The sequence below is a fragment of the Lepisma saccharinum genome, chromosome 6 (genome assembly GCF_977018435.1).
Source record: "Lepisma saccharinum chromosome 6, izLepSacc3.1, whole genome shotgun sequence".
Lineage (NCBI taxonomy): Eukaryota > Metazoa > Arthropoda > Insecta > Zygentoma > Lepismatidae > Lepisma > Lepisma saccharinum.
The window spans coordinates 75,083,597-75,219,905 of NC_139234.1; the positions used below are offsets into that span (position 1 = coordinate 75,083,597).

Sequence of the window (136,309 nt, forward strand, 5' to 3'; positions counted from 1 at the left end):
GTTTTGGCTCCAGTGTCATCATGAGCTTCTTCTGTTTAGAGCCAGGTGAGCACTGAACCTCGGGAATTGGGGGCAGATCAGAAAATTTATTGTGCAAATCATCAGGAATTTTCAGATCAGCCTCTAAGAATAGGCCATATTCACTGTCATCAAAGTCCTGAAGATCTTCAATATTGAAATCTTCGACCCATTCAAGCCCTGCATATGGCAGTTTTTGCATCATGGCATGACCATAGAGGCTGTTTGCATCTACATACACTATATAATTTGATGGCCGTGCTGGATCATAATCAGGCAGCATAATATGCTTGTTATTTGCTCTGGCATATCTCTGGGAACATTGCACCATCCCTCCTCTTATACATTGCTCCATAAACAGATACGTATCTTGATCGTGGATCAGATCCAATTGCTTTTTGGTGTTGAAAAACATTGCGGCCCATGCTAGGCCCGGGGCACTGTAAAAATACACTGGGTCCAGTTTATAATTTTGCATGGAAGATTTTCTGAATGCCTGTATTATATCAGCTAAGAGGGTGACATCAAGTTTCAAATATGCCATGTGATAATCACCAAATGTCTTGCATTTTAAATTGTTCCACATCAACTGAGCATGGTGATAATCTTCATCAGTGATTCCAGATCCTCTGATTCTGCTGTAAAACTCTTCTTGTGGTGGCAGGGAACACTCATCAAATTTAGAAAAATCTGTGACATAGTCATATGGATATACACCCTTCCGCCTAATTAATTTCAGGTCCTGATTTGGAAACAATGCACGTGTGATTTTCAAGTGATCATCAGGTAATTGAGTGGCCAGTGTAGCCAGGCTAGCAGATAAAAATCTGTAAGAATCAAGAAATCTTATGTGAATAGGAACACCATCAACTTTAATTATCTTGCTAATAGATATATATTTCTCATCATTTTCAGCTAAAATGTTTAAATTCTGCTTGTCAAACCCCTCGTACCTGATCAGATGATGGAAATCATAATTGGATGCTCCATGGCAAAATATGGGGACAAATCTTGGTCTCTTGATCTTAATATTACAGCTATTACACAGGGCCTGTTTATATCGACCATCTGTATGAGAATGGTGATGAACCTTGATATTTGCATCTGAAAATTCAGAATCACATACCGGGCATTTTTCTGCATTGTTGAAATCTTCAATCTGTTTCTCTGTTAAAGGCAACATGGGTTTTGATTTTAATAAGATGTTAGATGCTATGTCATGGCACTCATTTTCTATTCTATGTGCAAATATTTTGATGGCATCTGGTCCCATGTATGAATCTTTTTTAGTAACAACACCATCCTGTACAACCATATAACAAAAACTGGAAGGTTCATGTAACTGGTATGGTGTACTTGAAGATTCCTCGGGATCTGGATTGCAGAATTCAAGAGGTTTGAGGTTTGATTCAAAATCACAGACAATATATACTGGGTGTTCCAACGAGGCTTCAAACTTTTTGAATTTTGCTTTTTCACTTGGATTGGGCATCACCATATGAACAGGTTTATGATTCCCACAGTATTTCAGATGCTCAATTAACTTGTTTTTAGCAATTTCTGCATTTTTTTCCCGAACCCCATTCACCATTTTTCTACCATCAAATTCAGTTAAACATCTTCTGCACAACTTGAATATTGTATTGGATTTGCCTTGTTGTTTTCTCACTAAAGCTTCAAGACTGTGTATCAGAGTATAATGGTATGTATTATTCCCTTCAATTAAGAGCAGATCAATCGGAATAGCAGATTCATCATCAAGTGTACTGATTCTGAGAGGTGCTATCAAGCAATTGCCAGTGGAACAAATAAATACATTAATAGATAATTGTTTGCCATTAATATCCCGGGCCTTTTTTTCAAATTTATCAATATTCTGAACAGACATTGGATATTCTAAACCCTCCATTGCATCGTCAAAATCATGTTCATGCTGTTTATAATAAGTTATTCTCTGAGGATCCCTTGAAACTGGATACAGAGCAGCTAATATACACCACAAAAAGCATTTCGCGTCATTATTTTTTATATTGACCACGGCTCTTTTGTTTTTGATATTGGCAGGTAATGGCACATAAGTGGAACCTTGTAATGGGCTGAATTCAGAAATATTAATATATAACTTGTGTGATGAACCGCATAGGCTCCATCCGGACTCTTTTGCCGCAAATTCAGAGTGTTTAATATTCAGTTGATCTATCAACCTGCTTATTATTGTATCTGAATTTGCATTTGAATAAACCGGTACAGTTTCTGTTATGTGGGGCTGTGTAAATTTTGTGCCATTTGGCTTCTTATATTGTACAAACAATTTAAGGGACAACTTATAAGAGCCATTTTGTGCATTTAGAATTGCCTGCACATCAGGATTTACACTGTTCAAAAAATTATTAATTCCACATCTTGGCTCTGATACAAACCGATAATCTCTTAATTGGGCATTAAAACTGCTATGGATAGGTGCATAGCGTGGCTGCTTTGCAGGTCCAGCATTAACAGGTGCTTCGTGCCTTCTTTTCAGACCAGAAGTAGATGACTGTACAGAGCAAGTATCTTTATGTGTATATGTGAAGTATTGCATGCTGTATTTTCTATTGCATTTGGGGCAATTTTTTTGGGAGTTCTGTATTTATCTGGGTTACAAATTTTTTGGTGTCTGGCCCAATTAGAGCTAGATATATTTGTATTGCATTGATTGCAATATTTTTGTTTCGGCATTTTTGCTGTTGTTTATTATATACAATTTCCTGGGTTTCAATTCAAAACTTTATACTGAATAATAAATATCAGTTGGGTTCAGCTGTGTGATTTGTATGTGTGTGTATGTGTGTATACACTTAATATTTTTGGCTTTGGTATTTATATACAATTTCTTGGGGGTCAAATCTAATCTCTATGCTGGATAAAAATATCAGTTGGGTTCAACACTGTGCTGTGTGTGTGTGTGTATGTGTATGTGTGTATACACTTAATATTTTTGGCTTTGGTATTTATATACAATTTCTTGGGGGTCAAATCTAATCTCTATGCTGGATAAAAATATCAGTTGGGTTCAACACTGTGCTGTGTGTGTGTGTGTGTGTGTGTGTATGTGTGTATACACTTAATATTTTTGGCTTTGGTATTTATATACAATTTCTTGGGATTCAATTCAAAACTTTATGCTGGATAAAAAAAGCAGAAATAGGCCTCAACTTGGCCACAAGTAGACCAGAAGTAGGCAAACCGGAAGTAGACCGGAAGTGGACCGGAAGTGACCGGAAGTGGACCGGAAGTGGACCGGAAGTGAACCGGAAGTGAACCGGAAGTGGACCGGAAGTGGACCGGAAGTGGACCGGAAGTAAATATGTGTGGGTGGGTGTGGGTGGGTGTAGGTGTGTATAGGTGGGTATGTATGGGTGTGGGTGGCCTAGTTTTAAGTCTCACAGAAGTGCCTTTTGTAAGTGTAGACAAATCAATCTGAGAGGGGGCTCTTCCTTTCCGAAAAAGCTCTTCCTTTCCGAAAAATTCTTGAGGGCATTTTTACAAAAATCTTGGATTAGGCAAGGGTTCCACACTTGAGCAAAAAGCTCATATAGGCATGTTGAGCTAGTTTTAAGTATAGCAAATCTGCATGAGAGGGGCTCTTCCTTTCCGGCGCTGGTTGTAGGGCCAATACCACTACTAAGCGAGCAGTCGGAAATCAATGCAGCCTTTCGAACCGTAGGGACAAAAGCTCTGACTGCACCGTTTCCTCAAGGAGATTCTACACCATAGCGACACGCGACAAACGATACGAGGATTTCACACCAGAGCGACACGGGTCATTCGGTCCAAGGCAACTTTCATACAGAAGTGACACATGTTGCTTGGAAAGGAGCCAATCAAGATCAACATTTCACATCGTAGCGGCATGACGGGAAGCACAGGCCAGCGTTCGGTTAGTGAAATCCTCAAGCGATAAGTGGCGCGTGCCGCTTGTCACTTTGGTGCGCAATCTCACTAAAGCAAGACACTCATTGCATCTCGTATGCGCGAACAACAAACCACGGCAACATGTTGCAAGCTATTAAGGAAATGGCCCAGTTTGAGCGACGCAGAAGGGACAAAGCGACACGTGTCGCCTAGATCTGTTGTTGTAATGTGCGGTTTATCGTGTCGCCTATGTGTTGTTCGCAAGCAACGCTTGCTAATAGACTGAAGGCACCATGTCGCTTGTCACTTAGTTGGGAACTCCCCCTGTAGCGCGTCGCTTCGGTCTCAGCACCCTTCCTTTAAGGAGCTTTCCTTCCGAAGTAACAAGTAGCACGTGAATACGCCATATGAACGTGTCCTTTGCTGTTTGGACCCTCATGTGCAATGAATGCTATTTTACATTCTGGAAGTGTGTGTCACTAGAGTGACAGTGTGAACATCCCGTGTATCTTCTCCCATTGGTTTGAAAGTTGCCTTACACCAGGGGCGCCGACTTGTCAAAATTATTGGGGGGGGGAGCTCTGATCACTGAAATAAATTAATGAATGACTCACTCCCTCCCTTTTTTTTTTAAAAAAAAATACGTCTTCGTATAGCAGTTTTTAAGCAGCTATTATATTCCTCATGCAAATGAAACGTAACATGAAAAACGTGCGTCTGCTCACTTGTTTTTTAGATAACAATTAACATTTTTTATTTAAAAGTAGGTGCAAAGAACCTTAGTGTGCAAAGAACCTTAGTGTTGACGTACCCATAAAAATAGCGAATATTTACAATATTTAACAGTTTTATTTAATTATTTACATAAATGCTAACACAAATCGCAGGCAAATAGTTTTACTTTTTTGTTTTTGCTACAATATTTTACTTTTTAAATTTATTTTTGCAATAATAAATAAACACATAGCATTCCGTGCTTTAGCAATAATGGCTTTGATCATAGCCGTTCCCGCTTTCGCAATACACACTTTTCATAAGCTTCCCTTGCGTACTTTACTGCAAGCCAGTGTTAAATAAACTCAAAGACTAGAATTATTTTCCCCTTTTTCTTTGGACTAGAGGAAGAGATTTCGAGGAAAACTAAATATCGTACATATCAATATTGCCTGAAAGTCGTGTTTGCGACCTCAAATTGTTCAGAATTCACTAAACAACATACTGGTATAATTGTCATATCACCTCGTTATTTTGAAACTCTTTTTAGTAAAAATGTTAACAATACTCATAATTATATACTTAGTACATAGTAATAACACATGTGTTTTGCTGTCTCCGTTCATAGCCCCCTCCTAAAGTTGATGGTTTAGCGGTCTCAGCCCCCCAAATTTGAGGGTCTAGAACATTTCAAATGTGTATTTAAAGTTAAGTTCATGTTGCACAATTCAGAGTAAACTTTACAAGAGAAGCAGAGTAATACATTAGATCTTCTTAAGCAAAATTATTTGAGGGGCTCTGCCCCCACATCATTAATATTGGGGGGGCTCGAGCCCCCCCCCCAAGCCCCATGGAGTCGGCGCCTATGCCTTACACTCATGTCGATGGCACTAAGAAAGTTTTGTGGGGTTCCCCTTGTCGTTTCATGGAATCATCATTATCATCATCGCCGCGATCAGTTTAAAGCGGAAGAAAAGAGACAGTAAATATCAAAAATACAAATGCTTCAGTGTGTATATCTTTAAAAGAAATGATGATGATGATAATAATAATGAACCTAATTCATACACAAAAATTTAGTTGCCAAGAGCATTCCACGCGTATTTTTTCTCCCGTATTATTAACGAAAGTATGACGATAACAGGACGTGGTCGACTGTCTAAATGTTCGTTAATATCTTCGCGACCACTGTACTAAATATCATAGCAATTATCACATTCATAGAAATGCTTCATGTAAAAGAATCAGACGTTGCAGCGAAAACTCAATTTAATTCCATTATAAGCAGTCGAACACCAAGCACCGGGGTCAACACCAGCGCCTCTAGCGGATCATTTTCGAGTGGAACCAGCCAGAGAGCGCAGAAGCATGCCGTTTTCCACACTACGTTATTCTAGGCGCTGTAACTAGAAGGAACAGGGACGTCGTTAGGGGGGGGCACGCGGGGGCACTGGCCCCGGCAAACGTCCTCGTGGCCCCAGCAAACTGTTCTGTATTTGATGGAAATTTTACTTTGATGACAAATTTTGCAAAATAATTCTTCAGTAAATTTTGCTCGCAGTTTGAAACACTTCAATTTTCAGTAGCATGAACCAGAAAGGCATTTCTTTCTTATTCCCCTGTTTCTTGCTTGTTGAACACAAACAGATGTATTGGGAGGGGATGCAGTTAATGGTTTTGTGGTCCGCTCCAGTCAGGGAAGTCTGACACCTATTGAAAATGCACTTTTCCTCCCTGCTGCACACCCGACCCAGGATCCCCCCCCCAAAAAAAACCGCACTTTCTCTTTATCTGGCCCTGCACTGGCTCCATGGGCGCCGAAAGGACAACACAAACAGGAAGATTTAGCTACGGGTAGCTAGATCTTTCTGCGTTATTTTATGGTTCAGAAAAGATATCCCCATGCGTTTCAAATTCCAAGAGCAGAATTCTATTGCTTGTCCCTTTTTCGGCGCGGGAATGAATGGCATAGCGGTTCTTCTCACATGCACTCAAACCTCCTGCTAATGACCTGCCCTGCAAAGGAGGGAAAGGCCACTTTCTAAAAATTCGGAGAAACATTGAAGCGGTCGGTTCATCTGTTGATTTGGTGGACAGTTGATATCTGTCAGTTTCAAGTAGGATTTGTTGTCCGATCGGTGGTAAACTTCTGTAAACGCGAGAAGATAGCATCACGAAGTGTTTGTGATCTCGTTTTCCTACATCGCGAGTAAAATGTCGAATGACAAGCTGCCAGATTGTCTTCCTCTGGAAACAATGGATCAGGATCGACTGATCGACCAAATATCCAACATATTGGCATTCTAAAAGAGAGTCTGACTACCACACCAGATCCTGGGTTCGACTCCCAGGGTGGTTGATCTCATGTATAATGAAGAATAAACCACGTTTCAATTAAGGAAGGAAACTAGGTTTGTAGCAATTGTTTTTACAGCCGTCTGCATGCTCTATAAGTATTACGTTACAAAATTTGTATATATTTCTGACTCTCTGTGATATTTCTTCATTTAGCCTCCACCTGCAAATGCGGAAGCTGCTGCTGCTTAGATGGCTATGTTGGCTAGACATACAAATATAATTAATCCCTAGTAATACAGCGAATAGGGGCCTCCCCGATGGCGCAGTGGTAGCGTCGTCGCCTAGTAATCAGGGGGTCCCGGGTTCGATACCCGGTGGATGTACAAGTGGTTCGGATCCCACTTTAAACTCTAGGTCCAGTCCCGATTAGCATTACTGTGCATAAAGTGGACTTACAACAACAAATCAATCAATCAATACAGCGAATAATAGTTATATAATATAATCATGAGTTATGGAGAAGCAAATAACTTATCAAGCATTTTCTCTTTCTATTTGTTGTGCAGTGGCTAACAAGGTGCATTACGATGCCAGAGGTCCTGGGTTCGAATCCCTGACTGGGCGTGTGTGTTCTTTATGATGGTCCTCTAATCAATTTCACATCAATCATTGTCATCTTCATCTTCACGATTAGCCAAAAAGTGTCAGAAAAGCGAAGTAAAATAAACCAAATCAATCATTTATATATTTCTATATTACGCCGCTTTTCTACCTCTTGGGTTAAATGCGACGATGAGGATGAATTATTACCCGAAGGAATGGCGATGGGACAGACATGATACAACCATACCTGTCCAATGTCCGAACCTTGGATCTCTGGTTTCGTAGCGTGTTATACTCAGTGGAATTCTTAGGAAGAAAAACTAAAAGTAGGGTAAAAAGAAGCAAAGTTGTACGATGCATAAAAAGCCATGTTTAGTTCTAAAACCTTCCAATTTATCGAGTTCGTGTTTTAAGTCCACTGTATGCGCAGTAAGGCTAATCGGGGATCCGAACCACTATGTGCCTCCACCGGGTATCGAACCCGGGACCCCTTGATTGCAAGACGGCGACGAGGAGGCCGAGAAAAACTTACAATTAGTCAGTAAAATTAATATTGAGGGACAGGGCCTGCGAAGAGTTCTTTCATTCGGTTGCGCATGGTCATCACATCGAGTCCCATAGTTTCCAGAGCAGAATTTGCTTCCATATCGCTTTCAAGTACTTCCCAAATTGTCCTCACGATGTTGGAACAGCACAGAAATTTCGGAACTAATACAAGCAGGCACATACCCAGGGAAGGGGCTCGGGGGCTGCAGTCCTTTCCCGAAATCCTACAAATATCTGATTTTAATAATGTGTAGTAATAATTAAATTTACTTCATTAACAGGATTAAACATCTTGTATATGGTAAGTTGCAATATACCAGGAAATTCATCTTCAGCGCATTTACCTCCCCCCAACCTTTTTGTCTTTAGATGGCGGCTGCCGATAAGGGATAAGCCCCTTCCGAAATCAAATTCTGGCTACCGGCCTGACCACCAAGGATCGAACCTTGAACCTTTCGATTGATTGATTAATTGAACTGGTGTTTTAAGTCCACTTTATGCACAGTAAGGCTAATCGGGACTGGACCTATAGTTTAAAGTGAGATCCGAACAACTATGTGCCTCCATCGGGAATCGAACCCCGGCAGGTTGTTGAACCTGCCGAACCAAAGACGAGAGCGTAATTATTTGAGCGTGTGGGAACTTTGTTTTATCCAGTGCCATCATATAATCAGTTTTCCACACACAAATAAGGTTAATTTTAAGAAATTAGACGTGTGCATATAATTTCTTATCGTCATCGTTTCCCAAGTGAACAATCAGATGCCATAGAAGACTTGGGCCCGCCCTTGAACTAAGAGATACCGGATTCAATTCCGGTATGAACTGTATACGTGAAATGCCTAGCGTGAACTCATTACGCACACATTTCATATTTACACTGTTGCCAATACTTGTAAACCTGGTTCCAGCACTAAAACCACGGAAAAGGGTTTTATCTACTTCTCAATTTTTTTTCAGCAAATTTACAAATCTAAAGACTAATAACATTGTTCTTGGTGTATAAGCCATTAAGCTAATGGGTTCATTCTGCATTTAGTTTCCCGAATAAAGGCTGTGTATTTCGCGAGAGTATGTCCGTAGACTGTTGGGGGCTACAGAAGAAAATGATGTTCCTTTCCAATTTATTGATTGATTGAGTTGGTGTTTTAAGTCCACTTTATACACAGTAAGGCCAATCGGGACTGGTTCTACAGTGTAAAGTGGGATCCGCACCACTATGAGCATCCACCGGGTATCGAACCCGGAACCTCTTGATTACTAGGCGACGATGCTACCATCCGCCACCGAGGAGGCCCTTGCTCCTTTTCTTTCCAAGACTACATATATACACACACACATACATATATAATGTATGTATACAGTATAGGCCTATATGGTGTATAAATAGTTTGTTAATTTATAATAGTTTGATAGAAAAAATCTTACGTTTGGGCCCCCCAAACTGATCAACCTAGCTACGTCCCTGAGAAGGAACCTCGCAAACGTTACCGAAGCTTCTCTGCGGTGCTGACAGTTGGCCACGGAGTCACGTGGTCACGTGTTATCTGGTTATCAGTCGACATGACCTTGTGCCTGCAGAACCAGCACACTGAAGTGAACGAAGGTACGTGATTTGTAAGCTGGAAGAAAACATGCCACGCGTTACAACAGACAGAGGTTTGCCTTCAGCTTTGGGACAGACAAACCACACTACGCATACAGACAGAGTATAATGTAAGATAAATGGAAATTATTTCTCCGTCTCCTCAAACTGACAATTTTATTGCCTTTTTTTGGAGTTATTTGACCACAGAAACGGATTATATTATTGATGTCGTATCTCTTGTGATGAATTGGTTCAGTATGCTGATCAGGTTTTCTGACAAAAGCAGGTCGAGCTAACCAAGAACAGTAATTTTCTATCTTTTATATCTGCTTCCTTCCTCATCCGGTATAAGGCAGACGAGCACATACCACAAATATGTAAGAGAACTATTGCTAATTTGGTAACTTGTCTTGAAATTTAATTTCTGTCATGAACAGCTGCAAAGAAACAAAGGCTTTCATTTTTAAAGATTACACTGATTAATTGTTATTTGATTAGGAAACTAAAAGTGACTTCAGTATTCCCATGCAGTACACAAGAGATTCTAAACACATTCTAAACCATACTACTGTTCGTTTCAACGTATTATTTCAACAACCAAGACACAAAATAAGGGGCATGCTGAAGAAAAATTATGTTTCTGTGATTATCAAGTGCATTACGTGGTTAATATCAAGTTTGGATTTGCTGGTTATCCAAATACTATTAATTTTGAAAATAGTCTTTCAGTTAGTGTAATGTGCCTGAAATTGAATGCCCTATTTTTAACCGTGAACGTGTTTTGTTTCTTCAATATAAACTTTTAGTTTACAATTTAGTTCATCATACCAACCTGTGTCCTTCTGCCTTGTTTATTTATAGTTATAAATAAAATCCCATTGGAGCACGGAAAAACCTTTCACTGTTCATAAGTCAGTCATTGTTCTCTGCAGTTTTCAACGCAACATTCAGGGTGTCTGATCGTGCATCGTACGTTTCAGATCAGGTATCCACATAATTTAATATATTTATAAGTTGTTTTAAGCGAAATTCTCCATTTTTATTCTTTCCATATATGATATCAATATCACATTGCAAACAGTTATTAATGGTTTCAATGTCATTTGCTGGGCAAAAAATTTGGTATTACTTTAGATTCGAACATGCAAACGCAAGTATCAAAGTATTGCTTTAGACAGCACCCATGATTTTGAAACGTGGAAAGATAATTAATCATTTTAAGGGGAATGTGAAAGTTGGTGTGTGTTGACAGACTGTAGCTACTGCCATATCAGCACTGACAACTAGGAAGCGTTCTCAATGATCACGTGGCTGCATGATTTTCACTAATTAATAACTGCGTTTTTTCAACACATACACAAATACATCGTCGCTTCGGAACATCAAATTTTCATCTTTGCTGCTTTCAGATTACCAACATACGAAGTGGCATGCAATTCAAAAGGTTTTGCAGAAACCTCAGTTTTATAAATAAGATTGGATGAAATTAGACCAAAAAAAAAGAACTCCACTTCCGCAGGTCTCGAACTCGGGTTGCGCGTATGCTAGTCCGACACGATAACCAACACTGTGCTCAATCTCAACAGTAAACATGAAGAAGATATGGTAAATTGCTGGTGAATACTGCCGCTGCTAATGAGGGTAATGAAGCGGCAATGAGCTCAGAGGACACAGATGTGTGTATTGTGTGTTTGAGATTCCATGAAAGAATCAAGAATCATGGTTAAATTCTTTCTGAAATATAGTACTAAAATACCCATGTGGGTTCTCGACATTAAGAAAAATAGCTTCAATTCTTATTAAACATGTCGAGATATTATAAGTCTCCATATGCATTTGCAGGAAAGGAAAAATAAGTGCATCCTTCCTGCCAACAGACAAACACAGGAAATATTTTCGCACCCTCGGAGATCAATGGGATCTCAATGAAATAGTAATGGGCAAACTGTAGTTCTCATGCTTACTGTATGCTTCAAAATCTTCCGTACATTGTGTGAATGACATGACATGTCGTCTATTCTGTGCAAAGAAGGGTGAGATAGACATTTATCAACTTGCAAGAAACATGCTTAACTTGCGATTATCAATCTTGTATAAGCAAGAGTTGTATTCTGAATGATCCACGTACACCTGGACCAAGTGGGAGAAGGTGAACATTGAAAAACAAAAACACGATGGAGCAGAGGAGCCAGCATCTTAAACTCTGTTAGATCTGCTAGCGGGCAACACCATTAGAAACTGTATTCCGGATTGCAGTATAAATGCGACGTCATATAGATCAGGAAGGTCACGATCTTGTGTTTAGATCATCTGAGGCTTCACAAAACCCCCACAGAATAATGTCCGTAGTGGTCTTCAGTGTATCAAACATGAAATCGTAATCTTCCTGATCTGCGACGTCACATCCTGAATGTGAATGCTGAATGATAATCATGGTGACGTAAAAAAAAATCTAATTATATGTTTGCATGTTTCGTGTCGCTGCCTAACCATTTTTTTCCGGCCACTGAACATGTTCCACGTAGGAGTGATTACTTGTTGAAACAACCAATTGCAAACAGCTTCCATAGCAGTTATTTGGAAAGTAAATAACATAAAATAGCATTATAGTATAACTTAACAATTGTCACAAGTTTAGATGCTTAAAGAAACTAGCTTAAATCTGTTTTCGGTTCGCATCTTTTCTGTTTTTACATCAGGAACTACTTACCACATAGCAAACAGGCGGCAGGATATGTGCACACTACAGACTATTTTTCCAGAAGGTGAGAGAACCGCCATCTTGGATGCCTTCATATTCGTTTGCTGAATGCAAGGTAAGTTGTTGCTGTTTGTTACTGCACTGAAATACCTAGTCTTAAGATTTCCACTTGGAAATAATGTTGTTTTAAAAGATTAATTGTTACCCTTTAAAACTTTATTTTGTTTCGAACCTACTTAAAGTGAATAAAGCAATACGGAAGTAGCTCAAACATAATGATAGGTTAGTTATACTGCCAGTTGCATTTCTAGTGTTCAAACAGCTAATTAATAAGAATGTTTATTGTATACATTGTAAAATTATATATACATATTGAATTGGATGATTGATTGATTTGGTATTTTAAGTTCACTTTATGCACAATAAGGCTAATCGGGACTGGACTTACTGTTTAAAGTGAGATCCGAACCGCTATGTTCAAACGCGGGACCCCTTGACTACATACTGAATTGAATTGATGTTTTAAGTTCACTTTATGAACGAATAGGCTAATCGGGACTGGACCTACATTTTAAAGTGGGATCTGAACCACTGTGAAATGTGCCTCCGCCAGGTATCGAACCAGGGATCACTTGATTACTGGGCGACGACGTTACCACTGTGCCATCGAGGAGGCCATGTATACATATATATCGGGACACACACACACACACACACACACACACACACACACACAGCTGGTCAACACATCAAGGACACCATCACATCACGAGTTACGAGACCAAATGTCCGTAAAAACCTGCGTTCCTGCATTCGTAATGGAGGTGCCCACTTTGAGCAAGACGTGTAATGTTCTTTAATTGTATTGTTCATTGATTCCATTCACATGAAAATGAATCAAGTATTATTTCTTGTACACAAATGTGAATGTTAGCAACATTTGTACCTTGTTGGATAGCTGATGACTAAAGGAAGTAATTTAAGTAATTTGTACGCTTCGTGTCATACCATTTTTGTTATTTATACGTTGCCAAGTAAACTAAGAGTGTATTTTTTTATCATCACTTGTAAGTTTAGACCCACCCATTGAATAACATTACATATGAATGTTATTTGGGAAAAACTTTTTTTTTCAACGAACTTCTTATTTGTTAGCTATCAGAAAACGCTGAAATAGGTGCCATACATTCAGCAGTTTTTTCTCAATTCATCTTTTTATGTGGAAAATTGTCAGTTTTTAAAAAAACAATAGAAATTCGATTATCTCGAAAACTACTAGTTTTCGGACGGGATATCATATAGTCAAATTTATTGCAAATTGTCTCTACTATAACCCCTTTCAGGGAATATATAAAATTACAGGTCACCCTGTATGTATAGGTATTGTTCAGCTTTAGTTTCTGGTAATATTTTCATAGGAACAAATTTCAGATTTGACCTCTCCCCCCCGAAACTGATTGACCTAGCTACATCCCTGCTGTAATGTGGAAGTAAGAAAAAATTAAATGATTTTTAGGTGGTTGTTTGAAACAAGAAGTTAAACTGTTTTTGTCATTTACACAAGTTCCACAGGTACACCTACACCATTCATATATGGCTTAAAATGTTATATTTCTTAATTCTTATTTTCAATGTAAAAATATAGAATGGGAGCCCATCACTGTGACCCTATAAAACACACACACACACACACACACACACACACACACACACACACACCCACGCACACACACACACATTTAAAAATGGTATTGCATGTTATCTTCGTTATCTTGAAAGCAAACAAAAAAATTGTGTGGTATTATTTTTATGCTTTCATTGTTTTTTGTATAGGATGGTATAGTGAATTTCTCAATACTTGGACAACATTTTCGGCAGCTGTGACCATCCCTGAAGTTCACCAATAGTTTCTTTGAGAATTTCAACTAGTCCTCTGAGTTGGGGTAGGACTTGGTCTAATTCTACATCGTAGTAAGAAAATTTGTACAATTTTTTAAATCTTTCGATTTCTAACAAATTATATCCCTCTTTCACTAATGTAGTTATGTAAAATATGTTTAACAATTTTTCAACTTTTAAGTTTCTCTCTGCCTCTATCTTATTTTGAACAGCTAATTTTGAAGTTTAATTAATTCTTATTTCTCTTGAGGGAAAAGAGTACCCTCGCTGTGCCCTTTAAGGAAACAAAAAGAACTCCTTAGGGTATAGCGATAAGAATCCACAAAGGTAGGAGATGCTTCCTAGGGTGACGATTCTCACCCCATTTCTTTTTCCAAACGGAAAGAAAAGAACTCCCCAAGGTTGGGAGGAAGAGAAACCCTCCCTAAGGCAGGGTGAGGGTACTCACCTCTATGTGAACTAGAAATGTGAAATCTGGTGAGTTGAGACCTGTTTTAGAAATTCTGGAATTTTCACTTGATTCATTTTGTTTTCAAATAAAGATTGTTACATTTTAAAAATATATTTTGTTTCGTATTCACTTATGGTGAATAATATGATAGAGAAGTAGCTCAAAATGTGCAGATAGGTTTTCATACAGTAACTAAGTACATACATTATCAGAAAGAAACACACATTTGTTATATCTTATTCATTTATTTGTATCTTACTAGTTTTATTTATTTATCACTAATTTTGAAAAATATTGAAAAACTTGGATATTAATGCTTATTATTGCACTCAAATTTGAAAATCCCTTAATTCTACAGAGAGAAAGTGAAATTCATTTTTTTGAAATTGATGCATTTTTAGTGCATGACATCGAACAGAAGGTGATAAATGTACGTACTCTTTGATGCATTTCTACGTGTATTTTAATGCACTGAAAATGGATTACTAGCAGTTTACATACTTTAATCTAAGAGAGAGAAAACCAAGGCATATTTGTGTTAATTGACACGTTATAAGATATGCTTGTAAATATTCAATAATGTTTCTTATGATTTAAGTCTGGGGACGATTGCACACAATTTTTGACAAGTTTTCTTGATGGTCCAGCGCGTTAAGTAGTCGACCTTCAATCGGGTTCCAGGTTCGATTCCAGCCTGAGGACAATTGTTTATCCCTTCATCAGATTCATCTAATCATCGCTCATCCTCATCTTTACAATTAGCCAAAAGTGACAGAGAAAGGACGTAAAAAAATACATCGATAAATTTTACTTAGGTATATATTTTTGAAAGTGTTATTCTCAGTGTAACAAGTTAGCTATGCTTAATTTGTAGACACATATTTCTATTATATTTTACGTTCTCATATAGAAATGTTTTGCTGTGTTATGGAAGATAAAATATATATATATATAAAATGATTTTAGGTGACGGTATAAAGCAAGAAGTTAAATTATTTTCATTTACACGAATTCCAAGCTACAACAATTCTATTTGCTTTTAAAATTTTATATTAACATCTTAATTCTTATTTTTAATATGAAAATATAGAAAGAGAATCACACCAGACATATAGAAAATTAGATCCATTAGATGAAGAAAAGAAAGTACTTAGGGACAGGGGTACTCACAGGTGGGTTTGTGGACGCCCGTTGCGTCCACCCAATTTAGGAGGGTAATATAGAAATTTGACGTGAACAATATAGCATTGGACACAAGTTACCATTGCTGCTATATAAATAGCAATTTGTGGACTTCCAAGGTTTTGATATATTGTTTTAAGTCCACTTTTATGCACAGTAAGGCTAATCGGGACTGGGCCTATCCGAACCACTTGTGTCTCCACCGGGTATCGAACCCGGGACCCCTTGATTACAAGGCGACGACGCTAACTTCCAAGGGAATTAATTGTAAAGGGTAATATGTATTATCGGGAGGGGGTGGAGGGAAATATCCTACTCTTACATAATGACACGTGGATTCTGGGGGATTGAGAATTAAACGTTGGGGAGGGAGACAATATCCAACTCTTGAATATCATTGTTAAGTTTTAGATGATAGAGGGTATTTTAGTTAGGGGGGGGATTAAGCTTTAAATTGAGGGGTATTCAATTCTTTTATATTACTATTGTCTAGACTGTTGCGAAAATTCTGGTGAATGAGAATTATTTGTTTTGGAGGAAGCAATATTCACTCTTCAACATAAACAATAAATGAAAATTTTGGTGGGAGGATTGAATATTAAATTTAAGGGTGGAGACATGAAGCTCTTGATAAAGTGTTAAATCTTAGATGTCAATGGATTTCTGGAGTGGGGGAGAGTTCGAATATTATATTTAGCGATATGGTAACCACACGTTTTGAAGTGGCCGCGGTGGCTCAGTCGGACCCTGTGGCCGAGTGGTTAACTCATCGCGCTGCAACGCTTGGGGTCCAGGGTTCGAATCCCGCTTGGGCTTGGATGTGTGTGTTCGTCCGAATAATGAGAAATAATGTGAATAAAGTGGAAATTGACATGTGTGAAAGTGTACGAATGTGTGAATGACGGGGATTACTGCCAAATAGGGATATAGCACCACGCCATGAAGGCGTATAGGGGGTGTGGGGGTAACGCCCCATACTTTCTTGATCCGGTCGTGAGTGGGGGTGATGTGATCAGCATCACGCCCCTCACCGCCTTTACCCCCCAGGGTTTCCCCTAGGTACCCATGTTATTCCACGTTGGGTGGGCGCCGGGGAAGCTTCCAACGTTAGAAATGTTCCCGGATTTGGACCGGCCGGGGTTCGAACTCGGGACCTTTAGCATGGTAGTCAGACGCGTTACTCATTCGGCAAGTAAACATTACAGTAAGAAAATTAGCATACAATCTATTTCTTTTACAGTGAGGTATCCTGTGATATTCTTGATGGAGATAATTTACAAATTGTATATTAAAATCTGGTTGCGGATATGTCGATAGGAAATAGGCATAGTGTCCTAAGAGCCATTGTACACTTTAAGTTTTGTTTTTGGGTAATAGGCAAAAGCTGGATATAAAAGAATATCTACAGAGATGTCATACACTGATGTTCGACAAATAGTACTCACAAGTTTCCTTATATAGAGCCATGTTGTTTGTATTATTTGGCATTCACTCAGTCTATGTACTAAAGTATCACATACATTACATCTAGCACACATTGGCATATTTACTAATTTAAGATCATAGAGTCTCTCTCCCGTGATTAATTTTTGGTGGACAATTATATACCATGCTGATCGGATTCGTGATGTAAGATGGTGAGCCTGAATTATTCCATATTTCTCTCCAATTCATTCTGGGATTTTGCTCAATAATTTTACACGTTGATTGTTCTAATTTACATAGTCTGCGATATATTTCCGATGTAACTGGTATTGTTATAATATCGGAGATTGTAATAGGGCACAACTAATATCCACTATTGTTGCCTTAAAATACCATAAAGTGTCTACCAGTCTAGTAATATCAATATGGGCCTCTAGTGAAATATAGTCCAAAGCGCTTCTCAAAACTTTACTTGTGAGGCTGAGTGGATGCTGAATCAATGTCTGCGTGTCAGCTTGAATACGTAAGGCCTGGCATTTGAGTTCTATATTCACAAGATTCATTCCTCCCTCGGCAAAAGGCAAACAAAGTAACACATGTTTTACTCTCAATATCTGACCGTTCCAAATAAACCAATTTACTGCACTCTTAAGTTTATTTATACCTAACTTCCGTAGTGGGAGGATTTTTGCCATGTACCATACCTTTGAGAGTGCATACACCTGTAAAGGTCACCCTTGACTGTAAACTAAGGCTGCGAAATTTATTTGTTTGTAATATCGCTTTAACCCCAGTTAATACTCTATCATAATTTAATTGGATCATACTTTGAATAGAGTGCGTATATATTATACCTAGTATATGTATCGTTTGTACAACCTTAAAATTACCTCGCTGCGAGTGAGAATGAACCAAATTTAAATTCAAAAGTGACGCTTTTTCTTGGTTTATTTTTAATCCCGACCATATTCCAAATTTCTGTAATAACTGACACGTTGCATCAATATCAGACTGTTCATTTATTAATACAGTAATATCGTCAGCATACACCAACACCTTAATGGTAGTAGAGTGTATGTTAATTCCTTGAACTTTTCGGCCTAATTCAGAAAGAATGGGTCTCAGTGCAATACAAAACGGTAACATCGACAAAGGATCTAATTGTCTTACACCTTTATAAATATAGAGTTCTTTTCTAGTTTTTTTGGACTTTTAAACACTGTTATTTAAAAGAGATTTACCAACGTTTCGGAGGCTGCATCTGCCTCCGTCTTCAGGGTAGCGTGTCTAAATGGTTGCCTTGTGACCGACGGACGCGGTGGAGCCTAGGCCACCTAGAATAATCCTCCAAGGCAACCATTTAGACACGCTACCCTGAAGACGGAGGCAGATGGAGCCTCCGAAACGTTGGTAAATCTCTTTTAAATAACAGTGGTTAAAAGTCCAAAAAAACTAGAATGAATAAATCACCACTGATTAGCTACAAAATAGAGTTCTTTTGTCAGAAATCCATTTATTTAAATTTTTGCTGTTGCATGACTATAAAGACTTTTAAATACTGAAAGAAAATGTCCACGAATACCGTAGCCCTGCAAAACGTTAAATAGATATTCATGATTTATCGAGTCAAAAGCACGTTGAAAGTGTAATGCTAATATAGCATTTTCAGAATTATTGTTCTGTAGTCTATTTCATGTAATTACTTCGCGCATCGTTTGTAAAACATTTGTGATTTTCTTATTTAAACCAAAAACATATTGATCATCTCCTACTAATTTGTCGACATAAGGCATAAGTCTGCCAAGCATACATCGCGCCAATATTTTGTAATCCGTACATAGGAGGGTGATGGGTGTATAATTACCAGCTTCGCTTGGTTTTAGACATTTTGGGATTAGAATTATAATATGCGTATTGGAAGATTTACCCATTTGATACTTGCTAAACACTGCATTTATCCAGTCCGTTATTGTTTGACCCATCAATTTCCAAAAGGTTTGATAAAACTTATTGGGTATCACATCCCAACCAGGAGCTGAAAATGATTGGCCTGCCTTAACCGCTCAAAACACTTCCTCACTTGTATATTCCTTGTTCAAGTTTTCACTTTCTTCATCTGTAAAAACCTCTGATTCGGATACCAGTGCATCCATGAAAGCTCCATTATGTGACGCTGGTTGGGAATATTGTTGCTCAAAATAATTATAAATGCAATTACGTATTTCAGGGGCTGAATTGATCTTTGTTCCCCCATTATCAAATATTTCACTAATACATTGTCTTTTAGCATTTAGCGACCTCATCGTTGTCAAAATGAGGAAGTCTACTATGAATTTTAACCCCTTGATGCCTTTCTGCAGTCATTTTTAACAGTACAGCTTGTATACGTTTGACTTCAGTTTGCACTTTTTTCCCGTCTGTTGCTTACTGAATTTGTTCACACAACACCCTGTAGTAAAAAATATATTTATTTGTCCAATCTCTCGACCGTTCCTTACAGTAACTGATACAAAATCTTTTTATACCCAGTTTGGGAATCTCCTCCCACCAGCGGATTATATCTATCCTCCTCAGACGGTGTTGTATCCATCTCGACGATTGGTCATTAAATGCTTGTTGGAAATTTTTCTCATTAAGAATTGAAGCATTTAATTTCCAACAACCGTACCCTCTAGGGATTATTGGAATGTCCACATTTATCATTATAATGACAGCACTGTCATCTGAATAACATGTAGGTGTTATACTGATGGACTTTACATGCTGATGTAATGTGGGTGTTACATAAAATCTATCCAATCGGGAGCACAATTGTCACGTATATACATGAAACCTCTCTGCCCAAAATATTTGTCACTCCAGACATCTGTGAAGTTAAACCCAGTTACTATTTTGTGCAATGAATTCGACGTGTTAAATCCAGGTCTTTGATCCTGCGGATACAATACACAATTGAAATCTCCCCCACATATTATGTGTTCTCTCCTACCCTGCATTTCAACCGCAACTTCCTGCGCAAAAAAAACGCATCCCTTTGTTTCCTACACTGTGACCCGGATGGGGCATATATATTATATATCCATACATTTGCAACTTTTGCTGATATGATTCTATTTTTAGGATGACATACCACATTTGTGAGGGGAACTGTATTACGTGTTAACAAAGCTGTTCCTGTCGATTGAAAATTCGCATTATTATGAACTCTTATCGTTGGGGAAAAATTGAAATTCATTTGTCCACATTCTTGGAGAAATAAAATATCTAATGATGCTTGTAAAATAAAGTCCTCTAACGCCGCCTGTTTTGTAAGGGATTTCATTTTTTTTATATTTATCGTCGCAAAACGAAGGGACGTCATTATAAATAGTACGATCAAAATTTTTGGAATTGGGTATTCCCAATACTTATACTCCCACCTTTGCACCATCTAAGAGTAATATTTCTTACGCAATGGATTGGTTGTCTCCCCAGCGATATCCAGTTGATTTTATTCTCACGCAAATAATTCCTTCTATATAGTAGGTTACAAACACCAGATATTGTCACACCTTCTCTCCAAACATCAATACCACTTTCTTGCAGAAAGGTCTCCCTAAACTTCAAGCAAGCCAGTCGAAGGATCTCAACATCATTTATACAATAATCAACAAGTTCAGATTCAGCATTGAAAACATAATTCTTGTCTTTCTGTTCACGGTACCATTTTAGAAATTTTTCTGTTTCTTCCGGTTTCATCTGGTCTGGTTGGTAGTATTCTACATCAGGTAATTGTCCACTGTAGCATTTGTTTTCGGAATTGTTGAAAAGATGAGGGTAGTATCCTAGTAGTGTAATTGGTACTATAGCTGGCGCGATAAATGATGAGGTGTTTTGACTGAATAGAAATACTTAGAACTAAGGCAAAATGTTTAAAAAAATTTATTGTTACTGTGTAAAACCTACGATTTTTGTAAAAAAAAGCTTCCGAGAAAAGATGACCCCTCTCAAATTGATGTGGCTAAACTTAAATTTGCTAAAATTGCTGTTTATAAATTTGTTAAAAATATGGCTTTTCTCAATATTGTTTTAACTACACTTAAAACTAATCCAAGATGCTCTTAAGAGTGTTTTGATTATACAGTAGTACACTGTAATATAATTTTAAATACTTATTCAAAATATTTTTGTACTATTATGTTAATATGTTAACCTGGAATATTTTAATTCAAGACCAGGTACAACTTGTTTATCTAATACTAAGACAATGTAATATGCAGAGGTCTTCTAGAATTGCTCTGTGACTCTTTCATTTCTTACATCATAAACATATGATTTTTCACCTATAAGAATAACACTACATATGGTGTCGGCAGGAAGTGTATCATGGAATTCACAGATAATTTTAATGTTTGTCCTGTCATTAACCACAACTTGTTTTCTTTTTGAGGTGTTGATGACAAACATGGGTCTCTGTGCTTTGAATTCATCTGGTGAGTAATACATGTCAGTATTCCAAATTGTGACCCTTTTGTAAGCTGTAAATGCCTCATATAATTTGAGGAAATCATCCTTGGACATGTTTAAATTATAACTTTCTCTAGGGAACACCTCATTTCTGCCATTTTTAAGATATATGTTCTTGATGTTGCAGTTATCAAACTTACTTGAATTTTTTTCTTGATTATTGTGTCTTCCAGTCTGAAACAGTACCACCACAAAATCTGGCATGTCATATTGTATACTGGAGAATGAGTTTGTAGCATCAAATTCATAATAGCTACCAGTGGCAGGCTTCTGCACACATTGATATGTATAAAATTGTAAAGGCACCTGTGGATTTTTTATTATATCTGCTTTGAATTTAAGACCATAACTAGCTTCATATTCAACTACTGGAATTCTTAGCTCCATAGTCTGAATAAGGCATTTGCCTTCATCAGATAGGGTATTAGGCAGAGCTGCACCAGTAGAGTTTAATGAACTATACCTCATCAAAGCATTATTATCATTGGCAGCTCTTCTAAATGTAATTCTTAAACCACCCTTCCACATAATATCTTTATAATCTGAGAAGAATCCTGGCAATAGGCGCATAGGAAACAATACTGTGTGACTCTTAGATATTATCTTATCACCAGCTTCAAATCCACCTATTTTGTAGTATGAGGCCTCGGTTTTGGATAATTTTAGTGTGGCTAAAGCTGTAGAGGTAATACCAGGGTAGTCTACTCTGTTTATAACAACACCATGTTTTCTAATCTCAATTTCAGAGAACAGATGTGGCACAACATTATCTACCAATCTTATATTTGTGTTAGCCGGATAATCTGTACCATCGAGCTTGACAACATCAAATTTAATATATAGGTCTGCTCTGTGAGGGTGTATAAATCCATCTCCTACATCAAGGTCAACCTCAATCTCTGTGTTGGGTTGATTTAAATTTGCAAATGTCCTCCTGTTTGGAGGGAATGATTGTAGCTCATAACTCTCAATATTTTCCATTTTATTTATTTATTTATTTATTTTTGTATGTAGTTTTATTTAAATATTAATTTCTATGATAGCAGTTGTTGTGGCTCCAGCAAAATCAACTAATTCTTCTTTTTCATTAGTGACCATCAACTCAATATAATCTATTCTATTATGGCACACAGGAAAATATAATGTTGGTGATGGAGTGTAGATGATCTGTTCCATAAATTCAGAGTTAGGTTTAAATGTTGCAATAATACCAGTTTGTTTGTGAGTGCCTATGCCATTTGATTTGGTGATCATACCCTCGGCTACATTACAGTGAATATTTAGAGTTTCTATGGCTAAGAATTTAGGTATATTAATAGCAGTGTGTTTAATGGCTGGTTCAAGTTTTGTGTTGTTCTCGAATCCTAATAGCTCTCCTATAGTACCCAGATCTACTGTTTCTGTAGCAGACACAATTTCTACTCTGTGAGTAACAGAATTTTGAGCTAATAATATACCTCTAGGTAACTGAGCATTTAAAGTAGACAAATTATACTGGCCTGGAGTGATGACAATTTTTTGGTCACCAACTGTGATTGTGTTGTTGTGGTGTGTAATATTAGGGATCAAATACATGCCATAGAATGCTCTAAGAGCTATTGTTTTGGGATATACTATATCATCATGTAGTTTAAGTTTCAATATTGAATTTTGGCTGGTAAGATGGAATACTCCCATGATGTTTTAGATACCACAAAGCTTTTTGAAAATTTTCAATTGATGGTTTATTTATTTGAGACAGATATCTAAGAATAGATAAACATAGATGTCCACAATTAATATCTTTGAAATTTTGAATACGGGGATTATTATAATAAAGATTAGTTGATTTTAGATATTTTACTAAATTCTCAGGTGGAACACCTCCAAATGAATCAAACACAAATGCCTCATTGTTTAAATATTTAAGATAGCAAATCCAGTGAGTGCCCTGATTCTTGTACTTATCCAAATTGACAATGCCACACTCTTTTTTGAGTGGTTGTTCTGGTAAAAAATCAGACATGTACACACCTCTAAAATGTTTGATGCCCAGTGGTTTGATTAAAGCTTCAATATCTTGGTTTGTAAGTTGCTCTTGTTTTTTTTTAACTTATTCATAACTCTTTTAAGACCTTTGCCTTGTTTTTCCATAGCCAGATTATGGCGCTTTTGTTCATCTAATTCTGCCTTATTCTTCTTGGCATCTATTACTGTTTTTGCTATGGCAGCCGAACCCACAGCCAAGCTGCCAACTGCGCCGAGAGCTGCTAAAATAGCTGGGATACTAAATATGAATCCACCTATATGTGATTTTTTTCTAGATTGCTGTATTTTTTTTAATTCTGGGGTACTAAGTAAAAATTTCATACCATGTCCCTTGGCAAGACAAGAGCTTTTTTTCTTGCGCTGCTTTTTTGGTTAGAAGAGTATCAATAGTTTTAAGAGATTTAAGACCTGCATAAGGTATCTGATACATAACACCCTTGGTCTTCATTTTTGGTTTATTATATACATATTCTGGGATTAACTATCACAATTAAATTGTAGCTAATTTAGTTAATTTATTACAACCCCCACCCGAATTTTTGTTTGGTGTTCATAGCTATGGTAGTCCCCAATGCTGCTATTCTCTCACCCAAAGAAGCATCTTTGCTTACAAATCTACCAAAAGCAGCTTCTTCTAATTTTTTGTCTGCCACATGTCGCTTGTCAAGATCGGTATGTGTGTTGTATGCTATGTCATGGTCTCTGCAAGCAGCATCTAGGGGATTAACACCAGGGTCACCTCTGTTTAATCTATGGTCTAGTTTGGTACCTGGACCACAAAACTGATAGCCTGGTATGTGTAGTTCAAATGGCAACTTGTTTATAATGTCATTAACTAGCCCCCGACCCTCAGAGATATTCCAAAATTTAGGTGGTAGAGTATTAATAATTTTTATAAGATATCCAATGCCCTTAGTGTCATTCACTATAAAATTAGACAATTTGGTGCTTATCATGTCCATAATTCCAACTTTTTCATTGTAAAAATTGTGGTTACCAGCATTTTCTTCCCCAGCTATCACCAGCAACCTATCTACAAGTTTCCTGACATCGTCCACCCAAACAAATTCTTTAGGCAAGGTATTGTACTGTTTGATCCCACTACCTGTCTTGATCTGTGACCATATTGGCTTGATTAAGTTGTTGTATTTTGCTCCACTGCTAGACTTGACTCTTTTTTGTGTGGGATCATTGTTCTGGTATAGAGCATCTGATTTTATTAATATTTCTTTGTAGTGCTCATAGTCTTGATCTGTATAGCTACCAGGTCTCTTCCTAGTCATCAGTTCCCATAATCCAGGTGTTTCAGGATACTTAACAAAACCACCTATTTCTCCAAGATGAGATTCTGAATATAGTATCAAATCATCTCCCATAAATGTTACCCTAAAATTGCCAATTCTATGTATGATGCTACCATCAACCTCTGTGTCGGCATATAAACCAAAAACCTCATCTTTGTTGTCTTTAGGTGTACTTAAATATTTCTGAGCAAGAAGACCCAATTCAATAGGATCCTGACTAGCCTCAATTCTTCGAGGAGCAACAGGACTAGGTGTATGAATACTAGAAAGTGGGGTGATTGGATAATCTAATATGTTCCTAGCAGCTACAGGTACAAGCTCTGTGATCAAATTTTTGATTTTGCTCTGTAACAGTTTTGATATTTTTACCTAGTTCACTAATAGCATCAATAATCGGCTGTTCTGTGCGCTTGTGTTGTTCATAAAAACCTCGGTTCTCTACTTTCCATCCCTTAAATCTTTTTACAAGATAGTCTATTAATTTAAGATCATCAATAACACTGGTCTACGTCCATTTTGCTGACTGGAGGCTGATGGTTGTTCTTTAGTAATTGGAGGGTGGTAAATCCAAAACCGAAATCCGTTTTTTTCTATCACGTCAGGTTTCGGAGGAAAATAGAAAATTATCTAATATTAGGGATGTATATTTAGAGCAATGAAACAACGTATTCCGTAAAGAGGTCACAAGATGGCAGCACATGGAATATTATAATGATTATTATTTAAATCAGTTATCCGAACATTGTCAACCCCAAAACAAAGGACAAATATTACTGGCTTTGTAAGAAAAGCATATAGTGCATATTTCGCAATTAAATTGGATGACCAAGATAAATCCTGGGCACCTCATAAAGTATGCAGGACCTGTGTAGACTAAAGGAAAGAAATATGTTAGCGTCTGGAACAACCTTCATGTATCGGGACAAAGAGAGGCATCTATTAAGATATTTTCAAAGGGACGAAGAACTTGTCTATTGTACAGATGTGAAGTGACTATTTGAAGCTATGAGATGTACGTATAATGCAGAAGAATGGAGGATTTTTATTGATAGCTCGAAGATGAGTTTGAAGTGTGTGTTGCTGCATAATGGCAATAAGTTAGCATCCATTTCTGTTGGCCACTCCGTACATTTGAAGGAAAGCTACGAAACAATGAAAGAACTGCTTCAATAGAAAAAGTTTTCAAATGACAGTTGGCTTGTGTGCGGAGATTTCAAGGTCATTTCAATGTTACTTGGACAGGAAGCAGGTTTCACGAAATATCCATGCTTTTTGTATTTATGGGACAGTCGAGCAAGGAACGAACATTGGGTACGATGACTGTGGCCTGCCAGGAAAAGCTTTGAAGTCGGGGCGAAAAACATTCGGAACAAGCCGCTTGTTGATCCTAAGGAAGTGTTACTTCCTCCACTGCACATTAAGTTGGGATGAATGAAGCAGTATGTAAAAGCTCTGGATAAGAATGGGGCTTGCTTTAAATACATTTGTTCAAAATTTCCTGCATTGATGCAAGAGAAAGTAAAAGCAGGTATTTTTGATGGTCCTCAGGTAAGGATGCTAATGAATGATGAAGAATTCTTACAAACAATTAACCGCACATAGAAAGATGCATGGTGTGCCTTTTCTGATGTCATTACAAACTTTCTTGGAAACTTCAGGGCGCACAACTACGAGGTTCTAGTTGAAAATTTGTTGGTGACGTTTCAAAAGTTAGGAGTAAATATGAGTGTCAAGCTTCACTTCCTGCACAGCCACTTAGATGTATTTCCGTCCAATCTTGGTGCTGTAAGTGAAGAACAGGGCGAACGCTTCCACCAAGACATAAAAACCATGGAGCACCGATATCAGGGGAGATGGAATGAAAACATGATGGCCAACTATTGCTGGTGCTTGCAGCGTGACGTTCCTGAGGCCACCTACTCCAGAAAATCAAAGAAACGAAAATTTTTGCCTAAGTAGGTATGCATGTTGTGCTATTCTGTGGTGTATGTTAAGTTTAGCATAAGTACAGGCATCAGGTGTTGACTGTATGAGCTCGTGAAACAAATTGATCAATTTGCCTGAGTAGTGTAATTGGCCCTACAACCAGCTCCACTTATAAGTGTAGAAAAGAAGAGGTCATATAATTAAACAGCCCGATTTGCCCACACTTAAAATTATGCCAAGATGCCCTTATTCCCCAATTCTTCAAGTGTGATATGCTCTTAATTCTCAAGAATTTTGAATCCTAGTGTAGAAAAGAAGAGTTCATATGCCCCGATTTGCCCACACTTAAAATTATGCCAAGATCCTCTTATTCCCCAATTCTTCAAGTGTGATATGATCTTAATTCTCAAGAATTTTGAATCCTAGTGTAGAAAAGAAGAGTTCATATGCCCCGATTTGCCCACACTTAAAACATTGTCAAGGGGGGGGGCATATAGCCCAATCGGCCATGTGTGTACATATTTAAATCTAAAGAATTTTGAATTCTAGTGTAGAACTCCCCTCAGACAGATTTGCCTATGTGTGTAAAAGCTACATCTCTCAGTTTGTTGTCCATAAACTTGTCAAAAATAAGCCCCTCTTGATATTGTTTTGGCTACACTTAAAACTAATGCAAAATGTCACTCTCACCCACCCACACCCATTTATATTTACTTCCGGTCCGGTAATAAGCAGAGCTCTTCTAGAATTGTTCTGTGACTCTCTCATTTCTTACATAATAAACATATGATTTTTCCCCTATGAGAATAACACTACATATGGTGTCATCAGGTAATGCCTCATGGAATTCACAGATAATTTTAATGTTTGTCCTGTCATTAACCACAACTTGTTTTCTTTTTGAAGTGTTGATTACAAACATGGGTCTCTGTGCTTTGAATTCATCTGGTGTGTAATACATGTCAGTATTGCCAGTAGTGACCCTTTTGTATGCTGTAACTGCTTCATATAATTTAAGGAAATCATCCTTGGAAATGTCTAAATTATAATTTTCTCTAGGAAATACCTCATTTCTGCCATTTTTAAGATATATGTTCTTGATGTTGCAGTTATCAAATCTACTTGAATTTTTTTCCTGATTATTGTGTCTTCCAGTCTGAAACAATACCACCACAAAATCCGGCATGTCATATTGTATACTGGAGAATGAATTTGTAGCATCAAACTCATAATAAGTACCAGTTGCAGGCTTCTGTACACATTGATATGTATAAAATTGTAAAGGAATCTGTGGATTTTTTATTATATCTGCTTTGTATTTAAGAGCATAACTGGCTTCATATTCAACAACTGGGATTCTTAGCTCCATAGTCTGAATAATGCATTTGCCCTCATCAGGAAGGGTATTAGACAGAGCTTCCCCTGTAGAGTTTAATGTGCTGTACCTCATCAAAGCATTATTATCATTGGCAGCTCTTCTAAATGTGATTCTTAAACCACCCTTCCACATAATATCTTTGTAATCTGAGAAGAATCCTGGCAACAGGCGCATAGGAAACAGCACTGTGTGGCTCTTGGTTAATATTTCTTCACCAGCCTCAAATCCACCTATTTTGTAGTAAGAAGCCTCGGTTTTGGATAATTTTAGTGTGGCCAAAGCTGTGGAGGTAATGCCGGGATAATCCACTCTGTTTATAACAACACCATGCTTTCTGATCTCAATTTCAGAGAACAGATGCGGCACAAAATTGTCTACCAATCTTATATTTGAATTTGCCGGATAATCTGTTCCATCGAGCTTTACAACATCAAATTTGATGTATAGATCTGCTCTGTTGGGGTGTATAAAGCCATCCCCTACATCAAGATCAACCTCAATCTCTGCGTTGGGTTGATTTAAATTTGCAAAGGTCCTCCTGTTTGGGGGGAATGATTGTAGCTCATAACTCTCAATATTTTCCATTTTTTTTGTATGTATTTTTATTTAAATATTAATCTCTATGATTGCAGTTGTTGTGGCTCCAGCAAAATCAACTAATTCTTCTTTTTCATTAGTGACCATCAATTCAATATAATCTATTCTGTTATGGCACACAGGAAAATATAATGTTGGGGATGGAGTGTAGATGATTGGCTCCATAAATTCAGAATTAGGTTTGAATGTTGCAATGATGCCAGTTTGTTTGTGAGTGCCTATGCCATTTGATTTGGTGATCATACCCTCAGCCACATTACAGTGAATATTTAGAGTCTCTATGGCTAAGAATTTAGGTATATTAATAGCAGTGTGTTTGATGGCCGGTTCAAGTTTTGTGTTGTTCTCAAAGCCTAACAGCTCTCCTATAGTACCCAGATCCACTGTTTCTGTAGCAGATACAATCTCTACTCTGTGAGTGACAGAATTTTGAGTTAAGACTATACCTCTGGGTAATTGAGCATTTAGAGTGGACAGATTATATTGCCCTGGAGTGATGACAATTTTTTGATCCCCTACTGCAATTTTGTTGTTGTGGTGTGTAATATTAGGGATCAAGTACATGCCATAAAATGCTCTGAGAGCTATTGTTTTGGGATACAATATGTCATCATGTAATTTGAGTTTCAATATTGAATTTTGGCTGGTGAGATGGAATACCCCCATGATGTTTTAAATACCACAGGGCCTTTTGAAAATTTTCAATTGATGGTTTATTTATTTGAGACATATATCTAAGAACAGATAAACACAAATGTCCGCAATTAACATCTTTGAAATTTTGAACACGGGCATTATTGTAATAAAGATTAGCTGAATTTAGATATTTTATTAAATTTTCAGGTGGAACACCTCCAAATGAATCAAACACAATTGCCTCATTTTTTAAATATTTAAGATAACAGATCCAGTGAGTGCCCTGATTTTTGTACTTATCCAAATTAACAATGCCACACTCTTTGTTGAGTGGTTGTTCTGGTAAAGAATCAGACATGTACACACCTCTAAAATTTTTGATGCCCAGTGGCTTGATTAAAGCTTCAATATCTTGGTTTGTAAGCGGCTCTTGTTTTTTTTAAACTTATTCATGGCTCTCTTAACACCTTTGCCTTGTTTCTCCATGGCCAGGTTATGGCGCTTCAATTCATCTAATTCTGCCCTATTTTTCTTGGCATCTATTACTGTTTTTGCTATGACAGCTGATCCCCCAGCCAAGCTCCCAACAGCCCCGAGAGCAGCTAAGATGGCAGGGATAATAAATATGAAACCCCCCACATGTGATTTTTTTCTTGATTGCTGTAATTTTTTTAATTGGGGGGTACGAAGCAACAATTTCATACCATGTCCCTTGGCAATACAAGAATTTTTTTTCTTGCGCTGCTTTTTGGTCAAAAGGCTATCAATAGGCCCAAGAGATTTGAGACCTGCATAAGGTATTTGATACATAACACCCTTGGCCTTCATTGTAGGTTTATTATATACATATTCACAACCCCCACCCCAGTTTTTGTTTGGTGCTCATAGCTATGGTGGTTCCCAATGCTGCTATTTTTTCACTTAAAGAAGCATCTTTGCTTACAAATCTACCAAATGCAGCCTCTTCTAATTTCTTGTCTGCAACATGTCTCTTGTCAAGATCAGAATGTGTGTTGTATGATATGTCATGGTCTCTACAAGCAGCATCTAGGGGATTTACACCAGGATCACCTCTGTTTAATCTATGATCCAATTTTGTGCCTGGACCACAATACTGATAGCCTGGAATGTGTAGTTCAAATGGCAACTTGTTTATAATGTCATTAACAAGCCCCCGACCCTCAGAAATATTCCAAAATTTAGGTGGTAGAGTATTAATAATTTTTATAAGATATCCAATCCCCTTAGTGTCATTCACTATAAAATTAGACAATTTGGTGCTTATCATGTCCATAATTCCAACCTTTTCATTGTAAAAATTGTTGTTGCCAGCATTTTCCTCCCCAGCTATCACCAATAACCTATCCACAAGTTTCCTGACATCATCAACCCACACAAATTCTTTAGGCAGGGTGTTGTATTGTTTGATTCCACTGCCAGTCTTGATCTGTGACCATATGGGCTTGATTAAATTATTGTATTTTGCCCCACTGCTAGACTTGTGTGGGATCATTGTTCTGGTATAGAGCATCTGATTTTATTAATATTTCTTTGTAATATTCATAATCTTGATCTGTATAGCTGCCAGGCCTTTTCCTAGTCATCAGTTCCCACAACCCAGGTGTGCCGGGATATTTAACAAAACCACCTCTTTGTCCAAGATGAGATTCTGAATAAACAATTATATCATCTCCCATAAATGCTACTCTGAAATTGCCAATTCTATGTATGATGCTACCATCACGCTCTGTGTCAGCATATAAGCCAAAGACCTCATCTTTGTTGTCATAAGTTTTCCTAAATATTTTTGAGCAAGAAGACCCAATTCAATAGGATCCTGTGTAGCTTCAATTCTTCGAGGAGCAACAGGACTAGCTGTATGAATACTGGAAAGTGGGGTGATTGGATAATCTAATATGTTCATTGCAGCTACAGGTACAAGCTCTGTGATCAAATTTTGATTTTGCTCTGTAACAGTTTTGATATTTTTACCTAATTCACTAATAGCATCAATGATAGGCTGTTCTGTTTGTTTGTGTTGTTCATAAATTCCTGGGTTCTGTGATTTCCATCCTTTAAATCTTTTTACAAGATAATCTTTTAATTTAAGATCATCAATGATTGGCCTTTTCATGGTTATTTATATATGTTTCAATGTCTAGAAAACTGTTGATTTTATTTCTGTATTTGCCACTACTGGGTTTTCTTGTCATATCAATTGTGACAAACCCATAACTGTCCTGGTTCCAGCACCTACTGCAAAACTTGAAAAAATCATTGTAGCTCAAGTCCCCACCTACATATTCATCATGTATGTGTTTGAGGTTGGTATGATCTTGATGAAACACACATATAAAATTGCTGTTGTCTCGGATCAGCTGCTTCGGTATTTTTGAAAAAGTCTGTGCCAGGTAGAAGCAATCAATGTTTTTGTGTCGGCCCTGTGTAAAGAAATTTCTAACCTTGTTTTGATTATCCAGTATAATGTCATCAAACACAACAACAGAATTATCGAGACATTCATGAAGTGGCTTAACATCTGATTCAAAAGTGGCAATATCCAATCCATCATATAGCTTCATCAGCTGCTGATATTTTAATTGTTCCAAGCTCTTAGAAAAAACATACAAGTGCCTGTTTTTCCAGTCTAACCAGTTGGGTGCCAATAAAAAATTATCAACCATTAGTGTAGTTTTACCACAAGCAGATGTCCCAACAATAAGACACCTAATATTATCAGGCAGCAAGTTGCCATTTTTCTTATTCTCTTGTTCAGGTTCTGGCAGCCTTTTTATAACATCCCAGGTGCTCATATTATCACTTTGTCTGCATCGATCCAGCTGTGTTCTGGAAGTCCTAGCCATTTGACAAATAACTTGTTGCCTTTTCTGCGGATGATTTTTTCTATGAGATATGTGTCAGGCTGTTTAGTTTTGCTGAGTTCTTCTTCATAGAATCTGCCTTTGAGAAATTCTCCTCGGTGATCTTTTATTATATATGTGTTAAGGGTCCCAGGTTTAATTTGAACCACTGTAAATAATTCAGTGCTCCAGTTTCTTGTAAAGCCTCTTTTGAATAAGTGCTTATATTTGCTGATTCTTACTTGATCACCCACTCTGTATTTGGCCTTTCTTGTTGTTGGCTGGTATCTAGGATAATAAACAGTGCTGATCAATTTTTGCTCATCAGATGAAGTTACTTCAGAGGGTTTCATGTTGATTGTGGAATGGACCGAGTTGTTATATTTATGTAGAAGTTCTGGAAGAATATTAAGCCATTTAAAATTACCTTGAAGTGTAAATTGTTTATACATAAGATTTTTTAGGGTTTTGTTGAATCTCTCTACAATTGAGGCCTTGAGATCACTGTAACTCGAATAATGTTTTATTGACTGGCTTTTAATAAATTGTTGGAACACAGAATTATAAAATTCTTTGCCATTATCTGTTTGCAAATAGCGCGGTGATTTTCCACTCTGATTGATGATTGTCCTGAAGGCTTCTGTAACACATTTTCCAGTCTTGGATTTGAGTGGCACAGCCCAGGCAAATTTTGAAAATGTGTCTATTACAGTGAGTAGATACTTGTAGCCCTTGTTGATTTTGTCTAAGTTTTTCAACTGTCCACTTGCCATTTCAATCAAGTCGCTCTGCCATAAATCATCTATGCCTTTTGTGACTACTGGCAGTCTCTTATAATTATGTCTGGCTTGTCTGTGTAATTCATCAACAATAATTTCTCTAGACATAATATGAAAACAAGAATATTGCAACTATGGGGTGTTCAGCAGCTGATACTACAGGATTTTCTAAATATAATTTGTCCCCTATTTGTATTTTAAATTCCAGAGAGCCATCATCTTCAGCATAGGCTGTTTCTAATGTATTGGGATCTGTAAAATCCTCTAACTCTACACTGGTGATTTTTGCTTTGTTGTCAGCATTTGTTATTGATAAGGTGGGGTAGTGGTGTGCCTGTGGTTGTAGCCAATATTTGATCTTGATTGGTCTCAATGTGCCCCCAACAAAAAACTGCTAATAAAATTGTGCAGGGGACAGCATATATATTTTGCCACCTGGTGTAAATGGAGAATCATATTCTTTGTTGGGGATGCTGTACAATTCAAGAATTACTGTATGTTTTGGATTCTCGATTATGCCTGTTATTTCCTTTTCTGCTGTAAGCAATCTGCTTGTTACAGATTCAAGGTGCTCATTGATGGTCCTAACAACATCATCATGGCCTGGCTTGATTTTTATGTCCACAACAAGTTTCTTGTATTGTTTCACAATTTCTTGTAGCTGTGTGGCAAAAACAGACAGGGCATTTGCTTGATTGGATTCCATGGTCCCTAGCTGTTGCTTGATATTAGCTACAATTTGTTGCAAATTTTCAATAACTGCCAATTTTGAATTTTGAGCAGTAAGATCATGGACCTGTCTTCTGGTATCCTCAAACAGGGCATGTAGTTCATTAATATGTTGATTGGTTGGTAGAGTGGCCACTGTCTGAGTGAGTTGTTTGATCTCTGTCTGGATATTCTTGATATCTTCTGATTTCAATATGCGATTCACTGCCCTCTTAATATTTTTAAGTTCCTGTGATGTAGGCAGATTTGAAACAGTATTCTGCAAAGATTCAAGTGCCAATTTCACATTATTTAATTCAGAAGCATCAGCCACATTTTGCATAGCATTTTGGAGCAGGGCTATATCTGCCTGAGTGGGTGTTGATTGTTGTAAAATTTCAAGTTTTGTTTGGATATCATCGATCAAGTGATGAAAATGAGATAGCTCAGATTCAGTGTTGAGGTTTTCAAGCTTTGTGATCTGTTGCTGGACACTAACAAGGGTATCTACAATACCGGGCAGGCGGGATTCTAGAGATTCTTGTACATTTGTCAAATCACATTGCACTGCTGCTATTGTACCCTCAAGATGGGTTATGGTACTTTGAATTTTTCCAAAATCTTCATATGTTTCAAGTTGCAGCTTAATATTGGCAACACTCCGAGTTATTGCACTCAAAGCATCAGAAGATGGCAAGTTGTTCATAAAATTTTCAAGTGTCTCAATTTTTTCTTTAACCTCGGCTATGGCATTGTTCAAGGGGTCCAGATTAGGTATTTGGAGTGATTGAATCTGTTCTTTTAGAGTGGAAATCACTAGATCAAAATCTTCTTGTGATTTTATGCTTTTAACAATTGTTTGGAGCTGTGTCTGGACATTATTTATCTGCTCTTCCAATTGCTGTTTCAATTGCTCCGAGTTGGTGGCCTGGGTCTTAAATTTGGCTTGAAGAGCTGCTACAGCTTCTTCTAAACTTTGAAAATTATCCAATGTAGCCAAATCAGTATATTTTTGAAGCAATAATTTAAGTTCTGAGTCAATTTTAAGAAGAGGGTCCATGCATTGTGATTGTAAATTTGTAATTTCTAATTGAAGACTGGCATTGAGTGTGGTTTGTAAAGCTTGTAAATCACTTCTTAATTTCTTGACTCTGACATCAAGCATCAGAATCTCATCACTGTGATCTTCATGTCTTGTATGGCCAAATATATCATTAGGCATTTTTGTTTTAATGGTTATTTATTATTGAATATCTAATTCTTAATTCTATAAAAAAAGGTATAAGCTTGTCATATGACCCCGGGACCTCAATATATAAACAGTATATACAGTGCCAGAAATCATGTTTGAGTGCTTAATTCTATAAATATTTCTCCCTACTGAAATCTTGACATCACCCTCAGGGGTTGTAATAAATTGTAATTGCCCACCTACAGGTAATTGGTAATGATTTAAATTATTGTTAAATATGTACAATATTTTACCTGTTTCTTCATCAACATCTGTAAGTATGCTGTTCAGATGAATAATTAACAAGCCACTTAGTTTAGATATTATATCAGAAGAGGCTTGTGGTGTTGGCAGCTCCATAATAGCCTGTTTTTTGAACCCAAATAAGTTCATAGGCATGTTTATTTATTTCAAATCATGCTCTGTGTTTGGGCATTGATTGCCATTTTTTAAATCACAATGCCCCCATGGTAGAGTATGTATGCCACATGATAAAATGCATCTCTTATCATCATGTGGGTCCAGAGCCACTTTTCTTACAATATTGCTAGTCAATAAGTGATCCACACTCTGAATTCCGGATTCTGATGTTTTGATTGTGCTACATGATTTGAGACAATTTTTGTAATCCTCAAATTCAAGCTCTTTTTCAACAGTCACTCTGCCAATGCCCTTGGCTTTTTTGGCAACAACACCACTACATGTTTCAAAACTGTACATCTTGGCTCTTAACCCAGCAAATGCCACAATAACATCACCAAGTGTCTCATCTTTTAACTTGCCAGGCACCTTTTTGTTGTGGGGTTGAATTCTTGTATGTTGACTGCTATCAAAATATTCAAGCAATTCAGGCTGTGACATATCTTTATAAACATCTTCTGTTTTAATATCAAGAACAAAACTATCTGTGTCCATGTACATCAGTTTTACACAATCACCATAAAAAGGTTTCAGCACATCATAATACAATTTTAACATGTGTAATTTGGCCAATTCCAATATCACAGCCCCTACATAAATAGGTTTATCAAACTTAATCTTTGTTTTTTTCATGTTGAAAAGTGCCATATTTTCATCTTAAATTCTTCTATAATTGAAATTAGGCTTTGCAATCAATTTTTTGCTCAGGCTGGGGTCAGTAATTATTTTAACATCGGTATGTTTTCTGACATTTTCAATAGTTTTGCCATATACAGAATTGACGATCAATTTAAACAAAGGTTTATCAAATTGGCTTATTGCAGATGTTCGAAGCTCTGTGTTTGTATCAATATATGGCTTCAACCATTTTAAGTGCCTGAACCTCAAAACTTTGCCAATTTTGGTCACTTGAACACCATGATGCATCAGGAACTGGAGGTTTTTGTAATATATGACATAACCCTGTTTTGGCTCCAGTGTCATCATCAATTTCTTCTGTTTAGAACCAGGTGAGCACTTAACCTCAGGAATTGGGGGCAGATCAGAAAATTTGTTGTGTAAATCATCAGGAATTGTCAGATCAACCTCTAAGAACAGGCCATAGTTACTGTCATCAAAATCCTTAAGATCTTCAATATTAAAATCTTCAACCCACTCAAGCCCTGCATATGGCAATTTATCCATCATAGCATAACCATAGAGGCTGTTTGCATCTACATACAGTATATAATTTGATGGCAGTGCTGGATCATAATCAGGAATATATTTGTTATTTGCTCTGGCATATCTCTGAGAACATTGCACCATGCCTCCTCTTATACATTGTTCCATAAACAGATACATATCTTGATCCTGGATCAGATCCAATTGCATTTTAGTGTTTAAAAACATTGCAGACCATGCTAGGCCCGGAGCACTGTAAAAATACATTGGATCCAGCTTATAATTTTGCATGGAAGATTTTCTGAATGCCTGCAATATATCAGCTAAGAGGGTTACATCAAGTTTTAAATAAGCCTTGTGATAATCACCAAATGTCTGGCATTTCAAATTGTTCCACATCAACTGGGCATGGTGATAATCATCATCAGTGATTCCAGATGCTCTGATTTTGCTGTAAAACTCTTGTTGTGGTGGCAGAGAACACCCATCAAATTTAGAAAAATCTGTAACATAGTCATATGGATATACACCCTTCCGCCTAATTAATTTCAGTTCCTGATTTGGAAACAAAGCACATGTGATTTTGAATTGATCATCAGATAATTGAGTGGCCAGTGTAGCCAGGCTAGCCGATAAAATTCTGTAAGAATCAAGAAATCTTAAGTGAATAGAAACACCATTAACTTTAATTATTTTGCTAATGGCAATATATTTCTCATCATTTTCTGCTAAAATATTTAAATTCTGCTTGTCAAACCCCTCGTACCTGATCAAATGATGAAAATCATAATTGGATGCTCCATGGCAAAATATGGGGACAAATTTTGGTCTCTGGATCATAATATTGCAGCTATTACACAGGGCCATTAAGAATTTACCATCTGTATGAGAATGGTGTTTCACCTTGATATTTGTATCTGAAAATTCACAATCACATACCGGGCATTTTTCTGCTTTGTTGAAATCTTCAATCTGTTCCTCTGTTAAAGGCAACATGGGCTTTGATTTTAATAAGATATTAGATGCTATGTCATGGCACTCATTTTCTATTCTATGTGCAAATTCTTTGATGGCATCTGCTCCCATGTATAAATATTCTTTACTAACCACACCACCCTGTACAACCACATAATAAAAGCTGGAAGGTTCATGTAATTGATATGATGTAATTGAAGATTCCTCAGGGTCTGGGTTACAGAATGCAAGAGGTTTGAGGTTTGATTCAAAATCACAGACTATATATGCTGGGTGTTCCAACAAGGCTTCAAACTTTTTGAATTTTGCATTTTCACTTGGCTTAGGCATAAGCATATGAACAGGTTTATAATTCCCACAGTATTTCAGATGCTCAATCAACTTGTTTTTAGCAATTTCTGCATTTTTTCCCGAACCCCATTCACCATTTTTCTACCATCAAATACAGACAAACATCTTCTGCACAACTTGAATATTGTATTGGATTTGCCTTGTTGTTTTCTGACTAAAGCTTCAAGATTATGTATCAGAGTGTAATGATAAGTGCCATCCTTTTCAATTAAGAGCAGATCAATCGGAATAGCAGATTCATCATCAAGTGTACTGATTCTGAGAGGATCTATCAAGCAATTGTCACGGCCAGTGGAACAAATAAATACATTAATAGATAATTGTTTGCCATTGATATTCCTGGCCTTTTTTTCAAATTTATCAATATTCTGGACAGACATTGGATATTCTAAACCCTCCATTGCCTCATCAAAATCATTTTCATGTTGTTTATAATAAGTTATTCTCTCAGGATTCCTTGAAACTGGATACAAAGCAGCTAAAATACACCACAAAAAGCATTTCTGGTCATTATTTTTTATATTAACCACGGCTGTTTTGTTTTTGATATTGGCAGGTAATGGCACATAAGTGGAACCTTGTAATGGGTTGAATTCAGAAATATTAACATATAACTTGTGTGGAGATCCGCATAGGCTCCATCCTGACTCTTTTGCTGCAAATTCAGAGTGTTTAATATTCAATTGATCTATCAAACTGCTTATTATTTTGTCTGAATTTCCATTTGAATATACCGGTACAGTTTCTGTTATGTGGGGCTGTGTAAATTTTGTGCCGTTTGGTTTCTTATATTGTGTAAACAATTTGAGGGACAGCTTATAAGAGCCATTTTGTGCATTTAGAATTGCCTGCACATCAGGATTTACACTGTTCAAAAAATTATTAATACCACATCTTGGCTCTGATTTAAAACAGTGATCCCTTATTTGGCCGTTAAAACTGCTACGGATAGGTGCTGCATAGCGTGGCTGCTTTGCTGCTCTAGCATTAACAGGTGCTTCATGCTTCCTTTTTAGACCAGATGTAGATGGTTGTGGGGGCAATGTTAATGACTGTACACAAGAATTACACTTGTGCCATTTGTAATATGCCTTGCTTAATATTTTATGGCATCTTGGACACATTTTTGTGGTTTTTCTGCATTTCTTAGAGTCACAAATGTGCCGGTGCCTAGACCAATTAGAACTAGATATATTTTTATTACAGTGATTGCAATATTTTTGATTTGGCATTTTTGTTGTTTGTTTATATAAGGGCAATATGCCAAAACAATTATAACAGCAGTGAGTGGCTGAGCCAGTGCTTTTATACCCAAACAACAGCAATAACTATGCTCTGGTGATCCCCAATATAGAGTAGTTTTGTTCTTTTATGCTGTTGTACAACACACTTTACCAGGTTTCAAACCTCAGCTGTATATCAGCTAGCAATAAATATTCTCAAAATATCACGTGTGGGGATATAATTCTGCCACATGTATTTCAATCTTACACATTTTGTCAGGCCTCAAACCCGAGCCTCTTGTTTACAAGGCACCAATATTAACACTTTGCCATCAGGGGAGGCATTACATTTTATCAGGATTCAAACCCGAGCCTCCTGTTTACAAAGGCAATAAGCCATGGGACTATGTCCACATTTTATTGAGAACCCAGAGCTCATAGCTCTATATCAGCTAATTCCAATTCAAAGTTGGACTTTGAAATTTGTGCAATGAATATTCTCTGTAAGTCTCGCTGGGGTTTATATTAACACAACAAGACAAGACCAGAATTGTACTCTGGCTTGTAGGACAACATGCAAGGGGCCAATATTCTCATTACTGAGAATTTCCCTTGGAGTCAATAACATGAAGGCATGTACGGGGGGGGGGAATTTTCCATGAAAGGGTACAATGTAGATTTTATCTCATGCATGCACGCATATAAATCTCCCAGGCCTGCATAATTAATTGCCTGCCGGGACATGGAACTGATCAAAAGATTAGAAAAACATGCAAGCAGTTTCCACGCCTGCCCCTTGTATTGTATTGACGTGAATGCAAAAGCTCTTATGAGCATTTTTGCATTAGTTTTAAGTGTAGCCAAAACAATATCAAGAGGGGCTTATTTTTGACAAGTTTATGGACAACAAACTGAGAGATGTAGCTTTTACACACATAGGCAAATCTGTCTGAGGGGAGTTCTACACTAGAATTCAAAATTCTTTAGATTTAAATATGTACACACATGGCCGATTGGGCTATATGCCCCCCCCCCCTTGACATTGTTTTAAGTGTGGGCAAATCGGGGCATATGAACTCTTCTTTTCTACACTAGGATTCAAAATTCTTGAGAATTAAGAGCATATCACACTTGAAGAATTGGGGAATAAGAGGATCTTGGCATAATTTTAAGTGTGGGCAAATCGGGGCATATGAACTCTTCTTTTCTACACTAGGATTCAAAATTCTTGAGAATTAAGAGCATATCACACTTGAAGAATTGGGGAATAAGGGCATCTTGGCATAATTTTAAGTGTGGGCAAATCGGGCTGTTTAATTATATGACCTCTTCTTTTCTACACTTATAAGTGGAGCTGGTTGTAGGGCCAATTACATTACTTGCCTGAATTGACTAAACTTTTTGTCCATTTAGAACTCCCTATTGAGAAAATGGAAACGTATGTTTGTTAAACAACGTGGCGTGATACTCTGCATGGACATCTGACTACGTCGCATTCTCTTTGCGAGTGCTGTTGGAATGTAACCGGATATAATTGTCTGAAAATTTTGTAATGTGACTTGTCAAACAATGCAACTTAATTCCTGTTATCAGCTCTGCCACCTATATATAGTCCTATAATTTCATTACATGCAGATGTCTATATGGAAAATTTTTGGAGTTTAGCCCAGCGTGATTTGTGAAAAATTGTGACGTGATACACTTTTTCTGACTACATATTTGGAATCAGCGATATCAAATTATATAGAATCAGTTAAAATATCTAAGTCAGGAGAAAAAGAAATTTCATTATGTGCAGATATCTATATGGAAAATTGTTGGAGTTTATCCCAGTATTTTAATTTTTTGAAAATTTTCAAATGTGATTTGTGAAAAATTGTGACGTGATACACATTTTCTGACGACATATTTGAAATCAGCGACCTCAAATTATATAGAGTCAGTTAAAATATCTAAGTCAGCAGAATTATTTTTTCATATGTAGACCAGTGTAATTGGTCTTTTCATGGTTATTTATATATGTTTCAATATCTAGAAAATTGTTAATTTTATTTCTATATTTACCACTATTAGGTTTTCTTGTCATATCAATTGTGACAAACCCATAACTATCCTGGTTCCAGCACCTACTGCAAAACTTAGAAAAATTATTGTAGCTCAAGTCACAACCTACATATTCATCATGTATGTGTTTGAGGTTAGTATGGTCTTGATGAAACACACATATAAAATTGCTGTTGTCTCTTATCAGCTGTTTTGGTATCTTAGAAAAAGTCTGCTCCAGGTAGAAGCAATCTATGTTTTTGTGTCGGCCCTGTGTAAAAAAATTTCTAACCTTGTTTTGGTTTTCCAATATAATATCATCAAATACAACAACAGAGTTATCGAGACATTCATGAAGTGGTTTAACATCTGATTCAAAAGTAGCTATATCCAATCCATCATATATCTTCATAAGCTGCTGATATTTTAATTGTTCTAAGCTCTTAGAGAAGACATACAAGTGCCTGTTTTTCCAATCTAACCAGTTGGGTGCCAATAAAAAATTATCAATCATTAGTGTAGTTTTACCACAAGCCGATGGTCCAACAATAAGACATCTAATATTATCAGGCAGCAGTTTGCCATTTCTCTTATTCTGCTGTTCAGGATGTGGTAGTCTTTTTATAACATCCCAGGTGTTCATAGTATCACTTTGTCTGCCTTGATCCAGCTGTGTTCTGGAAGTCCTAGCTATTTGACCAGTATTTTGTTGCCTTTCTTGCGAATAACTTTTTCTATAAGATATGTGTGCGGCTGCTTAGTTTTGTTAAGTTCTTCTTCATAAAACCTGCCTTTGAGAATTTCTCCTCGGTGATCTTTTATTATATATGTATTACGAGCCCCAGGTTTAACTTGAACCACTATAAATAATTCAGTACTCCAATTTCTGGTAAAACCTCTTTTGAATAAGTGCTTATATTTGCTAATTCTTACTTGATCACCAACTTTGTATTTAGCTTTTTTTGTTGTTGGTTGGTATCTAGGATAATAAACAGTACTGATCAATTTTTGCTCATCAGATGAAGTTACCTCAGAGGGTTTCATGTTAATTGTGGTGTGAACTGAATTATTATATCTATCTAAAAGTTCTGGTAGGATAGTAAGCCATTTATAATTACATTGAAGGGTAAATTGTTTATACATATGATTTTTTAGAGTTCTGTTGAATCTTTCTACAATAGAGGCCTTGAGATCACTGTAACTCGAGTAATGTTTTATTGAATGGTTTTTAATAAATTGTTGGAACACCAAATTATAGAATTCTTTGCCATTATCTGTTTGTAGATAGCGTGGTGATCTTGCACTCTGATTAATAATTGTCCTAAAAGCTTCTGTAACACATTTTCCAGTCTTAGATATGAGCGGCAATGCCCAGGCAAATTTTGAAAATGTATCTATGACAGTAAGTATATACTTGTATCCTTTGTTGATCTTGTCTAAGTTTTTCAGCTGTCCCCCATGAGGTGCCATTTCCACCAAGTCACACTGCCACAAATCATCTATGCCTTTTGTAACTACTGGCAGTCGCTTATAGTTATGTCTGGCTGGTTTGTGTAATTCATCAACAATAATTTGTCTACACATAGTATGTAAACAAGAATATTGCAACTATAGGGTGTTCAGCAGCTGATACTACAGGATTTTCTAAATATAATTTGTCTCCTGTTTGTATATTAAATTCAAGAGATCCATCATCTTCAGCATAAGATGTTTCTAATGTATTGGGATCTGTAAAATCCTCTAACTCTATATTGGTGACTTTTGGATTGTTGTCAGCATTAGTTATTGATAAGGTAGGGTAGTGGTGTGCTTGTGGTTGTAACCAATATTTGATCTTAATTGGTCTAAGTGTGCCCCCAACAAAAAAACTGGTAATAAAATTGTGCAGGGGACAGCTTATACAGTTTACCACCTGGTGTAAATGGTGAATCATATTCTTTGTTGGGGATACTGTACAATTCAAGGATTATTGTATGCTTAGGATTCTCGATTAAGCCAGTTATTTCTTTTTCTGCTGTAAGCAATCTACTTGTTACAGATTCATGGTGCTCATTGATAGTCCTAACAACATCATCGTGGCCTGGCTTGATTTTTATGTCCACAGCAAGTTTTTTGTATTGTTGGACAATCTCTTGAAGCAGGGTGGCAAAATCAGACAGAGCATTTGCTTGGTTTGATTCCATGGTCCCTAGCTGTTGCTTGATATTAGCTACAATTTGCTGTAAATTTTCAACAATAGCTAATTTTGAATTTTCAGCAGTAAGATCATGATATTGTCTTCTAATATCCTCAAACAAGGCATAAAGTTCATTAATATGTTGATTGGTTGGTAGAGTAGCTACTGTTTGAGTAATCTGTTTGATCTCTGTCTGGATATTCTTAATATCTTCTGATTTTAGTATGCGATTCACAGCTCTTTTAATATTTTTAAGTTCCTGTGATGTAGGCAGATTTGCTACAGTATTCTGCAAAGATTCAAGTGTCAATTTCACTTCATTTAATTCAGAAGCATTAACCACACTACGCATAGCACCTTGAAGCAGAGCTATGTCTGCCTGAGTAGGTGTCGATTGTTGTAAAATTTCAAGTTTTGTTTGGATATTATCGATCAAGTGGTGAAAATGAGATAGCTCAGATTCGGTGTTGAGGTTTTCAAGTTTTGTGATCTGTTGCTGGACACTGACAAGGGTGTCTACAATACCAGGCAAGCGGGATTCTAGAGTTTCTTGTACATTTGTCAGATCACTTTGTACTGCTGCTATGGTACCCTCAAGGTGAGTTATGGTACTCTGAATTTTTCCAAAATCTTCATATGTCTCAAGTTGCAGTTTGATGTTAGCTACACTGCGAGTAATAGCACTCAGAGCATCAGAAGATGGTAAGTTGTTCATAAGTTTCAAGTGTCTCAATTTTTTCTATAACCTCGGCTATGGCATTGTTCAGAGGGTCCACATTAGGTATCTGTAGTGATTGAATTTGTTCTTTTAGAGTGGAAATTACTAGATCAAAATCTTCTTGTGATTTTATGCTTTTGACAATTGTTTGGAGCTGCGTCTGGACACTACTAATCTGCTCTTCTAGTTGTTGTTTCAATTGTTCCGAGTTGGTATTCTAAGTTTTTAATTTGGCTTGAAGAGCTGCTACAGCTTCTTCTAAATTTTGAAAATTATCCAATGTTGCCAAGTCAGTATATTTTTGAAGCAATAATTTAAGTTCTGAATCAATTTTAAGAAGAGGGTCCATGCATTGTGATTGTAAATTTGTAATTTCTTGTTGAAGACTGGCATTGAGTGTGGTTTGTAAAGCTTGTAAATCACTTCTTAATTTTTTAACTCTGACATCAAGCATCAGAATCTCATCACTGTGATCTTTATGTCTTGTATGGCCAAATATATCATTAGGCATTTTTTGTTTTTTTTATTTAGAGGTTATTTATTATAAAATATCTAATTCTTAATTCTATAAAAAAAGGTATAAGTTTGTCATAATATCCTGGGACCTCAATATATAAACTATCACCGGCAGAAACGGTATATACAGTACCAGAAATCATGTTTGAGTGCTTAATTCTGTAAATATTTCTCCCTACTGAAATTTTGACATCACCCTCGGGAGTTGTAATAAATTGTAATTGACCACCTATAGGTAATTGGTAATGATTTAAATTATTGTTAAATATGCACAATGTTTTACCTGTTTTATCATCAACATCTGTAAGTATGCTATTCAGATGAATAATTATGAAACCACTTAGTTTAGATATTATATCAGGAGAGGGTGCTGGTGTCGGCAGGTCCATAATAGCTTTTTTTAAAATCCAAATAAATTCATTGGCATGTTTTATTTATTTCAAATCATGCTCTGTAATTGGGCATTGATTGCCACTTATCAAGTCACAATGTCCCCATGGTAAAGTATGTATGCCACATGATAAAATACATCTCTTATCGTCATGTGGGTCTAGAGCTACTTTTCTTACAATATTGCTAGTTAACAAGTGATCTTTACTCTGAATTCTATTTTCTGATGTTTTGATTAACTTCTGTAACTTGAGACAATTTTTATAATCTTCAAATTCAAGCTCTTTGTCTACAGTATCTCTACCAATGCCCTTAGCTTTTTTGGCAACAGCACCACTACATGTTTTAAAACTATACATTTTAGCTCTTAACCCAGCAAATGCCACAATAACATCGCCAAGTGTCTCATCTTTTAACTTGCCAGGCACCTTTTTATTGTGGGGTTGAATTTTTGAATGTTCACTGGTATCAAAATATTTAATTAATTCAGGATGTGATATATCTTTATAAACATCTTCTGTTTCAATATTAAGAATAAAACTATCTGTGTCCATGTACATTAGTTTTACACGATCACCATAAAAACGTTTCAACACATCATAATAAAGTTTTAACATGTGTAATTTTGCCAATTCTAATATCACTGCCCCTACAAAAATAGGTTTATCAAACTTAATTTTTGTTTCTTTCATATTAAAAAGTGCCATATTGTCATCAAAAATTCTTCTATAATTAAAATTCGGCTTTGCCAACAATTTTTTGCTCCGGCTGGGGTCGGTAACTAATTTAACATCACTATGCTTTCTAACATTTTCTATAGTTTTGCCATATACTGAATTTACCATTAATTTAAACAAAGTTTTATCAAATTGGCTTACTGCAGATGTTCGAAGCTCGGTATTCGTATCAATATATGATTTCAACCATCTTGAGTGCCTGAATCTCAAAACTTTGCCAACCTTGGTCACTTTTACACCGTGATGCAACAAAAACTGAAGATTTTTGTAATATATTATATAATTCTGTTTTGATTCCAAAGTCATCATTAGCTTTTTTTGTTTAGAATTAGGTGAACACTTAAATTCAGAAATTGGGGGCAGTAGTGTAAGTTTATTGTTTCTACGCCACACTCTGTAGGTATGCATTTGTAGCATCTTCTTTTTATCAATTGAATATCAGTTTTTGACATATTTTGACAATTTTTTGTCGATGTTTTAGCGTTTAGCGATGTTTTAGAAAAAATTTCCCTTCTTTCCCACTCACACTTGGTAGGTATGCATTTGTAGCCTTTTTTTATCAATTGAATATCAGTTTTTGACATATTTTGACAATTTTTTGTCGATGTTTTAGCGTTTAGCGATGTTTTAGTAAAATTTCCCTTTCTTCCCACCTCGCACTTGTAGGTATATCACGATCTTACGTGATATAACTTAACCTATTCATTTTTTTTCGTGCTAAACTACACGAGAGCCTCTACGTGCTTTGACCTACTTTAGAGTAGACCCAAATAGACAGTTCTGCGCCCGAAAGTGAGGCTCGAAGTGGGGCTCGGTGGAGCTCGACTTAATGGTTTTCTCTTGTAAGGCATAAGCCCCATTTTCTCGCAGTGTTGCCAACACCTCACTCGATCACGATCTTACGTGATATAAGTTAACCTATCTTACGATTTTTTTTACGATCTTCAGTGATATAACTTAACCTATCATTTTTTTTATTTGCACACCGAACTAACTTACATTATATTTTATATAACCTAAAAAATGTATTGATTTTTTTTTTAGTATGTGGCAATTTTTTTAGAATTTTTTTTTAAAACTGCTCCGTGACCCTCTCGTTCTTCACGTCGTGGACGAAGGACTTCTCTGCGACCAGGATGACGCTGCATAGAGTATCGGCAGGCAGCGCGTCGTGGAACTCGCAAACGACCTTGATGTTGGTGCGATCATTGACCACGACGTGCTTCCGCTTCGTCGTGTTGATGACGGACATGGGTCTGTGGGCTTTGAATTCGCTGGGCGTGTAGTACATGTCCACGCTTCCCTCGGTCACGCGTTTGTAAGCAGAGAACGCTTCGTAAAGTTTGAGGTAATCATCTTTGGTCATGTCGAGGTTGTAATTCTCGCGCGGGAACACTTCGTTCCTACCATTCTTGAGATAAACGTTCTTGATCTTGCAGTCGTCGAACTTGCTGGAATCTTTTTCCTGATTCTTGTCCCTCCCGGTCTGAAAGAGCACTAAGACGAAATCTGGCATGTCGAACTGTATGTTGTTGAACTGCGTCGTCACGTCGAATTCCATGTGACTTCCCGACGCTATCTTCTGCACGCACTGGTAACCGTGAAAGTGAATGGGCACCTGCGGACTTTTCAAGATCTCCGCTTTGTACTTGAGGGCGTAGTTCGTTTCGTATTCCACGATCGACATTCTCAACTCCATGCTCCGGATGACGTATTTGGCTGCTTCGGGTAAAGTGTTGGCTATCGGCGTGCCGTCGGCGTTCAAGTTGGTGATTCGCATCAGTGCGTCGTTGTCGTTGGCCGCTCTTCGAAATGTGATTCTCAGTCCTCCCTTCCACATGATCTCCTTGTAGTCCAAGAAGAAACCCGGAAGCAGACGCATGGGAAAGAGTACCGTGTGACTTCTCGTCGATATTTTCGTCCCCGCTTCGAATCCTCCCGCCTGATAGTATGCTGCGTCCGTTTTGGATAATTTCAATGTTCCCACTGCCGTCGACGTGATGCCTGGATAATCGATTCTGTCGATGACCGTACCGTGTTTCCTCACCTCCACCTGCGAGAACAGGTGAGGCACGAAGTTGTCCACGAGTTTCAAATTTGTTGCTGCGGGGAACACGTCTCCGCTTTCTTTCTTCACCACGTCTGTTGAACAGTCGCAGCAAGAGCGAAGTAAAATGAAGTAATTTAATCAATAGAACACTACAAGAATAAATTTACGCTGTGTGTGTGTTAGCTTCTATGGAAAAATAATTGCAATTAAGAAATTATTAGCCCCGTCTAGTTCGCTGCACTTTTAGAAATATAGTGGAGTGCAGGTAGACCAAAACTGTATTCAACCAAATAGGCGAATAGCTGTATTCAAGTTAAAAAAAATTCAACAATTTGCCTCTGCTTTAAACATTCATTTTGTTTAGTTAGCTTGCACCATACACCACACCTCCAAGACATAATACTACATATACTAACACCAAATACACTACTTAACACCAAATCAATAAAATAGACGAATTAATGTTGCACTGTGTAACCGTTTATCTGTGGTGTAAGAAACTAGACGCACATAAGTAGTAAGCATATATTATATTTATAACCTCAATTTACTAATCAGGGAATTCCTATCAACACAATTCACGTAACTTTGTTACAGGGGTCATGACATTCCCGAGCCAGTATTATTGATGTGACATTCTTAACAAGTTAATGCCCACACATAATTGTAAGTGCAAACATTCTTAACAGGTCAATGTCTTAATATTTACACATACATAAGTGCATCAATCTTTACACACACACTCACACACACATAGGAATATTTTAGAATAGAAAGAATTTCCCTTAGCCAAGTCCGCCTATGGACAACACCTTTGGGTTTCATAGTAATAGTATTTTATTTATATATCATGTCAGGTTAGAAAGAAAGTTCGCGCCTCAGTCAATGCGATAAGTTGTGTAATGATGTTGCCTGTTTCCGCATTTGACTCATACCAATCATCTGTATATCGTTGCCTTCCTTCTCTCGCCTCATAAAGCTCGTCCATCCTATCGGCTAACTTTTTGCCTGCAGCCCGAAAAAGAGACTCGGGATTCTGCAAACTTTTAATACCGCTTATTTTGCGAAGATTATCCATAAAAATCATCTCGCACGGTGGACGAAATTCATGCACTATTTTGCTTAACTCAACGAGCCTCGCAACATCCTAACCTCCGTCGAGTGTGTACTCAAAAATCTTGTACAGCAGTTCAAGTGGTAAGTCAGTTATACAAGTTGTCATTTTTACAAAATGTTATTTAAATAGAAGTTTCTCGGTATTTATATATTAATTTTAGCATACATCCAATTTTCCCAACCTCCTCGATCATCTTTTCGAAGAAGCGATGGCGACCGGAAGTGGGGTTATCTAGGAAACGGTAAGACTTAGGAAAAATCTGTTTGCGGATTCATCACGTACACCTATACGTGAGAAAAAGTATGAATAGAACCTATGTTCGGAAATCCGAATTGGAGACCGGAGGTCGGATTATCTTGGAAACGATAAGACTTGGGAAAAATCTGTTTGCGGATTCATCATGTACACCTATACGTGAGAAAAAGTATGAATAGAACCTATGTTCGGAAATCCAAAATGGCGACCGGAAGTGGGGTTATCTTGGAAACGGTAAGACTTAGAAAAAATCTGTTTGTGGATTCATCACGTACGCCTATACGTGAGAAAAAGTATGAATAGAACCTATGTTCGGAAATCCAAAATGGCGACCGGAAGTGGGGTTATCTTGGAAACGGTAAGTCTTGGGAAAAATCTGTTTGGGGACTCATCATGTACACCTATACGTGAGAAAAAGTATGAATACAACCTATGTTCGAAAATCGAAAATGGCGGCCGGAAGTGGGGTTATCTTGGAAACGGTAAGACTTAGGAAAAATCTGTTTGGGGATTCATCATGTACACCTATACGTGAGAAAAAGTATGAATACAACCTACGTTCGGAAATCGAAAATGGCGACCGGAAGTGGGGTTATCTTGGAAACGGTAAGACTTAGGAAAAATCTGTTTGCGGATTCATCACGTACACCTATACGTGAGAAAAAGTATGAATAGAACCTATGTTCGGAAATCCAAAATGGCGACCGAAAGTCGGGTTATCTTGGAAACGATAAGACTTGGGAAAAATCTGTTTGCGGATTCATCAGGTACACCTATACGTGAGAAAAAGTATGAATAGAACCTATGTTCGGAAATCCAAAATGGCGACCGGAAGTGGGGTTATCTTGGAAACGGTAAGACTTAGAAAAAATCTGTTTGTGGATTCATCACGTACGCCTATACGTGAGAAAAAGTATGAATAGAACCTATGTTCGGAAATCCAAAATGGCGACCGGAAGTGGGGTTATCTTGGAAACGGTAAGTCTTGGGAAAAATCTGTTTGGGGATTCATCATGTACACCTATACGTGAGAAAAAGTATGAATACAACCTATGTTCGGAAATCGAAAATGGCGACCGGAAGTGGGGTTATCTTGGAAACGGTAAGACTTAGGAAAAATCTGTTTGGGGATTCATCATGTACACCTATACGTGAGAAAAAGTATGAATAGAACCTATGTTCGGAAATCGAAAATGGCGACCGGAAGTGGGGTTATCTTGGAAACAGTAAGACATAGGAAAAATTTGTTTGCGGATTCATCACGTACACCTATACGTGAGTAAAAGTATGAATAGAACCTATGTTCGGAAATTTGAACGAAGCGAACAGGAAAATCGAATACGACGTGGACGTAGGCGACGGGTTCGTTCATCCTCACAGAGCGGATATTTACCTTCAATTCGACGTGGTGAAGAAACTAAGCGGAGAGGCGTTCCCCGCAGCAGCAAATTTGAAACTCGTGGACAACTTCTCGCAGGTGGAGGTGAGGAAACACGGTACGGTCATCGACAGAATCGATTATCCAGGCATCACGTCGACGGCAGTGGGAACATTGAAATTATCCAAAACGGACGCAGCATACTATCAGGCGGGAGGATTAGAAGCGGGGACGAAAATATCGACGAGAAGTCACACGGTACTCTTTCCCATGCGTCTGCTTCCGGGATTCTTCTCGGACTACAAGGAGATCATGTGGAAGGGAGGACTGAGAATCACATTTCGAAGAGCGGCCAACGACAACGACGCACTGATGCGATACACCAACTTGAACGCCGACGGCACGCCGATAGCCAACACTTTACCCGAAGCAGCCAAATACGTCATCCGGAGCATGGAGTTGAGAATGCCGATCGTGGAATACGAAACGAACTACGCCCTCAAGTACAAAGCGGAGATCTTGAAAAGTCCGCAGGTGCCCATTCACTTTCACGGTTACCAGTGCGTGCAGAAGATAGCGTCGGGAAGTCACATGGAATTCGACGTGACGACGCAGTTCAACAACATACAGTTCGACATGCCAGATTTCGTCTTAGTGCTCTTTCAGACCGGGAGGGACAAGAATCAGGAAAAAGATTCCAGCAAGTTCGACGACTGCAAGATCAAGAACGTTTATCTCAAGAATGGTAGGAACGAAGTGTTCCCGCGCGAGAATTACAACCTCGACATGACCAAAGATGATTACCTCAAACTTTACTTAGCGTTCTCTGCTTACAAACGCGTGACCGAGGGAAGCGTGGACATGTACTACACGCCCAGCGAATTCAAAGCCCACAGACCCATGTCCGTCATCAACACGACGAAGAGGAAGCACGTCGTGGTCAATGATCGCACCAACATCAAGGTCGCTTGCGAGTTCCACGACGCGCTGCCTGCCGATACTCTATGCAGCGTCATCCTGGTCGCAGAGAAGTCCTTCGTCCACGACGTGAAGAACGAGAGGGTCACGGAGCAGTTTAAAAAAAAAATTCTAAAAAAATTGCCACATACTAAAAAAAAATCAATACATTTTTTTAGGTTATATAAAATATAATGTAAGTTAGTTCGGTGTGCAAATAAAAAAAATGATAGGTTAAGTTATATCACTGAAGATCGTAAAAAAAATCGTAAGATAGGTTAACTTATATCACATAAGATCGTGATCGAGTGAGGTGTTGGCAGCACTGCGAGAAAATGGGGCTTATGCCTTACAAGAGAAAACCATTAAGTCGGGCTCCACCGAGCCCCACTTCGAGCCTCACTTTCGGGCGCAGAACTGTCTATTTGGGTCTACTCTAAAGTAGGTCAAAGCACGTAGAGGCTCTCGTGTAGTTTAGCACGAAAAAAAAAATGAATAGGTTAAGTTATATCACGTAAGATCGTGATATACCTACAAGTGCGAGGTGGGAAAAAAGGGAAATTTTACTAAAACATCGCTAAACGCTAAAGCATTGACAAAAAATTGTCAAAATATGTCAAGAAGTGATATTCAATTGATAAAAAAGAGGATACAAATGCATACCTACCAAGTGTGAGTGGGAAAAAAGGGAAATTTTACTAAAACATCGCTAAACGCTAAAACATCGACAAAAAATTGTCAAAATATGTCAAAAACTGATATTCAATTAAAAAAAAGAGGCTACAAATGCATACCTACAAAGTGTTGCGTAGAAACAATCAACTTACACTACTGGGGCAGATCAGAAAATTTGTTGTGTAAATCTTCAGGAATTGTCAGATCAACTTCTAAGAATAGACCATAGTTACTGTCATCAAAATCCTGAAGATTTTCAATACTAAAATTTTCAACCCACTCAAGCCCTGCATATGGCAATTTATCCATCATAGCATAACCATACAAGTTGTTACCATCCACATAAAGTATAAAATTTGATGGCAGTGCTGGATCATAATCAGGAATATATTTGTTATTTGCTCTAGCATATCTTTGAGAACATGGCACCATGCCTCCTCTTATACATTGCTCCATAAAGAGAAACATATCTTGATCTTGTATTAAATTTAACTCTATTTTAGTGTTTAAAAACATTGCAGACCATGCTATGCCTGGAGCACTATAAAAATAAATGGGATCTAGCTTATAATTTTCTATTGAAGATTTTCTAAATGTCTGAAGTATATCGGCTAAAAGAGTTACATCAAGTTTTAATATGCCTTATGATAATCACCAAATGTCTGGCATTTTAAGTTGTCCCACGTCAACTGAGCATGGTGATAATCTTCATCAGTGATTTCGGATGCCCTGAGTTTACTATAGAATGCTTTTTGTGGTGGCAAAGCAAACTCATCAAATTTAGAAAAATCAGTAACATAATCATATGGGTATACACCTTCTCGCCTAATTAATTTCAAGTCCTGATTTGGAAACGTGTCACAAGTAATTTTAAATTGATCATCAGATAATTGACTGGCCAGAGTAGCTAAGCTAGCCGACAAAATTCTGTATGAATCAAGAAATCTTAAGTGAAAAGGAACACCATTAACTTTAATTATCTTGCTAATAGCTATATATTTCTCGTCATTTTCTGCTAAAATATTTAAATTCTGCTTGTCAAACCCCTCGTACCTGATCAGATGATGAAAATCATAATTAGATGCACCATGGCAAAATATCGGGACAAATTTTGGTCTCTGAATCTTAATATTACAATTATTACACAGTGCCATTAAGAATTTACCACTTGTATGGGAATGGTGTTTCACCTTGATATTTGTATCTAAAAATTCACAATCACATACCAGGCATTTTTTTGCATTATTGAAATTTTCAATTTGTTCTTCTGTTAAAGGTATCATAGGTCTTGATTTTAATAAGATATTAGATGCTATGTCATGGCACTCATTTTCTATTCTATGTGCAAATTCTTTGATAGCATTTGGTCCCATATATAATTGTGGTTCACTAGCTACACCATCCCGTATAATTATATAACAAAAACTAGAAGGTTTCGTGTAACTGGTATGATGTAATTGAAGATTCATCAGGATCTGGGTTGCAGAATGCAAGGGGTTTGAAGTTTGATTCAAAATCACAAACTATATATGCTGGGTGTTCCAACAAAGCTTCAATTTTTTTAAATTTGGCATTTTCACTTGGATTAGGCATCACCATATGAACAGGTTTATGATTTCCACAATATTTTAAATGTTCAACTAATTTGTTTTTAGCAATTTCTGCATTTTTTCACGAACACCATTTATTATTTTTCTACCATCAAATACAGTTAAACATCTTCGGCACAACTTGAATATTCTATTAGATTTGTCTACTTGTTTTCTTACTAAAGCTTCAAGATTATGTATTAAAGGGTAATGGTATGTGCTATCCCCCTCAATTAAAAGCAAATCAATCGGAACAGCAAAATCATCATCAACTGTACTAATTCTGAGAGGTTCTATCAAGCAATTCCCAGCACCAGTGGAACAAATAAATACATTAATAGATAATGGCACATATGTCGAACCTTGTAGTGGGTTAAATTTGGATATATTAATATATAACTTGTGTGGACTTCCACATAAACTCCATCCTGATTCTTTTGCCGCAAATTCAGAGTGTTTAATAAATAATTGCTCTATCAAACTGCGTATTATTTTGTCTAAATTTCTATTTGAATAAACAGCTACAGTTTCTGTTATGTGGGGGTGTGTAAATTTTGATCCATTTAATTTTTCATATTGTGTAAATAATTTGAAAGATAATTTATAAGAGCTATTTTGTTTATTTAGAATATCCTGCACATCAGAATTTATATTATTGAAAAAAAATTAATATCACATTTTGGGTCTGATATAAAACGGTAATCACTTAGTTGACCATTAAAACTACTATGAATAGTTGCATAGCGAAGCTGCTTTGCTGGTTTATAATTAATAGGGGTTTCAAGTTTTCTTTTTAGACCAGATAAAGATGTAGATAGTTGTGATAAAGTAGAAAACTGTGCAGAACAATTATTTTTATGTTTATATAAGAAATATTCCAGACTATATTTTCTATGACATTTTGGGCATATTTTTGTAGGAGTTCTATATTTGTCTGGATCACAATTCTTTTGGTGCCTAGCCCAATTGGGGCTAGAAATATTCATATTGCATTCATCACAATATTTTTGATTTGGCATTTTTGTTATTAGTTATAAAATTTCTTGGGGTTTAAATTAAAACTCTATATTTAATATAAAATATGAATTGGGTTCAGCAGTGTACTTTGTAATTATTGTATATATTTAATATGTTAATATTATTAATTTTTATCCTAGGTTTATTATATCAGATTTCTTGGGATTCAAATCAAAATTTTATACTTAATAAAACTATGACAAATTGTAATGCCAATATAGCTTACATGCACGAAGGTGGAATAAGTATTGATCGACAGAAAAGCAGTGACCTACTGAAATACTAACCTGCCTCAATTGCGTGTGCAGACATGCACGTCGTGATGTGGCAATGACCTGACATCGTGTGCTATCTATCGCTTCTTTATGCCACTGTTTTTTTTGTGGATCAATGCTTTGGCAGAGCTTGGTAGAGCTATGTTCTATCCCTTGATTTAATTAGCTATCATATTTAAAAAAATGCAAAATATCCCAGTTTCAATTCGATCCATTTATCTGAATCGAAGAAACCGACAATTCACATATCCCCATATCACTGTATGCTTGCCCTATTAGGATCCTCTTTTGCTGTTGTACTCAATTAGTTTTCACTAATTGGCGATTTTTTTGAAGAGGTCTAATAGAGCAAGATACGGCGGTATGAGAAATATGTGAATTAAATATATTTTAGCAATATACGACATCTTAAGAAAGGTATATTCGGCTCCAAAGTACTTTGTCTAACGCTTACTACCATTCCCTATTGCTGGCAGAGAGAGTTCAAAATGATGATGTATTGAAAAAAGTTGACTTGTCGACTTGGGTATTGACCTGGGTCTGTTCACCGAGTTCAGACATTTGTACATAGATGGCTCTGTTGTTGTCGCTCATAGCTTAGGCCAAAAACAGTGTCGAGAAAAGCATATTTTTAATAAATTTATAAACAGCAATTTTAGCAAATTTAAATTTAGCCACATCAATTTGAGAGGGGTCATCTTTTCTCGGAAGCTTTTTTTTACAAAAATCGTAGGTTTTACACAGTAACAATAAAATTTTATAAACATTTTGCCTTAGTTTTAAGTATTTCTATTCAGTCAAAACACCTCATCATTTATCGCGCCAGCTATAGTACCAATTACACTACTTATCCTTTCTTCCTACCATCGGGCAGGTCGAATGCTTTTGGTAAGCTTGACAGCGGCATAGGTAAAAAAATTCAATGAATCAAGAAATCTAACATGACCCACTTGCATCAACAGGATTTGCGATCCATTCATAATAATCTCTGGAAAAACCTGGAATTGGGTAATCATCGTTCGCAAAATAAAATGTACATCATAACCCTTCATATTATGACATATACAGTAAATATCATATTTGTGAGGTAGATTTTTAATATAAGACAGAAACTCTTCCACTGGTGACTCATTGAAAATATACTGCCTTTTCCCACAACAATTGCAGGGGACCGACACATCAGGTATGTCTTTACTAGTGTTGCAAACCTGTTGGACAACACAGAGGTTTGGTTTGTGTTCTGTTCTATCTGTATGATTGTCATATTTGCTGTCCTGTGTACATTCAAGATCGTAAAATATCAATATAAAAGGTTTTTTGTTTTCTGGTGGTGATGATTTTTGAATGTAACAGAGATGACCGCTAGGGCAATGATTCTTACATAGTCTGCAATATACTTCACCACAAATATGTTTTGTTTTTCTCTGATTAATAATAATAATTGTTAGACAATCAGGGCATTGGTGTAGTTTCTCACAAATACTTTTCCCGTTCTTTGGTTTTCATTTATGTTCATTGAAGCATACATCCCCGTGAAACTGTCTGTTTCAATCTAAACACTCTCTAATTTCTGGTGAGTTTTCATGAGACTGGAAACACTTATTACATGAGCGTGAGCAATCTGTGTGCTTTGTGATGGACGCAAATTTCTTTCTGCAATGTTCACAGTAATAAGAACATGCAAATCCAGATGTCAACGAAGTGATAACATTGTAGTGGTGTTCATGATGCAGAAGGTAAAGAGGTGTTCTTGTTATATCGGTACTACCAACGAACATTACATTATTACCACTGAGATCAGCAAAAACAACAATCCTATATTCTGGCAAGACATTTTGAAATCTTTTCAGTTCTTCCACACCGCATCCTCTTTTTGTAACAACCACATTTGCTTCTCTGCATAACTCCAGAGCTTCAATTTTGACAATCGGGCGACCCATTCGGTATTTACTTATCTCATTATGGCCTTTAAGTTGTGTATATGCTTTTGCTACGACAATTGCTCGTGGAAGGCACATGTAATCCTTATTTGTAATGCATATAATTCCAGACCATTTTCTTCAAACTTCGTCGATATTCTCTAAACCTTTCTTAAAACGTCCTGTCCCACACGGCACTCGTACACGGTGCAGATGGAATCAAATCATCAGACGACAAAAGACTGCTATTGCTCTGAACTAATTTCTCGAAGCTCTCCCAAACCACATCTGAATTAAGTTCTGTTGCTAGTCGAAAACTTATCCAAAAAGGATCTCTCGGTGAATTGACATTTCTTATAGTTAAGCCAACATGGCCTTGTTCTTCAATATTCCTTATTAGTAATTTTACTATCTGGTTCAAACCGTCATGAATCCACTGTAAAGGATTTTCGTTTTCTGGAACAGATGAAGACGTACATTCATCTGCCTACCTTGAAGATTAAACTTTTTATAATGACGATCAAACTCATCCAGCACACTAAAACGATCACTTTTCTCCACAGTATCTTCCTTCCCACTTCTGTGTGTTGATCCACCCCCTGTTTGGTTTCTAACGGGTTGGAATCGGATACTATTTCCTTCCCGGGTAATGGAAATCCAACAAAACTATTTATATCGTCTAATATCTTCTGGGTACAAATATTATTGTCTAATCTACAGTCCTGTTTTTCCCACAGATCACATGCACTTTGTGGTGAACTGATTACGCATTCTATTTCCTGCACAATTTTCTGTGTAGAGATTTCTTCCGACTCACCACAAACGCTAACACAATTCTTAATTCCTCGAATGTTCTGGGTACATATATTATTGTCAAATCTGCAGTCCTGATTTTCCGGCACATCAGTTGTATTTTGTGGAGAATTAATTACAGACTCTATTTCCTGCACAATTCTCTGTGTAGAAATTTCCCCCGACGTACTACCAACAGTAACACAATTATTCATTTCTAGAATGTTCTGTGGACATATAGTATTGTCAAATCTGCAGTCCTGATTTTCGGACACAGCGCATACGCTTTGCGAAGAATGAATTACAGACTCTATATCCTGCACAATTCTCTGTGTAAAAATTTCTCTCAACTCGCTACCAACACCAACACAACTCTCAATTTCTCGAAGAATATTTTCCGTTGATGGTAAAGAAGATAGTTCATCTGGAAGAAAGTTATCCCTTATTGAGTTTACATTCCCATTAACAATCACTATAAAATTGTGCTCCTCTTTCGGACAATACTAATACTACCTCCCTTATAACTTTATATTTTTATTACACGAAATTAAACGTTTTGATTTCATACTGAAGTTAGCCACCTCGAGTTGTTCATCCTCGATTTTTAACTATTAAAATTACTAACACTCTTGCATTGTCTATTGATTACCGAGGCTTTTTTCCACACACTCATCCTGTGAAGCCATTTTCGATTAGCCTATGTGGCTATACATTTAAGCACTCATTTATAAAGAAATTCCCACCCATATGGTTTATTTTATTTAACATTTTCGATAGAATAATGCAATGTCATTCTGAATTACAAATACCCTGATTCGATTCCTAGTTGGAAAAATTAGTAGCTTTAGGACCAGCGCCATCTCACCAAATAAGGATAACTTTCAAATTAAATAATGAATGAATGAATTACAAGTAGTATTTTTATATCTGTTGATCCGAAATATACATAAGTACATAATATTTAACTATCTTTTGTATGCCGAATGAAAAACATAGAATATCATATCTCACACGCACACTTAATAATAATAATAACGATAATATATATGTATCACTTACCCATTTCTGTTCACCTCTTGCTTCATCGATCCACAATAAAAAATCGACCGAAAAGAATAAACTCGACGGTGTGGAATTCTTTTTTCTCACACAGATACAAAATACGTCGTGGCGCACAGAACTCACAACCACGAATTGTACTGCCAACAACTTCTACGCGAGACTATAAGTACTGACAAAGTTGACTGACTTTGCCTTTCTGATTCAGGACTAAATAAATAAATAAATACAGTTACCAATCCCCTTATCAGGCAAGCGTAATTCCTCCTGGCGAATTTCTACCTGGCAATGCACATAAACTCTCCCCTCCCTGCAACTGATCTTTGGAGAAGAATAAGCAAATGTTTCACAGAGCAACCTAAAGAACTAGAGAATTGTCTATCCTAAAAACACAACTTTGAGTAAAACAAATCCAGCTCCACACATTTTTTTTATAAATCTTAAACATTTACTCATGAAATTAGTTTGCTAACGCAAATACGAAGTTGCAGTCTCTAGTGTAGCTCTCGCATAATAAAGAAGTTCTTAATATATAATGTTACTCAAAAACACCATTCCCTCCAAGCATATGAATTCTTAAAAAAAATTCTATCCCCGAGGAGAAGGGGAAACCGCAATATATATTTTTTATTTTTTTTAATTTTTTTTCAACCACCCAATGTCGTATTAAGTGGGTACCTAGAGGAAACTCTGGGGGTAAAAAAGGGCCAGAGGCATGGTGCTGATCACATCACCCCTACCTTCGACCGTGAATAACAGAGCGTGGGGCCTTATCTCCACACCCCTCCATACCTCCATAGCGTGGTGCAGGGCACAGGGAAGAACTTAACTTTTTTTCTTTTTTTACAATTATCACCAACATAAAGTGTACCAATGCATTCAAAAGCCTGTGGAAGGTATTTTCTTTTTTAATTTGACCTTAATAATCAGTTCCAATCTCTACAATATGACATGCCAGAGTTCGTAGCTGTGCTGTTTCAAACAGGGAGAGATGACAATCAGGAAAAAGATAGCAGCCAGTTTGATAATTGCAAAATTAAAAATGTGTGTTTGAAGAATGGCAGAAATGAGGTGTTCCCTCGTGAAAATTATAATTTAAACATTGCAGAACAAGATTATTTGAAGTTATATGAAGCTTATAGTGCATTTAAACGAGTAACTGAAGGTAACATAGACATGTATTATAATCCAGATGAGTTCATAATTCACAGACCAATGTTTTTAATCAATGCGTCAAAAAGAAAATTGGTAGTTATAAATGATCGAATTAATATAAAATTAATATGTGAATTTCATGAAACTCTACCAGAAAATACTACATGTAGTGCTATATTAATAGGCGAGAAATTATATGTATATGATGTAAAAATGAGAGAGTGATAGAACAATTTTAAATAGAATAGAATAGAATATAGAAATAAATATATGAATATATGAATAATTATATAAAACATTAAAAAATTAAATATAAATATTTTTATCAACTTTTTAATTTACATTTATTACAATGTTTTGTCTTAACATTTTCATAGTGTCCATATTCTCTAGTATGGATGTTACAATCTAATATTTCTAATTTATTGTCATGACCTTCGAGGGCTATTTTATTTTTTATTGTAGTATAAACAGTATGATTTTTGTTGGTAAGATAATATTTATCTTGTAGTCTATGGTTATTATATTATTATAAGATATAATTGTTTGGTGCTTTCCCCATCAAAAATCAGGATATGCATTATACATGCATGCGCATCATACACACTTAAATACTGTATTTTACCAACATTACAATTCTTTACAAATAATTGTCCCTCAAGACTAATATTGTCATGTCATGTTTAGACATTTTATGCTTGTCACCTGGCATCCTGAGCACCCATCATGCACATAAGTTACAATATTTGAGAACTTCTACATTGATGGTCAGGCCAGGTCTGTTAATGATGCCCATTTGATGGGTAGAGCTTAAAAAGAAATGTAACTGTTCTGATGAATTATGATGTCTGTACAGCCTTGCTGGGATAATGAGTGATGGTCATAACTAAAGCCTGGATTTGTATGCATAGTCTTTGTGCTCTCAGGAAAAAAATTAAAAATATGTTATCCATTGTTATACGCGAATATTCTGAATTGGCATGGATGTATTTTTCCATATATAAATACACTTGTTGTAGTTGTGCTGTCTTGTATGTTTGTGTAGTAGTTGTGCTGTCTAGTATGTTTGTGTTTGACTTGTGTAGTAGTTGTGGTGTGTAGTTTGTTTATGTTTATATTGTGTAGTAGTTGTGGTGTGTTTGTGTTTATATTGCGTTTTGGTTGTGATATGTTTGTGTGTGTCTTGTGTAGTAGTTGTGCTGTCTAATGTGTTTGTGTTCGTCTTGTGTAGTAATTGTGCTGTCTAATGTGTTTGTATTTCTCTTGTGTAGTAGTTCCTCCATTCATATTGGGGGTTAGGCATAGAGCTGACAACTATGCACTGTAAAAAACAAGTGTCAGGAAACAGCAATATAAGGCCATGGATGTTCGCAAGGTAAAATATTCCGGAGGTAAAATAGTCCCCCGTTCGGATCTTCGGGTGGGAACTACTTTGGGAGGTCCCTGGACTAAGGATAAGATCTACGTTAGGAATAAGGATATTAAATTAGGCACCTGGAATGTTCTGAGCCTTTACCGGCCTGGGGTATTTCAGTGTACAGTTAATGAGATAGATAAGTATAAATTAGATGTAGTAGCTGTCCAGGAAGTTAGGTGGCCAGGAGAAGGGAATTGTAAAACTAAAAATTATACTTTTTTCTATGGTGGTACTGAAAATCATAATTTTGGAACAGGCTTTTTCATAAATAATAGAATTATCTCGGCTCTTAAAACAGTAGAATTTATTAATGATAGGATATCATATGCAATTTTACAGGGTAGGTGGTGTAAAATTATTTTAATAAACATACATGCACCAACGGAAGATAAAGATGATAATACTAAAGATGATTTTTATACAGAGTTAGAACAGGTCTTTGATAAATTTTCTCAGTATGATATGAAAATTCTATTAGGTGACTGTAATGCACAGATTGGCAAAGAAGAGACATTTAAACCCACGATTGGTAAAGAAAGTCTTCATGAATTAAGTAATGATAATGGTATAAGATTGATTACTTTTGCAACCTCAAAGAATTTAATTGTAAAAAGTACCACTTTTAAACATAAAGATATCCATAAATATACCTGGTCTTCTCCAGATGGTAAATCTCATAATCAGATAGATCATATTCTCATTGATAAGAGAAGGCATACTAGTATAATTGACGTTCGTACACATAGAGGTGCTGACTGTGCCAGTGACCATTATTTAGTAATTGCTAAATTAAGAGAAAGACTCTCAGTGATAAATCATAAGCAACAAAATCTAAAAGTTCTAAAATTTGATGCAGGAAAGTTTGCTGATGAAAGAATTAAGAAAGATTACCAAATTAAACTGTCAAATAGATTTGATGTTTTGCAGGATTTAAATGATGATAAAAATATAAATGAAACAGACGTAAATAAGAATTGGGAGCACATACGTAATGCAATAGAATCAGCAGCTAAAGAAAGTGTAGGATACCATAAACCGAGAAAAAGTAAGCCATGGTTTGATAATGAATGTCATAATCTAATAGAAATAAGAAATCAGGCTAGACTTAGGTGGTTAAATAACTGTGATGATACAAATTTAAACAATTATAATAGAATAAAGCGAGAAGTTAACCCCACGTTTAGAAGTAAAAAAAGAGATTACTTGAAAAGCAAAATTAACGAAATTGAAACAAACAGCAAAAATAAAAATATCAGAGATTTATATAAAAGCGTAAATGAGTTTAGAAAGGGGCGGCAACCTAAAGTAAACTTGATAAAAGATAAAGACGGTGATTTTCTAGCTGACCCAGGCGATATTGTATATAGATGGAATAACTACTTTAATGACCTTTTAAATGTCCATGTAGGAGATAAATCAGAAGTAAATGAAGTCCACACAGCAGAACCTTTAGTTCCAGAACCTAACTTGACTGAAGTTAAAGATGCTATTAAAAGGCTAAAGAATAACAAAGCACCTGGCATTGATTTAATACCAGCTGAGTTAATTAAATATGGTGGAAATTCATTAATATGTCAAATTCATAAATTAATTTGTTTAATATGGAATAAAGAAGAAATCCCTCAACAGTGGAAAGAATCCATAATTTTTCCTGTGTTTAAAAAAGATGATGAAATGAACTGCAATAATTACCGTGGAATTTCTCTACTCTCAACAACATATAAAATATTATCTAACATTATTTTAACAAGACTAACCCCATATGCTAATGAAATTATAGTTGATTTCCAATGTGGATTTAAACGTAACAGATCAACTACAGATCAAACTTTTCACATCAGGCAGACACTTAAAAAAAGTGGGAATATAATCAAAATGCCCATCAGCTATTTATTAATTTAAAAAAAAAGCATATGATTCTGTCAAAAGAGATAAATTATATAATATATTAGTCGAGTTTGGAATACCTAAGAAGCTTGTTAGTATGATAAAAATCTGCACCAGTGAAACAGAAAGTAAAATTCGTGTGGGTATTAATATGTCTGACAAATTTACAATTCATGATGGGTTAAAACAAGGAGATGCATTATCTCCATTGCTTTTTAATTTTGCCTTAGAATATGCTGTTAGGAAGGTAAAAGAAACTAAAGAAGGACTAAAATTAAATGGTGTGACTCAGTTGTTAGCATATGCAGATGATGTAGACTTACTGGGGGATGATGTGAATACAATTAAGAATAATGCTAAAATATTTTTCAAAACTGCTAAAGAGATAGGTTTGAAAGTTAGCAAAGAGAAAACTAAATATATGCTTACAGGCCGAAACCAAGTGTTAGGTAATAATCAAAATCTAATTATTGATAACAACTCGTTTGAACCAGTTTCCAAATTCAAATACTTAGGAGTAATATTAACAAATGAAAATTATATTAAAGAGGAAATAAAAAGTAGGCTTAATTCAGGAAATGCGTTACTTCTCTCTTCATAAACTTTTGTCTTCTCGTTTAATATCTAAGAAACTAAAAGTTAAAATATACAAAACAGTAATTTTGCCTGTAGTATTATATGGATGTGAAACTTGGTCCCTTAGATTGAAAGAGGAACATAAATTGAGAGTATTTGAAAATGAGATCCTTAGGAAAATCTTTGGACCTAAAAGGGATGAGGAGACAGGTGAGTGGAGAAGGTTACATAATTTAGAACTACATAATTTGTATTCATGTCCAGATATTATTAGAATAATTAAATCAAGAAGACTTAGGTGGGCAGGCCATGTGGTACGAATGGGAGAGGAAAGAGGATTTCACAGGATTCTTGTTGGGAAACCTGATGGTAAGAGACCTGTAGGAAGGCCAAGACGAAGATGGAGGGACAACGTTCAGATGGACATAAAGGAAATCTGTAGGGATGGAAAAGAGTATATATAACTTGCTCAAGATAGGGAAAGATGGAAGGCCTGTGTTGCTGCAGCCATGAACCTTCGGGTTTAAGAAGGCTAGGGAGTTAGTTAATATAACCAAGGAACCCCTGTTTCGATACCCGTTAGAGGTACATAATGGTTGTAGATCCAGTCCCGATTAGTCTTTCTGTACATAAAGTGGACTTAAAACTAGAGAACTCGAAATATGATCCAAAAAATTTGCAGACGTAATTTACTCATAGCCACAAACACCGATGACCTCTCTGACGTCACTCAAACAGACACATTTGCTCAATTCCGACCTTATTCATGCTACACGCAGTTCGTATCAAAAGTTGACCAACAAACAAAGGATAAAATTAACTTGTAGTCACCATTCCTTTCGAACTGTCGGATGTCGACCCCAACAGACGCACTTGCCTCATCCATAGGTTGCTCATGCTCCACAAAATTCTTATCAACAACGTGATCAACAGATAAGTTTACTCACAGTCATCAGCACTATCAACGTCTCCGATATCTACAGACATGTCGGAGACAGGCTTGGCTCATTACAAGATTAATCATGCTCCGTACATTTCTTATCTACAGAATGACGAAGATTAGGTTTACTTATAGTCATCAACGCTATCAACCTCTCTGATACCAACACAGTCATGCTAGGACATGCCCGACTCATTCCGTGCTTCAGCACGCTCTTCAACAATACTCTCGTTTACATGTAACGTCAGAACTTGGTCACACATAAACCGAAAGTCCCCGATGACACCCATGTAGATCGCCCAGTCACATGACCAATCTCCAGCAATCAGAGCTTTGTGCTCAGGAGACTCCTTGCTCAGGGTGTAGATTATACACTTCAACACCAAAGTCACATGACCAGTCTCAACCAATCACAACTTGGGGCTCAAATAACTCCTCACTTAGGTTAGCTTATGCCCTCCAACGCTACAAATACAGAGACACGCCCCCGTAAACCCTACGTAGAGTCACGTGACCGTGATCGTGACGTCACAAAAGTTAGGTTAACTTAGACCCTCCAAGACTACGGACATATAGCCACGCCCTCCGTAGAGTCACGTGACAGCTCTCGACCAATCAGATCTTGTTCCCGGGAGCCTCCATACTACTGTTGTGTGCTGTGAAGTGTTTCCTGTTTCTGTAGTGTGTTCCTTTTAAAACTTTTATATCTTTTATCTTTGCGATATTTGACTGTATTCTCCGATACGAGGCTATTGAGACCATTGGAGAGCAAATGCTGCCGGAAAAGAATAGTTCAAATTTTCACCGCCAGGTGGAAATGTGGCGCGGAAATCTGGTACACAGTGAGCATCATCCCGGAAAAGCTTTGTGCGACCATTGACACTGTCTTAAGCTTCCAGAGGGTCATTGACGTTGACGGCGCGCATATTGAATATTGATGCACTGGCATAAACTAAAAACAAAGTTTGTTGTTACTTCAGCTTCTCATTAAAGTAGGGGAACTTTAATTATGACCGTCCGGTATTTGACCGCAATTAGCTCACTGGAGTAAGAGCCAAATTACACAAATAACAAGCAAGGCTGTGGTCGAGAGTATACGGCGGTATACCCTCCGGTTAACCCTACTCATTAACGTATACCTTCTGCTACAATGTGCAAACCTTCTACTTAATATTTTTAGGTTTACATTGATATATGTAATTTGGCCATAACTCCACTGAAGTTATTATTGAGAGCTGTTTTTTGTTATCAAAACCGAATGTAGAAGTTTGACTACTTCGAAGTATCGAATAAGCCCCATGCGAAAGCCTCGGCAATTTATTTGTTTCTCTGTTCCGCTACAATTGACGGCGGACTATAAAGGCCCTAATCGAACGCAACGGAGATCTGTTTTATGACAATTCAGGGGCGATTCCTCCATGTAGGAAGTGAGGAGCTTCCTACAGTTCGTTTATACTTGTTTTAAGTTCTCTACTTTTTATGAGTTTAATAATAATGCGCGTTATAAAATTATGAGCGCAATGTACGTACAATTGACTAGGTTAGCTACTGTCAAGAGTTCACTAGTGCCACTCGTTTCAGCCGCGGCCCAAAGAGGATGAACACACAGGCTTTGCTACCCCGCCTGAGGAACCTTGCTGGTAACACTACAAACAGGAGGGTAAGGGGAGAAGGTTGCGGTTTTTAAAGATCCAGCGAGGAAGCATCGAGGGTTTCCTCAATCAGTGATTCCAACCCCATCAAAATGATACTAAACCTAGCACAGTTTGATCTTTGTTGACACCTTTTGGTATAATGTTAAAATATAGCATAAACGCCAGTCCCTGGGAGAGGGAAATCAAATTCAAAGGAACATGTTTTCAGGAAATAGAAATAAAATTACGTCCAAATCTTATCCATACTTCACCACCATACTTCCTCTATCTTTTCTTATCCTGTCGATTTTCTTCGTGAGGAGATTGTATGACAGGAAATCGATAGAAGGTTGGGGGTACACAAACAATTTTCTCAAACAGTTTCAAGTTCTATGCTGAACCCATTTCGTTTGTTGAGCCATTCGACACAATTTTGTGGGAAAATTAACAATATCACGTAACTGCAGTAAATAATGAGCAGTGCAAGTTCAAAACTCGAAAAGTATGAGCATAATTGAACTTAGAACTGCAGTTATCCGAAAATTGATTAATTATAAATCTTATCACAAGTGTAGTGTGTTTGGGTTTGTCTTGTGTAGTAGTTGTGGTGCCTAGTAGTCTAATGCGTTTCGGTTTGTCATGTGTAGTATCGGTGGTGTGTATGTATGTGTCTTGTGTTGTAGTTGTGCTGCCTAGTATGTTTGTGTAGTAGTTGTGCTGTCTAATTTGTTTGTGTTTGTCTTGTGTAGTAGTTGTGGTGTGTTTGTGTTTATATTTTGTTATAGTTGTGATGTGTTTGTGTGTGTCTTGTGTAGTAGTTGTGCTGTCTAATGTGTTTGTGTTTGTCTTGAGTAGTAGTTCCTCCATTCATATTGGGGGTTAGGCGTAGAGCTGACAACTATGCACTGTAAAAAACAAGTGTCAGGAAACAGCAATATAAGGCCATGGATGTTCCCAAGGTAAAATATTCCGGAGGTAAAATAGTCCCCCGTTCGGATCTCCGGGTGGGGACTACTTTGGGAGGTCTCTGGACTAAGGATAAGATCTACATTAGAAATAAATATATTAAATTAGGCACCTGGAATGTTCTGAGCCTTTACCGGCCTGGGGCATTTCAGTGTACAGTTAATGAGATAGTTAAGTATAAATTAGATGTAGTAGCTGTCCAGGAAGTTAGGTGGCCAGGAGAAGGGAATTGTAAAACTAAAAATTATACTTTTTTCTATGGCAGTACTGAAAATCATAATTTTGGAACAGGTTTTTATAAATAATAGAATTATCTCGGCTCTTAAAACAGTAGAATTTATTAATGATAGGATACCATATGCAGTTTTACAGGGTAGGTGGTGTAAAATTATTTTAATAAACATACATGCACCATCGGAAGATAAAGATGATAATACTAAAGATGATTTTTATACAGAGTTAGAACAGGTCTTTGATAAATTTTCTCAGTATGATATGAAAATTCTGTTAGGTGACTGTAATGCACAGATTGGCAAAGAAGAGACATTTAAACCCACGATTGGTAAAGAAAGTCTTCATGAATTAAGTAATGATAATGGTATAAGATTGATTACTTTTGCAACCTCAAAGAATTTAATTGTAAAAAGTACCACTTTTAAACATAAAGATATCCATAAATATACCTGGTCTTCTCCAGATGGTAAAACTCATAATCAGATAGATCATATTCTCATTGATAAGAGAAGGCATACTAGTATAATTGACGTTCGTACACATAGAGGTGCTGACTGTGCCAGTGACCATTATTTAGTAATTGCTAAATTAAGAGAAAGACTCTCAGTGATAAATCATAAGCAACAAAATCTAAAAGTTCTAAAATTTGATACAGGAAAGTTTACTGATGAAAGAATTAAGAAAAATTACCAAATTAAACTGTCAAATAGATTTGATGTTTTGCAGGATTTAAATGATGATAAAAATATAAATGAGACAGACGTAAATAAGAATTGGGAGCACATACGTAATGCAATAGAATCAGCAGCTAAAGAAAGTATAGGATACCATAAACCAAGAAAAAGTAAGCCATGGTTTGATAATGAATGTCATAATCTAATAGAAATAAGAAATCAGGCTAGACTTAGGTGGTTAAATAACTGTGATGCTACAAATCTAAACAATTATAATAGAATAAAGCGAGAAGTTAACCGCACGTTTAGAAGTAAAAAAAACAGACATGACTTGAAAAGCAAAATTAACGAAATTGAAAGAAACAGCAAAAATAAAAATATCAGAGATTTATATAAAGGTGTAAATGAGTTTAGAAAGGGGCGGCAACCTAAAGTAAACTTGATAAAAGATAAAGACGGTGATTTTCTAGCTGACCCAAGTGATATTCTAAATAGATGGAAGAACTACTTTAATGACCTTTTAAATGTCCATGTAGGAGATAAATCAGAAGTGAATGAAGTACACACAGCAGAACCTTTAGTTCCAGAACCTAACTTGACTGAAGTTAAAGATGCTATTAAAAGGCTAAAGAATAACAAAACACTTGGCATTGATTTAATACCAGCTGAGTTAATTAAATATGGTAGAAATTCATTAATATGTCCAATTCATAAATTAATTTGTTTAATATGGAATAAAGAAGAAATCCCTCAACAGTGGAAAGAATCCATAATTGTTCCTGTGTTTAAAAAAGGTGATAAAATGAACTGCAATAATTACCGTGGAATTTCTCTACTCTCAACAACATATAAAATATTATCTAACATTCTTTTAACAAGACTAACCCCATATGCTAATGAAATTATAGTTGATTATCAATGTGGATTTAAACGTAACAGATCAACTACTGATCAAATTTTTCACATCAGACAGACACTTGAAAAAAGTGGGAATATAATCAAAATGTCCATCAGCTATTCATTGATTTTAAAAAAGCATATGATTCAGTCAAAAGAGATAAACTATATAATATATTAGTAGAGTTTGGAATACCTAAGAAGCTTGTTAGTATGATAAAAGTATGCACCAGTGAAACAGAAAGTAAAATTCGTGTGGGTATTAATATGTCTGACAAATTTACAATTCATGATGGGTTAAAACAAGGAGATGCATTATCTCCATTGCTTTTTAATTTTGCCTTAGAATATGCTGTTAGGAAGGTAAAAGAAACTAAAGAAGGACTAAAATTAAATGGTGTGACTCAGTTTTTAGCATATGCAGATGATGTAGACTTACTGGGGGATGATGTGAATACAATTAAGAATAATGCTAAAATATTTTTCAAAACTGCTAAAGAGATAGGTTTGGAAGTTAACAAAGAGAAAACTAAATATATGCTTACAGGCCGAAACCAAGTGTTAGGTAATAATCAAAATCTAATTATTGATAACAACTCGTTTGAACCAGTTTCCAAATTCAAATACTTAGGAGTAATATTAACAAATGAAAATTATATTAAAGAGGAAATAAAAAGTAGGCTTAATTCAGGAAATGCATGTTACTTCTCTCTTCATAAACTTTTGTCTTCTTGTTTAATATATAAGAAACTAAAAGTTAAAATATACAAAACAGTAATTTTGCCTGTAGTATTATATGGATGTGAAACTTGGTTCCTTAGATTGAAAGAGGAACATAAATTGAGAGTATTTGAAAATAAGATCCTTAGGAAAATCTTTGGACCTAAAAGGGATGCGGAGACAGGTGAGTGGAGAAGGTTACATAATTCAGAACTACATAATTTGTATTCATGTCCAGATATTATTAGAATAATTAAATCAAGAAGACTTAGGTGGGGCAGGTCATGTGGCACGAATGGGAGAGGAAAGAGGAGTTCACAGGATTCTTGTTGGGAAACCTGATGGTAAGAGACCTGTAGGAAGACCAAGACGAAGATGGAGGGACAACGTTGAGATGGACCTAAGGGAAATCGGTAGGGATGGAAAAGAGTATATAGATCTTGCTCAAGATAGGGAAACATGGAAGGCCTGTGTTGCTGCAGCCGTGAACCTTCGGGTTCAAGAAGGCTAGCGAGTTAGTTAGTTAGTTAGTTAGTTTGTAGTGTGTTCCTCTTCGGCCGATTACTTTTTTTACCTCTTGCGTGAGCTATATCCGATAGTTTATTTTTCTTTGCTAGAATACCGGATTGAAATGAAAAAGGAACATACTGCAATATTTCATTGTTTTTAAGAAAGAACTGGACGGTACTGGTGCTATGAATGAAAATGAAGGAAGACAAGATTGAGCCAGTGCTCATATGAATCGAAAACAATGTAATTGCACAGATAAGAGTATAAGCAGATATGGAAAGAGGCAGGAAAACAAGTTAGCTAATGAAGGAAGTAAGAAAGTGAATCTACTGGAAGCCAGCAAGAAAGACAGAAAGAAGAAAGGAAATAATAGAATAATAATAAGTAAATTAATAATAATAATAACGATAATGAAAAGAATCTAACTGCGAATAATCATCAGTAGGATTATAAATGGTTATTGATGATTAGTAGATTATTGGATGCTCCTGTAATCTTCCTGGGGACCTTCAGGAAGTTTGGTTTTGTGTTAATTCAGTCGTGGAATGTGCGTGCGAACAAGTGATAAAATATTATAATTTAATCAAGTTAGATATGTTAGTTGTATGTTATCACAAGAGATGTTGGTTATTGAAGTTAGCGAAAAGTTAAATGGTAAGTTAAGGATAGTACTAAGTTAGTAAGAGTAATGAATGTTAGTGTTTAAGATGCAAAATTGATTATCAGTTGAATTCTGTCCAATTATTCCCTGTAACATTCCTCCACTTCCTTAGCAGCTTCTTGTCTTCAGGTTGAAGGTACTTATTGTCATTCTCTGGAGTGCCCTTCTTCAGGGTTGATTTCCTGCGCTTGATTTGCTGTAAGATACTGGGTTGCGTAGTCTTTCGGATCTCCTGAGTTCCCGTTGCTGCCGAGGAAGGTGGTGGGTAGGCGGGGGAGGTATGGGGTTTTGGGATTGGAATTTGATAAGTTGTTCTTTAGACACCAGGTCCGCTAATGTATTGAGAAAGTTGAAGTTTTCTGATATTATAATTTGGTAAGTGTTTTTTGTGGGTAAGGCCTGTCTTAACTGGTTAATTTGTGGATTATTGAAAAGGCATTCGTATACTTTGTGTTCTGGAGTGTCTACCACGTCCACACAGCCATCACAATTCTCCTTTCTCTTCAAGTTAAATCTGTAAAGGTATTGACCATGAGGCCAGTGGCCTGTTAAGAAATGAATCAATCCTTTTGTAGGTGCAAAGCGATCCATGGAGAGCCTTTCCTGGACGTCTGGTAGTAGATTAAACAGTCTTCTGCCCCGATCAGCGTTAGACCATTCGTCCTACCACTCCCGTATGATGTAAATATTAATATCAAGAGTTGTTGAGGTGAATACTCCAATCATATCGATTATTTTATCTTCGTTCCCTTTCCTGAAAAAGTAATTACATGTCCATTTCTTGATGACCTTATGTATCGGCCAAAAACCAGTAATAACTAGAAGTGACAATGTCGATGTCGTGCGGAAGGCTCCTGTCATCCGGAGAATCGCCTTCCTTTGAGAAGATCGTAGTTTGTTAACTCTTGTTACTTTATTTAGTTCTGATGCCCACATAGGAGATCCATACGCGACGACAGAGTTGAAGATAGATATAATGTAAGTTTTAATGTGGGAGAGTGAAAGTCTGTAGCTAGAGACAGGCTTTTCTTTTTGTTTTGTTTGTTTCTTACAAGCACCCTTAGGGCAGCTATTAAATTTTCCTTGTCCTCCAAGCGTGACAACTTAAGGTTGAGCTCGAATTCATTGTAAATGAGCCGTTGGTCCAGCTGGCTTGGAGATTCCTCGTCGCTACATTCCGCGAGTGATTCAATGTCCAATTCCGTGTCGGTGTCGGAGTCTTCTGTTAAATCTTCTGTGATATCTTGTGTAACGTTAATTTTTCTTTGCGTAATGGAAAGGTTCTGGAGGGGAAAAGCTGATTTCTTGTTAGAGGTCACGGTAGTATTTTGGTTGATTGGAGCACTACAAGTGTTCGGAGTATTCATAATTTTAGAGGGTGTAAAGTACTGGCTGTAGGGGTTGTCTGGTGTAGAATTTGAAGTACGATCGAGACCTTGATTGGGGTTAGATTGAGATTTACATTTGCATTTGGGTTTGATATAGGAGTGGGATTGAAGGCGGGGTTTAGGGTAGACATGTAGGTATTAAATTTCTTTAATCGGTAAGCTGCCGCACGATCTGCATTTCTCGGTCGAATTGAACAATAAATTCGGTAACGGACAATTTTAACTTACATTTTCTGTATTATATTGTATTTTCTCATTTTGGGTTACTTCTGGCGATTCGCTATATGGTGATTCATCGTATTTAGATAAAAATGATGAAGGGACGTGCTGTTCTAGGGAAGGAAAAGGGATAAAAAATTACTTAGAATTTGCCGATTACATGGGAATTTACTCCCGTTAATTTCACTCTCTTATGGCATTCCTAACAGGTAAATTGTCGCATTGCGTCTTGTCGGTACACAGCGCGAGGGAGCGGTCATCTTCAAACAGTCTGAAAACACTAGAATAACTCAAATAACATAATAAGCGTCCCCGTGCATACAGCACCGTACAATGAAGACACATTTAGGGAATGTGCGGGGTAGGGGCCCACACATTCTCGATCTTGGCAATTTTGCAGGTGAAGTGATCAGTACCACGCTCCGGCCGCCTTTACCCAACAGGGTTGTCTTCTGGTATCCATTAACTTGAGGCTGGGTGAGCCCCAGAAATAATTCCGACATTAGATCACCCACCTTGGGAATCGAACACGTGTCTCATGCGTCGAAGTCAGACACCCTATCGACTATTTCTTTTCTTCTCTCCCCTCTTATGTTTTCTTTATTTTTTAAATATTTTTTTAAGGATAGTCCCTAATCGGCAGCCTCCCCCGTCACTTTTTCTCTCTCATATCACTGTATACCCAATTCTCAATATCATTTCTTTCAAAACACACAAACAAACATCCATGTCCCCATGTCCGAACCGGGATTCGAACCCGAGACCCCTTGTGTTGTAGGGCGCTGTGCTAACCACTCTGACACGGAGGTCGGCGCCTGTCTAGACCACCTTCGTTCAACATAATATATAGTCTGGATAAACACAAACAGCAAGACCACAGAGCACAGCTCACAACTGTGCAGCTGTCCGTTCTACGCAGGAAAGATTGGATTGATTGATTGATTGATTTGGTGTTTTAAGTCCACTTTATGCACAGAAAGGCTAATCGGGACTGGATCTAGAGTTTAAAGTGGAATCCGAACCACCATGTGCCTCTACCTGGCATCGAACACGGGAGGAAACTTGTGAAAAACCAGTTTCATCTTGCAGTGCACAACAAGCTCACTACACGGGGATCGCTATCGCGATTGCACTCACGATACGGAGAAAGCCAGGGCAAGTGGGAAAATATTATTTCCTTAACCGACCGGACACTGTTAAACTTGTAGAGAAGTTAAACATTTAACAGTACGCCCCTTTTAACTTTATTAATATTAAGGTAATGGCACTATACCTTAGATGACACATTATGCTATGTATCCTTCGTATGTTCATTTACCTAATTCGCAGTGGAATTTAGATGGTGTTGCGCGACACCTAAATAAGATTCGATTGACCTGAAAATTTGAATAAGTAATGTTTATGTATATTGTCAAAAAATGGGAGGGTAAGAAGAAAGACATTCAAAACTTTATTTTGTTGAAGCACACTTATATATATTGGTGCGTTCGCTGGTTTCTTTTGCACTTGTACAGGGATCGAGTGACGAACGCTTATTAATGCCAGGTGATAGAACATTAAATACTGTATTGGACACCCTACAACAGGCATGTCAAACTCAAAATCTGAACTGGGCCAAATAGTCAGTAGTGTTAGATAGGGCGGGCCGCAAGGAAAAAATTAAATTATCTTTAATACTTTATTTTAAAGAATGACTAACATAACACTTAATAAAGTATATTGAACATTCATTGAAACTTGATCATTGCTTCTTGCCTGACAGCTGGCATCTTTTTTCTGCCACCAACTTATCAATATCAGGGGACATCTTATTGAAAGCAGCTACTTTTGGAACACAGCTAAGATGAACGTCTGATAATCTGGATCTCGTTGGTGACTTGTTTCCTTTCACGAGTGAGAAAAGTTTTTCACACTGGTAAGTGCTACTGAACATGGAAATTATTCCACACGCAAATGTGCGGGTTTCTGGAAAATGTTTAGGCAAGTACTTGTAGAAGTCAGGGATACACACTTCGCTGTACTTTTGTTTCAAAGTTGAGTCTCACTGAATTTCAATTACTTCCATCTGCAAATGTGCTGCCACTTTTTCTACGTCAGTCGTAAACAGGGCTGAAAACAAGGAGATCTTGTCTTCGAAAGAACGAACATCGTGGAACCTTTTCCCGAATTCAGTATTCAAAAGCTGAATTTTTGCGACGTACTTTTTGTACAAAACAGGGTCCTTTGAACTTGATCTGTATTTAGAACAAGTTGGAAAGTGCGTTAAGTCTTCGTTTCTTAACTGTTTTTCCCAAAGCAATAACTTATGCTCGAATGTTTTGACTTGATCATTCATGTTGGTGATTAATTGATATTTTCCTTGCAGTTTCAAATTTAAATCTCACAAGTGTTTCGTTATATCAAGAAGCAAGGAAAGAACTTGTAACCACGTTGGTTGCGAAAAAAGGCTGGTGTCTTGTTCTTTCATTTCCAAAAATTGGCATATTTCATCTTTCAAGTTCCAGAATCTTTCAAGAACCATAGAACACGATAGCCAGCGCACTTCTGTGCAGTAGGGCACTCCAGAATATTCGCTTTCCAAATCTGCTAAGAAAGCAGAAAATTGTCGCTGGTTAAGCCACGGGATCTTATGAAATTGATAGCTTTTTCCACAGGCTTCATCACACTTTCCATGTTGATTACTTTTGAACACAAGACCTCTTGGTGAATGATGCAATGCACATGATGGAACATGTGTTTATCGCAGGTTTCACGAAATTCGTTTTGCAGTTTTGTCACAAAATCATTGTTTTTTCCCGTCATTGAAGGGGCACCATCCGTAGCTACACAGGATAACTTTGACAAAGGTAAATCATACTTCCCCAAAAGTTCACGAACAGCAATAAATATATCCTCGTCGGTAGTAGTGTCATGCAACGGTACAATGTCCAATAGCTCCTCGAAAATGTTGAACTCCTCATCACAAGCACGAAGAAAAACAGCTAAGTGAGCTACACCACCGATGTCTGCACTCTCATCACAAGCGATGGAATAAGCAATGAAATTTGACACTTTTGTTTTAATTTGATCACTCAAATCACAGGCCAGTTCGGTTACTCTTTCAGCAACCGTGTTGCGGGATAGTGAAATGCCTTGAAAAGCTTTTACACTTGCGGGATTAACTATATCAGCAGCTTTTACCAAGCACCGTTTAATAAACTCGCCTTCGGCAAAAGGTTTTGAGTGTTTAGCTAACTCCGACTACACTACATTCGTCAACCACCTCAATAAGGGGTGTAAGGGGTGCTCCTTCCACGTAGTGCACCCAATAGTCAACCTCACATCCACGTAGTACACCCTGCACTGCAGACTAACGAGGCACTGGCGACTGGCTTCATGGCCAGTATAATTTTGTTTGTGTTGTCCTGTGTTTTGTCCTTATTTGTGCCGAGTGCTCCTTTACAGCCTCAGCTTTTAACGAAAGTCAGAAGATTTTAATATTTTATGATTTTAGTTATGCAACGTTAGAGTTGCTATGTGTAAAGATAAGGGCCTGGACCCCGTATAATGTGACGGGTGCAAAATAGCCTTAGTGCTGACGGACCCAAAATTTTAAATTCCAATTCCACCCCAATAATGCAACACGACCACCTTTTTTCACCTACCGACGAGTATATCCTGTCCAAGAAGAAAACGTGTGAAATGTCACATCGTGTTATATAATAACAAAAATATTTTAGCAACTACTACATCTGAAGGCTCTACTACTTAAAAAACAGGTAATAGCAAAGGTGATGCACAAAAATATATCGAGGGACGCGTGTTTGACATGCCTGCCCTACAATCTCCCTCGGTAGCACCGTGACGAGATGTGGAGAGAAGCAAGCCGAATGACAACTCACCTCTCGGTCAGGTAGTCTGGGGAGTTCGGACTCGCAGATTTGGTCAGCGTCCTCGGTAGGTGGGCGACGTTCGCTCTGATAAGGGTCGAGGCGCAGGGTTAACCAGGCACAGGGGATCGGACGTCGTGGGTCGTCTGGAGCGGCCTGTGTTTACGACCGAGCAATGGTCTCTGACACGTCGGCAGGTGAACGGGAATGACTCGGCTAGTGTGGTTTTCAGGCGGCGATCGGCTCTCGATGCTCCTTCGGCAATCGCGGCGTGAAGGATGATGAGCGAGGGGAGAAGACGGCAAGCAGTCGGGCCGGTGTGGCACAATGGAGAAGACCCAGCGACTGTCCGGTGATGCTGATTCTCGACTGTTGCCCTGAGTCTCCACGCTCGGTGGTTTCGCTGTCTCCTTTGTTCTTAGGTTCCTCCGAATGATTCTTGTCAACTGTCCCTTTTACAAGTTTTCCTAAGACTTTATCTGAATCTGTCGTTGTGATGTTTTGGTGATCTATCGTTCCGGGATACGACTGTTTACTAGTTTTGATTCAGTAGCCGAACCCTGCAGTAGCAGAAGAACTTTGCGTGTTTGAACGTCATTGCTGATGATGCACTGGGATGCCATGGAAAACAATTTTTGTTAATAAAGTCAAATTAACAGTGTAAAAGGTATACCTTTTTTAAATACGTTCAATCCTATTGCACGCAATCTCTTAAATTCAGTTTTGTGTGAAAACATTGTTCACTGCTAGAAAAGTTGATGACACAACACACACAGAGATTCAGAAAATATGTACGTATTATACTCATGCCGACGTCACTATCTATTGTGCTATTATTGCATGTTTCGTCTATTGTGTCGCTACCTAATCGTTAGTTCCCGTACAGTATTCCACGTATGCGGGATTACTTGTTGAACCAAACACCTGCAAACGACTTCCATAGCAGTTATTTTATTTATTAAGACTGTGGAGCCTTTTCTTCCGCTTGACCATTTTTTTTAAAAAAAAAATGATTGTGGAATATTGAAATATTGAAAAAATAAAATAAAAAAATATATAAAAATTACAGAGGAATCAAAAATACAAAGAAGAAATACATATAAGAATGGTAATCTAACATATAGATAGATACGGGCACACACACTCACACATACATATTTTTGCCCTTACACATACAAGATAATTAAGGAAGAATAACATTAGAATATTAACAATATTCGGAAAATAAAATTTGAATGAAACTAGGTAAAAATCTGTTTTACGTTCGATCCTTTTTAAAAATATTTTTTAATTGCAGGAACTTCATACAAGATAGAACTCGGGCGACAGGATACTCTAACATCTGGGACTATTTATCCACAAGGCCATCTGTGTTGCCTGAGAACCTATTCGTTTCCTGAATACAAGGTAAGTTGGACGCTGTTTGTTAGTGTACTGAAATATTAAGTTTTGGAATTATCACTTGTGAATGAGTAGAATTGCTATTGAAGATACATTGTTACTTTTAAAAAATAAAAGAAACATTTCGTGTCACTTGCAGTGAATAAAACGGTAGGGAAATAGCTCAAACATGGACAGAAAGATTAGTTAAACCGTAAGTTTTATTTCTAGTGTTGAGACTGCTTGGTACGAATTGTGATTGTATACATTGTAAAACTAAGAATATTTAGGAGACTTCATCTATCAAGAGAAACTCAAAGAATAATATTTTTCTACAAAAATTCAATTTAGGAAGGCAGTGGTACAGTTTAGGAGACCAGTTTCCATGCTCTTATTTTAATACAGAGCATCGAAAAGCAGCTGAAAATTTTCACCCACACACACTACTTATAAAGAACTCACATTCTCAGGCCGGGATTCGAAAGCAGGTCCTGAATTCGAAATCCGTCCTGAGAATGGGAGTTCTTTGTAAGTGTCCCTTCTTCATTTTCATCATATCATCACTCATCATCACAAAAGCGATGTAGAAGCACAAAAGCGATGTAGAAGAACCAAATCAATGATTCCAAAACGCACAAGTACAAATGAAATAGCGAAGAGATAGGTCAATACTCAGTAAATTACTAATTTAGCAGGATTTAGAAAAAATTGAAGTAGTATATGAATAAAGTTAAATATTGTTGCTAGCAGGCCCGTAACGAGGGGAGTGGCCATGGGGGCCATTCCCCCCTCAAGCCATGAAATATTTTAAAAATTGATCTTAAGAAATTCTATGAAAAAACATTGACGATTTGCAAATTTGTAAAAAAATTCAATTTTGTACTTTGCACAAATGAATGTGTTTGTTGTGTAGAAGTCTGTAGTGTGCAATATGGGGTGGTTTTAGTTTTTAATCATTAATGCGATACTACCAGACGTCTGATTTAGCGATTTAGTCAGGACAGTCCATTACTTTTAATCCCTGTCCCGACTTTTTTCGAACTGCCGTCGTGATGCGTAAATATATTTTCTTTTATTAACTCACATTTGTTCTTTATTGAAATAATAATATAATACGCAACATTTAATTTATAGATATATTATTTTCTAAACGTAGAATTATCAAGACTTTTCATTGAAAAAATAGAAGAAAATTAAAGGAAATTTGAAAACATTGTTAACTTGCGGAACACAGAACTATTTGAATACTTCGGAGAATTGAATGTAAACAATAAGCACTAATCTGTACGCTGTATGACACATTTGTATGTAAGCGACTGTGTGGGTGCTTGTTGGGATGAGGGGGGTGTATCGGTGAGTTGATTTTTTTTATTACTTTGTACCATAAGTTGCAACTCTGCAATACTGTACGTTTATCTCTAGCTGTAAGGTAAAGTGCCCAAATATCGTCCCCCTAAGCCAAATCTTCAATTTTTGAAAATTTGTTTAAAGTTAGAAATAATACAACAACTGATTGAAGCATCTCAACTCCATACCTACTAGTGCTGCTTGTGTGATTCTACTAAATAAATCTTTCTTAACCAATAAAAATAAATAATCAAAAGAACGCAAATTTTGATTTTTCAAAAAAGTGTTCTAATTCCGTCCCTCCTTTCTAGTTATTATCTTGTAACGTGTAGCAGTGTCCACGTTACAAAAATATATAAACTTAATATTTTTGCTTTTATATCTGTACTTCTATATGTTAGCGGTTGATTACCCAGTAATGTTGAACACACCTCGTATATAAACTATACATCCTGGTGTTAGTTATAAGTTTCAAGAGTTGCTTTCTTTCTGCCAACAAGCTGAGCTGGAAGTTTATTATCGGTGACAACAATGCAGGAAAGCTAACGCCATGGACGTCCGCAGGATTTTTTCCAGGGAGGGGCAAGGAAGGTATTTTTTCCAGGGGGGGACAAACAAGGCACATTTTCTCCAAAAATAGTGTTGTTCCCTAAAAAACCATTGCTTACATTTGAGTTTATGATGTTCATGCAATAATTAACACATATTATTGTGGCTAAAATGAAATTATATGTGCGAAATACATAATTTTTGGTTGACTTTCATTTTCCAGGGGGGGCACGGCCCCCCTTGCCCCCCTTTCGGACGCCCATGGCTAACGCTATTATCTAAAAGCCAGGCAGACACGATCTTATGAAAACGTTGTCACAGGAAAAAAGACGAAAGCTTAGGCTATCTTTCCCACTCTATATCTGTCGTGTCCCTTGGCGGACAATAATTAGACTTATATTATAATAATCCCTGATTCTTTAGCTGCAAGACAGTATTTTCAGAATTTATTTACGTGGATGCAAAAGAAAGTTATGCCCGCGCGAAACAAAACCTGTAAATTTTATTTTATTTAACATTTTTCACGTTGTATATATATTTTTTCTTTGTTAGCATATCACTTGGCCATTGCGGGGAGAAGGTGGGAGTTGAAAGAAGCCATACTCCCTGATCAAATTAAATACTGAGTATAACATTTAAAATTCCATTGTATATTTATTAATCACAAAAGGGTAAAAGTAATAATTTATACATGTAACTAATTATGTATCTCATTGATACTTTGTTGATTTGCATTTTATTGTGATGTAATATTTGTGTAAAGATAAAAGTTTGTAAATCCATCACGGCACCGAGAAATCAGATATAAGCAGCGACGTCCATGAATTACTTCACATAATCAAATACATACCCAACTTCAAAGCACCGGGACCAGACGGGATACAAAACGTGCTCTTCAAGCACATCCCAATCAACATGGTACAAGCCATCGCCGCGTTGTTTAACTCGTGCGCCAAACTAGAATACTTTCCAGGAAACTGGAAAATAGCCCCAAGATCATTTGTCTCCCCAAACCGGGTAAAGACAAAACGTTCCCACAAAAATTACAAACCAATCAGTCTACTCAACAACCTCGGGAAAATATTCGAGAGAGTAGTACTGAAGAGATTACAATTCCTAACCCAACAAAAGCAATTGTTACCGACAGAGCAATTTGGCAATAGACGAAAACACTCCACGGTGCACCAGCTCACACGCGTTATAGAACACGTCACTGATCATTACAATAAAAATAAGGATACTGGAATGGTGCTACTGGATGTAGAAAAAGCCTTCGACAGAATATGGCATGAAGGCCTCATCTACAAACTCATCAAATTAGGAATACCAGACAAGCTAATAGGATTGATAAAATCTTATATAAGCGAGATAAATTTTTTTGTGTCAATTCCACAGAGAAATCCAACACAAGAAATATAGAAGCAGGAGTGCCGCAGGGGTCTATACTTAGACCCCTGCTATTCAACCTCTATATCTCAGACTTCCCCCGTCACCATGAAGCCCAAATAGCGGTCTACGCCGATGACGTAGCTATCTACCAATCTTCATGGAGACGCCACAAAATAGTAGGAATTCTAGAAACATACCTAGAATTACTTAAAACCTACTATGATCGATGGAAGATAAAGGTCAACGCCCACAAAATGGAGGCGATCTTCTTCACTAAGAAAAGGCAACCCCTCACGCCGGAAATCACTCTGGAAGGGGTCAACATACCCTGGCAGAAGCAAGTCAAATACCTGGGAGTCACTCTCGACTCCAAGCTTAGCTTCTCCCAGCACACCAGAATAGTTCTCGATAGAGCAAGAGTCCGTTTCATCAAATTAAGTCACTGATATACTCGGTCAGCCAGTTAGTACTATCACACAAGCTCTTGCTCTACAAACTCATGATAAGGTTAATCCTATTGTACGGATCACCCGCTTGGTTCTGTGGGAATAAAGGCAACATAGTCCTCCTACAGAAATATCAAAACAGGATGCTCAGATACATCCTAAACCTACCCTGGAGCACCAGAATGACTCCAATCCACATAAAGCACAAGCTTCCGAAAATCAAAAAGTTCAATGATAAAATCATGAACAGGAATCGAACTCTCAGACCAAACATTCATCATACAATGAACCGACCCACAGAGAAGGAGATCTGGGTGCTAGCCTGGCATCTATCCTGCTCTACTGGGGAGAGCCCAGGGAGACAGAGCGCCTCGCGGCCCGGAAATCAATCTCTAAGAGGAGTCTTTGCCACCGACCACCTCAACAGGAAACAGTAGTACCCCGCGCACCGTTAATTCTCCTCCAGGGTTTGAGCGTCAGAAGAGTAAGAACCCCCCAGGTACCCTTTACAGATCACTACCTTCACACCCCAATACCTGAGAATCGACTACTAACACAAGACTTGAACGGCTACTTGTAGCCAAAAACACCCGTACCTTCCAATTTCTGATCCTACCTGCCGCATCACGGCTTCATTAGGGATAGAAACTAATAGGATGTGTGTTTTTTACCCCCCTTCAACGTGTTTTTTTTTTTCGCACATCAGAATCTAGACGAAGCTTGCATACTATACGCAGCCGAGGTTTTACAAGTTTACTTGGTTTTACCCTCGGGAGCTTCTTTTCTCTTTGTTCTCTTCTTAGCTTGTAGCTTTTTCACCATCTATTCTATTTTCGCCGCCTGGTAAAAATCTCTTTACAAGATTGAAACCAGGTTTAAACAAATCCCGATGTCATGTAGGTAGTTAGCATACTAGTGCATGCCAAGCATGATCTATTCTGAGGGGAAGATTGCGCCTAGGAAAAATACCAAACATGGGACTATGATGTACTCAAGAGTGCATCAACGTCTCACGTGAGGTCTGCGCCTTTTGGTGCAGTCGCCAGTTGACTCAGGTCGGGCGCCACTCGCCCCCGCGAGCGCTTTCGGGGCGGGGATTTTTCCTTCTTTTTTTTTTTTTTGCTCGTGCCCTTTGTATTCGAACCTCTGATAAATGCGGAACTCGTATAACCGTCTTTTTTTTCAACGCTCGAATGTCTTTACCGTAATGTGGAAGCAAAACAAATTAAATGATATTAGGTGGTTGTTTAAAACAGGAAGTTAAACTGTATTTTGTCATACACAATTTCCACAAGTTTAAAAATTTATATTTCTTAATTCTTATTTTTAATGTGAAAATATAGTACGAGAGCCCATCACCGTGACCCTAAACACACACACACAAACACACACTCCCCACACACACACACACACACGAAAACGGATTGTAGGTTATCTGAATATTTGAGGACTAAAAGTGGTAAACGTTGTAAGTGCCAAAAGCGAAAGTGTTGGGAAATCGCATCATGCAGCACATCAGCCCGTAAGAACGTTCACACTGGTGACTCTTTACACGTCCTTTGAACTACTTAGATGGATACCAGCCACATTTCACGTTTACCACATTATAAAGCATGGCACATTTCACAGTTTATCGTGGAAAACAGTGTTCGAATTATTGTGGTACTTACAGCGTTTACCAATTGTAGTCTTCATTTATATATATATATATTTTTTTTTTGTTTTTATTGTATTTTATGTAGGATGGTATTGCCAATTTTTGAATCCTGCGACAACGTTCTTGGCAGCTGTGAACATCCTAGAAATCCACTAATAATTCCTTGTGGATTTCAACCGGTCTTCTAAGTTGCTAAGAAAATTTATACGAAGTTTTAAATCTTTCAATATCTAACGAATTCAGCTTCAAAGCTGAAGTTTCGTATAATGGATTCATATTCAAGTGGTCATTAATTTTTATTTAGATTATCCTCATTAGCAATTCGTTAGAATTCTACAATTAACAAACCAAGGGATATGCTAATGTTTCGATTAGTTCCCATGGAGCATATCGTGGCTACGCAGTAAATAATACTACAATTTGTTTACATTACAGCAAAATACTAGAGGATTTTACAAGTATAAGTTTGCTGTATCATTATTTAACTTACTTGCACTGAACTCTGAGCTGGAGAACAAGAAACTAACACATTTATTACATAGTGTGTTCAATTCTTCATTTTTTTTTTACAAAAGTAGATTTATGATATTTGCTGGAGAAGATTGAGTACTTTAACGGTATAAATATTAGACATAAAGGATACGTAAAAACTAGTCAAGTTCTTTCTCAGTTGTATTTTGTGTTTAAGTGGCAATGCTTTTTGTTGATAGCTGAGTTTAGCTGTGCATAAATTTAGTGTCATGGACCCAACTTTAAATTCAGGTGCGTGCCCAGGATTTTCGTAAAGGGGGGGGGGTTATGAATCCAACACATTTTCCAGTTCACAGGTCAAATTTCTTGTAATAAATTAGATAATTAATATACTTGGATTTTACCCCAATGAACGCAATTCATGTATTTGCTATGGATGCTTCATGTTTTTATTGCATCATATAAAAGCACCACAGTTCAACAATTTAAATTCTGAAATTTAGGCATCGAGGTATCTTTGCGAGTTCTGACAATATGTCATCACAAGTAACTTTTATATCCCAGTGAATGTTCAGAGCAGCTAACCCATTTAATCTTTCTTCGCAAATGGTATTTCGAAGATAGGTCTTCAACCGCCTCAAAGTTGAGAATGATTTCTCATTTGATGTTGTTGTTACCGGGATTGTACATAATATGCGCAAACGTGTGTTTACCCAGGGAAATATTACTTCACTGCACATATCAATTACTTCAAGAACATTTACTGGACGTCTTTGCATTGCTGCAAGATGACGATACCACAGTTTCATTTCAGTGTGAGCGTCGTCGCCTTGTAATCAAGGTGTCCCGGGTTCGATACCCGATGGAGGCACATAGTGGTTCGGATCTCACTTTAAACTTTAGGTCCAGTCCCGATTAGCCTTACTGTGCATAAAGTGGATTTAAAACATCAATTCAATCAACATTGTACTTGTTGTGGAGATGATTTTGCTAAATATTGTGTACATTTTTGGCATTGTATTATTATATTATTGGTCAAAACATTTGTTTGACAGTCGACAAACAAATACGAACCCCTTCAGTAATTAAAATTTTCTACAACAGTGTCATTAATGTGTCATATTCATTTTCATATTAGGTCTATGGAGAGGAATTTTGTATGTTGTTAACGTTATGGAACTGCGAAACCAACTGTTGAAGGGGCCACTCCCCCCTTCCCCTCCGAAGCCCAGTACCGCACCACAGGATCTGTCACTGAGCCCGACAAAATCTTGCCAGACAGTGCTCGAAATGGAAATTCGCAGCCGAGAAGGGAGGGGATATTTGATCGATTTTGGAGATACGAGGGGGTACATCCTTGTATGGATCAACATGGAGACAATACAGTATGTGGAGGATCCTCAATATCCAAATTATTCTAATTGGGGGTATGCTTTGTGAAACTTTCTTAACTGGAGGCAGCATCCCCTACTTCGACCACTGATGCCAGAAAAGATGCTTTCAAAAAATGAATTTATTACTGCACACACATATTACTTATTGTATTTGTTGCGTTTGTACAAGAGAAAGATTCAGAAGATTTGTAAGGAATATTTACAGTTAATAGGGTGCCTACCTAGTCTATCCCGTGTCGTAATACAAATTTTATCCCTTTCCTACAAAATAATAAAACTGTCCATGGCAACCGTGATTTTATAATGTCGTTGCATACATATACACTGTATAGTAGCACCAAGCTTTCTGGGACCTGGAAAAATACGTGAACCACAGGTTTCCCCGTGGCTTTAACTAGCAACAATAGTGCCACTGCTCCGACGCCAGGGTTTCAAATGCCTTGGTGGATCTATAAGATAGGTAATATCGTTTTTCGAGGGTTCGTGAACAAAACAAAAAGTAAATGATTTTAAAGTCCATTTTATATTCAGATACGTTAATCGGGACTGGACTTAAAGTTTAAATCGGGATACGTACCACTGTGCAATGCACCTTCACAGGGGATCAAACCCAGGACCTCTTTGATTACACCACCATCGGTGAGGACCCTGAAATCATTGAGGAAACTTGTTCATCTTCATGTTCTCTCGCCTTGCGAAAGTTTATTGGTGATATAGGGTGACATCCTACACACGTCTTCCAGACATACACACGCGGGCACCCCCCTCCCCTGCACACACACGATTGTATGCTTACAGCCCATGCTGTGCCCTCCCAGAAAAACAATTCTAAATCCGCTTATGGATATATCTGCTATCAAATAATGAACGTCACTTACCTCGACAGTTCCTTGACATAATTTTGCAACAAGGTTTCCAATATCTTCTGTTATGCCTTCTTGTTGAATATCAAGAGTCTGAAAGTTCGCACGTTTCACTCTCGCAATTCGGATGGAATTCCTCTGAACTTAAATCGACCTTTTCTGACGTTCTATTTGTGGAAGGTGAAGCTTCAACTTCCATTTTTTGTTTCTTTTGGAAATAATCTAATAATGTATTTCTCCTCTTTTTTCTATACATCTTTAGTTCCACGTCAAAAATCTATTACACACGCAGAAACGTAACACACAACACGACCACTTCGACTTGCTACCTTGCAGACTGCAACTCGCTACAACCCCAGTGAACACCAGGACTTGGGACAAAGATACCGGGCGGTCGAATGTCTTAACCATGCATCCAACTTGGTCCAGCTCAAATTACGTCACCAGTGTCGACAGCAACCAGTAGTGTCAGTAGTGTTGGCAACTGCTAAATTATTTACGCACAAATTCAAGTGAGATCTTTCACAAATGTTACAAGAAAATTCAATAAACTGAAGGCTGGAAATTGGTTGAGAAAAAAAATATCTAATTTGTAAAGAGCACAAGAGTAAAACGTATAATATTTTGGCACATTCATTGTTTTTATTTTGTTTATGAAACTGACTGAGCCAGTTGTGCTATATAACGCATCCCTCCCTTCCTCCCGGCATGCTATTGTACAAAACATCGCTTGCCTCCTTCGTAAAACCATGCTTCGCTACTGCCTGCAACAATTATTATTATTATTATAATTATTGATATTTTGAAATAAATATGCATCCAGGTGCGATATAAGATTTTGACTTACTTTGCCTACTAATTGTAGTGATTCAAATCTCACAGAACTTTGCTCTGCTGTCATAGATGGTATAACAAGGGGAAAGAAAGAAAAGGGAAGTTAGCAGCACTGTCGTAACAGGAGAGGGAGGGTCATTCTCCTAAGAGGGTCATCGTGGGTGAAAGAAAGGGGAGGAGGGATTCCTTCAGTTCGCATTCCAAGGGTTACGGCTCTTTTCTTGACCATACTGAGAAGGAAATTCTCCTTCCTTTGCAGTGACTAAGGAATGAATGAATACCTGTGCATTGCTGTAACTCAACTCCAATATTATCAAAAGTAATTGAAGAAGGAATACATTTCTCATTGGCAAATGTAAACATTTTACAATATTGGCAATTTGGTACTCAAACACATGTATGAAATAAAATTTATTTTTGCTTTGAATTTTTTTAAAATGACGAAACCAATGGGGGTTTTTAACCCCCACCACCCCCCCTGAGCACGCCACTGTTTAAATTGTAGAAACAATGCTGATTAGCCTATTTGAGATTTGTGCAAGATCTGTACCATGGATCGAACGTAGGGCCCTTTGAACCAACAAGAAAAACTTTGTTCCCTGTATATAACTAAAGAAACCTTTTTACTTTTTTTTTTTAAAAAAAAATAAGAAAACGCAAATCTACTATATACAAGTTTATTGTTGTAACACTAATCTACTACAAAATGAATACAGAATCACAGTAATTTACAAATGATTACACGTAATTAATATTTTATGCACATACAGAATACATAACGTTAATACAACGCTTTACAGTTTTATAACTCAGGATGTACACATATAATGTATGCATAGAGAATATACGTATAGCGTCAACACAACGATTTACAGTTTCACAACCACGTTTTTACATATTTAATGTGTTTTTTATAGAGAGTACATCTAAATTTAACACTACGCTGTTATATTTATATACCATATTCAAATGACAGTGTTAGTTTTATAAAAAGTTTTTTTCTCTAGACTGTCAAGCTTGACAAGCCAGAAGTTTTTCATTTTTCTCACACCAACTTTATATTCTGAACATGTAGGATCAGGATAGTTTTCCAGTATTGCCTGCTCCACACATTCACTGGCACTATTTTCACTGTAAATTATGGAAATGTACTTGAAAATTTTGTCTGTACAATTCTGTCATTTCCTTTTTAAGTTTGATGAGTTCGGAATTTGAACAGCTGTTTCACTGATGCACCATGAAATACAATTATTTTTTATAAATTTCAGTACATTTGCACTAGGAGGCTGACCAAAATTATCAAAGTACCTGCCCTCCCTATTATTGATGATAAACAAAGTTATCCAGTGTATCCCTGGACCAGATTCACTGGCCGTGTTAATTATCAATGCAGCAGGCAATTGCACATTCTTCGGCAATGTATCATTAGCAGAAACACCTCCAAAAATCAAAGAGAGGCATCTTTCCGACTGAAAAGGGTTTTTTCAATTTCAATGTTATTCATTGCTCAATAAATGCACTATCCTTGGAACAGGAGCCTTGCTCCGATGTGTAATACACTCTCGCTGCGTCGTTGTAAAACGATGCCAATGATGAATATCTACTGTCCAATGTTGAGGTGCCTGTTTAGGTGAACTACTTGTGCCTTCTTCTATAATATGCTGTTGGAGCACGAAGCTACGGAGATAAGAGACGTATAAATGTGCGTCTCTTAGTGCACATTTGATGGTCCTTAATCTGTGATAATTGCGACAGGAATTTTGTGCAGGGAAGGCTAACAGCGACGCTTTAGGACATCCTAGCTACTCGAAATTAACCATAGTGCGGTGAAGTACTGTAATCAGAAACTTGCATTTGTCAGCTCCAAATGAATAAATAAGTATGGCTCTTTCGGTGTACTGAGAAAGAATGAAAGGAAATTTAGAATAATACATTTCCCCACTAGATCATTCCAGAGATTGCTTGTTTTGTGTCTATATCCCATATGGAACCGTCTCAAAATTTTCAATTTTTCTACGTTTTGTGTGAACTGCTTGGTGTGTTTTCTGCTCTGATGCAGAAAAAAATCAGAATTGGCTATTAGTTTGATTTTATGTAGGTTCTCACAACTCGCTTTTCAATTTCCCGTTTGACCAGTTGCTTAAAATAACACTCTACAACACGAAATTTGTCCTTTGCTTCAAAATATGTTTTTCTAATGTATTCTTGCATGCAAAACACGAATCTGCAATTAATTTCTTCGTATCACGTACAGTTTTTTTTAAAAAACGCCATCTTTATACAGTATGTGTATTAATTACGTTTAAAGAATTATAAACTCCTTTAACTGTTTTTTTTCCAGCGCTTGATAAAAATGATATCGCTATCAGTTCGCATTGTTACAAAAATAAGCGTTTTGCTGGATCATCTAGAGATAAATTTGTTACATAACAATCACCGTGCTGGCACCACTGACGAACAAGCGCTGCCATCTGTTTTGTCCTATCCAACGTAAAGGTTGTGCTTTGCAATTGCAGGTGTTTGTGTAAAGGTTTAACGTTTCTGGCAGGTTTCTGTTAGTGAGGTGTGTATGAAAAGGAGACTTCGTTCAGTAGATCATAATGTCCCGTCAGTGTAAGAATAACCCTGATTCATTTTGTTATACAGGGTGTTTCTAAAGGTCGTTTACAACGCTTGGGAGGTGATTCCTCACACGAAAACAAGCAAAAAGTCTAAGTTCCATTTTTACGACTGAGGCTTCGTTTCCGAGATAGGAGCCTCGCAAAAGGTGACAAAGTAAACGTCACACCTGACTGGGACGAATACTATCACAGATAGAGAGGCGGTTCCAAGGGAATCATAAAGGAATCGTATGTGCTCAGTCCGGAAGTCACTATGAAAAGTTCACTGCACGCATGCGCAATGGAGTCCTCAAAGGAATTGGGGATTTCCAGCAAGAACAATGCATGGAAAAGGTATGTAACGCAGCAAGAAGGACCGTGACAATGAGAAATGCGTTAAAGACAACACATCCCGACCTCAAACATCAAAACATGAGCACCGAACACAAAATCCGAAAAGTTGAGCACGGTTGCATACCCCAGTTACACGCGAGGAATGAACGAATCATGTCATGTGGCATACGAGAGACACATTACTCCACCAGGAGGAGGGAAAGAAAAACACAATATCAGATGATTGCGACAACGTGTATTTTTACACGCGACAACTACGTAATATCCCCCCCCCCCACACACACACAACAAACAACAAATGCTACAATGTCTTATGCACAGACAGTGTGTGTCACTGTACACCAACTGAAGATGTCACTTTCACCACACAAAGGGGGTGGGAGCAATACCAAAAGTGTTCGCACGCGATCATTGTGACGTAAAAGAGACCAGTTTTGGAAGCGCTGCACAGGCAAGTCTGGCTCTCGTAGTCTACGTTTGACCTTCATGACTGCTGTTCCCGCGAGAGGAGCTCGAAGGGTTGGTTCACAATTGGTCTGTGGTGTTCGTACGGTGATACGGCCAATTTGTGCAGTGTGCCAGTGTTAAACAAAAACAATACTTTGCAGTTCCAGCTCCCTATTACACACATGGCTGCGTATACGACCCAGCAGCTAGCAGACATGCATCTCATGTATGGGGAGGCACGTGGTAATAGCCGTGAGGCAAGGCGTCTTTATGGAGAACGCTTTCCACATAGACGTTTACCGTCTCACACCTTCTTTCAGGTAGTGGGCAGTCGACTGCGTGAAACAGGGTCAGTGTTACCACCGCGGCAAGAAGTTGGAAGACCCCGAAGTGTACGTACACATCAGTTTGCAGAAGATGTGTTAACAGCGGTCGCAGAACATCCTGGCACCAGTACGCGAGTGCTCGCTCGGGCACGAAACACGTCTCATGTGTATGTTTGGCGAGTGATGTCAGAGGAAGGAATGCACCCTTTTAAACTGCAGAAAGTACAAGAACTGTTACCTCCTGACTTTCGCCCTCGTATGGAGTTTTGCCAATGGTTGTTGCATCAGCTGGACATAAACCCTCACTTCGGGGCAAACGTATTGTGGACAGATGAAGCCATTTTCACCAGGATGGATGTCTTCAATAGTAGAAACAGTCATGTATGGGACTTTGACAACCCACATGCACTTTTTGTGGCCCATCACCAGCACAGGTTTTCAGTGAATGTGTGGTGCGGGATAGTACATGATCATTTAATTGGACCATACATTCTCCCTGTTCGCCTGAATGGTTGCACGTATCATGCATTTCTTAGTGAGGTTCTGCCTAAACTGTTGGAGACCGTACCTTTGGCACTGCGGCAAGAAATGTGGTACTAACACGATGGTGCACCAGCTCATTTCGATTGTAATGTACGACATTTCCTGCATGACGTATTTCGCAATAGGTTCATTGGTAGGGATGAGCCTGTGCCTTGGCCACCGAGGTCGCCAGATCTCAACCCTCTCGATTTTTTCTTCTGGGGAGAAATGAAAACCCTCGTATATGACACACCTGTCACATCAGCTGAGGACCTCGTTGCTCGCATCAACGTCGCCGCCGCGACGGTAGCAGATACACCTGGCTTGTTTGCTCGTACTCGACAATCCTTGATTCGTCGCTGTCATATCTGCGTAGAAGTAAACGGCAGACATTTTGAAAACCGTCTGTGATTATTGCCCTCGGCAAATACCAGTGAGAACACTCTTGGTATTGCTCCCCACCCCCTTTGTGTGGTGAAAGTGACATCTTCAGTTGGTGTACAGTGACACGGACTGTCTGTGCGTAAGATATTGTAGCATTTGTTGTTTGTTGTGTGTGTGTGTGTGGGGGGATACTACGTAGTTGTCGCGTGTAAAAATACACGTTGTCGCAATCATCTGATATTGTGTTTTTCTTTCCCTCCTCCTGGTAGAGTAATGTGTCTCTCGTATGCCACATGACATGATTCGTTCATTCCTCGCGTGTAACTGGGGTATGCAACCGTGCTCAACTTTTCGGATTTTGTGTTCGGTGCTCATGTTTTGATGTTTGAGGTCGGGATGTGTTGTCTTTAACGCATTTCTCATTGTCACGGTCCTTCTTGCTGCGTTACATACCTTTTCCATGCATTGTTCTTGCTGGAAATCCCCAATTCCTTTGAGGACTCCATTGCGCATGCGTGCAGTGAACTTTTCATAGTGACTTCCGGACTGAGCACATACGATTCCTTTATGATTCCCTTGGAACCGCCTCTCTATCTGTTATAGTATTCGTCCCAGTCAGGTGTGACGTTCACTTTGTCACCTTTTGCGAGGCTCCTATCTCGGAAACGAAGCCTCAGTCGTAAAAATGGAACTTAGACTTTTTGCTTGTTTTCGTGTGAGGAATCACCTCCCAAGCGTTGTAAACGACCTTTAGAAACACCCTGTATATGTAGTGAACTGACGTTGAAAAGTCAAAGAAGTATCCTTACCCCTGTTGTCAAAAAAGTATAAGAACTGTATTTTGGATGCCGAGTGGGCGATCAAGATAAGCGATGGGCACCACATATCTGCTGCAATTCTTGTTCCAGGAACTTGCGAAACTGGATGCATAGAAAGCGAAGTGGGCTAAAATTTGCCGTACCAATGGTTTGGAGGGAGCCCAAAGACCACGTAAGTGACTGTTACTTTTGTTTGACAGATATAATGGGCTTCTCTTCAAAATCAAAACATCACATCCGATATCCTAATTTGGAATCAGCAAGGCGCCCAGTGCCTCATAGTGAAGAGCTACCTGTGCCGAAAGCTCCCGAAAATTGTACATTTGATACATCAATTGAAGAAGGAAGTTCAGGCAACGAGGACGTCGATTTCGCGCCACCAATCCTCTCAAGTGCACCACATCTCATCACACAAGAAGAGTTAAACGATCTGGTACGGGACTTAAGTCTATCAAAAACAAAAGCAGAAATTTTGGGCTCTCGACTTCAAGATTGGAATCTATTGGATAAAAAAGTCAAAATCAGCACGTTTCGATCGCGACAGAGTAACTTTTCATTTTGCTTTTCGGACACTGGAGGAATTGCGTTTTGTAACAATATTAATGCTTTATTTCAGGAGTTGGGCCATGAACACAATCCAGCAGAATGGCGATTGTCCATTGATTCGTGTAAGTCTGAAGGCAGTACTGCTCCATATTGGTAATGCTTATCCATCCGTGCCAGTGGCGTATGCTGTTCACAAAAAGAAAATATATGAGGTAATGCGTGACATATTGCAGTACATTGAATATAATACATTCAAGTGGCGAATCTGTGGAGACCTGAAAGTAATTGGAATTCTTACTGGCATGCAACAAGGGTATACCAAATGTTGTTGCTTTATGTGTGAATGGGACAGCCGGGACCGAGTTAACCATTATGAAAATATGGCCACCACGACAGGAATATGTACAAGGAATCAAAAACATATCACATCAACAACTCGTGGACCCTAAAGATGATAGAAAAGGCAGCATGACAAGTATTCAAGTTAGTGTGTTCTAATTCCCTCGGTAATACTAAAGAACCAAATTATGAAACCATTGTTGTTAATTATATGGTGCACTGCTTCCAAATCATGGGATGCTACGTGTCCCTGAAATTACATTTTTTGGATCCTCATTTAGACTTCTTTCCACAAAATTTAGGGGCTGTTTAGTGATGAACATGGGAAACGGTTCCACCAGGACATTGCAACATTTTGAAAAGCGGTTCAATGGACGATGGAAGAGCAGTATGCTTGCTGAATATTGCTGGTCTATCATCAGAGAGACTCCTTCAGATAGATACAAGAGAATAAGATCACAATTATCATTTCCGTAGAATCTTGTACTGTCATTTGTTTGTATACGTTGATTTACCTGTCTAATGTCTGTGTAACAAAATGTCATGTGACTGTACAATACAAATGGTATGTCTTGGGAGAAAACTGACTTCACATATCGATTTAGTACCTTTAACTTATTTAAACTCTCATGTCTTCAACCAAAGGGCATTTCCGTAGAAGTTTGTACTGTCTTTTGTTTGTATACGTTGATTTACCTGTCTAATGTCTGTGTAACAAAATGTCATGTGACTGTACAATACAAATGATATGTCTTGGGAGAAAACTGACTTCACATATCGATTTAGTACCTTTAACTTATTTAAACTCACATGTTTTCAACCAAAGGACATTTTCGTCGACTTTTCTTTAATCTTTTGTTTGTATACGTTGATTTACCTGTCTAATGTCTATGTAACAAAATGTCATGTGACTGTACAATAAAAATGGTACGTGTTAGGAGAAAACGGATTTGACATATCGATTTAGCACCTCCAATTTAGTCAAAATCACCAGTTTTCAACTAAAGGACAGAACATGACCTCAAATTTGTTGTACAGTGTAATTACAATAAATTTGGAGTCGTGTTTTATAATTCATGGTAATGCCTCTTACTTTAATAACATGTATCTTTCTCATCCTGAGGATCATTGATTGATTGATTGATTTAGTTTATTTTACTTCGCGTTTTGTGCCTCTTGGCTAATTTGCGAAGATGGGGATGAGGGATGAAATGATGAAATTGATGAATGGACATTCACAAACAACCAAGCCTGACCGGGATTCGAACCCGGGACCCTTGGCGTCGCAGCGCGATGTGCTAACCACTCGGCCACAGGGTCGGGCTCCTGAGGATCATGTTTGTTCACCATTTTATATGCATAGTTTTTGGGACCACCACCCAAAATCATGTAATTTGGTAGGGCTCATTAATCTCATCCGTCATTTCAACAAGAAATGAGCCTGTACGAATAAGATTTTCAGTTTCTTTTTCTACAAAGAACACAGAGTCCGTATCAACGTAGTGAATACTTTCCTTGACAGTGTCCATAAAATAATATAAATGCATCCTTCCATAAGCAGTAATAAAAGCAGAGACAAGTACATTTGAGAGTACTAACTATTCATTTTTGCTTTCCAGATCAATATAATTCACTAATAAACAAGATTCAGAAATAGGGACAACATTACTGATTTCATACTGTGGATTAAACACTATATCATGGAATTTCCGTTCTGTATTTACAAGAATAGACTTCGTTTTTAAAGTATTTTCAGAAAATTTTCGTACAAAGAATTTAGCAGAATTTTGGAAATAAAACGAAGCCCAGGGTTGTGTGCAATTTCATCTTTAACAAGCTGAATTACTTCATGATCTAAATAATTTCGAATGTATTTGTCTTTGTCGTGTTCTGAAGTACAGGCAGAAGGATATCCTGAAGACTGTTGTTTCAGTCTAAGAAACGTGTCTACATAGTCTTTGAACACATTATCGTTCTGGTTAGCCACATGAAAATCCCAAATTTTATATATTTTGAGAATTTTGTACCCTTTTTTACAGCCAGTTTTAGTTCTTCCGATACTCAGGTGCCATGAAAGTATCGTTCTTTATCTGTGTGTGAACATTGTTCTTGATTCTCGCTTTGAGCACAAGTTCTACATAAAGCAAACATTAATTTGTTATTGCATGACATGCCAAGTACTGGTAAATATAAATCTTTAGGGGGAGAATATCACATTTTACAACCCCAAACACATTATCCAAATTAGGAAACTCTGACTTGTAAATCACTGGTTTCCATGTAGGCATTTTTCTTTGCTTTATCATTGCAGGGTACAGGGAAACTACATCTGCCAGTTTCATGCACGTATTTTCATTCTCTTGTTGTTCATAAACTGCCCTGAAAAGTTCAGTGCGTCCCCCATTGAAAGCTTGTTTTGGGATAAGTGGGTCATTCAGGGAATAGCAATTCTCAGCAATGAATTTGCGTAATTCTGCATCTTTTTTAATTTCCTCATTGAATTCACATTCCCATTTCTCTACAATCGTGTACCCCATTTGCTCTAATATCTCTTTACGTGTAACGGTACGTTCGTACCTATGCTCTAGAGTTTCACCAGTCTCGTAAAGAGGCTTATCCCTGTTCTCAGGAAAGCATTTCTTACATGCATGAAATTAACATCCATGGAAACTATATACTGTTTTGCTTTTTTCATGGAGTCCGTCCAAATTATAACGTCCTATTTTAGCCTCCCCAAGATTGCCTGCATGGCGTAGAGTGATTTTTTTTAGCACTTTCGACCCACTTTAACCACTTTAATGCAATTAGAGACTGTTGGTCTTGTTCACGAAATCCAAATGGTGGAACTTTAATAAGGGTGATTTCTTTCAAATATTTACTTCTAAATAACAAGGAAGCTAACGACGCAAGAGTCGCACAGCGAACAAAACACTGTATTCTAGTCAGATCTTCGATCAGATTAGAGAATTTAATACATGCAGCAGCAAGAATTTCAACATCTTTGATACAATATTCGTGCAAATCTTTTTGAAAATGAAAAAAATCCCTGCTTGCACTGTTTCCTCATGCCATTTTAGCATCTCTTCTCTTTCTTTAGGGCATTTGGAATCTATATCATAGTACTTAATGTCTTGGAATAGACCTACATAGCTCTGATTTGCTGGGGGGTGGAAAACAAATATGGAAAATCGCCTTTCTGTAAATCATCTGCTAGTCCCAGACTTGCTGGCAGATCCTTCAATTTCATGAGCATAAAATTCAACGAGTTCCTAAACACTACTTTCTTTGTAAGTGACATCTCTATTATTTTCCTACCCTGCATAATTACGGATGGGGTAATATTCTCCTTGGTAATAATATAATTTAAAACAAAATGGGAATCATAGCGCCCTGAATTTTGTGCAATACACACATTTTTATCAAACCCTTCCCTCGGTGTTTGTATATAGTGCATAAATTCTTGAATATTGGGAAAAATATGTACACGAGGACCGTAGGTTTCGCAGAAATCTGCATCAATGCCTCTACATACATGACACGCGCCTGCTTGGCAACAGCCGAATTGACTTCGTGTTTCTGACTTTCCTCACCCTCTACCAGCATACACTCGAAATCATAAAAAAATGTAGAGAAACTTTGCAGTTGGTTCAGGCTTAATAGGCTGAATATAGAATTTGTGTGTTGGCTTAACAAAAGCATTAGAGCTTTTACAAAATATTTCATCGCATTTGTGAGGTGTTTTGCGCAATCTCTTGTTCACTACTTTGTAACATACATTACATTGGTAAATAGCTTGGCAAACACTGGATTTTCGCCCTTCAGTGCGCAAATGATTTTCATAACATTTTGGGGACAGAAATATTCTATTACATGCAGTGCATTTTCTAGGGATAGTGTTAGTGTTTTCATTGTCGTGAGTGTTTTCACACAAAGAGCAATATTTAGTGCATTCAGTATGTTGATACTTGTGAACAAACCCTACTTGACATTTGGGGCAGTAATATTTTTTCGCTATAAGTTTGGGAACAGAATTATCTATATCAAAATGTTGAATGTGATACAATAAATTAATCTGTTTAGGGGCGAACAGAGTGCATCGAATAACTTCATACTCTCTTTCCCCCTCTTTCATTGAAAACACAACACTTTGGTAGTCTGGTCCCAATTGGTTCTGAAATTTAACGATATCTTATACAGTGCAGCCATTGGTTGGATCAACGCCTGCTTCATGGCATAACCATATAGCGGCTTCTTTCAATTTATTGTCAAATCTTCGGAACGATTGGATTTTGTTTGTGTTCTTGTCAACTTTGACTTGTGCATATGCAATGGCACGCGGTAAGCACAAATTGTCATCATTACTGATAATAGTAATAGCGCTCTGTCTCTGGTTCGCATTGTTTATTGTCAGTAAGGGGGCGTACTTTCTGTAAAGAGGGTATTTGTTCTTCCCTCTACCGCGCTTTGGTTCGACAATATGAGCCATACATTTGATTGTGTTATCCACAAAAAAAGATTCATTGCTATTCAGCATTTTGGTCACATAGTGCTGAATAATTTTAGGATTTAATGCCGAGAGACGGAACCAAGGGATATAAATATCCTTATTGGTTTCATTGCCGAAAATAATTAGACCAACATGACTGTCCGAAGAAACACCATAAAAAACCTATTCTCATAAGAAATTGGAACATGGACTGAACCAAGTATTCAGGGTCTCCCACAAGCTGATTAGGTATTTCAATTGATACCTCCCGCCAAAACATTCCAAACCGTCTAAAATATATTTCTCTTTCATCCACAATTGAAAATTGACTTGCCCCACCCCTAATTGACATATTTCTGTTTGCATTGTATCACAGAAAAAAGACGGATCATATGTAGGCATACCGCCATAGAGCACAACCCTGTCACACATATCGTAATATGCATTAACTAGTTCCAGTGTGGAAATATACATTCCAGAGGTAAAATTGCGTATTAGCTCGTCTGAAGTACTCACCGCAGTGTGGTTAGCCTCGTTGGTAGAGCTTGTAGACTCCATGTTTCACTAACAGTCCCTTCCACTCACACATACGTACACAGAGAGAATCACCTGTAAAAATAGAAACATAGTTGTAGTACTTGTTCACATAACGCCTATTTATTTTTTTCTTCGGTTGTTTATTTGTATTTACATATTATTTGAAAACACACTATACAGGGTGTCGCAAGACTCTTTCAACAACGCTTGCCTGCTGGTAGATTTCATAAAAACAAGTAACTTTTCCCTATAAAGTTTACCTCGAAAACGCTTAGTTTCTGCGCTATAAGCGCTTAAAATCTATCCTGTACGTATGCAACCTAACACAACAAACGCTTGCTCTGACATAACTACCAGGGGTGCGTGGCAGGGTTGCCACTAGCGTTCCTCGCTAAGAGAGAAAACTTGAAAACAACAACTTGGGAGTCTTGCCTGAACAAAATCCAAAACGTTAATGATACTTGCGATGTTTGTAAGAAGCATTTACAGTATTTATAAACTGACCAAGACAAATAATGGGCACACTGAAATTCAAGATTACTCATTCTAAAATATCTCCATGATTGTTTGATTGATTTGGTTTATTTTAATTCGCTTTTCTGCCACCTTTGACTAATCGCGAAGATGAAGATGATATGATGAAATAACAAATGACACCAATGTCTCTAGACCAGGATTTAAACCCGGGACACCTGGCGCCGTAGCGAGCTGTGCTAACCACGTCAACACGGAGTGTTTCGTGTATCATCTAATATCAACAATTGCAAGTGACACGTGAGGTAGGGGAAATCCACGAACGAACAAATGTAAATATTTCGCAAATGTGAAATACGAGTGCCCTTTACAGTTCAGCACTTGATATAAGTATGTATTTCTTGGCTTTGGTCTTTAATAAGCACTAGTTGTGATGTATGAATTTAAAACGACGTTTTTCATTAAATTGAAAGTAGGCCTCCGTGGCGGAGTGGTCAGAACAACGCGCTACGATGCCAGGGGTCTTGGATTCGAATCCCGGCTTTGGTATGGGTGTTTGTGAGTATCCATTCATCAATTTCATCATATCATCACTCATCCCCATCTTCGCAAATTAGCCAAAAGAGGTTCAAAAAGCGAAGTAAAATAAAGCAAATCAATGAATGAATGAATTAATCAATCATTAAATTCAAAGAGCATTGAAATTATTTCCTTTTGAGGCGAACACGATTAGCAATAACGCTGGCACAGATAGGAATAATTTTCAAATAAATTGCAATACGTAACATTAAAGTCTGCGTGTTCGAAACGAGGCAGCAAACACTTCATGTATACATTTGTTCGTTCGTGGATTTCCCCTACCTCACGTGTCACTTGCAATTGTTGATATTAGATGATACACGAAACACTCCGTGTTGACGTGGTTAGCACAGCTCGCTACGGCGCCAGGTGTCCCGGGTTTAAATCCTGGTCTAGAGACATTGGTGTCATTTGTTATTTCATCATATCATCTTCATCTTCGCGATTAGTCAAAGGTGGCAGAAAAGCGAATTAAAATAAACCAAATCAATCAAACAATCATGGAGATATTTTAGAATGAGTAATCTTGAATTTCAGTGTGCCCATTATTTGTCTTGGTCAGTTTATAAATACTGTAAATGCTTCTTACAACATCGCAAGTATCATTAACGTTTTAGATTTTGTTCAGGCAAGACTCCCAAGTTGTTGTTTTCAAGTTTTCTCTCTTTTAGCGAGGAACGCTAGTGGCAACCCTACCACGCGCCCCTGGTAGTTATGTCAGAGCTAGCGTTTGTTGTGTTGGGTTGCATACGTACAGGATAGATGTTAAGCGCTTATAGCGCAGAAACTAAGCGCTTTCGAGGTAAACTTTATAGGGAAAAGTTACTTGTTTTTATGATATCTACCAGCAGGCAAGCGTTGTTGAAACAGTTTTGCGACACCCTGTATATATGTAAAAATTCACTTACCTTAATTATAGCTTCTCTTCTCTTCTCTTCTTTGTCTGCAACTTTCAGACAATGATAACAACTTGATGTCTTTTCTGACACAATGCTTCAGAAATACTTCTCAAACTAACTTCTCGCCGTTCATACGCACTTTTTATACCTCATAAGCAAAACCGACGCGTTTGCTGATTGCTTGATTTATCAACCGACGCGTTTTCTGATTGGTTGAAATAGAAACCGACGCTTTCTTTGTTCTAGCGTTCTCGGTAACCTTCGCCTTCTTTGACGGAAACAAGTTCTAACATGCACACTCTCTACCCTAAACCCCATGCTACAGCATCCCGTGTCCTGGGGTCAACCCTGAGAGGAATATTAATTGGCTAAAATCGGTTTTACAAGCAACGCGCAGTTTCAAAGATTTGACCGTGACCACGCATTCCCCTTTGTTCAATCCCTTCCGTTCCATACCTTTCCCCTCATGTTGCGTTCTAGTTAACCTTGGAAGAACCGGTTCTCAAAATCTACCAACACGTTTTCTAAGTGGTCGATCGGGTTCTTTCTTTGTTCTGGCGTTCTGACGACATTTAGCCTTCACGGCAAATCCCTCCAAATTCCTCTCTTGTCTACCTGCGCGGAGATCACCGTCTTCTGTGTAGCGTCTCGGACCAGCGTCTTTCATAATATATAACATAGTACACAATAATTATTACCGTTACATATCGTAGGTTGAAGTACCAAGACCGTAACCTAAATCGTAATTGGACCTTTACCATTACCCATTACCACCATTCATAGCGTTTAAAAAACCATAAAATATTTTTTTCAATATTATAAACATGGATTATCATTACTTACTTTACAGTAATGAACATAAAATCATATGCATAGCGTTTAGTAATACTAATTACCTTCTATTTACATAGTTATAAATATGCAGATACATAAATGTAAATTATTCTAATGATATGCAAATTTATTCTAAATTATGCAAAGTAATTCTAAATACATGCAAATTAATTCTAAATACATGCAAATAAATTATCGCCCGAGGGCACAAAACGACGTTGGCGCACTCACCATCTACTCAGGTCGAAAGCTTTAAGAAACCCTTTTTTGTAGACGAAACACAAAAAAGGGGGAAATGATGCACAGTGAATAATCCACGATTATCAAAGAAAGGAGACCCCCCCCCCCAAGGAAGAGCAAATATGCCCACTCCTCTATCCCCAGAGAAATAAACTATTGCTGTCAGTTTGCCGTTGTAAGTTATGTACAGTGATAAAATAATGCAATTGTTTCCATATGATTTTATTTATCTCAATTCTTAATAATCTATAAATGGAAGTAAAATATTTCCGGTTATAATTTGCTAACTTATAATTACGATTATTTGGTATTTCCCAAAATTTAGAAAAACAATATAATTTTGTAAGTGCTATTCGTTTAAGGTGTAAATTTGTGAAATAAAATACATGATAGACTTTGTGTTTACGTATTTACTTTGGATGCAATAATAATAACATTATTAATAATATAATATATACCATTGCTATCGTAATATGCATTTATTGTTGTTATTATTATTAGTAGTAGTTGTGTCTATTCATTTGTGCTTGACATTTGGGATATTGAGTGAAACCACTTCACTCCTAATCTAACTACTACTATTTATTCAAATTTGTGAATGGCCTGATCAACCTCACAAAAATTTATTTCGACGTCATTGACTATGGACCAATATATACATATATAAAATACTCTTCCGAGCGAGAAAATGCATTGTAATTTTTTGAATGCCCAATGGTGCATAGGCACGAAATGTGCATAATGTTTGCAATCACACGCAATACAATAAGACATATCTGACCACAGACAAAGAACCATGTGATTTCACGTTCATTTACGCGCCAGCAAGCCTACATAGCGGAAACCGAAGAAATCGTAAGTTCTGACCAAATGTTTTCCGGCCACTTTCTTGGAAAATGCATCCTCTTGTTTCTCCATTTTCTTCTTTAACTTGTTAACTGTAAGCAACCTACATTTTTATCTAATCTTTACAATTGCGTAAGATACATATAACCATTCTCTTTGATACACACTGTCACTAAGTGGCGACTCGAGTTTTCTTTTTCTAGGTGTAGGATGTTATAGTAAACAGACAGAGGAAAGACTTCGAAAGTGCCTTCAATTAAACAGGGCTACGGATCACTTGTATACTATCAGTAGTGTAATTGATGCTATAGCTGGCTCGATAAAGTATGAGCCCCTCTTAGGCAGATTTGGCTACACTTAAAACTAGCTCAAGATGTCCATATGAGCTTATTGCTCAAGTGTGGTACTCTGTCTAACCCAAGACTTTTGTAAAAATGCCCTCGGGAATTTCCCGGGAAAGTATGACTCCCCTCAGATTGATTTGCCTACACTTACAAAAGCTACATCTGTGAGATTGTTGTCCATAAGCTTGTTAAAAATATGGCCTTCTTGATATTGTTTTTGCTACACTTAAAACTAAGCCAAAATGCTCATATGAACCACCTACACCCACCCACACCCACCCATACCCACCCATACCCACACATATTTACTTCCGGTCCACTTCTGGTTCACTTCCGATTTACCCACTTCCGGTTTACTTCCGGTCCACTTCCGATTTCAACACTATGGGCTTTTTCAATTTAAATGAACCTATTTTGTTTCTTATTAGCCACAAATTTAAAAATTGCGCTCTTGATTGCCTTATCAAGGTTCTGGATAGTGGGTCCAATTTGCTGAACACAACATGCAATTGTCACAAGAAGCTTAACAAGATGCCTGTTGTTTTAATTGATGCTATAGCTGGCTCGATAAAGTATGATCCCCTCTCAGGCAGATTTGGCTACACTTAAAACTAGCTCAAGATGTCCATATGAGCTTATTGCTCAAGTGTGGTACTCTGTCTAACCCAAGACTTTTGTAAAAATGCCCTCGGGAATTTCCCGGGAAAGTATGACCCCCCTCAGATTGATTTGCCTACACTTACAAAAGCTACATCTTTGAGATTGTTGTCCATAAGCTTGTTAAAAATATGGCCTTCTTGATATTGTTTTTGCTACACTTAAAACTAAGCCAAAAATGCTCATATGAACCACCTACACCCACCCACACCCACCCATACCCACCCATGCCCACACATATTTAGTTCCGGTCCACTTCTGGTTCACTTCCGGTTTACCCACTTCCGGTTTACTTCCGGTCCACTTCCGATTTCAACACTATGGGCTTTTTCAATTTAAATGAACCTATTTTGTTTCTTATTAGCCAGAAATTTAAAAATTGCGCTCTTGATTGCCTTATCAAGGTTCTGGATAGTGGGTCCAATTTGCTGAACACAACATGCAATTGTCACAAGAAGCTTAACAAGATGCCTGTTGTTTTTTTTATTCATACCACAGGGCTGAAGAGACATGCAAACATATTTTGAAAGAAGATGCATTGCAAGATACATAAAGTCAAACCACCTGTTGGAGTGTTTTAGGCATAAATTTGAAAATCTGTCAGAGGAGAATTTCTTTGCAGTGGGGAATGAGACAGAGGCAAGATGGGCATTTGACAGTGATATTAGGTTTGGGTATATAAGTATAGGCATAGGATTTTATAATAGTGATGATTTTGAATACATAACATACAAGCATAGAATTGATTCATACCTGCTGCACTGTTATCATGAAAGCTCTGTTGTGTGGTTTAGCAAGAGCACTGTGAGATTAGAGATGGTTAGGTTCTGTATATTTTTCAATAAGCCTAAATATTATACAAACAGTGGCTGGTTTTACCTGAAAGACTGCACTCAACCCAACATGAAAATTTTCACAGATGGTGATGGGTATGTCTATGAGGCTGAAAAATGCCCAAAATTTGAATCCAGTCTGGATTATGATTTTTTAATGTGTCTAGCATGTAAACTTATTAGCTTGTCTGGGTGTATGCAATAATAAATTTGTTTCTTGTAGATGGAATACCCACCAGATTACAATCCATTCTATGGGGAGTATGTTTACACAGGTCCACTGTTTGAGTATGAAGGGGAATATGTTGTGTTTAATAGATATGGGAAACCTCACAAGGTTCTACCTATCAAAAATGCTGAAGATGTTGAAACTAGGAATAAGATTATTATTCCTGATCTAGGGGTGATATCTCTGGCAAAGCAATATGCAGATGTGCTTGCCAGCAAAAACCTAAGCTTTATAGCCAAGAATGATTTAAGCTTTGTATCTAAAGGCCTGTATAGCTATGTAGATTGTAAAGAAATGTTGTCCTCCAAGGCTGTGTACATTTGTACGCGTGATTTGTTGAAGAACATTGTGCATGCTGTAAAAAACATGCATATTATTGTCAAAATTCTCATAATACACTTTGATTGTGAATATTTGGATGATGAAACAACCCTAGATGATATAAGGTACCTGTGAAACATAAGTCTGGTGTGCATTTACAATTTGACTGTAAATCCAGCAGTTTTAGCTGGATTTAAAGAAATTTTTAAGGGTGATCACTTGTACAGTCACGGACACTTCTGGATTGTAACGATTCAATTAAACGTAAATGGAGTCGTTACAACCCAAAAGTGTCCGTGACTGTACTGGGACAGCATTCATTTCAATCAGAATTACTCCACACCAGACAAGAGATTAATATATGCATACACATATGATTTTTTGGATGAGATTGGTGGAAGCATGGTTGAGAGTGCCAAGGTTAGGTGGCTCATGCGGGGCACAAGTTTTGTTGAGACTAGGCAGTTTAAGAGAATTTTTAAGAATTTGCACATTGTTGAATATGTCAGCTGCAGCAATAAAACATTTGTAAGCTTGAAGGATCAATTTGGGCTTATGATTTACTACAAGGTAATACATCCTATTCTGTATACCCAGTACAATATCAACCATACAATAATCCCATTTATTTGTTTCTAATGTTGTATTGTTTTTGTTTTTCAAGCAATATGGATCTGCACTCTGTGAGATTTATTGAAGTTGGCACATCTCAGAGTGATTGGAAGAAGGCTGTAAAGCTGAAATGCATTAAAAATTTTGATATTTATGTTGACAGTAGTGTAGATGTTGAGAAGCTCAAAGGCAAGCTGAAGCCAAAATTGAAAAAAAAAGCTCACAATAAAGCAGGGCCCACCTGTTGTTAAGGCTTATCAGAATGCCTACAAGATAAACCTGCATGGCCTTGTGTTTGTGCAGTGTGTTACAAATATTGGGCACTCTTACCTACTTGCACCCTATTACAACATAATACCCAACCCTGAGAAGGTGACATGGAAGCATTTTGAATACATACCTACAGATAAAGATAGAGAAATTTTAAGAGATAGGTTTTCAAATCTAGAGTATGTAGCTGTGTATCACAGTGTGTGTGATCCTAAAGATATATGCAATATTCCTGATTTCTGTAAAGATTTGAAGGATGAAGGCATGAATGAGCTGTTTATGTACATGATGGATGAGTATCATATTAACAAGGAGGCTCTGTTTCTGGGCATGCATGGGGCTGGGGTTTAAATTTTGTGCACTTGATAATTCCAAGATGCTGTGTGTTGCGCTTATGCTTTAATTTCTTCTTACAGATGATGATTTTTGTAGGGTTGTACCTAATATGTGCATCAATTCAGGCAGCATGTGTTATGGCTCACATGTTTAATCAAGATAAAGATATAATTAATCTAGTGTCAAGTTTCACAGCTCTGTTTCAAACACTTGTAGCTATTGTAAATTGTTTAAGTCTTGCATACAATGGATCACCAGCCTATGGATGTGGAAGAGAGCCTGTTTATATCTAAAGGGGATGTGGAGTCACTTTTGTCCCTGGACATTCTTTCTTTTGATGTGTTGGAGCTGGGGGCTGTTAGGTTTAAATTGTTTGCATCCATCATACCCAAAATCAAACATGCCAACCTTGTAAGGGCAACAATTGTAAGCTCAAGATCAGATCAATTCAGAGAGCTCAAAGACTTCACCCAGAATGTTGACATATTTTCCTTTGGTTCTGATTCAAAAATTATTTCCATTCCAAAATATCAACAGTTCAGGACAAACTATGTATCAATTTGTTACAATCCCATGCATGCTGTAAACATATCTACAATTGCAGCTGTGTATCTTGCAAAAGCTGAAATAAGCCCCTTGGTGGAGTGGCTGCATTTCTACGAGTTGCCAGACAGCTTGCAGTTTCTTGAATGTTTCAAGCACCTAAGGTATGTCAGCTTTGGGAATTGTGTGTGCCTTCCAAACAGTATAGATTTTCCAAGATTTGTAGACAATAACCTGCACAGTGTTGAGCTGTTGAAGCTTCAACTGCAGTACAATTTTTTTGTGTAAGATGAAGCAATCATCTGAGGCAGCTTTCTCACAGGATCCTTCAATGGGTTTAATAATAATATGCAGTATATGTATTGTATGTTTTTTAATTATAGTGATTATTACAAGTTAGCATGGGACTTAAATTCTCTAGGCCTGTCAATGAAAATAAATCTTGCAATGTTGCAGATCTATACTACATAATCAATGCAAAGCTAAAGAATGGTGAGTTTCCCAGACAAGAGCTAGATGCTGTGGCCAGGTGCCTTATCAAGAGCTCAATCCTGTGCAATTTTCCTGTATTCTCTGTCAAGTGTGATGCCCAGGTTAAAATTCTCACAAAAAATGCCTCTAGGATTTTGTACTTACACCTGGGCATGGTTAGGCTGGCTGAGTTTAAAAAAATTGCAAAACTTGCACAGTCTAGGTACATACACTGTTACATTGTAAACACAAAGCCATGCACTGATGCAATATACAGTGATGTGGATGTGTTTGAGTTTCAGGTTGGGTCCTACATTCCAAATTTGATAGGCTACAATGTCACCAAGACAAACAACAAGATTTATTACAACAGAATTGACATATGCTTCAATCCTATGGACAAGAGCAATGTTTTAAGGCTGTACTCTAATATAGCCCCAGACATGTTTCTTGATTACCACACAGAGTGGATGCATTTTGATATTGACAGGGGGCAGCAGACAGTGTACACTCACATGAGGTGCTACCCCAATCTAAAATTGAAAAAGCCCATAGTGTTGAAATCGGAAGTGGACCGGAAGTGGACCGGAAGTAAATATGTGTGGGCGTGAGTGGGTATGGGTGGGTGTGGGTGGGTGTAGGTAGCTCATATGAGCATTTTTGGCTTAGTTTTAAGTGTAGCAAAAACAATATCAAGGAGGCCATATTTTTAACAAGCTTATGGACAACAATCTCACAGATGTAGCTTTTGTAAGTGTAGGCAAATCAATCTGAGGGGGGTCATACTTTCCCGGGAAATTCCCGAGGGCATTTTTACAAAAGTCTTGGGTTAGACAGAGTACCACACTTGAGCAATAAGCTCATATGGACATCTTGAGCTAGTTTTAAGTGTAGCCAAATCTGCCTGAGAGGGGCTCATACTTTATCTTTTTTTTTTAATAGGTACTTTTATACTACTACTATCCATTACATTTAGAATATTAGATACACGCTTGTACCCAAGGGGGGCATGCCTCTCTAACGTAAAATTCTTTATATGCGATCCTAAAAATACATACAAAAATAACATTGACAATTTCTCAGATTGTGAGAAATTCTTTCGTGAATGAATGATTGTTTGTGGAGATAGGCAAGCTCCAGGAGTCTACAGTCTGCAATATTTGGGCGTTTTAATTTTATGATCAGTGGGGGCGATTAGACGGGGGGGGCAGTTCCTCCCACACTTTTCGCCACTTTTCCCCCCGCACTATGCTAACTAAACCTTATCTAAAAAACGAATATACATATAATGTCTTCCCCCCCCAGTTATGACACCTTGTCCCCCACCGGTTTTGGAACCCAATCGCCGCCACTGTTTATGACCATTGACGGGAGGCTACCAGACGTCCCGATATTCGAATTTTCATGGCTGTTCAATGATAAGAAAATTACAGGTTTTGATTTCTTGATTTTGATTTGCTTTATTTTACGATTACTTCGCTTTTGTGCCACTTTTGGATAATTTGCAAAGATGGAGATGAGTGATGACATGGTGAAATTGATGAATGGACACTCACAAACATCCACGTCCAGGCCGGAATTCGAACCCGGGACCCCTAGCGTCGTAGCGCCACCACGGGGGCAGGCAATAAAATGATAGGAAGTTTGAAAACATGGTAATTTGCGGAATACAGCATTATTCGGATACTTCCCAGAATTGAGTGTAAAACTGTACTCTGTGACAACCTTGGTCTGTAAGCCATTGCGTTGCTGATTGTTTGTCTGGTTGGGAAAGGGGGTTCAGTATGAATTAAATGGGTTCAGTATTGTGTGCTTGAAAAAGTTGGAGAAAATTCGACGATTGGGAACGGCGACCAGTATGTTTTATTTGCGACCTCCAACTTTCTACCGATTTCCTTTCATAAAATGTTCATTTCATAATCAGAGAGGATAAAAAAAGATTAAAACAAGAGAATGGACAGGCATGTGATTGTAAAAGCTTGTCCTTTAGTCGGCATACTCTCTCTTGTTTGAGACAAGTCCGCTAGAGAAGTACAAATAAGATATAAAATATATTTGCTCTTTCCTCAAGGTATCTTCCTTTGAATTAAATTTATCTGTCTCCCAAGGACGCGCGTTACGAACAATTGCCAAACACAAGCTGCTAGATGCCAGCGAAGTTCAAATTATGCAGGTTTGATTGATTGATTGATTTAGTTTATTTTACTTCGCGTTTTGTGCCTCTTGGCTAATTTGCGAAGGTGGGGATGAGTGATGAAATGATGAAATTGATGAATGGACATTCACAAACAACCAAGCCCGAGCGGGATTCGAACACGGGACCCTTGGCGTCGCAGCGCGATGTGCTAATCACTCGTCTACAGGGTCCGGCTGGCTGTTAGCTGGAGCAAGCGAGTGGTAACGCACATGAAAAAAAAGTAGAAGACTGGAATTAAGTGTAAATGAACTGTAGGAAGTTCCTCATTTCCTACATGGAGGAATCGCCCCTGCTGTCACTTAAAACAAAATGTATCCCTCGTAGTCTGCTTCCAATACTAGTAACTGCATGCGGAAAGTACGCAGATCGCGTTGTATTAATCCAGGTCTACCGTTGCTGTGGCGACAGCGCCGGAAGTGACGTCTACTTGCCCAGCATATTGTTCGACATCTTAACATAACGGTCATAGTAGGAGCAGCCAAAGTAGAGAAAGAAGATAACAAAAAAGTACCTAAACAGCAGTTTTAGACATGTGCAGAGTCTATGCAAAGTAGGCAATAATTGCAATATAAATAAGAATATTTGCTCAAGTGCATATATTTTTAAAATCTTGTATTTACATACAATTTATAGTAGTTTTCAAATTTTAATATTAAATATGTAGAGATAGGTATTACATAATATTTTTTCTTCTATTTTCAGTTGATATTAAAATAATTACCAAGGGTGTATCATCCACATCTTGAAAAATACTTGAGTAATAATATTGTGAAATAAATGCATAATGGAGACAGATCAGCAATTCAATGAAGGGATAAAAAAATTGGAATGGGTGGATGAAAAGCTAAGAGATCTGGAATATCTTGATCAAAATGAGAACTCTTTTCTGCTAATTCACCAGATACGTGAAGGAAAAAATGAAGATACAACTAAAAAAGTGAGAGAAATACTCGAACCCACACTTGGACTTGAATCGAGTCAAAATCAAATCAAACGATGTTTCCGAGTTGAATATTCAATTGGAGACAACCCCAGGCCTATTGCTGTAGAATTGAATACTAAAGCCACTAGAGATAGAATACTGGGCGAAGGAGAATTATTTACATTAAAATGTTGCTACGTAACAAAATACAATAAAATTAAAAGCGAAATACAAACACAATACCTCGCAAGAGCAAAGAAAAGAATACACGGATCCTTAAGGTGTTTTCGCAAAAGCAAGGATATAATCAAGATTCTCTCATGGAATATCAGAGGACTTTCAAATAAAGTGAAAGAAGAGACATTTCTACAGTATGTAAGAACGTTTGATGTGATATGTTTAAGCGAGACATGGTTGAGTGAAAACGAAGAAAATATCATACTTGATGGCTATGAAGCAAGATTCAAGGCGACTCCTAGGAAGGAAAAGTCAATTCAAGATAACCAGATGCAATCAAGTACAAGTAAGGCCGGGAAATCTCATGAAAGTCAAGAAAGACAATCAAGTGAAATTAATGAATGTAATGAGCAAACACCAAGCGAAAGTACTCAAGGAAAACCAAGTGTAGGTAAGGAGAAAGAAACGAATGAAGGTAAGGAAGGAATATCAAGTGAAGTAACTCAAGAAGAATCAAGTGAAAGTAACGAGAAAATATTAAGTGAAAGTAAAGAACACGAATCAAAAAAACACAATGAGGAAGAATCAAGTGAAAATACAGAAGGAAAATCAAGTGAAGTTGATCACTTCAGATCAAATGAAGATAATAAAAGAAACCGCGTTGTAGTCACCAAGAAAAATCCTCGAGGCAGGCCTTCCGGTGGGTTAGCAATTTTCTATAAGAAAGACTGCGTCGAAAAACTCCATGAGATAGAAACACATTCATTTGGAATTCTTTGTCTGAAACTGGAAATGAACAAGACACTGCAAGTATATCTTCTTAGCGTTTACAGGCACCCAAATGAGCCATACCGCGAGCTTCATTTCTATCATGAAATAAAGAGAATAGTAAAGAAGATAAAAGAGAAAGATCAAGATCCAACAATTTTGATTGTAGGAGATATGAACGCGAGAATCGGAACGATGAACTTCGATCCTGAGGGAGGGAAAACACGAAAGAGTCAAGATAAAACAAATGCATCGTATGGGCAAATGCTTCACTTATTATTAAGTGACGATCTTAAACTAGAGATACTAAATGGAAAATACTACGAGGATAAAGAGGGAAGGTTTACATTCAAAAGTGATGGGCAAAGTGTAGTGGACTATGTATTCTGCAGTAAAAACATGATTGATGATGTAAAACACTTTGAAGTAGACAACAAAAATAATCAATCAGATCATTATCCCCTAGTTACACATATTCAAACATAAAATACAGAAAAACGTAAGGATCTCTTAGGAAACCTTGTTTTCTTTACATCTCTTGCTTGGGTTGATCCAGTTACTAAATTCACAATCATATTACCAGAAACAAAATGCATGAACGAAATACCACACCAAGTAACATTCAGTATAGAAAAGAAAAGTGCGTTACTAAAATCATTCTAAAGCTGCACGGTCATTACGTTTGATTGATTGATCGAATTAGCTTATTTTACGTCGCTTTCTCTGTCGCTTTGTCTAATTGTGACGATGAGTGATGATATGATGAATTTGATGAAGTGATACTCACCTATGCCTAAGCCGGAATTCGAACACGGTACCCCTGGCATCACAGTGCCCTAGATAACCACTACGCTACTGACGTCGGCTACATGGTGTTTAGGAAATAAGTCAGGGCCGTTGATTTCACCCCCCTCCCCACACGCACACACTCCCTACTTGCCCTTGTCCAGAATTTGTAATTTCGAAAGTGTCATTAGTTTTTTCTAACTTCTCTCGCTGACAACGTTCTTCAGCGTTGAATTGAATTTGAGTGAATTGGTTCATTTTACTTCGCTTTTATGCCACTTTTGGCTAATTTCCAAAATAAGGATAAGTGATCATATGATGAAATAGATGAATGGATATTTAAAAACACCCATGCCAATTCGAACCCGGGAGCCCTAGCGTCGTAGCAAGATGTGCTAACCACTCCGCCACGGAGTCCGGATACAGCGCTCTTCAGGATGTCCACTCTATTCCGTCACAGGCCTCACATCTTCTTATCAGAGAGTACCCAGTTTCTGTAATCGTTCCCCTGGCTTTTACGATCTGGCAGGGATGGAAGGGAAAGGGTCGTGGCCATTGGCAGATGATTGGCCTCAGTTGAAGTACAATTCGCAAGACAGCTTTTCCATCACCCTTCGAAAAACACCAACCTATGCACTGTGAAGCTGCATGTTCTAGATTTCAAGGTTCACTTCTAGGCATGGATGCTTAGTAGCGTCCGTTTTATTTATTCCATCGGTTAATTCATATGGTTGCAGTAAAATACCTAAACAAAATAGCTGAAATAGTAAAATACCTCTAAAACATAAATACTCTGTTTTGAAATTAGGCTTCAGTTCTCACTATCCTCGACTAAGAAGCCACTGTGCTATCAGTTCACAATTTTAAATATCACATTATATATATATATATATATATATATATATATATATATATACATACATACATACATACATACATATATATTATACATGGGGAGAGATCAATAAGTGTCCGGAATGTATGGATGTAGGTAACTGGTGTGGTATTTAGAACATTTCCAGTGGAGGAGGATTTCAGTAGAAGTATCGAGTATTATACATGATACTTTTTAATGGCGCCCACGGCCCACAGAAACGTATAAAGGACATCATCAAAACAAGCAACTTTTCTCCCTAATATTTTTCTCGTTGGTGCGTCGTTTCGGCGCTACAGTAGTTCAGAAAAGCCCGTTTTGCAGATTGTATGCTGGTAACCACGCACAATATTTTATTGCATTTGAAACGTTATTTCCTGTCATGAAGCGATGCGTTCCAGGGTTGCCAGGAATACACATATTCTGTGAAAAATGACATAGCTACAAACAGCCAAATTATGTACCGTCAAACAAAGCGAGAAAACACGTTCTGTAAACCAACAGAAAGTGAACAAACGATACGAAAAATTGTAGAAAAATAAGGAATTCAAATGGAAGTGGTAATTTTGTCTCAGCGTATGTCAAATATTTGCAGTTCTTGTTGCCCAGTTAGTATCTACAGTTTAGTTTATCCACTTCGATCTTCTCATACTCGTTGTCTGTGACACTGAACTGTTGACAATATAGAAATGAAAGAACTCAAAATTCTAAAGGTAATTAACACATAACGTCATGTATATTCACGGCATTATGCGGCAATGGACAAAAATGGTTGAATATAAAGGGATAAAACAAATCTGTAGATATCAACCTTGCAGCGAGATTTGCTCGTATTTGACATGTAGTTGGGCGTAAACAACCTAGTGGAAACTGTAAAGGCAATACAATTTCTTGTTGATGATGATTATATTTGATATGTAGGTTAAGGGACAAAATTCGGAATTGGCACTTTATTTCGAATATGTTATTTTTCTACCATTTTTCGTATCGTTAGTTCACTATCCCTTTTCTCTGGGATGACTGCTGGCTTTCTGGCTGGTAGGCATTGTTACCCTAGATGTTCGGTCTACTGGACGCGTTTATATTTACTTTTTACAGCTCATAATATAGTTGCTAGTCTGTCATTTTTCAGATAATTTGGGTGTTCCTTGCAACGCTGTCGTGCACTGTTTCGCCGCAGGAAATGACGTCACAGTTGCGATCAAATGTTGAGTGTGATTGCCAGCACTCAGGCGGCAAAACAGGCTTTTTGGACGACTGTAGCGCCGAATCGAGCACCTACGAGAAAAAATATTACTGAGAAAAGTTGTTTGTCATGATGCCCTCTATACGTTTCTGTGGTTCGTGGGCGCCATTAAAATGACACCCTGTATAAATTATACAAACAGTCCCCCCCCCAAAAAAAACGAAAATTAACAACCACAAAGAAGGGCTGCAGAAACCAAGGGGGAGTTCCCCTTCCGCCCTCAAATACCATCCATCATGTAACCCTAACTGATCTAGAGATGACTGTAACACGCTGCAAATTGAGTTTCATGTTACGGATTTCTGTTCAATACGCTTGCCTAAGAATAGGAGAGAGTTTGACTCACATCATGGGAGAATGAGATAACTTGCCTTCATGTCTTGAGTCGAACTCCTAAACTGACTTTTGGCCTCAGGACAATTTATAGCAAGGGTTGATTATGTTAAGAGCCCGTTATCGTAAACAACCTTGAGCTGTATTAATTCTAATACTGTGTATAATTTTGGTTAGGCAACGGAACCCTCCTAGTTTATCACTAGTTCCCAATACGCACAAGGCCTCCCGGATGGCGCAGTGGTAGCGCCGTCGCCTTGTAATTAAGGGGTGACGGGTTCGATTCCCAGTGGAGGTCCAGTCCCGATTAGCCTTACTGTGCATAAAGTGGACTTAAAACACCAACTCAATCAATCAACCACTACGCACATTTTCTGGCTGACCACTTCTAAAATGTCACAATAGACGCTTCTCCAAAATAACAATGAATCGACATATCTAGTTAATTCTGAAACCTGAAACACTCTGAACATACGCATACTGCCAGTCAAGGAAGAATAACCACAACAGATCAGCACCTCCCAGGCCACTGATTATGATCACTAATAACTAAGGAAAGGGATTTTAAGGTGCACAATGATGGTCGGGAAAGGGAAAATAAGGTTCTGAGAATGTTTTCAAAAAGGTGCAAAAAAAGGTGCTGATAAATTGCCATTATTGAATGCTCTCTTTTTCTGCGCCTTCTGTACATAATGCGCGCGGACCGCAGAGAGAACTGTGGTTCTGCCGAATAGGATTTGTTGAAGTTTGTGTTTTCTCTCGCGGGTTTTGCTACATTATCTTTGGAACTATTGGGGCTGCAATGATCATAGTGTACCATTTTATAGCTCTCGTTCTGGTCTACGAAATGAAACAATGGATTTTATGTAGCTGCTCAAGAAGAGTGAAAAAGGTTTATTTTGCTGTCCAATTTTTAAAGAAAACATGAAAGAAAAGAAAGGAAAAAGTGCTGAAGCATCAAAGAGGAGGTAAAAAGTGGATAAATGTGCTCATCTCACGAAAAGGTGCAACAAAGTGTGTTCAATTTACTTGATTTCATGTCCTAAAATACATATCTCAAACGATCGGTATGAAACAGCTATATTTTGGAAGAAAGATGCTGCACCTTAAAATTCGTTCTCCAGTAATAACTATTACTTATCGTTCCCCTTGCACGTTGCCCCATGTCATTAAGGAAGGTGGGAGGGGTGGGATTCTCGATGACGTCCATTTTTCGAGGTGATGTGATCAGCACAACTTTGCAGTTAGTACACATTGATTTGAGGCTGTTTTCTGTAAGATCAATGTCCAATGAATTCCTACCTTAGATCAACCAACCCGGGAATAGAAGCCGACTTCCCTCCGTGGCAGTCAAACGCCCTATTGACCAACGTAAACTCAGAAGAAATGCTACAACGCAAGAAATGCTTCTAGCATTATCTATTGTTGGCATGTAATTAGATGCATAATACAGATCCCCTAATACGACAGAATTTTTTTTTTCAAAAAATTATGTTCTCAAACGGGATATGTTGACTTCATATTTAAATGTTATCTGGGGGGAGGAAAACGTTGTGAAGAATGAGAAAATGATTATAAAGAAATAAAGAGACAGAGAGTGAACACCGGGAAATGGAAAAGGAACTAAAATATAAAATCAAGACACAAATGAAGGGAGACAGAGAGAGAGAGAAAGAGAGAGAATGGAGAGGGAGAGAAGGAATAGGAGGTGAGGAGGAAATGGAAGCGAACACTTGCTAGAGGCAGAGTAAGAAAAGGGACAAAGAAGGAGAGGGAAAGAGAGAGATGGGGTAAGGAACCAAAGAAATAAAACTCTAGAGCCAGACAGACAGAGGTAGAGGATGCTCATACACGTGTGTGAGGGAGAGGGTAAGAGAGAGAGAGGAAAAAGAAGATAAACAAAAAGCGAGAGGCAAATAGAGAAATGTAGAAAAAGGGCATGTGTGGGGAGAGGGATTGAGAAAGATTGAAAGGGACAGAAAAAGTGTGAGGCAGACACAGATGGGGAGAGAGAGATAACGAGAAGGTCATCAAACGAAGGAAGATCAGGATGAGAAGAAACAGAGATCAAAGAAAAAAATAACACCGGAGGGGAAATGCCGCTGTGCATATATAAGAATGCACGCATGTCTTACACACACACACACACACATGTAGGTTAATTGAATACTTGTATTTTATTATTTAATTTGAACCCCAATAAATAAAAATAAATCGGCAGGTATTTTTTGCTTAAAGAGCTTCTGACAACTCACGCACCTCCCCCCCCCCCCTCCGCGTCTGAGAAGATTATGTAAGCCCTGGACTTTCGAAGTATTTAAAAATGTCCGAGCCTGAGCGCTCGCTCACAAATTACATAATCATAATCATCGTTTCGCCGTCACCCTTCGCGATTAGCGCGAAGTGGAAGGAAGCGACGTAAAATAAGACAATCCAAATACAATAATGAGAAAGAAGAAAAATATTTTGTGTTGTCTCACAGGGTGTTAGTAACAATTGGGATCGAATTTTTATGTAGTAATTGCTTATTCAGTAATTGCACAATAGTGTAGTTTTTAACATTATCCGTAGTCTTAAGTTTATGCTACTGTGATGTTTGCAAGTATTGAGCTCTTACTTTTTTTACTTTGGATGTTATAGTTCATTAGAAAACATTGAGGGAATAATTACAAACAAATTACAGAACTTTGTTTGTTCATACACTATATCTGTAGTACTTTCAAGAAAGTTTTGCTTGCTAAACTATTGAAATCTCAGACACTGCTGTAACTAGGTTGTTGCAAATGGCGTTTCTCTCCGTTCTTGTGAAATAAAATTCAATTCGTCAATATCCTGTATTAGAAAGTTGTAACTTGTATGCCTGTGAAAGATAATATCTAAGACATTAAAAGTAATACAAAAACATGGATGTAAATCTAATTTGGCTGAAAGTAATGACATCTATTTCCATTAAATCCTTTGTAGAAGTTTTCACTAACAATAACAGCATTATAACAAACAATGCTACATTTGACGAGCAAATGTTTTGCTAGTTCAGACGCAATGGAAACTAAATATAACGTACAATTCCGAACGTCATGTTTAACACCTGATCAAAAACATTTACAAAATTAGCACTATATCCATTGAAAATAATTCCTCAAAATATAACGTTTGCGTCTACACATCATGCTCATAGAAAGATAATACAAAATTTCACGACGAATCGCTTTTCAGTCAAGAACAAAATGATAATTCACAAAATATACTATTTGAAAATAAGTGTATAACATGACATATGCATATACGCTAGTGGTAGAGTTCGTGTGTTCAATAATTTATTTGTTTTTAATTTTTATGTTAGTAATTAAATTCGTATATATAAGATAGCATACAAGCATGAAACAGCAGTTTAATGCACAACATGAGAACAACAGATGATGTATTCAAAATCAAACAAGATAACTTACACACTACAATATACTAAAAACACAAACTAATTGTTGTGTACATTGTTTATCATCCTTCATGTAATCTTGAGTTTCGAGAGAAGACAAATGAAAGTATCTAAAAATAGAAGAATAATTAGTTTTAAGTGAATATGTTAAGTACATGTTGCAATCTTAATAAATATGTCATGTGTAATTGCACATTTAGTAATTTTATTAATACAATTATCATAGTAATAGTTAATGGTGAATATGTTGAGTACGTGTTGCAATAATAGTAAATACGTCATGTGTAATTGCACATTTAGTAATTTCATTAACTAATATAATTATCATAGTAATAGTTAATAGTGAATATATTGAGTACGTGTTGCAATCTTAGTAAATATGTCATGTGTAATTGCACATTTAGTAATTTAATTAATTAATACAATTATCATAGTAATAGTTATAAGTGAATACGTTTAGTACAGTGGGATCCATTAGTATTACCATGCAAATTTTCCATCACCATGTTCGTGCACTTTATTTGACCCAATAAGAGCTTGAAGAATGAAAAGAAAACTCAATACAAGCTGTTGACAACTTCTGCACCAGCATGCATAAAAATCCACCCCTTAAAAACAAATAGGATGTAAGAGATAAATTAATGAAAATAGTCATGGACAATTTGCACGGTAATACTCATGGATCACACTGTACGTGTTGTAATCTTAATTAGTAAATATCGCATGTCTACTTGCACATTTAGTACATTTAGTAATTAATGCAATTATCATAGTAATGGTTCTAGGTGAATGTGTTTAGTATGTGTTGCAATCATAATATGCCATGTCTACATGCACATTTAGTAATTAATACAATTATCATAGTAAGTGAACATGTTGAGTATGTATTGTTATCTTAGATAGTAAATATGGAATGTCTTGTTGTGCATTCAGTAATTTACAAATAAAGTTAGGATCATAAGCATTTCTCCTTTCCAACAGGCTATAATTATTTAATTTGCCTCTAATACTATATTATAATATTCATGGTAGATACTGTAAAGTCTGAATTTGTAATACAAAAATGGTATAAATTTTCTGTGTCATTATCATTGTATTGTTCATATTTATGTTGTATGTGAAATTATATGTAGTTTTATTGTATTCCAATAGAGGCTTGATGCACAAAATGAATAAATTAATTAATGGAAACAAATTCTTTGATTTCCGCCTATCTTGTAGCCATTTTTTTGCAAGTTCATACACACCATCTTTAAAATTGAGTCTCTTGTTTAATAGGACATCCGCATCTCTGATAACATCAACTATTATCACTGCAAATGAAGCCAACTTCTAACCATGGCTGTGCCACTGAGTCTTTCTTGTAAAAGCAATAACCAATTTTACCTGTATTTATTAGAAGTTAGTTATTTACCGTCCAGTTTGTCACAGCATTAAAATCAGACTGTAACTTGACATGACTATGCATCGGGTAAGGTCCAATTTATCAAATTTACAGAAGAGAGGACATAATGCATTCTTAGGAATATGTATGCTTCTCAAAATGGTTTGAGTTGTTGTTGTAAGTCCACTTTATGCACAGTAAGGCTAATCGGAACTGTACATTCAGTTTAAAGTGGGATCCGAACCAGTTGTGCCTCCACCTGGTATCGAACCCGGTACCCCTTGATTACAAGGCAATGCTTCTCAAAATGATTCAATAAATTGGAGATACGTGGCTTCACCCTACTGTTAAGGATCAGAAGTGGAGACATGTTGATCCGACTCCAAATAGAGCAAGATATTCAGAGGAGTTCATTTAAACAAAACTGAAAAACACATTTTTGGATTTGAGTTCCTCTGGTTTTCACACGACCTATGTTCGTTGTATATTGCAGTACAAATCTTTACACAGTCAACATAAGAAATTGCATTTAACTTTATTTAGAACTCCAGTGACACCATTCAAATAGACGGAAAACAGAAGAGGACTCAGTGGAGATTCTTGCGGATTGGTTTGTACATTTTATCTGGTGTAGGTAAAGGTGATTCGTCCATGCAAAAAAGTTATTTTTCTAAAATAGTTATCCGACTAAACACAATATATATAGGTACACATCCATAATTGTTTATTTTCTGTACTAATAATTTGTGATTTATACTGTCAAAGGCTTTAGACAAGTCTAAATATGTCACATTCAACTGGTTCTTGTTGCTAAAAGCATGAAAAGCACCTTGTACGAGAACTGACACTTGTACTTGTGAATCTCTGGTGTAAACTCATGCTGGCAATTATTAATTATACTCTTCACATTGAAGTACAGGGTGCGCCACTTAAAACCAGCCCGTTCCTTCATAAGATATCATTAGATGAACAATTTGAATGATTAAGTGAAATTAAAACAAAATCAAACAAAAGCAATACACCACATGAAATTTAATGTTGTGTGATAAGATTTCTCACCTTCACAATGGATGCTGAAGTGTCCTCCACCCACTTCAACACACGTCTGAGCACGTTTCAGGAGATTCATGTACACCTTCGTTAATTCTTGAGTGGTGATGCTGTTCATGATATTCTGGATGGAGGTCTTGAGTTCTTCAATTGTGTGTGGATTTGTTTCGAATACTTTCCCCTTTAACATTCCCCACAAGTAAAAGACACAAGTTTACAAGTCGGGTGACCGAGGAGGCCACAGGCCTTTGCTAATTGTCCTCTCTGGAGTAAACATTTCATGCACACGGGATAGTGAAGCATTTGATGTGTGGCTTGTTGATTCGTCCTGCTGAAAGTAACAGAACTGACGCTCCTCTTCTGTCAATTGTTCATAAAACTCTTCCAGAATTCCCAAATACACGTTACTGTCTACTGTGGTTTCAAAAAATATGTGCCCCATAACGCGTTGTGCGGAAATGGCACACCAAATACCAATCTTTTCGTCATGCAATGGCTGCTCGTGGATTACGTGTGGATTCTGTGACGACCAATAGCGATTGTTTTGGGAATTTACGTATCCCGATAGGCGAAACCACGCCTCGTCACTCATGATGAGCATCAATGGATCCAAAACACCACTGGCAACATTCGTCAATAGCCATGAACAAAAATCCACCCTCTTTCCTGGGTCAAGCTCCCTCAGTTGTTGCACTACACTTATCCGTTAAGGTTTTAACTCCAGCGCCCTTAACACACGTCTACAACTTCGCTCACTAGCTGGAACCTGTTGACTTAATTTCCTCGTTGATTTACGAGGACTTCTCACCATTATGTTCTGCACCTGCCTCCGTAATTCAGGTGTGCAGACAGATGGTCGTCTGTCCCTGGGAGCATTTGCAACAGATCCTGTACGCCTCCATTTCCCAATCAAATCCTGTATTGTGCGTTTTGCTGGGACAGGACGTCCTGGAAATTTCTCCTGAAACAACTTCCTTGTTTGCACAAAGGATCCGGTGCGCACAAAAGCTTCAACAATTGCAACACGCTCAGGAATCATTAACGGCATTATCACGGCTTCACCCAACAAGGCTTGATTCTCAACTGCTTTCACTCGACCACGGATTCACAAGCCACCTGTTGGTGAGAAACAGAATTAGTAACTCATGCAACGCCATCTTCTGTTGACATGTTCATTTAGATGTTTTACATGTTCATTAGCAAAGCAATTACATCGGGATTACAGCGGGCTGGTTTTACGTGCCGCACCCTGTATAATGATTACCACACAAGAAAGTCAAATATCTTAATAAAATTATTCGCAATAGTAATTGTATTGTCCCCAGTTAACTTCGATTTTACAGCACAAAAACTTCCTGCGAAATTTGGAAAAGAAGCCTTTTGTTTTTAAGTTGTTTGAGCTCAAGACATGTGTGACTGTCAACATCTGTCTACATCTGTCTAGATCACTACATCTTTGAAAATATAACAAGGAATGCTATAGAAAAGAAACATGAGTTACTTATAAGTTTTAGTTTTTAATTCAATTCATGGAACATGGCTTGTGTGCATTTTTTTGTTGTAACATGCCGAAAATAAGAGGCAGAATATCACCACTGTTTCTTATGACAACAGGTAAGAGTTCGATCTTAATGTTTTAATTACCAATCCTGAATAGTTCCTGCTCACTGGCTCCATTTCTAACTGTATGTCCAATCCAGATTAGCGTATTTGCTTAACGTTGACTTAAAACAAAAAGTCAAAACTTAAAGAACTCTGACTAGAGCCAATGATCATGAAAGTATATTTATCTGATTTTATTTCAACACCGTCGGATATGTAGTGCTATGTACTAACGTTTTTTAGATAAGTGTTCAATTACAACATGTAGCTATGTTCCAGTGCTGTTTATTTAAATGATAAGTACCCTTATAAAAAGCATAAAGAACTTTATGACTTTCTGTAAGTCCGAAGTGCAAAGGATGAACAAAACAATGTTATAATCGATCCTTGGGGCACATTTGATTTCAACATTATAGGCTGATGCACGATAGATAGAGATTTTTGTATTAGAACACTGTGCAGTCCGTTAAACAATTTAAAGCTTGAGTAGAAGAAATATGATTTACGCATTTAGGTAATAACAAATCAAGTTGCACAGTGCAGAGAGTCTTACTCAGATATAAAAGTACTACAATCGTGACTTGTGTATTGATGACATGGAGCCGTGTTTCCAGGTTCTAAGAAATGGTCAAACAGGCAAATAAAGGACACTAACTAAAATTTTGTGAAAAGTACTAAAGTAAATCCACTAAAATATTTTAGAAGAGTAATAATATGCATAGACGTCTAATGTGGTGAATAATTTCAAAGTAAATTCGTAATTATTCATTCAAATTTAATGCTTTATATCATTACCGCCTATAATTTGATAATACATAAATTGGATTGTACAATTCTTGCATTAACAGAATCAATGTTATATATTCATAAATTACTTAGATATTTTCAAAGGAGAAAAAAATTAAATCTACTTTAACCTGAAACAACAAAAGGGGGAGTACAGCAATAATTGCTCTGTGCTCAAGACTTTTTATAATCAGAGAAAATGCTCAACTTCACAATCTGCTGGTGAATATTTCAAATACCAAGTACCACTGCCTACAAAATGAATGGAAACAATTCGTGCTTGTATTTTTCGCTAGCATCATTTTTCTTCTACTTTTGGCTAATCGTGACGATGACTTGTGTAGTAGTCGGTGCTATATTTTACTTCACTAAGTTTTCATGTATCAGATGTTTGTTTTAGGAGGGAAGGAACAAAGGCGGATATGACACCCACCGCTATCCCGCTTAGAGAACAATTCAGAGAAAAATTCATTTGATAGCATTCAATTTCCAAATGGTATAGAATAGTGACAGCCTAAATAATAATCATCATACCCATTTTATACCAAAGCCTAAATATTGTCCCCCAAATTTTAAAGTTCGATTCCCCCTTACTTTAGAAATTCTGTGCCGATCGAAGACTTAACATTTATATCCATTATCTGGATATCACCCCTCGAGATCCGGCCTCCCAATTTAATGCTCAATCCCCCCGAGTAGAATTTGGTGATAATGTCAACAGTTTCATTGAGATCCCCCCAAAAATTAATGCTTAATCTCCCTAAAAGACTTCGCCTGATAATATAAAATTTAATAAGAACTGGGTAATTTCACCCCCAAATAATACTTATTACCCGTGGTGATTATTTTATTACATGTTAACGAAATTGAACTTATGTCCAATGCTGAAATTTTTGTTCAGTCAAATTTCCATCACAAGAAAAGAAAATTAAAAAAATTCCCCCAAAGGTTGGGGTGGACGCAACCTGCGTCCGCAAACCTGTCCGTGGGCACCCCTGAAAACTACTGAGGGGGAAGGTGCCCTGCTTTACACGGAATCACTTCCTGCTTCATCTGCCAGAAATACGCCAGAGTGCATCGTCACTCACGAATCACACGACGCAATGTTTCCCACTGTACAAACGCGACCGATGAAGCATCCTGCCCAGTGCGTCTTACGATGCTACAGTACCGTAGCTAGCTCTGTAATCCACACGAGCACATGGGGACAATCTTACACAAATATGAAGAGCACAGGTCTGGTCGATAATTTTCGGGGAAACAATTTGGTCTTACCATGATGTTTAATTTCCTGAATATGATCGCTTCAAAGTTTGCTATAAAGAGTCTCACCCAAAAATGCAACGATGCTGCAAGAGATGCCTAAGAAGAAAATTGCAAATGCTCCAGGTAGTTGATGCAAGCCTAAGGCAACATTTTCTTCGTCTTTTCTTAAGTGAAAAACATCTTTATATAACATCTTAGTATTGTCGTACAGGCTATCTTGCTTCCAGTAATGGTACAGGCCAGACTCAAAGCTTGTGTCCTCAACACTTGTGAAAGTTTTAGTAAATATACATCCACGTCTCATGTGAAAAACCAATGGCATCTGCCTTCTCCCGTCAGACATGATGTGGAAGAGTATATTCCCATAATCATCGAACAGGATGAAGTATATTGCGAAGTCATCTGCGAAATTAATGTAATTGAATATGGCCACATTTCTCTTGTTCCACCTTTCTTCTGGTGGGTTTCTCCATTTCAGAAATTGAAATTCATCTTTTGAAAACACCACGGGAAGTTTCGTCTGGATATTGAGAAAATTCTACTTCCTCACACCTAGGTCCTGTAATGAGTAGACTAGAATGGAGAAGATCTTCCATGGTATCCACAGTGGGTTCCAGTTTGAGATGAATTCTCAGACTGAAGAGAGAAGTTTGGTAGCCTGTGTTCGTTACCAAAGCAGAAAAGATCCACAAGAAGAAGAAAAGTCTAGATACTAGCAAATCTGGTACATGTGGTACTGAAATTCCCAAACGAACGGATAAATTTTGAAAAATAGAATATTCAAGAGAATACCACCTCGCATGATGAAAAACACTAGGCGTGTACTTAACAAACACAACTACTGTAAAGTAACATATTGTGATAAAAACCCAAGAAGGACTTTGATATGTAAATATGATATTCATCCATGCGGGGTAAGGACCGGGTTTCGGCACCAAAGAACCGTACTGACAAGAATATTCTGCCCATATTGGATCAAAGTATGTATAGTGCACAGGATATAATAATGAAAATTTTAAACTTCCCTCAATTTTTCCAGCAAGTATATCTTTCAAGTGGCCATATGCTCTCCTTGCTCCAACATATAAACCTACATTCTGTGATGTGTTGTACAAATCCTTTGTCACCAATGTGGAGCTTATTTTCTCAGCGTACGTTGTTAGCAGTTCCCCATTTATTCCTGTCAGAACTTTTTTCCCATCAGGTAGAGTTTTCAGAGCCACGTACCCAGGATACTGGCACGCAGTCATAAAAAACTTGCAATCATGCAGATCCTGTGCTTTGTTCAGGTACAGGTTACGTCCTCCTCCACAATTCGACAAGCGTCTCCTTTGAAAAGGTGTTGCAGGAATCACCTAAATAAGAGAAATAAGTATAAATGAGTAAAAAATCGTCTTGCTTCATTTCCGAACTGTTTCGTTTTGACGGAATTACCATCACAACGTTCATCACACGCTTGCTGTGAAAAGCTGCAAATATAGGCTAGCACGAACTTCATATGGTCTTACAACCTCATGTTGGACAAATAATCAAGTATTTAGAATACATCTTCCAAACCATTAGAGCGAACATTCTTTGAATGATAATATGTATATTTGAAGCTCTCTGAAGAGAAAATACAAAACGTGTTTCATGTCTTGTCTACATCCATTCGTGACACAACTGAAAGAACATACGATTAACTGACATCGAAGCGAAGTTCTTTTTCGGCAGCTGATGACTTCTGCTTATGACGTCATTCACTTCCAATACTCGTTCATGTTGGACGAATGCTAATGTTCGTGTGTTGTGAAAATAGATCCTTAAAATTTCACTCACACATGATGCTACATCATTCATCTGTCCAGAGGTATACGGGACAGAGGGTTTTATCCAAATGCACAAGTCCATTGGTAACGGATAAAAAGAAGAATAGGCGTTTAAAAATCATTATGTACGATTGATTTCCTGAAAATAGAATTACGTAGAATAATTATGTCTATGTTTATTCTAAGTTTTTAAGTCTACATTAAGCTATCGTGACAAATTATTCAGCGAATTTCGGATCCACAACTCAAGAACTCATCCGTACCAGTTTAAAATTCAATACTACATTAATATGTTGACTCTATACTCTCGCTGTGTGGCACTACTTTTATTAAAGTTTAGACCCAAACTGAGATCTTAACAATGCAATGCAAAATGACGTAATGCTGGTATTTAGTTACTAGCATCACAAACGTGAATGTTGCAATATGCCCATTTAAACACCTGAAAGCATGAAGTGTGCATGTTGAGTAGAATCATATTTTTACTGTTCAAATTAACTATAATTAATAGTATAAATTGAATTTTAACAATTATGCGCAGTATTTGGGGTTGATACTTTGACCATGAATACAATGTAATATTCAGACTAACTGAACTAATACTGCAGATTTCTCGGGAGGGCGGGGAGGGGGTAGGTGAATAATGTACTTCAGAGTTGTATTTTTTTATGCATATAAAATGGATTTAGATCTGACGATGCACTTCCGTCAACCGTAAATATTGGGACATAGTTAGCATTTTTAAAGTGATTTAAGATGGTGATACTTTTTTGTTGCGACCGCGCAGAACGCTAAGCTATGTTTGCTATCTTGGTCATGTATGCTACGTTCGCTACACCAAGTGGCCTCACAGAAAGCTGTATTTTGTAAGAAACTCATCACTTGTGCTAGCTGAAAATGTACAGTAGGAGGACAGTGATAAATCTGACGATGATTTGCTTTTATTACTTTCTTTATGTAAAAAAAAAGAGACAACAAAGAATTGAAAATTAAATGATAAGTTTGGTGAATTTGATCGTTTAATTTGTTTTTCGATTTGTTGTTTAAAGTCCACTTTATACACAGATAGGTTAAACTGGAGTGGACCTACAGTTCAAAGTGGGATCCGAACCATGATATGTCTCCGGTACACCGGATATCGAACCCGGGACTCCTTGATTAGATTGCAACAAGGTTACCACTACGCCATCGGGAAGGCCCAATTTCATCCTTTAACAACACAGTTACGTGAAGTTGTAGTCAAGTTTATAAAGACTATTTTAGCATGAATATGAATCAGTGTTATCATATTTTAGCACTACCCAAACATGGACAATTTTTCATTTCTGCTCAATTATTTCTTGTAGCTTCATATTTTTTAATAAATAGCCGAGAGTATGGTAGCGAACATAATGTACATAGAACTCAGTGTGACGGGAGCTCAAATCTACCCATGGCATAGTTGAAGTAGCATGTATTACTAAGCAAATTCCATAACAATGTTTACCTTTTTGTTTTACGCAATGATAGCTTCAAGAAAACAAATAAAATTTGAAACAAGATACTGACAACCTCTGAACCACCATACGTAAATATTCAGTCATTGAAAAAGGGTAGGATGCAAGAGAAAAATTAATGAAAAATAATGTAGACAATTTTCCGAGGAACACTCATGTACTGTACCATCAATGTAGACGTAGAGATGCAAGGTGGAATATAAAGAGTTGAGACTGTTAGCTGGCTGGCTAGGAGATCGTTGATTTGCTGATCATATAATGTTTTTGTAATTACAAGTTTCATGCAGTGAATTTATGTGTTAAGTAACACCGATTTATCTTTGAAAAAATATTTGAAAATAAAACCAATTCCTAACTTACGTTTTGTGTAAATCTTTAAGAGCTTCCAAGCAACGTTAAATGAAATTCTCAGGAGAAATTAATCGTTCTGCAAGACTATTTCTATCTATTCCACTTTCATTTAGTTCACATGTTCCATATCGTGAATTTAGAATCACCGGCAAGACGTGTAGTCCCAAACTGAGATCACAGTTGCCAAGTAACTTGTATCGTACTAGGAAACTCACTGTTGCTAGGTGATGTTTGGAAATAGTCGAGAAGGATCAAGTGATAAAGTACATTATGTTTACTCAATTTCTGACAGTCACAGGGACTTATATCCGTTCTTATTAACAAAACAACTACGTCATAATCTGGGGATGTGTCCGTTACAAGCATTACACAAAAATCGGTACCTAATTCCCACTTTCAGAATGGATTGAAGTAATAATATAGAGAGTTACATTCTAAATAGGAAAGACTAGAATATAATTTTTGGTTGGAAGATTTACAAAACTCAGAATAATGATGAAGTAAGTATGGGTAATGATTTGCCTATTGCAATATGTCTTCCTGCGAATTATCATTTTTTTCTAAACATTAACTGTAAATTCACACAACGATTGTACACATTTTTTTTTCATTTATATATTTGTTAGTGCAATAAATATCTGGAACTTCAATAACTTAACTCCCAGATGATATGAATCACAATTGTGGACTATGTACAATGTGTCACTAGTCTAAAATTGATGCACGAAAATTATAGCATTATGACCATTATGTTGGAAACGTTGTTTAGAGATTTGAATCAAAAGTAACCCCTAAAATTTCTTGCTAGAGTATTGCTGTATATTTGATACTGAAATTCAACTAAACTGGGTATTTCTTTCGAGTATATATTACAAAATGGCATTTATTAATATTTTGTGTTAAATCATTGATTATTGTCCAAGTTTCTAAATTTGTAATATCATCTTGAAGTTGAACACTGTCATCTTGTTTGCTTATTTTCCTGTAAAATTTCAAGTCATCTGCAAACAGTAATTTGTGTGAATTTTCCAATGAATCAGGCAAATCGTTAATAAGTAGTGTGAAAAGAAGTGGCCCAAGGTTAGACCCTGAAGTACTCCTGAGGTGACTCTTATCTCGGAGGATGTGCGGCCTTTAACAGATTTTCAAAAACTGAACTATTATTATTTCATGAGGTTAGTCTGACACTATTTTGGATGCTGCCGTTGCATTCTGGCACTGCAAGTCATAAGGTTTGATCCCAAACAAGATCAAATAGCTGAAAGGGTTATTTTTAGACTTTTCGGGGCCATATTGGCAGCCATATCTAATATTATTTGATAAAGTGGGTCTTTTTAATTTCTTATTATCATAATACAGTTATAAACTGTCAATTAGGTGAAAATAATATGTCATGAATGATAAATAACTGCAATTAACTAACAGGTTTCAGGAATAGAATCTTCATCATGACCGCCATTTTGAAGACGCCATTACAGACAAACGAAGTCTTAAAATCTAGGGGTCTAGGTTCGGGTATTAATGTTGTATCCGCCTCCCCCACAAAGGGCACGTTCTCCGCCGGAAGTGAAATATTTTCCAGCATTCCGACCCCACTATTAATGTACTATCTACAAAAACTGCAGTGGCTTTTTCACTTTTTTCTGGCCTTTCTTGAACACGAGCAAGTTAGCATTTCGCGAACCGTAGTTACAGTTTTGTGAGACTGTATGTCTTGTACCATACTTGTGATAGATTTTTGGAATACTTTCCTTAAAATAGGACACATTTGGGAGTAACCTTTCGATCACAAGTTCAAAGAAATAAGATTCTGTTCAATTCACTTGCAGTAACGAATTAAAGTCTGTAAACAAACTGTTCAAATGCCATTTTAAAGGTATTTTCACTTTCGCGTACGGAACCGTAACGCACTTTTGTTGAAAGTCAAGAAGGAGGTTATTGTTTTTCATATAATTCATCACACTCAAAGTCACGTTGATCATATAGACGACTTAAAAAGTCACCAACCATATTGCGACTAGAAGATGTATGGATCAATTCAAATTTGAATTCAGATATGAATTCTGCCCACCTGGCAAATTTGGAAAATTTTTGTGCTTTTCTGAACATATGAAATAATGCCATGTTATCTACCCTTAGTACAATTTTTTTGTGTTTCAGATAATATAAAACTTTTCTAAGCATAGATAACATGGCATGGTAGTTTTCGGTTCATAACTTTTGTTTAATGCTCCATACCACTAACTGAACATCAATTTATTTCTAACCGCAAGTGTTTCTTCCCTAGATCTGTAGTGTGGAACTAGGAGTAGAGATTCTACTGCACGTACATATAGAGTTAAGAGGTGAGACGGGTCTTACTACATAGAAGTCCTATAAGGCGGAGTAAGGGACGAAAAACCAGTGATGGACCGAAATTGCTGTTTACTTTTGGGGGGTCCTCAAACGTGATTAACTTACCTAAACACTACTGCATAGCCAACCCAACACATGGCGAACTGCAAAACTACTGTATCAAAAGTACAATACAATACTATCTAGCTCTCCCGAGGTATGCCGACCTCCGTAGCTCAGTGGTTAGCACAGCGTGCTAGGACGAGGGTACCTTGTTCGAATCCAGGCCTGGACATGGGTTTCTATGTGTGTGTTCCTTCCTCAATGTGTGTGTGTGCGTGTGTGTGTGTGTGTAGTATAACGCATGTATAGAGACATTAGTTATATTTTGCGGAAGGGTCCGAAATTTTTAGATCCGGCAATGACTACAAGATATTTTAATTCTATGTTTTTTGTTCATTTGTACTCTATTCCATTCACGAGACAATCCATTATAGCAAATATAGACACGTACCAATATCATATTTAGCAAACAAAAGTGCATACCATAAAGATGATTGCTATTTTATTTCGTACACTCGGAGGTGGAGAAGAAGAGGACCAATAGCTTAGTTAGCTAAGTGTTACAAGTGTACCCATAATGCTAACCCTTTTCTCCAGCGGTGGCATGAGAGACTATTTACACTCAGGGTTCGGGTGTATGTTGCACTTAGAGGGCTTTGACGTAGTTGACCAGTTAAGTTCATTGACAACTCAAAATTAACTAAAACATATAAAGGTTTATTTCATCACAAACTTAAGCAAGAAAGGAACTTAGACCCTTTTACAGTAGTTTTATACATCCAACTTATAGTTTCACAGATATATATATATATATATATATATATATATATATATATATATATATATATATATTCATATTTGGACCTCTCTATATAGTTACGGCCTTTTGTATTTGACCTATAAAACTTTTAACCCTTAAAGAAAAGGGAACAGGTAAACCCATACAACTTTGTATATGATACCTAGTACTTTTGTAGGAAAAACAATCACAAAGGGTTTATAAACAAAGCATCTAAAAGAGAAAGATTAGTGTAACCTTGGAAACGGCTCTTTGTTTACATGTAGGAGTAACAGGCCAAAAACTAAGGAATATATTCTAGAAGCGAATTTCCCAGCATCGAGGAGACGGGGTTTCGCTGTTACCATCCCCAACGTCGAGATGACGGGGTTTTATGAAAGAAAAAGGTCTGGTTACCTAAATATCTCTCGCCCGAAAGCGGAGTGGGTCCTCTCACACTAAAGTGGAGTAAATTTCTCTCACCAGAAGGTGGAGTGGGATATCTTTTTCTCTCTCCTGTTAGGAGGAGTTTACCTCTTGCCCGTAGGCAGAGCCCTACTTCTCTCGTCCGCAGACGGAGTTAAACTGAGATGCTAGCCCCGCTCTCACCTTTATATTGGGTCGGCGACGCTAGCGTAAGCAAGTGGAAGAAATATAAACTATTAAAAGTATATTCTTACATTAAATATTAAGTTAGTTTACCAAATTAGAGGTGTAACCTGTTTTTAAATTGATACATTTCTTATTACATATTTTTATCAGAAAGGCCACAAAAATAGAGGTGCGACTCGTACAAGTTGTGACGAGACGGGTTCGTTACAGCGTTTTAGCCAGTTTTGGCTAATTGTTAAGGTGGGGATGAATGATGATATGATGAGATGAGGTAGATGAAAAGGGAATCACAAACACATATGGAGGCACACAACACGAGTCCCATAGAGGATTATACTCGCCATGGGTCCAAACGCCAGAGCCTCGTTAGTCTGCAAAGTGCAGTCCAGGGTGTACTACGTATAAGTGAGGTTGACATTTGGTGTCTTCGAAAAGGCTCACCCCTTACACCTCAAATGTGTATTGAGCGCAACGCTCGGCATGAAAATGGTTAAGCCTATTATTTACCTAAGCATGAACACACATGAACGTGGGAAATTGCAGGACTTATTTGTCGATAGAATAGAATTCGAAAATGATTTTAAAAAGTTGTAAAGAAAATGTATATTTTAAAACTTCGCAACATACAATTAATTTCGAAGGAAATAATGCATTTCATTAGCTATCAACGTCCTATATCGCGAAAACGTAGTGGGCGACTTGATGGTGCTATTTTGGAGGAATGTATGTTGCAAAAACACTTACAAAATACTGTTGGGGGCTAAGTTGATATATATATATATATATATATATATATATATATATATATATATATATTAAAAGTATAATCAAAGAAAAAATAATGACTTGTAAGTTATTAAGATATTTCCATACAGTTTTCTTCCACCTATAGAGTAACTCAAAAAGTTTCTTTTACACACCTCCGTATGTACACCATTAGCAGCATGACAGATGTCTAACCTATATTCAAGCTCCGCGCATGTGATGTACAGAATTACTGACGTCACATTCCGGATGCGACGTCGCAGATCGGGAAGATTACGAACTCGTGTTTGGTACACTGAAGACCACCACGCACATTACTCCGCTTAATTTTTTTTCTGTGGGGTTTTATAAAGTCTCAAGTGTTTGTTCTGAACACGAGATCGTGACCTTCCTGATCTATGTGACGTCGCAATTGTGATGCACAACGGTTACTACATTAATCTCTCCTACTCATGGTAGAAGAAGCCAATCCCACGATACTAAGCGCATACTGTTGAATGTATGCGGTATTACTTCGGGGGTTCCCACCCCCTTTTTCCAAACCTATATCCTAAAATACTCGCTTCCCTGCAAGGCATTGTGTGTGTTGCTCGACTATACGGCGTTGGTAGAAGTTGCCTTAGAAAATTTGCTATTAAAATCCACTCATCCCCGTAGAGTTAGCCAACACACATAACGCCTTGCAGGGAACCGAGTATTTCAGGATCTACGTGTCCCATTATTTTCGCCGCTGACTGTACATTCAGCGGTTCGGGAATGTTAGGAGGGAGGGTATGGAAGAAATAGCTCTATTCGCGGGCGTAGAATCTCTTACCACGTCATGCAAAACAATTTGACGTGAATAACTTAAATAAACAATAAAAAAATATACGGTTGTAAATACGTTCAATCATATTGTACCTAATCTCTTAAATTCAGATGTGTGTGAAAACATACTCCATTGCTTTTAAAGTTGACGACACAAGCAATGGCCACACAGAATCAATATACATGCATGATACTCATGGTGACGTCAATATGTAATGATATTCTTGCATGTTTTGTGTCGCTGCCTAATCGTTATTTCCCGGCCACTGTACATGTTCCACGTAGGAGTGATTACTTGTTGAAACAACCAATTGCAAACATCTTCCATAGCAGTTTGAAGGTAAAGAACATAAAATAGCATTATAGTATAACTTTTAACAATAGTCACAAGTTCATATGTTTAAAGAAACTAGCTTAAATGTGTTTTCGGTTCGCATCTTTTCTATTTCAACAAATTTTACATCAGGAACTACTTACCACATAGCAAACAGGCGGCAGGATATCTGGACAGTACAGACTATTTTTCTAGAAGGTGAGGACCGCCATCTTGGACGCCTTCCTATTCGTTTGCTGAATGCAAGGTAAGTTGTTGCTGTTTGTTACTGCACTGAAATACCTAGTTTTGAGATTTCCACTTGGAAATAACGTTGTTTTAAAAGATCAATTGTTGCCCTTTAAAACTCTATTTTGTTTCGAACCAACTTAAAGAGAATAAAGCAATAGGGAAGTAGCTCAAACATACAGTTAGGTTAGTTAAACTGTAAATTGCATTTCTAGTGTTCAAACTGCTAATTAATACGGATGTTTAATGTAAACATTGTAAATAGATATTTTGAATGGATTGGTTGGTTGATTGATTTGGTAATTTAAGTAACTTTATGCACAATAAGGCTAATCGGTACTAGACCTACAGTTTAAAGTGGTATCCGAACCGCTATGTTCCTCCATTGGGTATCGAAACCGGTACCCCTTTACTACATATTGAATTGATGTTTTAAGTCCACTTTATGAACGGATAGGCTAATCGGGACTGGACCTACATTTTAAAGTGAGATCTGAAGCACTGAGAAATGTGCCTCCACCAGGTATCGAACCAGGGACCCCTTGATTACAGGGCGGCGACATTACCATTACGCCATCGAGGAGGACATGTATATATATATACCGGGACACACACACACACACACACACACACACACTCTTCGTAGTAGTTTTATATTACTATGCACTGTGTATATGCAGCAAAACTAGGACGAGTATACGCGTATATATATATATATATATATATATATATATGTGTGTGTGTGTAAGTAATGTTCAGCTTTAGTTTCTGGTAATATTGTCATAGGAACAAATTTCAGATTTGACCCCCAAAACTGATTAACTTAGCTACGTCCCTGTTGTAATGTGGAAGTAAAGATGGAAAAATGAAATGATTTATGGTGGTTGTTTGAAACAAGAAGTTAAACACTTTTTGTCATTTACGCAAGTTCCACAGGTACACTATTCATATATGGCTTATACATGTTATATTTCTTAATTCTTATTTTCAATGTAAAAATATAGAATGGAACCCATCACTGTGACCCTATAAAAAAACACATACATTTGAAAATGGTATTGCACGTTACCTTCAAAGGTAACAAAAAATTTGTGTTTATAAAATTGTATTAATTTTATGTTTTCATCGTTTTTTGTGTAGGATTCTATAGTGAATTTTTCAATACTTGGACAACATTTTCGGCAGCTGTGACCATCCCTGAAGTTCACTAATAGTTTCTTTGAGGATTTCAACTAGTCCTCTGAGTTGGAGTAGGACTTTATCTAAATCTACATTGTGGTAAGAAAATTTGTACAACTTTATAAATCTTTCAATTTCTAACAAATTATTTTCCTCTTTCACTAATGTAGTTATGGAAAATATGTTTAATAATTTTTCGACTCTTATGTTTCTCTCTGCCTCTTTCTTATTTTGAGGCTTAATTAATTCTTATTTTCTCTGGAGTTACCTTCGCTGTGTCGTTAAAGGGAACAAAAAAATGCTCCTAAGATCGATCCACAAAGGTAGGGATGCTTCCTAGGGTGACGATTCTCACCCCCTTTCTTTTTGCAAATGGAAAGAAAAGAACTCCCCAAGGTTGGGAGGAGGAGAAATCCTCCCTAAGGCAGGGTGAGGGTACTCACCCCTATGTGAACTATAAATGCGAAATCTGTTGAGTTTATAGAATTTTTTTAGAAATTTTGGAATTTCCACTTGATCAATTTTGTTTTAAAAGAAAGATTGTTACATTTTGAAAATAGGCTATATTTCGTTTCGTATTCACTTATGGTGAATAAGATGATACAGAAGTACCTAAAACATGTGCAGATAGGTTTATATACATTACCTAAGTACGTGCATTATCAGAAAGAAACACACATTTGTTATATCTGAAAAAGGTAAAAAAAAAGGTAAAGTGCTCCCCTCTGCTTAACACCACACCATGAAGGCGTATAGGGGGGTGGGGGGCAACGCCCCACACTTTCTTGATCCTGTCGTGAGTGAGGGTGATGTGATCAGTATCACGCCCCTGACCACCTTTACCCCCCCAGGTACCCATGTCATTCGACGCTGGGTGGGTGGCGGAGCCCGGATTTGAACCGGCCGCGAATCGAACCCGGGACCTTGAGCATGGTAGTCAGACGCGTTACCGACTTTTTTTTTGTATAAAGGAAATACCCCCTACACGGAGGTATCACCCAACATTCACACTTTTTCTCACTTTTACGCTTGTCAATTCTTACATTTTCTCATTATCTGGACAAACACAAATACCCATGTCTTACCCGGGACTCGAACAGGGAACCCCTGGCGTTGTAGCGCGCTCTCCTAACCACTCCGCCACGGAGGTCGACTCCGACTGAGCTACCGCGGCCACTCATTTGTTATATCTTATTCATTTATTTGTATCTTATATATAAATGTATTAGTTTTATTTATTTATCACTAATTTTGAAAATAAATTGAATAACGTGGATATTAATGCTTATTATTGCACCCAAACTTCAAAATCTCTTAATTCTACAGAGAGAAAGTGAAATTCATTTCTTTGAAATGACCATGTCTATTGATTCATTTTTAGTGAATGACATGGAACAGAAGCTGATAAATGTACTCTTTGATGCACTTCTATGTGTATTTTAATGCACTGAAAATGAATTACTAGCAGTTTACATCCTTTAGTGTGTTACTAGAGGGAAAAAACCTAGGTGTATTTGTGTTAATTGACACGTTATAAGATATGCTTGTAAATATTCAACAATGTTTCTTATGTTTTTACTCTGGGGATAATTGCACACAATTTTTGACAGGTTTTCTTGATGGTCCAGCACGTTAAGTAATCGACCTTCAATCGGATTACAGGTTCGATTCCAGCCTGAGGACAATTGTATATCCCTTTATCAGATTCTTCTAATCATCGCTCATCCTCATCTT

General features: G+C 37.4%; 2 protein-coding genes across 3 annotated transcripts in view; both read left to right on the top strand.

Moving 5' to 3' along the window:
- Positions 1-12,210: 12,210 nt before the first annotated feature.
- LOC145989457 (uncharacterized) lies at positions 12,211-111,810 on the top strand. Of its 2 annotated transcripts, XM_083124802.1 has the most exons (4): positions 12,211-12,477; positions 14,196-14,333; positions 78,114-78,223; positions 109,893-111,810. In XM_083124802.1, exon 4 carries the CDS (start codon positions 109,975-109,977, stop codon positions 111,541-111,543), a length of 1,569 nt encoding a protein of 522 aa, XP_082980928.1. In that variant the 5' UTR covers positions 12,211-12,477; positions 14,196-14,333; positions 78,114-78,223; positions 109,893-109,974; the 3' UTR covers positions 111,544-111,810. The 2 variants fall into 2 exon arrangements, with proteins under 2 accessions (XP_082980928.1, XP_082980929.1); XM_083124803.1 differs by lacking the exon at positions 78,114-78,223.
- A 22,738-nt stretch (positions 111,811-134,548) lies between these two features.
- Positions 134,549-136,309, top strand: part of LOC145989458 (uncharacterized) — a 42,629-nt gene continuing 40,868 nt past the window's right edge. Inside the window, exon 1 of the mRNA XM_083124805.1 lies at positions 134,549-134,674. The gene's annotated coding sequence lies outside the window, so the exon portion shown is untranslated. The remainder of the gene's footprint in view (positions 134,675-136,309) is intronic.

Coding starts and splice junctions, on each gene's coding strand:
- LOC145989457 (XM_083124802.1), top strand. CDS start 109,975: ATGGAGACAGATCAGCAATTCAATGAAGGGATAAAAAAATTGGAATGG.